The sequence below is a fragment of the Petromyzon marinus genome, chromosome 4, assembly GCF_048934315.1.
Source record: "Petromyzon marinus isolate PM22_M1 ecotype Great Lakes invasive population chromosome 4, UKy_Petmar_22M1.pri1.0, whole genome shotgun sequence".
In the NCBI taxonomy this organism is placed as follows: domain Eukaryota; kingdom Metazoa; phylum Chordata; class Hyperoartia; order Petromyzontiformes; family Petromyzontidae; genus Petromyzon; species Petromyzon marinus.
The window spans coordinates 22,879,082-23,023,260 of record NC_133670.1 but is presented as its reverse complement, the minus strand read 5'-3'; the positions used below and the strand labels follow the sequence as shown (position 1 = coordinate 23,023,260).

The following is a 144,179-nucleotide window of genomic DNA, read 5'->3' as shown; positions in this document are numbered from 1 at the left end:
GTCACTGGAGCTATGATATTAGGAAGCCACTGGAGCTGTGATATTAGGAAGTTACTGGAGCTTTGATATTAGGAAGCTACTGGAGCTATGATATTAGGAAGTCACTGGAGCTATGATATTAGGAAGTCTCTGGTGCTGTGATATTAGGAAGTTACTGGAGCTTTGATATTAGGAATTCACTGGAGCTATGATATTACGAAGTTACTGGAGCTTTGATATTAGGAAGCTACTGGAGCTATGATATTAGGAAGTCACTGGAGCTATGATATTAGGAAGTCACTGGAGCTGTGATATTAGGAAGTTACTGGAGCTTTGATATTAGGAAGTCACTGGAGCTATGATATTAGGAAGTCACTGGAGCTATGATATTAGGAAGCCACTGGAGCTATGATATTAGGAAGCCACTGGAGCTGTGATATTAGGAAGTCACTGAAGCTATGATATTAGGAAGTCACTGGAGCTGTGATATTAGGAAGTCACTGGAGCTATGATATTAGGAAGTCACTGGAGCTATGATATTAGGAAGCCACTGGAGCTATGATATTAGGAAGTCACTGGAGCTATGATATTAGGAAGTCACTGGAGCTTTGATATTAGGAAGTCACTGGAGCTATGATATTAGGAAGTCACTGGAACTATGATATTAGGAAGCCACTGGAGCTATGATATTAGGAAGCCACTGGAGCTGTGATATTAGGAAGTCACTGAAGCTATGATATTAGGAAGTCACTGGAGCTGTGATATTAGGGAGTCACTGGAGCTATGATATTAGGAAGTCACTGGAGCTATGATATTTGGAAGCCACTGGAGCTATGATATTAGGAAGTCACTGGAGCTATGATATTAGGAAGCCACTGGAGCTGTGATATTAGGAAGCCACTGGAGCTATGATATTAGGAAGTCACTGGAGCTATGATATTAGGAAGTCACTGGAGCTGTGATATTAGGAAGTCACTGGAGCCATGATATTAGGAAGTCACTGGAGCTGTGATATTAGAAAGTCACTGGAGCTATGATATTAGGAAGTCACTGGACCTGTGATATTAGGAAGCCACTGGAGGTATTATATTAGGAAGTCACTGGAGCTGTGATATTAGGAAGTCACTGCGAGCTATGATATTAGGAAGCCACTGGAGCTATGATATTAGAAAGTCACTGGAGCTATAATATTAGGAAGTCACTGGAGCTGTGATATTAGGAAGTCACTGGAGCTATGATATTAGGAAGCCACTGGAGGTATTATATTAGGAAGTCACTGGAGCTGTGATATTAGGAAGTCACTGCGAGCTATGATATTAGGAAGTCACTGGAGCTGTGATATTAGGAAGTTACTGGAGCTTTGATATTAGGAAGCTACTGGAGCTATGATATTAGGAAGTCACTGGAGCTATGATATTAGGAAGTCACTGGAGCTGTGATATTAGGAAGTTACTGGAGCTTTGATATTAGGAAGTCACTGGAGCTATGATATTAGGAACTCACTGGAGCTATGATATTAGGAAGCCACTGGAGCTATGATATTAGGAAGCCACTGGAGCTGTGATATTAGGAAGCCACTGGAGCTATGATATTAGGAAGTCACTGGAGCTATGATATTAGGAAGTCACTGGAGCTGTGATATTAGGAAGTCACTGGAGCTATGATATTAGGAAGCCACTGGAGCTGTGATATTAGGAAGTTACTGGAGCTTTGATATTAGGAAGCTACTGGAGCTATGCTATTAGGAAGTCACTGGAGCTATGATATTAGGAAGTCACTGGTGCTGTGATATTAGGAAGTTACTGGAGCTTTGATATTAGGAATTCACTGGAGCTATGATATTACGAAGTTACTCGAGCTTTGATATTAGGAAGCTACTGGAGCTATGATATTAGGAAGTCACTGGAGCTATGATATTAGGAAGTCACTGGAGCTGTGATATTAGGAAGTTACTGGAGCTTTGATATTAGGAAGTCACTGGAGCTATGATATTAGGAAGTCACTGGAGCTATGATATTAGGAAGCCACTGGAGCTATGATATTAGGAAGCCACTGGAGCTGTGATATTAGGAAGTCACTGAAGCTATGATATTAGGAAGTCACTGGAGCTGTGATATTAGGAAGTCACTGGAGCTATGATATTAGGAAGTCACTGGAGCTATGATATTAGGAAGCCACTGGAGCTATGATATTAGGAAGTCACTGGAGCTATGATATTAGGAAGTTACTGGAGCTTTGATATTAGGAAGTCACTGGAGCTATGATATTAGGAAGTCACTGGAACTATGATATTAGGAAGCCACTGGAGCTATGATATTAGGAAGCCACTGGAGCTGTGATATTAGGAAGTCACTGAAGCTATGATATTAGGAAGTCACTGGAGCTGTGATATTAGGGAGTCACTGGAGCTATGATATTAGGAAGTCACTGGAGCTATGATATTTGGAAGCCACTGGAGCTATGATATTAGGAAGTCACTGGAGCTATGATATTAGGAAGTCACTGGAGCTGTGATATTAGAAAGTCACTGGAGCTATGATATTAGGAAGTCACTGGAGCTATGATATTAGAAAGTCACTGGAGCTATGATATTAGGAAGTCACTGGAGCTGTGATATTAGGAAGTCACTGGAGCTGTGATATTAGGAAGCCACTGGAGGTATTATATTAGGAAGTCACTGGAGCTGTGATATTAGGAAGTCACTGCGAGCTATGATATTAGGAAGTCACTGGAGCTGTGATATTATGAAGTTACTGGAGCTTTGATATTAGGAAGCTACTGGAGCTATGATATTAGGAAGTCACTGGAGCTATGATATTAGGAAGTCACTGGAGCTGTGATATTAGGAAGTTACTGGAGCTTTGATATTAGGAAGTCACTGGAGCTATGATATTAGGAACTCACTGGAGCTATGATATTAGGAAGCCACTGGAGCTATGATATTAGGAAGCCACTGGAGCTGTGATATTAGGAAGCCACTGGAGCTATGATATTAGGAAGTCACTGGAGCTATGATATTAGGAAGTCACTGGAGCTGTGATATTAGGAAGTCACTGGAGCCATGATATTAGGAAGTCACTGGAGCTGTGATATTAGAAAGTCACTGGAGCTATGATATTAGGAAGTCACTGGAGCTGTGATATTAGGAAGTCACTGGAGCTGTGATATTAGGAAGCCACTGGAGGTATTATATTAGGAAGTCACTGGAGCTGTGATATTAGGAAGTCACTGCGAGCTATGATATTAGGAAGCCACTGGAGCTATGATATTAGGAAGCCACTGGAGCTGTGATATTAGGAAGCCACTGGAGCTATGATATTAGGAAGTCACTGGAGCTATGATATTAGGAAGTCACTGGAGCTACGATATTAGGAAGTCACTGCAGCGATGATATTAGGAAGTCATTGGAGCTATGATATTAGGAAGTCACTGGAGCTATGATATTAGGAAGCCACTGGAGCTGTGATATTAGGAAGTTACTGGAGCTTTGATATTAGGAAGCTACTGGAGCTATGATATTAGGAAGTCACTGGAGCTATGATATTAGGAAGTCACTGGTGCTGTGATATTAGGAAGTTACTGGAGCTTTGATATTAGGAATTCACTGGAGCTATGATATTACGAAGTTACTGGAGCTTTGATATTAGGAAGCTACTGGAGCTATGATATTAGGAAGTCACTGGAGCTATGATATTACGAAGTCACTGGAGCTGTGATATTAGGAAGTTACTGGAGCTTTGATATTAGGAAGTCACTGGAGCTATGATATTAGGAAGTCACTGGAGCTATGATATTAGGAAGCCACTGGAGCTATGATATTAGGAATCCACTGGAGCTGTGATATTAGGAAGTCACTGAAGCTATGATATTAGGAAGTCACTGGAGCTGTGATATTAGGAAGTCACTGGAGCTATGATATTAGGAAGTCACTGGAGCTATGATATTAGGAAGCCACTGGAGCTATGATATTAGGAAGTCACTGGAGCTATGATATTAGGAAGTCACTGGAGCTGTGATATTAGAATCACTGGAGCTATAATATTAGGAAGTCACTTGAGCTGTGATATTAGGAAGTCACTGGAGCTGTGATATTAGGAAGCCACTGGAGGTCTTATATTAGGAAGTCACTGGAGCTGTGATATTTGGAAGTCACTGCGAGCTATGATATTAGGAAGTCACTGGAGCTGTGATATTAGGAAGCCACTGGAGCTATGATATTAGGAAGCCACTGGAGCTGTGATATTAGGAAGCCACTGGAGCTATGATATTAGGAAGCTACTGGAGCTATGATATTAGGAAGCCACTGGCTATGATATTAGGAAGTCACTGGAGCTATGATATTAGGAAGTCACTGGAGCTATGACATTAGGAAGCCACTGGAGCTACGATATTAGGAAGTCACTGGAGCGATGATATTAGGAAGTCATTGGAGCTATGATATTAGGAAGTCACTGGTGCTATGATATTAGAAAGTCACTGGAGCTATGATATTAGGAAGCCACTGGAGCTATGATATTAGGAAGTCACTAGAGCTGTGATATTAGGAAGCCACTGGAGCTATGATATTAGGAAGTCACTGGAGCTGTGATATTAGGAAGTCACTGGAGATATGATATTAGGAAGTCACTGGAGCTGTGAAATTAGGAAGTCACTGGAGCTGTGAAATTAGGAAGTTACTGGAGCTTTGATATTAGGAAGTCACAGGCGCAATGATATTAGGAAGCCACTAGAGCTATGATATTAGGAAGCCACTGGAGCTGTGACATTAGGAAGTCACTGGAGCTATTATATTAGGAAGTCACAGGGACTGTGATATTAGGAAGTTACTGGAGCTTTGAAATTAGGAAGTCACTGGAGCTATGCTATTAGGAAGTCACTTTAGCTATGATATTACGAAGCCACTGGAGCTATGATATTAGGAAGTCACTGGAGCTATGATATTAGTAAGCCACTAGAGCTATGATATTAGGAAGCCACTGGAGCTGTGATATTAGGAAGTCACTGGAGCTATGATATTAGGAAGTCACTGGAGCTGTGATATTAGGAAGTTACTGGAGCTTTGATATTAGGAAGCTACAAGAGCTATGATATTAGGAAGTCACTGGAGCTTTGATATTAGGAAGTCACTGGAGCTGTGATATTAGGTAGTTACTGGAGCTTTGATATTAGGAAGCTACAAGAGCTATGATATTAGGAAGCCACTGGAGCTATGATATTAGGAAGTCACTGGAGCTATGATATTAGGAAGTCACTGGAGCTACGATATTAGGAAGTCACTGCAGCGATGATATTAGGAAGTCATTGGAGCTATGATATTAGGAAGTCACTGGAGCTATGATATTAGGAAGCCACTGGAGCTGTGATATTAGGAAGTTACTGGAGCTTTGATATTAGGAAGCTACTGGAGCTATGATATTAGGAAGTCACTGGAGCTATGATATTAGGAAGTCACTGGTGCTGTGATATTAGGAAGTTACTGGAGCTTTGATATTAGGAATTCACTGGAGCTATGATATTACGAAGTTACTGGAGCTGTGATATTAGGAAGTCACTGGAGCTATGATATTAGGAAGTCACTGGTGCTGTGATATTAGGAATCCACTGGAGCTGTGATATTAGGAAGTCACTGAAGCTATGATATTAGGAAGTCACTGGAGCTGTGATATTAGGAAGTCACTGGAGCTATGATATTAGGAAGTCACTGGAGCTATGATATTAGGAAGTCACTGGTGCTGTGATATTAGGAATCCACTGGAGCTGTGATATTAGGAAGTCACTGAAGCTATGATATTAGGAAGTCACTGGAGCTGTGATATTAGGAAGTCACTGGAGCTATGATATTAGGAAGTCACTGGAGCTATGATATTAGGAAGCCACTGGAGCTATGATATTAGGAAGTCACTGGAGCTATGATATTAGGAAGTCACTGGAGCTGTGATATTAGAATCACTGGAGCTATAATATTAGGAAGTCACTTGAGCTGTGATATTAGGAAGTCACTGGAGCTGTGATATTAGGAAGCCACTGGAGGTATTATATTAGGAAGTCACTGGAGCTGTGATATTTGGAAGTCACTGCGAGCTATGATATTAGGAAGTCACTGGAGCTGTGATATTAGGAAGCCACTGGAGCTATGATATTAGGAAGCCACTGGAGCTGTGATATTAGGAAGTCATTGGAGCTATGATATTAGGAAGTCACTGGTGCTATGATATTAGAAAGTCACTGGAGCTATGATATTAGGAAGCCACTGGAGCTATGATATTAGGAAGTCACTAGAGCTGTGATATTAGGAAGCCACTGGAACTATGATATTAGGAAGTCACTGGAGCTGTGATATTAGGAAGTCACTGGAGATATGATATTAGGAAGTCACTGGAGCTGTGAAATTAGGAAGTCACTGGAGCTGTGAAATTAGGAAGTTACTGGAGCTTTGATATTAGGAAGTCACAGGCGCAATGATATTAGGAAGCCACTAGAGCTATGATATTAGGAAGCCACTGGAGCTGTGACATTAGGAAGTCACTGGAGCTATTATATTAGGAAGTCACAGGGACTGTGATATTAGGAAGTTACTGGAGCTTTGAAATTAGGAAGTCACTGGAGCTATGCTATTAGGAAGTCACTTTAGCTATGATATTACGAAGCCACTGGAGCTATGATATTAGGAAGTCACTGGAGCTATGATATTAGTAAGCCACTAGAGCTATGATATTAGGAAGCCACTGGAGCTGTGATATTAGGAAGTCACTGGAGCTATGATATTAGGAAGTCACTGGAGCTGTGATATTAGGAAGTTACTGGAGCTTTGATATTAGGAAGCTACAAGAGCTATGATATTAGGAAGTCACTGGAGCTATGATATTAGGAAGTCACTGGAGCTGTGATATTAGGAAGTTACTGGAGCTTTGATATTAGGAAGCTACAAGAGCTATGATATTAGGAAGCCACTGGAGCTATGATATTAGGAAGTCACTGGAGCTATGATATTAGGAAGTCACTGGAGCTACGATATTAGGAAGTCACTGCAGCGATGATATTAGGAAGTCATTGGAGCTATGATATTAGGAAGTCACTGGAGCTATGATATTAGGAAGCCACTGGAGCTGTGATATTAGGAAGTTACTGGAGCTTTGATATTAGGAAGCTACTGGAGCTATGATATTAGGAAGTCACTGGAGCTATGATATTAGGAAGTCACTGGTGCTGTGATATTAGGAAGTTACTGGAGCTTTGATATTAAGAATTCACTGGAGCTATGATATTACGAAGTTACTGGAGCTGTGATATTAGGAAGTCACTGGAGCTATGATATTAGGAAGTCACTGGTGCTGTGATATTAGGAATCCACTGGAGCTGTGATATTAGGAAGTCACTGAAGCTATGATATTAGGAAGTCACTGGAGCTGTGATATTAGGAAGTCACTGGAGCTATGATATTAGGAAGTCACTGGAGCTATGATATTAGGAAGTCACTGGTGCTGTGATATTAGGAATCCACTGGAGCTGTGATATTAGGAAGTCACTGAAGCTATGATATTAGGAAGTCACTGGAGCTGTGATATTAGGAAGTCACTGGAGCTATGATATTAGGAAGTCACTGGAGCTATGATATTAGGAAGCCACTGGAGCTATGATATTAGGAAGTCACTGGAGCTATGATATTAGGAAGTCACTGGAGCTGTGATATTAGAATCACTGGAGCTATAATATTAGGAAGTCACTTGAGCTGTGATATTAGGAAGTCACTGGAGCTGTGATATTAGGAAGCCACTGGAGGTATTATATTAGGAAGTCACTGGAGCTGTGATATTTGGAAGTCACTGCGAGCTATGATATTAGGAAGTCACTGGAGCTGTGATATTAGGAAGCCACTGGAGCTATGATATTAGGAAGCCACTGGAGCTGTGATATTAGGAAGCCACTGGAGCTATGATATTAGGAAGCTACTGGAGCTATGATATTAGGAAGCCACTGGCTATGATATTAGGAAGTCACTGGAGCTATGATATTAGGAAGTCACTGGAGCTATGACATTAGGAAGCCACTGGAGCTACGATATTAGGAAGTCACTGGAGCGATGATATTAGGAAGTCATTGGAGCTATGATATTAGGAAGTCACTGGTGCTATGATATTAGAAAGTCACTGGAGCTATGATATTAGGAAGCCACTGGAGCTATGATATTAGGAAGTCACTAGAGCTGTGATATTAGGAAGCCACTGGAGCTATGATATTAGGAAGTCACTGGAGCTGTGATATTAGGAAGTCACTGGAGATATGATATTAGGAAGTCACTGGAGCTGTGAAATTAGGAAGTCACTGGAGCTGTGAAATTAGGAAGTTACTGGAGCTTTGATATTAGGAAGTCACAGGCGCAATGATATTAGGAAGCCACTAGAGCTATGATATTAGGAAGCCACTGGAGCTGTGACATTAGGAAGTCACTGGAGCTATTATATTAGGAAGTCACAGGGACTGTGATATTAGGAAGTTACTGGAGCTTTGAAATTAGGAAGTCACTGGAGCTATGCTATTAGGAAGTCACTTTAGCTATGATATTACGAAGCCACTGGAGCTATGATATTAGGAAGTCACTGGAGCTATGATATTAGTAAGCCACTAGAGCTATGATATTAGGAAGCCACTGGAGCTGTGATATTAGGAAGTCACTGGAGCTATGATATTAGGAAGTCACTGGAGCTGTGATATTAGGAAGTTACTGGAGCTTTGATATTAGGAAGCTACAAGAGCTATGATATTAGGAAGTCAGTGGAGCTATGATATTAGGAAGTCACTGGAGCTGTGATATTAGGAAGTTACTGGAGCTTTGATATTAGGAAGTCACTGGAGCTATGATATTAGGAAGTCACTGGAGCTATGATATTAGGAAGCCACTGGAGCTATGATATTAGGAAGCCACTGGAGCTGTGATATTAGGAAGTCACTGAAGCTATGATATTAGGAAGTCACTGGAGCTGTGATATTAGGAAGTCACTGGAGCTATGATATTAGGAAGTCACTGGAGCTATGATATTAGGAAACCACTGGAGCTATGATATTAGGAAGTCACTGGAGCTATGATATTAGGAAGTCACTGGAGCTGTGATATTAGGAAGTCACTGGAGCTATGATATTAGGAAGTCACTGGAGCTATGATATTAGAAAGTCACTGGAACTATGATATTAGGAAGTCACTGGAGCTGTGATATTAGGAAGTCACTGGAGCTGTGATATTAGGAAGCCACTGGAGGTATTATATTAGGAAGTCACTGGAGCTGTGATATTAGGAAGTCAATGCGAGCTATGATATTAGGAAGTCACTGGAGCTGTGATATTAGGAAGTTACTGGAGCTTTGATATTAGGAAGTCACTGGAGCTATGATATTAGGAAGTCACTGGAGCTATGATATTAGGAAGCCACTGGAGGTATGATATTAGGAAGCCACTGGAGCTGTGATATTAGGAAGCCACTGGAGCTATGATATTAGGAAGCCACTGGAGCTATGATATTAGGAAGCCACTGGCTATGATATTAGGAAGTCACTGGAGCTATGATATTAGGAAGTCACTGGAGCTATGATATTAGAAAGTCACTGGAACTATGATATTAGGAAGTCACTGGAGCTGTGATATTAGGAAGTCACTGGAGCTGTGATATTAGGAAGCCACTGGAGGTATTATATTAGGAAGTCACTGGAGCTGTGATATTAGGAAGTCAATGCGAGCTATGATATTAGGAAGTCACTGGAGCTGTGATATTAGGAAGTTACTGGAGCTTTGATATTAGGAAGTCACTGGAGCTATGATATTAGGAAGTCACTGGAGCTATGATATTAGGAAGCCACTGGAGCTATGATATTAGGAAGCCACTGGAGCTGTGATATTAGGAAGCCACTGGAGCTATGATATTAGGAAGCCACTGGAGCTATGATATTAGGAAACCACTGGCTATGATATTAGGAAGTCACTGGAGCTATGATATTAGGAAGTCACTGGAGCTGTGATATTAGGAAGTCACTGGAGCTGTGATATTAGGAAGCCACTGGAGGTATTATATTAGGAAGTCACTGGAGCTGTGATATTAGGAAGTCACTGCGAGCTATGATATTAGGAAGCCACTGGAGCTATGATATTAGGAAGCCACTGGAGCTGTGATATTAGGAAGCCACTGGAGCTATGATATTAGGAAGTCACTGGAGCTATGATATTAGGAAGTCACTGGAGCTACGATATTAGGAAGTCACTGCAGCGATGATATTAGGAAGTCATTGGAGCTATGATATTAGGAAGTCACTGGAGCTATGATATTAGGAAGCCACTGGAGCTGTGATATTAGGAAGTTACTGGAGCTTTGATATTAGGAAGCTACTGGAGCAATGATATTAGGAAGTCACTGGAGCTATGATATTAGGAAGTCACTGGTGCTGTGATATTAGGAAGTTACTGGAGCTTTGATATTAGGAATTCACTGGAGCTATGATATTACGAAGTTACTGGAGCTTTGATATTAGGAAGCTACTGGAGCTATGATATTAGGAAGTCACTGGAGCTATGATATTACGAAGTCACTGGAGCTGTGATATTAGGAAGTTACTGGAGCTTTGATATTAGGAAGTCACTGGAGCTATGATATTAGGAAGTCACTGGAGCTATGATATTAGGAAGCCACTGGAGCTATGATATTAGGAATCCACTGGAGCTGTGATATTAGGAAGTCACTGAAGCTATGATATTAGGAAGTCACTGGAGCTGTGATATTAGGAAGTCACTGGAGCTATGATATTAGGAAGCCACTGGAGCTATGATATTAGGAAGTCACTGGAGCTATGATATTAGGAAGTCACTGGAGCTGTGATATTAGGAATCACTGGAGCTATAATATTAGGAAGTCACTGGAGCTGTGATATTAGGAAGTCACTGGAGCTGTGATATTAGGAAGCCACTGGAGGTATTATATTAGGAAGTCACTGGAGCTGTTATATTAGGAAGTCACTGGAGCTATGATATTAGGAAGTCACTGGAGCTGTGATATTAGGAAGCCACTGGAGCTATGATATTAGGAAGCCACTGGAGCTGTGATATTACGAAACCACTGGAGCTATGATATTAGGAAGCTACTGGAGCTATGATATTAGGAAGCCACTGGCTATGATATTAGGAAGTAACTGGAGCTATGATATTAGGAAGTCACTGGAGCTATGATATTAGGAAGCCACTGGAGCTACGATATTAGGAAGTCACTGGAGCGATGATATTAGGAAGTCACTGGAGCTATGATATTAGGAAGTCACTGGAGCTATGATATTAGAAAGTCACTGGAGCTATGATATTAGGAAGCCACTGGAGCTATGATATTAGGAAGTCACTAGAGCTGTGAAATTAGGAAGCCACTGGAGCTATGATATTAGGAAGTCACTGGAGCTGTGATATTAGGAAGTCACTGGAGATATGATATTAGGAAGTCACTGGAGCTGTGAAATTAGGAAGTCACTGGAGCTGTGAAATTAGGAAGTTACTGGAGCTTTGATATTAGGAAGTCACTGGCGCAATGATATTAGGAAGCCACTAGAGCTATGATATTAGGAAGCCACTGGAGCTGTGATATTAGGAAGTCACTGGAGCTATTATATTAGGAAGTCACAGGGACTGTGATATTAGGAAGTTACTGGAGCTTTGAAATTAGGAAGTCACTGGAGCTATGCTATTAGGAAGTCACTTTAGCTATGATATTACGAAGCCACTGGAGCTATGATATTAGGAAGTCACTGGAGCTATGATATTAGTAAGCCACTAGAGCTATGATATTAGGAAGCCACTGGAGCTGTGATATTAGGAAGTCACTGGAGCTATGATATTAGGAAGTCACTGGAGCTGTGATATTAGGAAGTTACTGGAGCTTTGATATTAGGAAGCTACAAGAGCTATGATATTAGGAAGTCACTGGAGCTATGATATTAGGAAGTCACTGGAGCTGTGATATTAGGAAGTTACTGGAGCTTTGATATTAGGAAGTCACTGGAGCTATGATATTAGGAAGTCACTGGAGCTATGATATTAGGAAGCCACTGGAGCTATGATATTAGGAAGCCACTGGATCTGTGATATTAGGAAGTCACTGAAGCTATGATATTAGGAAGTCACTGGAGCTGTGATATTAGGAAGTCACTGGAGCTATGATATTAGGAAGTCACTGGAGCTATGATATTAGGAAACCACTGGAGCTATGATATTAGGAAGTCACTGGAGCTATGATATTAGGAAGTCACTGGAGCTATGATATTAGGAAGTCACTGGAGCTATGATATTAGAAAGTCACTGGAACTATGATATTAGGAAGTCACTGGAGCTGTGATATTAGGAAGTCACTGGAGCTGTGATATTAGGAAGCCACTGGAGGTATTATATTAGGAAGTCACTGGAGCTGTGATATTAGGAAGTCAATGCGAGCTATGATATTAGGAAGTCACTGGAGCTGTGATATTAGGAAGTTACTGGAGCTGTGATATTAGGAAGTCACTGGAGCTGTGATATTAGGAAGCCACTGGAGGTATTATATTAGGAAGTCACTGGAGCTGTGATATTAGGAAGTCACTGCGAGCTATGATATTAGGAAGCCACTGGAGCTATGATATTAGGAAGCCACTGGAGCTGTGATATTAGGAAGCCACTGGAGCTATGATATTAGGAAGTCACTGGAGCTATGATATTAGGAAGTCACTGGAGCTACGATATTAGGAAGTCACTGCAGCGATGATATTAGGAAGTCATTGGAGCTATGATATTAGGAAGTCACTGGAGCTATGATATTAGGAAGCCACTGGAGCTGTGATATTAGGAAGTTACTGGAGCTTTGATATTAGGAAGCTACTGGAGCTATGATATTAGGAAGTCACTGGAGGTATGATATTAGGAAGTCACTGGTGCTGTGATATTAGGAAGTTACTGGAGCTTTGATATTAGGAATTCACTGGAGCTATGATATTACGAAGTTACTGGAGCTTTGATATTAGGAAGCTACTGGAGCTATGATATTAGGAAGTCACTGGAGCTATGATATTACGAAGTCACTGGAGCTATGATATTAGGAAGTCACTGGAGCTATGATATTAGGAAGCCACTGGAGCTATGATATTAGGAATCCACTGGAGCTGTGATATTAGGAAGTCACTGAAGCTATGATATTAGGAAGTCACTGGAGCTGTGATATTAGGAAGTCACTGGAGCTATGATATTAGGAAGTCACTGGAGCTATGATATTAGGAAGTCACTGGAGCTATGATATTAGGAAGTCACTGGAGCTGTGATATTAGGAATCACTGGAGCTATGATATTAGGAAGTCACTGGAGCTGTGATATTAGGAAGTCACTGGAGCTGTGATATTAGGAAGCCACTGGAGGTATTATATTAGGAAGTCACTGGAGCTGTGATATTAGGAAGTCACTGCGAGCTATGATATTAGGAAGTCACTGGAGCTGTGATATTAGGAAGCCACTGGAGCTATGATATTAGGAAGCCACTGGAGCTGTGATATTAGGAAGCCACTGGAGCTATGATATTAGGAAGCTACTGGAGCTATGATATTAGGAAGCCACTGGCTATGATATTAGGAAGTCACTGGAGCTATGATATTAGGAAGTCACTGGAGCTATGATATTAGGAAGCCACTGGAGCTACGATATTAGGAAGTCACTGGAGCGATGATATTAGGAAGTCATTGGAGCTATGATATTAGGAAGTCACTGGAGCTATGATATTAGAAAGTCACTGGAGCTATGATATTAGGAAGCCACTGGAGCTATGATATTAGGAAGTCACTAGAGCTGTGATATTAGGAAGCCACTGGAGCTATGATATTAGGAAGTCACTGGAGCTGTGATATTAGGAAGTCACTGGAGATATGATATTAGGAAGTCACTGGAGCTGTGAAATTAGGAAGTCACTGGAGCTGTGAAATTAGGAAGTTACTGGAGCTTTGATATTAGGAAGTCACTGGCGCAATGATATTAGGAAGCCACTAGAGCTATGATATTAGGAAGCCACTGGAGCTGTGATATTAGGAAGTCACTGGAGCTATTATATTAGGAAGTCACAGGGACTGTGATATTAGGAAGTTACTGGAGCTTTGAAATTAGGAAGTCACTGGAGCTATGCTATTAGGAAGTCACTTTAGCTATGATATTACGAAGCCACTGGAGCTATGATATTAGGAAGTCACTGGAGCTATGATATTAGTAAGCCACTAGAGCTATGATATTAGGAAGACACTGGAGCTGTGATATTAGGAAGTCACTGGAGCTATGATATTAGGAAGTCACTGGAGCTGTGATTTTAGGAAGTTACTGGAGCTTTGATATTAGGAAGCTACAAGAGCTATGATATTAGGAAGTCACTGGAGCTATGATATTAGGAAGTCACTGGAGCTGTGATATTAGGAAGTTACTGGAGCTTTGATATTAGGAAGTCACTGGAGCTATGATATTAGGAAGTCACTGGAGCTATGATATTAGGAAGCCACTGGAGCTATGATATTAGGAAGCCACTGGATCTGTGATATTAGGAAGTCACTGAAGCTATGATATTAGGAAGTCACTGGAGCTGTGATATTAGGAAGTCACTGGAGCTATGATATTAGGAAGTCACTGGAGCTATGATATTAGGAAACCACTGGAGCTATGATATTAGGAAGTCACTGGAGCTATGATATTAGGAAGTCACTGGAGCTATGATATTAGGAAGTCACTGGAGCTATGATATTAGAAAGTCACTGGAACTATGATATTAGGAAGTCACTGGAGCTGTGATATTAGGAAGTCACTGGAGCTGTGATATTAGGAAGCCACTGGAGGTATTATATTAGGAAGTCACTGGAGCTGTGATATTAGGAAGTCAATGCGAGCTATGATATTAGGAAGTCACTGGAGCTGTGATATTAGGAAGTTACTGGAGCTTTGATATTAGGAAGTCACTGGAGCTATGATATTAGGAAGTCACTGGAGCTATGATATTAGGAAGCCACTGGAGCTATGATATTAGGAAGCCACTGGAGCTGTGATATTAGGAAGCCACTGGAGCTATGATATTAGGAAGCCACTGGAGCTATGATATTAGGAAGCCACTGGCTATGATATTAGGAAGTCATTGGAGCTATGATATTAGGAAGCCACTGGAGCTATGATATTAGGAAGCCACTGGAGCTACGATATTAGGAAGTCACTGGAGCGATGATATTAGGAAGTCATTGGAGCAATGATATTAGGAAGTCACTGGAGCTATGATATTAGAAAGTCACTGGAGCTATGATATTAGGAAGCCACTGGAGCTATGCTATTAGGAAGTCACTAGAGCTGTGTTATTAGGAAGCCACTGGAGCTATGATATTAGGAAGTCACTGGAGCTGTGATATTAGGAAGTCACTGGAGACATGATATTAGGAAGTCACTGGAGCTGTGAAATTAGGAAGTCACTGGAGCTTTCATATTAGGAAGCTACTGGAGCTATGATTTTAAGAAGTCACTGGAGCTATGATATTAGGAAGTCACTGGAGCTGTGATATTAGGAAGTTACTGGAGCTTTGATATTAGGAAGTCACTGGCGCAATGATATTAGGAAGCCATTAGAGCTATGATATTAGGAAGCCACTGGAGCTGTGATATTAGGAAGTCACTGGAGCTATGATATTAGAAAGTCACTGGAGCTATGATATTAGGAAGCCACTGGAGCTATGATATTAGGAAGTCACTAGAGCTGTGATATTAGGAAGCCACTGGAGCTATGATATTAGGAAGTCACTGGAGCTGTGATATTAGGAAGTCACTGGAGATATGATATTAGGAAGTCACTGGAGCTGTGAAATTAGGAAGTCACTGGAGCTGTGAAATTAGGAAGTTACTGGAGCTTTGATATTAGGAAGTCACTGGCGCAATGATATTAGGAAGCCACTAGAGCTATGATATTAGGAAGCCACTGGAGCTGTGATATTAGGAAGTCACTGGAGCTATTATATTAGGAAGTCACAGGGACTGTGATATTAGGAAGTTACTGGAGCTTTGAAATTAGGAAGTCACTGGAGCTATGCTATTAGGAAGTCACTTTAGCTATGATATTACGAAGCCACTGGAGCTATGATATTAGGAAGTCACTGGAGCTATGATATTAGTAAGCCACTAGAGCTATGATATTAGGAAGCCACTGGAGCTGTGATATTAGGAAGTCACTGGAGCTATGATATTAGGAAGTCACTGGAGCTGTGATTTTAGGAAGTTACTGGAGCTTTGATATTAGGAAGCTACAAGAGCTATGATATTAGGAAGTCACTGGAGCTATGATATTAGGAAGTCACTGGAGCTGTGATATTAGGAAGTTACTGGAGCTTTGATATTAGGAAGTCACTGGAGCTATGATATTAGGAAGTCACTGGAGCTATGATATTAGGAAGCCACTGGAGCTATGATATTAGGAAGCCACTGGATCTGTGATATTAGGAAGTCACTGAAGCTATGATATTAGGAAGTCACTGGAGCTGTGATATTAGGAAGTCACTGGAGCTATGATATTAGGAAGTCACTGGAGCTATGATATTAGGAAACCACTGGAGCTATGATATTAGGAAGTCACTGGAGCTATGATATTAGGAAGTCACTGGAGCTATGATATTAGGAAGTCACTGGAGCTATGATATTAGAAAGTCACTGGAACTATGATATTAGGAAGTCACTGGAGCTGTGATATTAGGAAGTCACTGGAGCTGTGATATTAGGAAGCCACTGGAGGTATTATATTAGGAAGTCACTGGAGCTGTGATATTAGGAAGTCAATGCGAGCTATGATATTAGGAAGTCACTGGAGCTGTGATATTAGGAAGTTACTGGAGCTTTGATATTAGGAAGTCACTGGAGCTATGATATTAGGAAGTCACTGGAGCTATGATATTAGGAAGCCACTGGAGCTATGATATTAGGAAGCCACTGGAGCTGTGATATTAGGAAGCCACTGGAGCTATGATATTAGGAAGCCACTGGAGCTATGATATTAGGAAGCCACTGGCTATGATATTAGGAAGTCATTGGAGCTATGATATCAGGAAGCCACTGGAGCTATGATATTAGGAAGCCACTGGAGCTACGATATTAGGAAGTCACTGGAGCGATGATATTAGGAAGTCATTGGAGCAATGATATTAGGAAGTCACTGGAGCTATGATATTAGAAAGTCACTGGAGCTATGATATTAGGAAGCCACTGGAGCTATGCTATTAGGAAGTCACTAGAGCTGTGTTATTAGGAAGCCACTGGAGCTATGATATTAGGAAGTCACTGGAGCTGTGATATTAGGAAGTCACTGGAGACATGATATTAGGAAGTCACTGGAGCTGTGAAATTAGGAAGTCACTGGAGCTTTCATATTAGGAAGCTACTGGAGCTATGATTTTAAGAAGTCACTGGAGCTATGATATTAGGAAGTCACTGGAGCTGTGATATTAGGAAGTTACTGGAGCTTTGATATTAGGAAGTCACTGGCGCAATGATATTAGGAAGCCATTAGAGCTATGATATTAGGAAGCCACTGGAGCTGTGATATTAGGAAGTCACTGGAGCTATGATATTAGAAAGTCACTGGAGCTATGATATTAGGAAGCCACTGGAGCTATGATATTAGGAAGTCACTAGAGCTGTGATATTAGGAAGCCACTGGAGCTATGATATTAGGAAGTCACTGGAGCTGTGATATTAGGAAGTCACTGGAGATATGATATTAGGAAGTCACTGGAGCTGTGAAATTAGGAAGTCACTGGAGCTGTGAAATTAGGAAGTTACTGGAGCTTTGATATTAGGAAGTCACTGGCGCAATGATATTAGGAAGCCACTAGAGCTATGATATTAGGAAGTCACTGGAGCTGTGAAATTAGGAAGTCACTGGAGCTTTCATATTAGGAAGCTACTGGAGCTATGATTTTAAGAAGTCACTGGAGCTATGATATTAGGAAGTCACTGGAGCTGTGATATTAGGAAGTTACTGGAGCTTTGATATTAGGAAGTCACTGGCGCAATGATATTAGGAAGCCATTAGAGCTATGATATTAGGAAGCCACTGGAGCTGTGATATTAGGAAGTCACTGGAGCTATGATATTAGAAAGTCACTGGAGCTATGATATTAGGAAGCCACTGGAGCTATGATATTAGGAAGTCACTAGAGCTGTGATATTAGGAAGCCACTGGAGCTATGATATTAGGAAGTCACTGGAGCTGTGATATTAGGAAGTCACTGGAGATATGATATTAGGAAGTCACTGGAGCTGTGAAATTAGGAAGTCACTGGAGCTGTGAAATTAGGAAGTTACTGGAGCTTTGATATTAGGAAGTCACTGGCGCAATGATATTAGGAAGCCACTAGAGCTATGATATTAGGAAGCCACTGGAGCTGTGATATTAGGAAGTCACTGGAGCTATTATATTAGGAAGTCACAGGGACTGTGATATTAGGAAGTTACTGGAGCTTTGAAATTAGGAAGTCACTGGAGCTATGCTATTAGGAAGTCACTTTAGCTATGATATTACGAAGCCACTGGAGCTATGATATTAGGAAGTCACTGGAGCTATGATATTAGTAAGCCACTAGAGCTATGATATTAGGAAGCCACTGGAGCTGTGATATTAGGAAGTCACTGGAGCTATGATATTAGGAAGTCACTGGAGCTGTGATTTTAGGAAGTTACTGGAGCTTTGATATTAGGAAGCTACAAGAGCTATGATATTAGGAAGTCACTGGAGCTATGATATTAGGAAGTCACTGGAGCTGTGATATTAGGAAGTTACTGGAGCTTTGATATTAGGAAGTCACTGGAGCTATGATATTAGGAAGTCACTGGAGCTATGATATTAGGAAGCCACTGGAGCTATGATATTAGGAAGCCACTGGATCTGTGATATTAGGAAGTCACTGAAGCTATGATATTAGGAAGTCACTGGAGCTGTGATATTAGGAAGTCACTGGAGCTATGATATTAGGAAGTCACTGGAGCTATGATATTAGGAAACCACTGGAGCTATGATATTAGGAAGTCACTGGAGCTATGATATTAGGAAGTCACTGGAGCTATGATATTAGGAAGTCACTGGAGCTATGATATTAGAAAGTCACTGGAACTATGATATTAGGAAGTCACTGGAGCTGTGATATTAGGAAGTCACTGGAGCTGTGATATTAGGAAGCCACTGGAGGTATTATATTAGGAAGTCACTGGAGCTGTGATATTAGGAAGTCAATGCGAGCTATGATATTAGGAAGTCACTGGAGCTGTGATATTAGGAAGTTACTGGAGCTTTGATATTAGGAAGTCACTGGAGCTATGATATTAGGAAGTCACTGGAGCTATGATATTAGGAAGCCACTGGAGCTATGATATTAGGAAGCCACTGGAGCTGTGATATTAGGAAGCCACTGGAGCTATGATATTAGGAAGCCACTGGAGCTATGATATTAGGAAGCCACTGGCTATGATATTAGGAAGTCATTGGAGCTATGATATCAGGAAGCCACTGGAGCTATGATATTAGGAAGCCACTGGAGCTACGATATTAGGAAGTCACTGGAGCGATGATATTAGGAAGTCATTGGAGCAATGATATTAGGAAGTCACTGGAGCTATGATATTAGAAAGTCACTGGAGCTATGATATTAGGAAGCCACTGGAGCTATGCTATTAGGAAGTCACTAGAGCTGTGTTATTAGGAAGCCACTGGAGCTATGATATTAGGAAGTCACTGGAGCTGTGATATTAGGAAGTCACTGGAGACATGATATTAGGAAGTCACTGGAGCTGTGAAATTAGGAAGTCACTGGAGCTTTCATATTAGGAAGCTACTGGAGCTATGATTTTAAGAAGTCACTGGAGCTATGATATTAGGAAGTCACTGGAGCTGTGATATTAGGAAGTTACTGGAGCTTTGATATTAGGAAGTCACTGGCGCAATGATATTAGGAAGCCATTAGAGCTATGATATTAGGAAGCCACTGGAGCTGTGATATTAGGAAGTCACTGGAGCTATGATATTAGGAAGTCACTGGGACTGTGATATTAGGAAGTTACTGGAGTTTTGAAATTAGGAAGTCACTGGAGCTATGCTATTAGGAAGTCACTTTAGCTATGATATTAGGAAGTCACTGGAGCTATGATATTAGGAAGTCACTGGAGCTATGATATTAGTAAGCCACTAGAGCTATGATATTAGGAAGCCACTGGAGCTGTGATATTAGGAAGTCACTGGAGCTATGATATTAGGAAGTCACTGGAGCTGTGATATTAGGAAGTTACTGGAGCTTTGATATTAGGAAGCTACAAGAGCTATGATATTAGGAAGTCACTGGATCTATGATATTAGGAAGTCACTGGAGCTGTGATATTAGGAAGTTACTGGAGCTTTGATATTAGGAAGTCACTGGAGCTATGATATTAGGAAGTCACTGGAGCTATGATATTAGGAAGCCACTGGAGCTATGATATTAGGAAGCCACTGGAGCTGTGATATTAGGAAGTCACTGAAGCTATGATATTAGGAAGTCACTGGAGCTGTGATATTAGGAAGTCACTGGAGCTATGATATTAGGAAGTCACTGGAGCTATGATATTAGGAAGCCACTGGAGCTATGATATTAGGAAGTCACTGTAGCTATGATATTAGGAAGTCACTGGAGCTGTGATATTAGGAAGTCACTGGAGCTATGATATTAGGAAGTCACTGGAGCTATGATATTAGAAAGTCACTGGAGCTATGATGTTAGGAAGTCACTGGAGCTATGATATTAGAAAGTCACTGGAGCTATGATATTAGGAAGCCACTGGAGCTATGATATTAGGAAGTCACTAGAGCTGTGATATTAGGAAGCCACTGGAGCTATGATATTAGGAAGTCACTGGAGCTGTGATATTAGGAAGTCACTGGAGATATGATATTAGGAAGTCACTGGAGCTGTGAAATTAGGAAGTCACTGGAGCTTTCATATTAGAAAGCTACTGGAGCTATGATTTTAGGAAGTCACTGGAGCTATGATATTAGGAAGTCACTGGAGCTGTGATATTAGGAAGTTACTGGAGCTTTGATATTAGGAAGTCACTGGCGCAATGATATTAGGAAGCCACTAGAGCTATGATATTAGGAAGCCACTGGAGCTGTGATATTAGGAAGTCACTGGAGCTATGATATTAGGAAGTCACTGGGACTGTGATATTAGGAAGTTACTGGAGCTTTGAAATTAGGAAGTCACTGGAGCTATGATATTAGGAAGTCACTTTAGCTATGATATTAGGAAGCCACTGGAGCAATGATATTAGGAAGTCACTGGAGCTATGATATTAGGAAGCCACTAGAGCTATGATATTAGGAAGCCACTGGAGCTGTGATATTAGGAAGTCACTGGAGCTATGATATTAGGAAGTCACTGGAGCTGTGATATTAGGAAGTTACTGGAGCTTTGATATTAGGAAGCTACAGGAGCTATGATATTAGGAAGTCACTGGAGCTATGATATTAGGAAGTCACTGGAGCTGTGATATTAGGAAGATACTGGAGCTTTGATATTAGGAAGTCACTGGAGCTATGATATTAGGAAGTCACTGGAGCTATGATATTAGGAAGCCACTGGCTATGATATTAGGAAGCCACTGGAGTTATGATAGGAAGTCACTGGAGCTATGATATTAGGAAGTCACTGGAGCTATGATATTAGGAAGCCACTGGAGCTATGATATTAGGAAGCCACTGGCTATGATATTAGGAAGTCACTGGAGCTATGATATCAGGAAGTCACTGGAGCTATGATATTAGGAAGTCACTGGAGCTATGATATTAGGAAGTCACTGGAGCTGTGATATTAGGAAGTCACTGGAGCTGTGATATTAGGAAGTCACAGGAGCTTTGATATTAGGAAGCTACTGGAGCTATGATATTAGGAAGTCACTAGAGCTGTGATATTAGGAAGCCACTGGAGCTAAGATATTAGGAAGCCACTGGAGCTATGATATTAGGAAGTCACTGGAGCTGTGATATTAGGAAGTCACTGGAGCTATAATATTAGGAAGTCACTGGAGCTTTGATATTAGGAAGCTACTGGAGCTATGATATTAGGAAGTAACTGGAGCTATGATTTTAGGAAGTCACTGGAGCTGTGATATTAGGAAGTTACTGGAGCTTTGATATTAGGAAGTCACTGGCGCAATGATATTAGGAAGCCACTGGAGCTATGATATTATGAAGCCACTGGAGCTATGACATTAGGAAGTCACTGGAGCTATGATATTAGGAAGTCACTGGAGCTGTGATATTAGGAAGTTACTGGAGCTTTGATATTAGGAAGTCACTGGAGCTATGATATTAGGAAGTTACTGGAGCTTTGTTATTAGGAAGCTACTGGAGCTATGATATTCGGAAGTCACTGGAGCTATGATATTAGGAATCCACTGGAGCTATTATATTAGGAAGCCACTGGAGCTATGATATTAGGAAGCCACTGGCTATGATATTAGGAAGTCACTAGAGCAATGATATTAGGAAGTCACTGGAGCTATGATATTAGGAAGTCACTGGGAGCTATGATATTAGGAAGTCACTGGGAGCTATGATATTAGGAAGCCACTGGAGCTATGATATTAGTAATTCACTGGAGCTATGATATTAGGAAGTCACTGGAGCTATGATATTAGAAAGCCACTGGAGCTATGATATTAGGAAGTCACTGGCGCTATGATATTAGGAAGTCACTGGAGCTATGATATTAGGAAGTCACTGGAGCTGTGATATTAGGAAGTCACTGGAGCATTGATATTAGGAAGTCACTGGAGCTATGATATTAGGAAGCCACTGGAGCTGTGATATTAGGAAGTCACTGGAGCTATGATATTAGGAAGCCACTCGAGCTACGATATTAGGAAGTCACTGGGAGCTATGGTATTAGGAAGTCACTGGAGCTGTGATATTAGGAAGTCACTGGAACTGTGATATTAGGAAGTCACTGGAGCTGTGATATTAGGAAGTCACTGGAGCTGTGATATTAGGAATTCACTGGAGCTGTGATATTAGGAAGTCACTGGGAGCTATGATATTAGGAAGTCACTGGAGCTATGATATTAGGAAGCCATTGGAGCTACGATATTAGGAAGCCACTGGAGCGATGATATTAGGAAGTCATTGGAGCTATGATATTAGGAAGTCACTGGAGCTATGAAATTAGAAAGTCACTGGAGCTATGATATTAGGAAACCACTGGAGCTATGATATTAGGAAGTCACTAGAGCTGTGATATCAGGAAGCCACTGGAGCTATGATATTAGGAAGTCACTGGAGCTGTGATATTAGGAAGTCACTGGAGCTATGATATTAAGAAGTCACTGGAGCTGTAATATTAGGAAGTCACTGGAGCTTTGATATTAGGAAGCTACTGGAGCTATGATATTAGGAAGTCACTGGAGCTATGATATTAGGAAGTCACTGGAGCTGTGATATTAGGAAGTTACTGGAGCTTTGATATTAGGAAGTCAATGGAGCAATGATATTAGGAAGCCACTAGAGCTATGATATTAGGAAGCCACTGGAGCTGTGATATTAGGAAGTCACTGGAGCTATGATATTAGGAAGTCACTGGAGCTGTGATATTAGGAAGTTACTTGAGCTTTGATATTCGGAAGCTACTGGAGCTATGATATTAGGAAGTCACTGGAGCTATGATATTAGGAAGTAACTGGAGCTATGATATTAGGAAGTCACTGGAGCTATGATATTAGGAAGTCACTGGAGCTATGATATTAGGAAGTCACTGGAGCTGTGATATTAGGAAGTCACTGGAGCTATGATATTAGGAAGTCACTGGAGCTGTGATATTAGGAAGTCACTGTAGCAATGATATTAGGAAGCCACTGGAGCTATGATATTAGGAAGTCACTGGAGCTATGATATTAGGAAGTCACTGGAGCTATGATATTAGGAAGCAACTGGAGCTGTGATATTAGGAAGCCACTGGAGCTATGATATTAGGAAGTCACTGGGAGCTATGATTTTAGGAAGTCACTGGAGCTATGATATTAGGAAGCCACAGGAGCTGTGATATTAGGAAGCCACTGGAGCTGTGATATTAGGAAGTCACTGGAGCTGTGATATTAGGAAGTCACTGGAGCTATGATGTTAGAACGTCACTGGAGCTATGATATTAGGAAGTCACTGGAGCTATGATGTTAGGAAGTCACTGGGAGCTATGATGTTAGGAAGTCACTGGACCTATGATATTAGGAAGCCACTGGAGCTATGATATTAGGAAGTCACTGGGCGCTATGATATTAGGAAGCCACTGGAGCTATGATATTAGGAAGTCACTGGAGCTGTGATATTAGGAAGTCACTGGAGCTATGATATTAGGAAGTCACTGGAGCTTTGATATTAGGAAGCTACTGGAGCTATGATATTAGGAAGTAACTGGAGCTATGATTTTAGGAAGTCACTGGAGCTGTGATATTAGGAAGTTACTGGAGCTTTGATATTAGGAAGTCACTGGAGCTGTGATATTAGGAAGTTACTGGAGCTTTGATATTAGGAAGTCACTGGAGCTATGATATTAGGAAGTTACTGGAGCTTTGTTATTAGGAAGCTACTGGAGCTATGATATTCGGAAGTCACTGGAGCTATGATATTAGGAATCCACTGGAGCTATTATATTAGGAAGCCACTGGAGCTATGATATTAGGAAGCCACTGGCTATGATATTAGGAAGCCACTGGAGCTTTGATATTAGGAAGTCACTGGGAGCTATGATATTAGAAAGCCACTGGAGCTGGAATATTTGGAAGCCACTGGAGCTATGATATTAGGAAGCCACTGGAGCTATGATATTAGGAAGCCACTGGCTATGATATTAGGAAGTCACTAGAGCAATGATATTAGGAAGTCACTGGAGCTATGATATTAGGAAGTCACTGGGAGCTATGATATTAGGAAGTAACTGGAGCTATGATTTTAGGAAGTCACTGGAGCTGTGATATTAGGAAGTCACTGGAGCTATGATATTAGGAAGTCACTGGAGCTGTGATATTAGGAAGTTACTGGAGCTTTGATATTAGGAAGTCACTGGAGCTATGATATTAGGAAGTTACTGGAGCTTTGTTATTAGGAAGCTACTGGAGCTATGATATTCGGAAGTCACTGGAGCTATGATATTAGGAATCCACTGGAGCTATTATATTAGGAAGCCACTGGAGCTATGATATTAGGAAGCCACTGGCTATGATATTAGGAAGCCACTGGAGCTTTGATATTAGGAAGTCACTGGGAGCTATGATATTAGAAAGCCACTGGAGCTGGAATATTTGGAAGCCACTGGAGCTATGATATTAGGAAGCCACTGGAGCTATGATATTAGGAAGCCACTGGCTATGATATTAGGAAGTCACTAGAGCAATGATATTAGGAAGTCACTGGAGCTATGATATTAGGAAGTCACTGGGAGCTATGATATTAGGAAGTCACTGGGAGCTATGATATTAGGAAGCCACTGGAGCTATGATATTAGTAATTCACTGGAACTATGATATTAGGAAGTCACTGGAGCTATGATATTAGAAAGCCACTGGAGCTATGATATTAGGAAGTCACTGGCGCTATGATATTAGGAAGTCACTAGAGCTATGATATTAGGAAGTCACTGGAGCTGTGATATTAGGAAGTCACTGGAGCATTGATATTAGGAAGTCACTGGAGCTATGATATTAGGAAGCCACTGGAGCTGTGATATTAGGAAGTCACTGGAGCTATGATATTAGGAAGCCACTCGAGCTACGATATTAGGAAGTCACTGGGAGCTATGGCATTAGGAAGTCACTGGAGCTGTGATATTAGGAAGTCACTGGAGCTGTGATATTAGGAAGTCACTGGAGCTGTGATATTAGGAATTCACTGGAGCTGTGATATTAGGAAGTCATTGGGAGCTATGATATTAGGAAGTCACTGGGAGCTATGATATTAGGAAGTCACTGGAGCTATGATATTAGGAAGCCATTGGAGCTACGATATTATGAAGCCACTGGAGCGATGATATTAGGAAGTCATTGGAGCTATGATATTAGGAAGTCACTGGAGCTATGATATTAGGAAGCCACTGGAGCTATGATATTACGAAGTCACTAGAGCTGTGATATCAGGAAGCCACTGGAGCTATGATATTAGGAAGTCACTGGAGCTGTGATATTAGGAAGTCACTGGAGCTATGATATTAGGAAGTCACTGGAGCTGTAATATTAGGAAGTCACTGGAGCTTTGATATTAGGAAGCTACTGGAGCTATGATATTAGGAAGTCACTGGAGCTATGATATTAGGAAGTCAATGGAGCTGTGATATTAGGAAGTTACTGGAGCTTTGATATTAGGAAGTCAATGGCGCAATGATATTAGGAAGCCACTAGAGCTATGATATTAGGAAGCCACTGGAGCTGTGATATTAGGAAGTCACTGGAGCTATGATATTAGGAAGTCACTGGAGCTGTGATATTAGGAAGTTACTTGAGCTTTGATATTAGGAAGCTACTGGAGCTATGATATTAGGAAGTCACTGGAGCTATGATATTAGGAAGTCACTGGAAGCTATGATATTAGAAAGCCACTGGAGCTGGAATATTTGGAAGCCACTGGAGCTATGATATTAGGAAGCCACTGGAGCTATGATATTAGGAAGCCACTGGCTATGATATTAGGAAGTCACTAGAGCAATGATATTAGGAAGTCACTGGAGCTATGATATTAGGAAGTCACTGGGAGCTATGATATTAGGAAGTAACTGGAGCTATGATTTTAGGAAGTCACTGGAGCTGTGATATTAGGAAGTCACTGGAGCTATGATATTAGGAAGTCACTGGAGCTGTGATATTAGGAAGTTACTGGAGCTTTGATATTAGGAAGTCACTGGAGCTATGATATTAGGAAGTTACTGGAGCTTTGTTATTAGGAAGCTACTGGAGCTATGATATTCGGAAGTCACTGGAGCTATGATATTAGGAATCCACTGGAGCTATTATATTAGGAAGCCACTGGAGCTATGATATTAGGAAGCCACTGGCTATGATATTAGGAAGCCACTGGAGCTTTGATATTAGGAAGTCACTGGGAGCTATGATATTAGAAAGCCACTGGAGCTGGAATATTTGGAAGCCACTGGAGCTATGATATTAGGAAGCCACTGGAGCTATGATATTAGGAAGCCACTGGCTATGATATTAGGAAGTCACTAGAGCAATGATATTAGGAAGTCACTGGAGCTATGATATTAGGAAGTCACTGGGAGCTATGATATTAGGAAGTCACTGGAGCTGTGATATTAGGAAGTCACTGGAGCATTGATATTAGGAAGTCACTGGAGCTATGATATTAGGAAGCCACTGGAGCTGTGATATTAGGAAGTCACTGGAGCTATGATATTAGGAAGCCACTCGAGCTACGATATTAGGAAGTCACTGGGAGCTATGGCATTAGGAAGTCACTGGAGCTGTGATATTAGGAAGTCACTGGAGCTGTGATATTAGGAAGTCACTGGAGCTGTGATATTAGGAATTCACTGGAGCTGTGATATTAGGAAGCCACTGGAGCTATGATATTAGGAAGCCACTGGCTATGATATTAGGAAGCCACTGGAGCTTTGATATTAGGAAGTCACTGGGAGCTATGATATTAGAAAGCCACTGGAGCTGGAATATTTGGAAGCCACTGGAGCTATGATATTAGGAAGCCACTGGAGCTATGATATTAGGAAGCCACTGGCTATGATATTAGGAAGTCACTAGAGCAATGATATTAGGAAGTCACTGGAGCTATGATATTAGGAAGTCACTGGGAGCTATGATATTAGGAAGTCACTGGAGCTGTGATATTAGGAAGTCACTGGAGCATTGATATTAGGAAGTCACTGGAGCTATGATATTAGGAAGCCACTGGAGCTGTGATATTAGGAAGTCACTGGAGCTATGATATTAGGAAGCCACTCGAGCTACGATATTAGGAAGTCACTGGGAGCTATGGCATTAGGAAGTCACTGGAGCTGTGATATTAGGAAGTCACTGGAGCTGTGATATTAGGAAGTCACTGGAGCTGTGATATTAGGAATTCACTGGAGCTGTGATATTAGGAAGTCATTGGGAGCTATGATATTAGGAAGTCACTGGGAGCTATGATATTAGGAAGTCACTGGAGCTATGATATTAGGAAGCCATTGGAGCTACGATATTAGGAAGTCACTGGAGCTATGATATTAGGAAGTCATTGGAGCTATGATATTAGGAAGTCACTGGAGCTATGATATTAGGAAGCCACTGGAGCTATGATATTACGAAGTCACTAGAGCTGTGATATCAGGAAGCCACTGGAGCTATGATATTAGGAAGTCACTGGAGCTGTGATATTAGGAAGTCACTGGAGCATTGATATTAGGAAGTCACTGGAGCTGTAATATTAGGAAGTCACTGGAGCTTTGATATTAGGAAGCTACTGGAGCTATGATATTAGGAAGTCACTGGAGCTATGATATTAGGAAGTCAATGGAGCTGTGATATTAGGAAGTTACTGGAGCTTTGATATTAGGAAGTCAATGGCGCAATGATATTAGGAAGCCACTAGAGCTATGATATTAGGAAGCCACTGGAGCTGTGATATTAGGAAGTCACTGGAGCTATGATATTAGGAAGTCACTGGAGCTGTGATATTAGGAAGTTACTTGAGCTTTGATATTAGGAAGCTACTGGAGCTATGATATTAGGAAGTCACTGGAGCTATGATATTAGGAAGTCACTGGAAGCTATGATATTAGAAAGCCACTGGAGCTGGAATATTTGGAAGCCACTGGAGCTATGATATTAGGAAGCCACTGGAGCTATGATATTAGGAAGCCACTGGCTATGATATTAGGAAGTCACTAGAGCAATGATATTAGGAAGTCACTGGAGCTATGATATTAGGAAGTCACTGGGAGCTATGATATTAGGAAGTAACTGGAGCTATGATTTTAGGAAGTCACTGGAGCTGTGATATTAGGAAGTCACTGGAGCTATGATATTAGGAAGTCACTGGAGCTGTGATATTAGGAAGTTACTGGAGCTTTGATATTAGGAAGTCACTGGAGCTATGATATTAGGAAGTTACTGGAGCTTTGTTATTAGGAAGCTACTGGAGCTATGATATTCGGAAGTCACTGGAGCTATGATATTAGGAATCCACTGGAGCTATTATATTAGGAAGCCACTGGAGCTATGATATTAGGAAGCCACTGGCTATGATATTAGGAAGCCACTGGAGCTTTGATATTAGGAAGTCACTGGGAGCTATGATATTAGAAAGCCACTGGAGCTGGAATATTTGGAAGCCACTGGAGCTATGATATTAGGAAGCCACTGGAGCTATGATATTAGGAAGCCACTGGCTATGATATTAGGAAGTCACTAGAGCAATGATATTAGGAAGTCACTGGAGCTATGATATTAGGAAGTCACTGGGAGCTATGATATTAGGAAGTCACTGGGAGCTATGATATTAGGAAGCCACTGGAGCTATGATATTAGTAATTCACTGGAGCTATGATATTAGGAAGTCACTGGAGCTATGATATTAGAAAGCCACTGGAGCTATGATATTAGGAAGTCACTGGCGCTATGATATTAGGAAGTCACTGGAGCTATGATATTAGGAAGTCACTGGAGCTGTGATATTAGGAAGTCACTGGAGCATTGATATTAGGAAGTCACTGGAGCTATGATATTAGGAAGCCACTGGAGCTGTGATATTAGGAAGTCACTGGAGCTATGATATTAGGAAGCCACTCGAGCTACGATATTAGGAAGTCACTGGGAGCTATGGCATTAGGAAGTCACTGGAGCTGTGATATTAGGAAGTCACTGGAGCTATGATATTAGTAATTCACTGGAGCTATGATAATAGGAAGTCACTGGAGCTATGATATTAGAAAGCCACTGGAGCTATGATATTAGGAAGTCACTGGCGCTATGATTTTAGGAAGTCACTGGAGCTATGATATTAGGAAGTCACTGGAGCTGTGATATTAGGAAGTCACTGGAGCATTGATATTAGGAAGTCACTGGAGCTATGATATTAGGAAGCCACTGGAGCTGTGATATTAGGAAGTCACTGGAGCTATGATATTAGGAAGCCACTCGAGCTACGATATTAGGAAGTCACTGGGAGCTATGGCATTAGGAAGTCACTGGAGCTGTGATATTAGGAAGTCACTGGAGCTGTGATATTAGGAAGTCACTGGAGCTGTGATATTAGGAATTCACTGGAGCTGTGATATTAGGAAGTCACTGGGAGCTATGATATTAGGAAGTCACTGGGAGCTATGATATTAGGAAGTCACTGGAGCTATGATATTAGGAAGCCATTGGAGCTACGATATTAGGAAGCCACTGGAGCGATGATATTAGGAAGTCATTGGAGCTATGATATTAGGAAGTCACTGGAGCTATGATATTAGGAAGCCACTGGAGCTATGATATTACGAAGTCACTAGAGCTGTGATATCAGGAAGCCACTGGAGCTATGATATTAGGAAGTCACTGGAGCTGTGATATTAGGAAGTCACTGGAGTTATGATATTAGGAAGTCACTGGAGCTGTAATATTAGGAAGTCACTGGAGCTTTGATATTAGGAAGCTACTGGAGCTATGATATTAGGAAGTCACTGGAGCTATGATATTAGGAAGTCAATGGAGCTGTGATATTAGGAAGTTACTGGAGCTTTGATATTAGGAAGTCAATGGCGCAATGATATTAGGAAGCCACTAGAGCTATGATATTAGGAAGCCACTGGAGCTGTGATATTAGGAAGTCACTGGAGCTATGATATTAGGAAGTCACTGGAGCTGTGATATTAGGAAGTTACCTGAGCTTTGATATTAGGAAGCTACTGGAGCTATGATATTAGGAAGTCACTGGAGCTATGATATTAGGAAGTCACTGGGAGCTATGATATTAGAAAGCCACTGGAGCTGGAATATTTGGAAGCCACTGGAGCTATGATATTAGGAAGCCACTGGAGCTATGATATTAGGAAGCCACTGGCTATGATATTAGGAAGTCACTAGAGCAATGATATTAGGAAGTCACTGGAGCTATGATATTAGGAAGTCACTGGGAGCTATGATATTAGGAAGTAACTGGAGCTATGATTTTAGGAAGTCACTGGAGCTGTGATATTAGGAAGTCACTGGAGCTATGATATTAGGAAGTCACTGGAGCTGTGATATTAGGAAGTTAATGGAGCTTTGATATTAGGAAGTCACTGGAGCTATGATATTAGGAAGTTACTGGAGCTTTGTTATTAGGAAGCCACTGGAGCTATGATATTCGGAAGTCACTGGAGCTATGATATTAGGAATCCACTGGAGCTATTATATTAGGAAGCCACTGGAGCTATGATATTAGGAAGCCACTGGCTATGATATTAGGAAGCCACTGGAGCTTTGATATTAGGAAGTCACTGGGAGCTATGATATTAGAAAGCCACTGGAGCTGGAATATTTGGAAGCCACTGGAGCTATGATATTAGGAAGCCACTGGAGCTATGATATTAGGAAGCCACTGGCTATGATATTAGGAAGTCACTAGAGCAATGATATTAGGAAGTCACTGGAGCTATGATATTAGGAAGTCACTGGGAGCTATGATATTAGGAAGTCACTGGGAGCTATGATATTAGGAAGCCACTGGAGCTATGATATTAGTAATTCACTGGAGCTATGATATTAGGAAGTCACTGGAGCTATGATATTAGAAAGCCACTGGATCTATGATATTAGGAAGTCACTAGCGCTATGATATTAGGAAGTCACTGGAGCTATGATATTAGGAAGTCACTGGAGCTGTGATATTAGGAAGTCACTGGAGCATTGATATTAGGAAGTCACTGGAGCTATGATATTAGGAAGCCACTGGAGCTGTGATATTAGGAAGTCACTGGAGCTATGATATTAGGAAGCCACTCGAGCTACGATATTAGGAAGTCACTGGGAGCTATGGCATTAGGAAGTCACTGGAGCTGTGATATTAGGAAGTCACTGGAGCTGTGATATTAGGAAGTCACTGGAGCTGTGATATTAGGAATTCACTGGAGCTGTGATATTAGGAAGTCACTGGGAGCTATGATATTAGGAAGTCACTGGGAGCTATGATATTAGGAAGTCACTGGAGCTATGATATTAGGAAGCCATTGGAGCTACGATATTAGGAAGCCACTGGAGCGATGATATTAGGAAGTCATTGGAGCTATGATATTAGGAAGTCACTGGAGCTATGATATTAGGAAGCCACTGGAGCTATGATATTACGAAGTCACTAGAGCTGTGATATCAGGAAGCCACTGGAGCTATGATATTAGGAAGTCACTGGAGCTGTGATATTAGGAAGTCACTGGAGCTATGATATTAGGAAGTCACTGGAGCTGTAATATTAGGAAGTCACTGGAGCTTTGATATTAGGAAGCTACTGGAGCTATGATATTAGGAACTCACTGGAGCTATGATATTAGGAAGTCAATGGAGCTGTGATATTAGGAAGTTACTGGAGCTTTGAAATTAGGAAGTCAATGGCGCAATGATATTAGGAAGCCACTAGAGCTATGATATTACGAACCCACTGGAGCTGTGATATTAGGAAGTCACTGGAGCTATGATATTAGGAAGTCACTGGAGCTGTGATATTAGGAAGTTACTTGAGCTTTGATATTAGGAAGCTACTGGAGCTATGATATTAGGAAGTCACTGGAGCTATGATATTAGGAAGTCACTGGGAGCTATGATATTAGAAAGCCACTGGAGCTGGAATATTTGGAAGCCACTGGAGCTATGATATTAGGAAGCCACTCGAGCTACGATATTAGGAAGTCACTGGGAGCTATGGCATTAGGAAGTCACTGGAGCTGTGATATTAGGAAGTCACTGGAGCTGTGATATTAGGAAGTCACTGGAGCTGTGATATTAGGAATTCACTGGAGCTGTGATATTAGGAAGTCACTGGGAGCTATGATATTAGGAAGTCACTGGGAGCTATGATATTAGGAAGTCACTGGAGCTATGATATTAGGAAGCCATTGGAGCTACGATATTAGGAAGCCACTGGAGCGATGATATTAGGAAGTCATTGGAGCTATGATATTAGGAAGTCACTGGAGCTATGATATTAGGAAGCCACTGGAGCTATGATATTACGAAGTCACTAGAGCTGTGATATCAGGAAGCCACTGGAGCTATGATATTAGGAAGTCACTGGAGCTGTGATATTAGGAAGTCACTGGAGTTATGATATTAGGAAGTCACTGGAGCTGTAATATTAGGAAGTCACTGGAGCTTTGATATTAGGAAGCTACTGGAGCTATGATATTAGGAAGTCACTGGAGCTATGATATTAGGAAGTCAATGGAGCTGTGATATTAGGAAGTTACTGGAGCTTTGATATTAGGAAGTCAATGGCGCAATGATATTAGGAAGCCACTAGAGCTATGATATTAGGAAGCCACTGGAGCTGTGATATTAGGAAGTCACTGGAGCTATGATATTAGGAAGTCACTGGAGCTGTGATATTAGGAAGTTACTTGAGCTTTGATATTAGGAAGCTACTGGAGCTATGATATTAGGAAGTCACTGGAGCTATGATATTAGGAAGTCACTGGGAGCTATGATATTAGAAAGCCACTGGAGCTGGAATATTTGGAAGCCACTGGAGCTATGATATTAGGAAGCCACTGGAGCTATGATATTAGGAAGCCACTGGCTATGATATTAGGAAGTCACTAGAGCAATGATATTAGGAAGTCACTGGAGCTATGATATTAGGAAGTCACTGGGAGCTATGATATTAGGAAGTAACTGGAGCTATGATTTTAGGAAGTCACTGGAGCTGTGATATTAGGAAGTCACTGGAGCTATGATATTAGGAAGTCACTGGAGCTGTGATATTAGGAAGTTACTGGAGCTTTGATATTAGGAAGTCACTGGAGCTATGATATTAGGAAGTTACTGGAGCTTTGTTATTAGGAAGCCACTGGAGCTATGATATTCGGAAGTCACTGGAGCTATGATATTAGGAATCCACTGGAGCTATTATATTAGGAAGCCACTGGAGCTATGATATTAGGAAGCCACTGGCTATGATATTAGGAAGCCACTGGAGCTTTGATATTAGGAAGTCACTGGGAGCTATGATATTAGAAAGCCACTGGAGCTGGAATATTTGGAAGCCACTGGAGCTATGATATTAGGAAGCCACTGGAGCTATGATATTAGGAAGCCACTGGCTATGATATTAGGAAGTCACTAGAGCAATGATATTAGGAAGTCACTGGAGCTATGATATTAGGAAGTCACTGGGAGCTATGATATTAGGAAGTCACTGGGAGCTATGATATTAGGAAGCCACTGGAGCTATGATATTAGTAATTCACTGGAGCTATGATATTAGGAAGTCACTGGAGCTATGATATTAGAAAGCCACTGGATCTATGATATTAGGAAGTCACTAGCGCTATGATATTAGGAAGTCACTGGAGCTATGATATTAGGAAGTCACTGGAGCTGTGATATTAGGAAGTCACTGGAGCATTGATATTAGGAAGTCACTGGAGCTATGATATTAGGAAGCCACTGGAGCTGTGATATTAGGAAGTCACTGGAGCTATGATATTAGGAAGCCACTCGAGCTACGATATTATGAAGTCACTGGGAGCTATGGCATTAGGAAGTCACTGGAGCTGTGATATTAGGAAGTCACTGGAGCTGTGATATTAGGAAGTCACTGGAGCTGTGATATTAGGAATTCACTGGAGCTGTGATATTAGGAAGTCACTGGGAGCTATGATATTAGGAAGTCACTGGGAGCTATGATATTAGGAAGTCACTGGAGCTATGATATTAGGAAGCCATTGGAGCTACGATATTAGGAAGCCACTGGAGCGATGATATTAGGAAGTCATTGGAGCTATGATATTAGGAAGTCACTGGAGCTATGATATTAGGAAGCCACTGGAGCTATGATATTACGAAGTCACTAGAGCTGTGATATCAGGAAGCCACTGGAGCTATGATATTAGGAAGTCACTGGAGCTGTGATATTAGGAAGTCACTGGAGCTATGATATTAGGAAGTCACTGGAGCTGTAATATTAGGAAGTCACTGGAGCTTTGATATTAGGAAGCTACTGGAGCTATGATATTAGGAACTCACTGGAGCTATGATATTAGGAAGTCAATGGAGCTGTGATATTAGGAAGTTACTGGAGCTTTGATATTAGGAAGTCAATGGCGCAATGATATTAGGAAGCCACTAGAGCTATGATATTACGAACCCACTGGAGCTGTGATATTAGGAAGTCACTGGAGCTATGATATTAGGAAGTCACTGGAGCTGTGATATTAGGAAGTTACTTGAGCTTTGATATTAGGAAGCTACTGGAGCTATGATATTAGGAAGTCACTGGAGCTATGATATTAGGAAGTCACTGGGAGCTATGATATTAGAAAGCCACTGGAGCTGGAATATTTGGAAGCCACTGGAGCTATGATATTAGGAAGCCACTGGAGCTATGATATTAGGAAGCCACTGGCTATGATATTAGGAAGTCACTAGAGCAATGATATTAGGAAGTCACTGGAGCTATGATATTAGGAAGTCACTGGGAGCTATGATATTAGGAAGTAACTGGAGCTATGATTTTAGGAAGTCACTGGAGCTGTGATATTAGGAAGTCACTGGAGCTATGATATTAGGAAGTCACTGGAGCTGTGATATTAGGAAGTTACTGGAGCTTTGATATTAGGAAGTCACTGGAGCTATGATATTAGGAAGTTACTGGAGCTTTGTTATTAGGAAGCTACTGGAGCTATGATATTCGGAAGTCACTGGAGCTATGATATTAGGAATCCACTGGAGCTATTATATTAGGAAGCCACTGGAGCTATGATATTAGGAAGCCACTGGCTATGATATTAGGAAGCCACTGGAGCTTTGATATTAGGAAGTCACTGGGAGCTATGATATTAGAAAGCCACTGGAGCTGGAATATTTGGAAGCCACTGGAGCTATGATATTAGGAAGCCACTGGAGCTATGATATTAGGAAGCCACTGGCTATGATATTAGGAAGTCACTAGAGCAATGATATTAGGAAGTCACTGGAGCTATGATATTAGGAAGTCACTGGGAGCTATGATATTGGGAAGTCACTGGGAGCTATGATATTAGGAAGCCACTGGAGCTATGATATTAGTAATTCACTGGAGCTATGATATTAGGAAGTCACTGGAGCTATGATATTAAAAAGCCACTGGATCTATGATATTAGGAAGTCACTGGCGCTATGATATTAGGAAGTCACTGGAGCTATGATATTAGGAAGTCACTGGAGCTGTGATATTAGGAAGTCACTGGAGCATTGATATTAGGAAGTCACTGGAGCTATGATATTAGGAAGCCACTGGAGCTGTGATATTAGGAAGTCACTGGAGCTATGATATTAGGAAGCCACTCGAGCTACGATATTAGGAAGTCACTGGGAGCTATGGCATTAGGAAGTCACTGGAGCTGTGATATTAGGAAGTCACTGGAGCTGTGATATTAGGAAGTCACTGGAGCTGTGATATTAGGAAGTCACTGGGAGCTATGATATTAGGAAGTCACTGGGAGCTATGATATTAGAAAGTCACTGGAGCTATGATATTAGGAAGCCATTGGAGCTACGATATTAGGAAGCCACTGGAGCGATGATATTAGGAAGTCATTGGAGCTATGATATTAGGAAGTCACTGGAGCTATGATATTAGGAAGCCACTGGAGCTATGATATTACGAAGTCACTAGAGCTGTGATATCAGGAAGCCACTGGAGCTATGATATTAGGAAGTCACTGGAGCTGTGATATTAGGAAGTCACTGGAGCTTTGATATTAGGAAGCTACTGGAGCTATGATATTAGGAAGTCACTGGAGCTATGATATTAGGAAGTCACTGGAGCTGTGATATTAGGAAGTTACTGGAGCTTTGATATTAGGAAGTCAATGGCGCAATGATATTAGGAAGCCACTAGAGCTATGATATTAGGAAGCCACTGGAGCTGTGATATTAGGAAGTCACTGGAGCTATAATATTAGGAAGTCACTGGAGCTGTGATATTAGGAAGTTACTTGAGCTTTGATATTAGGAAGCTACTGGAGCTATGATATTAGGAAGTCACTGGAGCTATGATATTAGGAAGTAACTGGAGCTATGATATTAGGAAGTCACTGGAGCTATGATATTAGGAAGTCACTGGAGCTATGATATTAGGAAGTCACTGGAGCTGTAATATTAGGAAGTCACTGGAGCTATGATATTAGGAAGCTACTGGAGCTATGATATTAGGAAGTCACTGGAGCTATGATATTAGAAAGTCACTGGAGCTGTGATATTAGGAAGTTACTGGAGCTTTGATATTAGGAAGTCAATGGCGCAATGATATTAGGAAGACACTAGAGCTATGATATTAGGAAGCCACTGGAGCTGTGATATTAGGAAGTCACTGGAGCTATGATATTAGGAAGTCACTGGAGCTGTGATATTAGGAAGTTACTTGAGCTTTGATATTAGGAAGCTACTGGAGCTATGATATTAGGAAGTCACTGGAGCTATGATATTAGGAAGTAACTGGAGCTATGATATTAGGAAGTCACTGGAGCTATGATATTAGGAAGTCACTGGAGCTATGATATTAGGAAGTCACTGGAGCTGTGATATTAGGAAGTCACTGGAGCTATGATATTAGGAAGTCATTGGAGCTGTGATATTAGGAAGTCACTGGAGCAATGATATTAGGAAGCCACTGGAGCTATGATATTAGGAAGTCACTGGAGCTATGATATTAGGAAGTCACTGGAGCTATGATGTTAGAACGTCACTGGAGCTATGATATTAGGAAGTCACTGGAGCTATGATGTTAGGAAGTCACTGGGAGCTATGATGTTAGGAAGTCACTGGACCTATGATATTAGGAAGCCACTGGAGCTATGATATTAGGAAGTCACTGGGCGCTATGATATTAGGAAGCCACTGGAGCTATGATATTAGGAAGTCACTGGAGCTATGATATTAGGAAGTCACTGGAGCTATGATATTAGGAAGCAACTGGAGCTGTGATATTACGAAGCCACTGGAGCTATGATATTAGGAAGTCACTGGGAGCTATGATATTAGGAAGTCACTGGAGCTATGATATTAGGAAGCCACAGGAGCTGTGATATTAGGAAGCCACTGGAGCTGTGATATTAGGAAGTCACTGGAGCTGTGATATTAGGAAGTCACTGGAGCTATGATGTTAGAACGTCACTGGAGCTATGATATTAGGAAGTCACTGGGCGCTATGATATTAGGAAGCCACTGGAGCTATGATATTAGGAAGTCACTGGAGCTATGATATTAGGAAGTCACTGGAGCTATGATATTAGGAAGTCACTGGAGCTATGATATTAGGAAGCCACTGAAGCTATGATATTAGGAAGTCACTGGAGCTATGATATTAGGAAGTCACTGGAGCTGTGATATTAGGAAGTCACTGGAGCTGTGATATTAGGAAGTCACTGGAGCTGTGATATTAGGAAGCCACTGGAGGTATTATATTAGGAAGTCACTGGAGCTGTGATATTAGGAAGTCACTGCGAGCTATGATATTAGGAAGCCACTGGAGCTATGATATTAGGAAGCCACTGGAGCTGTGATATTAGGAAGCCACTGGAGCTATGATATTATGAAGTCACTGGAGCTATGATATTAGGAAGTCACTGGAGCTATGATATTAGGAAGTCACTGGAGCTGTGATATTAGGAAGTTACTGAAGCTTCGATATTAGGAAGTCACTGGTGCTATGATATTAGGAAGTCACTGGAGCTATGATATTAGGAAGCCACTGGAGCTATGATATTAGGAAGCCACTGGAGCTGTGCTATTAGGAAGTCACTGAAGCTATGATATTAGGAAGTCACTGGAGCTGTGATATTAGGAAGCCACTGGAGGTATTATATTAGGAAGTCACTGGAGCTGTGATATTAGGAAGTCACTGGAGCTGTGATATTAGGAAGCCACTGGAGGTATTATATTAGGAAGTCACTGGAGCTGTGATATTAGGAAGTCACTGGAGCTATGATATTAGGAAGTCACTGGAGCTGTGATATTAGGAAGTCACTGGAGCTGTGATATTAGGAAGTCACTGGAGCTGTGATATTAGGAAGCCACTGGAGGTATTATATTAGGAAGTCACTGGAGCTGTGATATTAGGAAGTCACTGCGAGCTATGATATTAGGAAGCCACTGGAGCTATGATATTAGGAAGCCACTGGAGCTGTGATATTAGGAAGCCACTGGAGCTATGATATTAGGAAGTCACTGGAGCTATGATATTAGGAAGTCACTGGAGCTATGATATTAGGAAGTCACTGGAGCTGTGATATTAGGAAGTTACTGGAGCTTCGATATTAGGAAGTCACTGGTGCTATGATATTAGGAAGTCACTGGAGCTATGATATTAGGAAACCACTGGAGCTGTGATATTAGGAAGTCACTGGAGCTGTGATATTAGGAAGCCACTGGAGGTATTATATTAGGAAGTCACTGGAGCTGTGATATTAGGAAGTCACTGGAGCTATGATATTAGGAAGTCACTGGAGCTGTGATATTAGGAAGTCACTGGAGCTGTGATATTAGGAAGTCACTGGAGCTGTGATATTAGGAAGCCACTGGAGGTATTATATTAGGAAGTCACTGGAGCTGTGATATTAGGAAGTCACTGCGAGCTATGATATTAGGAAGCCACTGGAGCTATGATATTAGGAAGCCACTGGAGCTGTGATATTAGGAAGCCACTGGAGCTATGATATTAGGAAGTCACTGGAGCTATGATATTAGGAAGTCACTGGAGCTATGATATTAGGAAGTCACTGGAGCTGTGATATTAGGAAGTTACTGGAGCTTCGATATTAGGAAGTCACTGGTGCTATGATATTAGGAAGTCACTGGAGCTATGATATTAGGAAACCACTGGAGCTATGATATTAGGAAGCCACTGGAGCTGTGATATTAGGAAGTCACTGAAGCTATGATATTAGGAAGTCACTGGAGCTGTGATATTAGGAAGTCACTGGAGCTATGATGTTAGGAAGTCACTGGAGCTATGATATTAGGAAGCCACTGGAGCTATGATATTAGGAAGTCACTGGAGCTATGATATTAAGAAGTCACTGGAGCTGTGATATTAGGAAGTCACTGGAGCTATGATATTAGGAAGTCACTGGAGCTGTGATATTAGAAAGTCACTGGAGCTATGATATTAGGAAGTCACTGGAGCTGTGATATTAGGAAGTCACTGGAGCTGTGATATTAGGAAGCCACTGGAGGTATTATATTAGGAAGTCACTGGAGCTGTGATATTAGGAAGTCACTGCGAGCTATGATATTAGGAAGTCACTGGAGCTGTGATATTAGGAAGTTACTGGAGCTTTGATATTAGGAAGTCACTGGAGCTGTGATATTAGGAAGCCACTGGAGCTATGATATTAGGAAGTCACTGGAGCTATGATATTAGGAAGCCACTGGAGCTATGATATTAGGAAGCCACTGGAGCTGTGATATTATGAAGCCACTGGCGCTATGATATTAGGAAGCCACTGGAGCTATGATATTAGGAAGCCACTGGCTATGATATTAGGAAGTCACTGGAGCTATGATATTAGGAAGTCACTGGAGCTATGATATTAGGAAGCCACTGGAGCTACGACATTAGGAAGTCACTGGAGCGATGATATTAGGAAGTCACTGGAGCTGTGATATTAGAAAGTCACTGGAGCTATGATATTAGGAAGTCACTGGAGCTGTGATATTAGGAAGTCACTGGAGCTGTGATATTAGGAAGCCACTGGAGGTATTATATTAGGAAGTCACTGGAGCTGTGATATTAGGAAGTCACTGCGAGCTATGATATTAGGAAGTCACTGGAGCTGTGATATTAGGAAGTTACTGGAGCTTTGATATTAGGAAGTCACTGGAGCTGTGATATTAGGAAGCCACTGGAGCTATGATATTAGGAAGTCACTGGAGCTATGATATTAGGAAGCCACTGGAGCTATGATATTAGGAAGCCACTGGAGCTGTGATATTATGAAGCCACTGGCGCTATGATATTAGGAAGCCACTGGAGCTATGATATTAGGAAGCCACTGGCTATGATATTAGGAAGTCACTGGAGCTATGATATTAGGAAGTCACTGGAGCTATGATATTAGGAAGCCACTGGAGCTACGACATTAGGAAGTCACTGGAGCGATGATATTAGGAAGTCATTGGAGCTATGATATTAGGAAGTCACTGGAGCTATGATATTAGAAAGTCACTGGAGCTATGATATTAGGAAGCCACTGGAGCTATGATATTAGGAAGTCACTAGAGCTGTGATATTAGGAAGCCACTGGAGCTATGATATTAGGAAGTCACTGGAGCTGTGATATTAGGAAGTCACTGGAGATATGATATTAGGAAGTCACTGGAGCTGTGAAATTAGGAAGTCACTGGAGCTTTCATATTAGGAAGCTACTGGAGCTATGATTTTAGGAAGTCACTGGAGCTATGATATTAGGAAGTCACTGGAGCTGTGATATTAGGAAGTTACTGGAGCTTTGATATTAGGAAGTCACTGGCGCAATGATATTAGGAAGCCACTAGAGCTATGATATTAGGAAGCCACTGGAGCTGTGATATTAGGAAGTCACTGGAGCTATGATATTAGGAAGTCACTGGGACTGTGATATTAGGAAGTTACTGGAGCTTTGAAATTAGGAAGTCACTGGAGCTATGATATTAGGAAGTCACTTTAGCTATGATATTAGGAAGCCACTGGAGCTATGATATTAGGAAGTCACTGGAGCTATGATATTAGGAAGCCACTAGAGCTATGATATTAGGAAGCCACTGGAGCTGTGATATTAGGAAGTCACTGGAGCTATGATATTAGGAAGTCACTGGAGCTGTGATATTAGGAAGTTACTGGAGCTTTGATATTAGGAAGCTACAGGAACTATGATATTAGGAAGTCACTGGAGCTATGATATTAGGAAGTCACTGGAGCTGTGATATTAGGAAGTTACTGGAGCTTTGATATTAGGAAGTCACTGGAGCTATGATATTAGGAAGTCACTGGAGCTGTGATATTAGGAAGTTACTGGAGCTTTGATATTAGGAAGCTACAGGAACTATGATATTAGGAAGTCACTGGAGCTATGATATTAGGAAGTCACTGGAGCTGTGATATTAGGAAGTTACTGGAGCTTTGATATTAGGAAGTCACTGGAGCTATGATATTAGGAAGTCACTGGAGCTATGATATTAGGAAGCCACTGGAGCTATGATATTAGGAAGCCACTGGAGCTGTGATATTAGGAAGTCACTGAAGCTATGATATTAGGAAGTCACTGGAGCTGTGATATTAGGAAGTCACTGGAGCTATGATATTAGGAAGTCACTGGAGCTTTGATATTAGGAAGCCACTGGAGCTATGATATTAGGAAGTCACTGGAGCTATGATATTAGGAAGTCACTGGAGCTGTGATATTAGGAAGTCACTGGAGCTATGATATTAGGAAGTCACTGGAGCTATCATATTAGAAAGTCACTGGAGCTATGATATTAGGAAGTCACTGGAGCTGTGATATTAGGAAGTCACTGGAGCTGTGATATTAGGAAGCCACTGGAGGTATTATATTAGGAAGTCACTGGAGCTGTGATATTAGGAAGTTACTGCGAGCTATGATATTAGGAAGTCACTGGAGCTGTGATATTAGGAAGTTACTGGAGCTTTGATATTAGGAAGTCACTGGAGCTCTGATATTAGGAAGTCACTGGAGCTATGATATTAGGAAGCCACTGCAGCTATGATATTAGGAAGCCACTGGAGCTGTGATATTAGGAAGCCACTGGAGCTATGATATTAGGAAGCCACAGGAGCTATGATATTAGGAAGCCACTGGCTATGATATTAGGAAGTCACTGGAGCTATGATATTAGGAAGTCACTGGAGCTATGATATTAGGAAGCCACTGGAGCTACGATATTAGGAAGTCACTGGAGCGATGATATTAGGAAGTCATTGGAGCTATGATATTAGGAAGTCACTGGAGCTGTGAAATTAGGAAGTCACTGGAGCTTTCATATTAGGAAGCTACTGGAGCTATGATTTTAGGAAGTCACTGGAGCTATGATATTAGGAAGTCACTGGAGCTGTGATATTAGGAAGTTACTGGAGTTTTGATATTAGGAAGTCACTGGCGCAATGATATTAGGAAGCCACTAGAGCTATGATATTAGGAAGCCACTGGACCTGTGATATTAGGAAGTCACTGGAGCTATGATATTAGGAAGTCATTGGAGCTGTGATATTAGGAAGTTACTGGAGCTTTGATATTAGGAAGTCACTGGAGCTATGATATTAGGAAGTCACTGGAGCTATGATATTAGGAAGCCACTGGAGCTATGATATTAGGAAGCCACTGGAGCTGTGATATTAGGAAGTCACTGAAGCTATGATATTAGGAAGTCACTGGAGCTGTGATATTAGGAAGTCACTGGAGCTATGATATTAGGAAGTCACTGGAGCTATGATATTAGGAAGCCACTGGAGCTATGATATTAGGAAGTCACTGGAGCTATGATATTAGGAAGTCACTGGAGCTGTAATATTAGGAAGTCACTGGAGCTATGATATTAGGAAGTCACTGGAGCTATGATATTAGAAAGTCACTGGAGCTATGATATTAGGAAGTCACTGGAGCTGTGATATTAGGAAGTCACTGGAGCTGTGATATTAGGAAGCCACTGGAGGTATTATATTAGGAAGTCACTGGAGCTACGATATTAGGAAGTCACTGGAGCGATGATATTAGGAAGCCACTGGAGCTACGATATTACGAAGTCACTGGAGCGATGATATTAGGAAGTCATTGGAGCTATGATATTAGGAAGTCACTGGAGCTATGATATTAGAAAGTCACTGGAGCTATGATATTAGGAAGCCACTGGAGCTATGATATTAGGAAGTCACTAGAGCTATGATATTAGGAAGCCACTGGAGCTATGATATTAGGAAGTCACTGGAGCTGTGATATTAGGAATTCACTGGAGATATGATATTAGGAAGTCACTGGATCTATGATATTAGGAAGCCACTAGAGCTGTGATATTAGGAAGCCACTGGAGCTGTGATATTAGGAAGTCACTGGAGCTATGATATTAGGAAGTCACTGGAGCTGTGATATTAGGAAGTTACTGGAGCTTTGATATTAGGAAGCTACAGGAGCTATGATATTAGGAAGTCACTGGAGCTGTGATATTAGGAAGTTACTGGAGCTTTGATATTAGGAAGTCACTGGAGCTATGATATTAGGAAGTCACTGGAGCTGTGATATTAGGAAGTTACTGGAGCCTTGATATTAGGAAGTCACTGGAGCTATGATATTAGAAAGTCACTGGAGCTATGATATTAGGAAGCCACTGGCTATGATATTAGGAAGACACTGGAGATATGATAGGAAGTCACTGGAGCAATGATATTAGGAAGTCACTGGAGCTATGATATTAGGAAGCCACTGGAGCTATGATGTTAGGAAGCCACTGGCTATGATATTAGGAAGTCACTGGAGCTATAATATCAGGAAGTCACTGGAGCTATGATATTAGGAAGCCACTGGAGCTACGATATTAGGAAGCCACTGGAGCGATGATATTAGGAAGTCATTGGAGCTATGATATTAGGAAGTCACTGGAGCTATGATATTAGAAAGTCACTAGAGCTATGATATTAGGAAGCCACTGGAGCTATGATATTAGGAAGTCACTAGAGCTGTGATATTAGGAAGCCACTGGAGCTATGATATTAGGGATTCACTGGAGCTGTGATATTAGGAAGTCACTGGAGCTTTGATATTAGGAAGCTACTGGAGCTATGATATTAGGAAGTCACTAGAGCTGTGATATTAGGAAGCTACAGGAGCTATGATATTAGGAAGTCACTGGAGCTGTGATATTAGGAAGTTACTGGAGCTTTGATATTAGGAAGTCACTGGAGCTATGATATTAGGAAGTCACTGGAGCTGTGATATTAGGAAGTTACTGGAGCTTTGATATTAGGAAGTCACTGGAGCTATGATATTAGGAAGTCACTGGAGCTATGATATTAGGAAGCCACTGGCTATGATATTAGGAAGACACTGGAGATATGATAGGAAGTCACTGGAGCAATGATATTAGGAAGTCACTGGAGCTATGATATTAGGAAGCCACTGGAGCTATGATGTTAGGAAGCCACTGGCTATGATATTAGGAAGTCACTGGAGCTATAATATCAGGAAGTCACTGGAGCTATGATATTAGGAAGCCACTGGAGCTACGATATTAGGAAGCCACTGGAGCGATGATATTAGGAAGTCATTGGAGCTATGATATTAGGAAGTCACTGGAGCTATGATATTAGAAAGTCACTAGAGCTATGATATTAGGAAACCACTGGAGCTATGACATTAGGAAGTCACTAGAGCTGTGATATTAGGAAGCCACTGGAGCTATGATATTAGGGATTCACTGGAGCTGTGATATTAGGAAGTCACTGGAGCTTTGATATTAGGAAGCTACTGGAGCTATGATATTAGGAAGTCACTAGAGCTGTGATATTAGGAAGCCACTGGAGCTATGATATTAGGAAGCCACTGGAGCTGTGATATTAGGAAGTCACTGGAGCTATGATATTAGGAAGTCACTGGAGCTGTGATATTAGGAAGTTACTGGAGCTTTGATATTAGGAAGCTACAGGAGCTATGATATTAGGAAGTCACTGGAGCTGTGATATTAGGAAGTTACTGGAGCTTTGATATTAGGAAGTCACTGGAGCTATGATATTAGGAAGTCACTGGAGCTGTGATATTAGGAAGTTACTGGAGCTTTGATATTAGGAAGTCACTGGAGCTATGATATTAGGAAGTCACTGGAGCTATGATATTAGGAAGCCACTGGCTATGATATTAGGAAGCCACTGGAGATATGATAGGAAGTCACTGGAGCAATGATATTAGGAAGTCACTGGAGCTATGATATTAGGAAGCCACTGGAGCTATGATGTTAGGAAGCCACTGGCTATGATATTAGGAAGTCACTGGAGCTATGATATCAGGAAGTCACTGGAGCTATGATATTAGGAAGCCACTGGAGCTACGATATTAGGAAGCCACTGGAGCGATGATATTAGGAAGTCATTGGAGCTATGATATTAGGAAGTCACTGGAGCTATGATATTAGAAAGTCACTAGAGCTATGATATTAGGAAGCCACTGGAGCTATGATATTAGGAAGTCACTAGAGCTGTGATATTAGGAAGCCACTGGAGCTATGATATTAGGGATTCACTGGAGCTGTGATATTAGGAAGTCACTGGAGCTTTGATATTAGGAAGCTACTGGAGCTATGATATTAGGAAGTCACTAGAGCTGTGATATTAGGAAGCCACTGGAGCTATGATATTAGGAAGCCACTGGAGCTATGATATTAGGAAGTCACTGGAGCTGTGATATTAGGAAGTCACTGGAGCTATGATATTAGGAAGTCACTGGAGCTTTGATATTAGGAAGCTACTGGAGCTATGATATTAGGAAGTCACTGGAGCTATGATTTTAGGAAGTCACTGGAGCTGTGATATTAGGAAGTTACTGGAGCTTTGATATTAGGAAGTCACTGGAGCTATGATATTAGGAAGTCACTGTAGCTATGATATTAGGAAGCCACTGGCTATGATATTAGGAAGCCACTGGAGTTATGATAGGAAGTCACTGGAGCTATGATATTAGGAAGTCACTGGAGCTATGATATTAGGAAGCCACTGGAGCTGTGATATTAGGAAGCCACTGGCTATGATATTAGGTAGTCACTGGAGCTATGATATCAGGAAGTCACTGGAGCTATGATATTAGGAAGCCACTGGAGCTACGATATTAGGAAGCCACTGGAGCGATGATATTAGGAAGTCATTGGAGCTATGATATTAGGAAGTCACTGGAGCTATAATATTAGAAAGTCACTGGAGCTATGATATTAGGAAGCCACTGGAGCTATGATATTAGGAAGTCACTAGAGCTGTGATATTAGGAAGCCACTGGAGCTATGATATTAGGGATTCACTGGAGCTGTGATATTAGGAAGTCACTGGAGCTATGATATTAGGAAGTCACTGGAGCTGTGATATTAGGAAGTCACTGGAGCTTTGATATTAGGAAGCTACTGGAGCTATGATATTAGGAAGTCACTAGAGCTGTGATATTAGGAAGTCACTGGAGCTATGATATTAGGAAGTCACTGGAGCTGTGATATTAGGAAGTTACTGGAGCTTTGATATTAGGAAGCTACAGGAGCTATGATATTAGGAAGTCACTGGAGCTGTGATATTAGGAAGTTACTGGAGCTTTGATATTAGGAAGTCACTGGAGCTATGATATTAGGAAGTCACTGGAGCTGTGATATTAGGAAGTTACTGGAGCTTTGATATTAGGAAGTCACTGGAGCTATGATATTAGGAAGTCACTGGAGCTATGATATTAGGAAGCCACTGGCTATGATATTAGGAAGACACTGGAGATATGATAGGAAGTCACTGGAGCAATGATATTAGGAAGTCACTGGAGCTATGATATTAGGAAGCCACTGGAGCTATGATGTTAGGAAGCCACTGGCTATGATATTAGGAAGTCACTGGAGCTATAATATCAGGAAGTCACTGGAGCTATGATATTAGGAAGCCACTGGAGCTACGATATTAGGAAGCCACTGGAGCGATGATATTAGGAAGTCATTGGAGCTATGATATTAGGAAGTCACTGGAGCTATGATATTAGAAAGTCACTAGAGCTATGATATTAGGAAGCCACTGGAGCTATGATATTAGGAAGTCACTAGAGCTGTGATATTAGGAAGCCACTGGAGCTATGATATTAGGGATTCACTGGAGCTGTGATATTAGGAAGTCACTGGAGCTTTGATATTAGGAAGCTACTGGAGCTATGATATTAGGAAGTCACTAGAGCTGTGATATTAGGAAGCCACTGGAGCTATGATATTAGGAAGCCACTGGAGCTGTGATATTAGGAAGTCACTGGAGCTATGATATTAGGAAGTCACTAGAGCTATGATATTAGGAAGCCACTGGAGCTATGATGTTAGGAAGCCACTGGCTATGATATTAGGAAGTCACTGGAGCTATGATATCAGGAAGTCACTGGAGCTATGATATTAGGAAGCCACTGGAGCTACGATATTAGGAAGCCACTGGAGCGATGATATTAGGAAGTCATTGGAGCTATGATATTAGGAAGTCACTGGAGCTATGATATTAGAAAGTCACTAGAGCTATGATATTAGGAAGCCACTGGAGCTATGATATTAGGAAGTCACTAGAGCTGTGATATTAGGAAGCCACTGGAGCTATGATATTAGGGATTCACTGGAGCTGTGATATTAGGAAGTCACTGGAGCTTTGATATTAGGAAGCTACTGGAGCTATGATATTAGGAAGTCACTAGAGCTGTGATATTAGGAAGCCACTGGAGCTATGATATTAGGAAGCCACTGGAGCTATGATATTAGGAAGTCACTGGAGCTGTGATATTAGGAAGTCACTGGAGCTATGATATTAGGAAGTCACTGGAGCTTTGATATTAGGAAGCTACTGGAGCTATGATATTAGGAAGTCACTGGATCTATGATTTTAGGAAGTCACTGGAGCTGTGATATTAGGAAGTTACTGGAGCTTTGATATTAGGAAGTCACTGGAGCTATGATATTAGGAAGTCACTGTAGCTATGATATTAGGAAGCCACTGGCTATGATATTAGGAAGCCACTGGAGTTATGATAGGAAGTCACTGGAGCTATGATATTAGGAAGTCACTGGAGCTATGATATTAGGAAGCCACTGGAGCTGTGATATTAGGAAGCCACTGGCTATGATATTAGGTAGTCACTGGAGCTATGATATCAGGAAGTCACTGGAGCTATGATATTAGGAAGCCACTGGAGCTACGATATTAGGAAGCCACTGGAGCGATGATATTAGGAAGTCATTAGAGCTATGATATTAGGAAGTCACTGGAGCTATAATATTAGAAAGTCACTGGAGCTATGATATTAGGAAGCCACTGGAGCTATGATATTAGGAAGTCACTAGAGCTGTGATATTAGGAAGCCACTGGAGCTATGATATTAGGGATTCACTGGAGCTGTGATATTAGGAAGTCACTGGAGCTATGATATTAGGAAGTCACTGGAGCTGTGATATTAGGAAGTCACTGGAGCTTTGATATTAGGAAGCTACTGGAGCTATGATATTAGGAAGTCACTAGAGCTGTGATATTAGGAAGTCACTGGAGCTATGATATTAGGAAGTCACTGGAGCTGTGATATTAGGAAGTTACTGGAGCTTTGATATTAGGAAGCTACAGGAGCTATGATATTAGGAAGTCACTGGAGCTGTGATATTAGGAAGTTACTGGAGCTTTGATATTAGGAAGTCACTGGAGCTATGATATTAGGAAGTCACTGGAGCTGTGATATTAGGAAGTTACTGGAGCTTTGATATTAGGAAGTCACTGGAGCTATGATATTAGGAAGTCACTGGAGCTATGATATTAGGAAGCCACTGGCTATGATATTAGGAAGACACTGGAGATATGATAGGAAGTCACTGGAGCAATGATATTAGGAAGTCACTGGAGCTATGATATTAGGAAGCCACTGGAGCTATGATGTTAGGAAGCCACTGGCTATGATATTAGGAAGTCACTGGAGCTATAATATCAGGAAGTCACTGGAGCTATGATATTAGGAAGCCACTGGAGCTACGATATTAGGAAGCCACTGGAGCGATGATATTAGGAAGTCATTGGAGCTATGATATTAGGAAGTCACTGGAGCTATGATATTAGAAAGTCACTAGAGCTATGATATTAGGAAGCCACTGGAGCTATGATATTAGGAAGTCACTAGAGCTGTGATATTAGGAAGCCACTGGAGCTATGATATTAGGGATTCACTGGAGCTGTGATATTAGGAAGTCACTGGAGCTATGATATTAGGAAGTCACTGGAGCTGTGATATTAGGAAGTCACTGGAGCTTTGATATTAGGAAGCTACTGGAGCTATGATATTAGGAAGTCACTAGAGCTGTGATATTAGGAAGTCACTGGAGCTATGATATTAGGAAGTCACTGGAGCTGTGATATTAGGAAGTTACTGGAGCTTTGATATTAGGAAGCTACAGGAGCTATGATATTAGGAAGTCACTGGAGCTGTGATATTAGTAAGTTACTGGAGCTTTGATATTAGGAAGTCACTGGAGCTATGATATTAGGAAGTCACTGGAGCTGTGATATTAGGAAGTTACTGGAGCTTTGATATTAGGAAGTCACTGGAGCTATGATATTAGGAAGTCACTGGAGCTATGATATTAGGAAGCCACTGGCTATGATATTAGGAAGACACTGGAGATATGATAGGAAGTCACTGGAGCAATGATATTAGGAAGTCACTGGAGCTATGATATTAGGAAGCCACTGGAGCTATGATGTTAGGAAGCCACTGGCTATGATATTAGGAAGTCACTGGAGCTATAATATCAGGAAGTCACTGGAGCTATGATATTAGGAAGCCACTGGAGCTACGATATTAGGAAGCCACTGGAGCGATGATATTAGGAAGTCATTGGAGCTATGATATTAGGAAGTCACTGGAGCTATGATATTAGAAAGTCACTAGAGCTATGATATTAGGAAGCCACTGGAGCTATGATATTAGGAAGTCACTAGAGCTGTGATATTAGGAAGCCACTGGAGCTATGATATTAGGGATTCACTGGAGCTGTGATATTAGGAAGTCACTGGAGCTTTGATATTAGGAAGCTACTGGAGCTATGATATTAGGAAGTCACTAGAGCTGTGATATTAGGAAGCCACTGGAGCTATGATATTAGGAAGCCACTGGAGCTGTGATATTAGGAAGTCACTGGAGCTATGATATTAGGAAGTCACTGGAGCTGTGATATTAGGAAGTCACTGGAGCTGTGATATTAGGAAGTTACTGGAGCTTTGATATTAGGAAGTCACTGGAGCTGTGATATTAGGAAGTTACTGGAGCTTTGATATTAGGAAGTCACTGGAGCTATGATATTAGGAAGTCACTGGAGCTGTGATATTAGGAAGTTACTGGAGCTTTGATATTAGGAAGTCACTGGAGCTATGATATTAGGAAGTTACTGGAGCTATGATATTAGGAAGCCACTGGCTATGATATTAGGAAGCCACTGGAGATATGATAGGAAGTCACTGGAGCAATGATATTAGGAAGTCACTGGAGCTATGATATTAGGAAGCCACTGGAGCTATGATGTTAGGAAGCCACTGGCTATGATATTAGGAAGTCACTGGAGCTATGATATCAGGAAGTCACTGGAGCTATGATATTAGGAAGCCACTGGAGCTACGATATTAGGAAGCCACTGGAGCGATGATATTAGGAAGTCATTGGAGCTATGATATTAGGAAGTCACTGGAGCTATGATATTAAAAAGTCACTAGAGCTATGATATTAGGAAGCCACTGGAGCTATGATATTAGGAAGTCACTAGAGCTGTGATATTAGGAAGCCACTGGAGCTATGATATTAGGGATTCACTGGAGCTGTGATATTAGGAAGTCACTGGAGCTTTGATATTAGGAAGCTACTGGAGCTATGATATTAGGAAGTCACTAGAGCTGTGATATTAGGAAGCCACTGGAGCTATGATATTAGGAAGCCACTGGAGCTATGATATTAGGAAGTCACTGGAGCTATGATATTAGGAAGTCACTGGAGCTTTGATATTAGGAAGCTACTGGAGCTATGATATTAGGAAGTCACTGGAGCTATGATTTTAGGAAGTCACTGGAGCTGTGATATTAGGAAGTTACTGGAGCTTTGATATTATGAAGTCACTGGAGCTATGATATTAGGAAGTCACTGTAGCTATGATATTAGGAAGCCACTGGCTATGATATTAGGAAGCCACTGGAGTTATGATAGGAAGTCACTGGAGCTATGATATTAGGAAGTCACTGGAGCTATGATATTAGGAAGCCACTGGAGCTGTGATATTAGGAAGCCACTGGCTATGATATTAGGTAGTCACTGGAGCTATGATATCAGGAAGTCACTGGAGCTATGATATTAGGAAGCCACTGGAGCTACGATATTAGGAAGCCACTGGAGCGATGATATTAGGAAGTCATTGGAGCTATGATATTAGGAAGTCACTGGAGCTATAATATTAGAAAGTCACTGGAGCTATGATATTAGGAAGCCACTGGAGCTATGATATTAGGAAGTCACTAGAGCTGTGATATTAGGAAGCCACTGGAGCTATGATATTAGGGATTCACTGGAGCTGTGATATTAGGAAGTCACTGGAGCTATGATATTAGGAAGTCACTGGAGCTGTGATATTAGGAAGTCACTGGAGCTTTGATATTAGGAAGCTACTGGAGCTATGATATTAGGAAGTCACTAGAGCTGTGATATTAGGAAGCCACTGGAGCTATGATATTAGGAAGCCACTGGAGCTATGATATTAGGAAGTCACTGGAGCTGTGATATTAGGAAGTCACTGGAGCTATGATATTAGGAAGTCACTGGAGCTTTGATATTAGGAAGCTACTGGAGCTATGATATTAGGAAGTCACTGGAGCTATGATTTTAGGAAGTCACTGGAGCTGTGATATTAGGAAGTTACTGGAGCTTTGATAATAGGAAGTCACTGGAGCTATGATATTAGGAAGTTACTGGAGCTTTGTTATTAGGAAGCTACTGGAGCTATGATATTCGGAAGTCACTGGAGCTATGATATTAGGAAGTTACTGGAGCTTTGTTATTAGGAAGCTACTGGAGCTATGATATTAGGAAGCCACTGGAGCTGTGATATTAGGAAGTTACTGTTGCTTTGATATTAGGAAGCTACAGGAGCTATGATATTAGGAAGTCACTGGAGGTGTGATATTAGGAAGTTACTGGAGCTTTGATATTAGGAAGTCACTGGAGCTATGATATTAGGAAGTCACTGGAGCTGTGATATTAGGAAGTTACTGGAGTTATAATATTAGGAAGCCACTGGCTATGATATTAGGAAGTCACTGGAGCTATGATATCAGGAAGTCACTGGAGCTATGATATTAGGAAGCCACTGGAGCTGTGATATTAGGAAGTCACTGGAGCTATGATATTAGGAAGTCACTGGAGCTTTGATATTAGGAAGTCACTGGAGCTATGATATTAGGAAGTCACTGGAGCTATGATATTAGGAAGCCACTGGCTATGATATTAGGAAGCCACTGGAGTTATAATATTAGGAAGCCACTGGCTATGATATTAGGAAGTCACTGGAGCTATGATATCAGGAAGTCACTGGAGCTATGATATTAGGAAGCCACTGGAGCTGTGATATTAGGAAGTCACTGGAGCTATGATATTAGGAAGTCACTGGAGCTGTGATATTAGGAAGTCACTGGAGCTTTGATATTAGGAAGCTACTGGAGCTATGATATTAGGAAGTCACTAGAGCTGTGATATTAGGAAGCCACTAGAGCTATGATATTAGGAAGCCACTGGAGCTATGATATTAGGAAGTCACTGGAGCTATGATATTAGGAAGTCACTGGAGCTTTGATATTAGGAAGCTACTGGAGCTATGATATTAGGAAGTCACTGGAGCTATGATTTTAGGAAGTCACTGGAGCTGTGATATTAGGAAGTTACTGGAGCTTTAATATTAGGAAGTCACTGGCGCAATGATATTAGGAAGCCACTGGAGCTATGATATTAGGAAGTCACTGGAGCTATGATATTAGGAAGTCACTGGAGCTGTGATATTAGGAAGTCACTGGAGCTATGATATTAGGAAGTTACTGGAGCTTTGTTATTAGGAAGCTACTGGAGCTATGATATTCGGAAGTCACTGGAGTCATGATATTAGGAATCCACTGGAGCTATTATATTAGGAAGCCACTGGAGCTATGATATTAGGAAGCCACTGGCTATGATATTAGCAAGCCACTGGAGCTATGATATTAGGAAGTCACTGGGAGCTATGATATTAGAAAGCCACTGGAGCTGTGATATTTGGAAGCCACTGGAGCTATGTTATTAGGAAGCCACTGGAGCTATGATATTAGGAAGCCACTGGCTATGATATTAGGAAGTCACTAGAGCAATGATATTAGGAAGTCACTGGAGCTATGATATTAGGAAGTCACTGGGAGCTATGATATTAGGAAGTCACTGGGAGCTATGATATTAGGAAGCCACTGGAGCTATGATATTAGTAAGTCACTGGAGCTATGATATTAGGAAGTCACTGGAGCTATGATATTAGAAAGCCACTGGAGCTATGATATTAGGAAGTCACTGGAGCTATGATATTAGGAAGTCACTGGAGCTATGATATTAGGAAGTCACTGGAGCTGTGATATTAGGAAGTCACTGGAGCATTGATATTAGGAAGTCACTGGAGCTATGATATTAGGAAGCCACTGGAGCTGTGATATTAGGAAGTCACTGGAGCTATGATATTAGGAAGCCACTCGAGCTACGATATTAGGAAGTCACTGGGAGCTATAGTATTAGGAAGTCACTGGAGCTGTGATATTAGGAAGTCACTGGAGCTGTGATATTAGGAAGTCACTGGAGCTGTGATATTAGGAAGTCACTGGAGCTGTGATATTAGGAATTTACTGGAGCTGTGATATTATGAAGTCACTGGGAGCTATGATATTAGGAAGTCACTGGAGCTATGATATTAGGAAGCCATTGGAGCTACGATATTAGGAAGCCACTGGAGCGATGATATTAGGAAGTCATTGGAGCTATGATATTAGGAAGTCACTGGAGCTATGAAATTAGAAAGTCACTGGAGCTATGATATTAGGAAGCCACTGGAGCTATGATATTAGGAAGTCACTAGAGCTGTGATATCAGGAAGCCACTGGAGCTATGATATTAGTAAGTCACTGGAGCTGTGATATTAGGAAGTCACTGGAGCTATGATATTAGGAAGTCACTGGAGCTGTGATATTAGGAAGTCACTGGAGCTTTGATATTAGGAAGCTACTGGAGCTATGATATTAGGAAGTCACTGGAGCTATGATATTAGGAAGTCACTGGAGCTGTGATATTAGGAAGTTACTGGAGCTTTGATATTAGGAAGCTACTGGAGCTATGATATTAGGAAGTCACTGGAGCTATGATATTAGGAAGTCACTGGAGCTATGATATTAGGAAGTCACTGGAGCTATGATATTAGGAAGTCACTGGAGCTATGATATTAGGAAGTCACTGGAGCTGTGATATTAGGAAGTCACTGGAGCTGTGATATTAGGAAGTTACTTGAGCTTTGATATTAGGAAGCTACTGGAGCTATGATATTAGGAAGTCACTGGAGGTATGATATTAGGAAGTCACTGGAGCTATGATATTAGGAAATCACTGGAGCTATGATATTAGGAAGTCACTGGAGCTATGATATTAGGAAGTCACTGGAGCTGTGATATTAGGAAGTCACTGGAGCTTTGATATTAGGAAGCCACTGGAGCTATGATATTAGGAAGTCACTGGAGCTATGATATTAGGAAGTCACTGGAGCTATGATATTAGGAAGCAACTGGAGCTGTGATATTAGGAAGCCACTGGAGCTATGATATTAGGAAGTGACTGGGAGCTATGATATTAGGAAGTCACTGGAGCTATGATATTAGGAAGCCACAGGAGCTGTGATATTAGGAAGCCACTGGAGCTGTGATATTAGGAAGTCACTGGAGCTGTGATATTAGGAAGTCACTGGAGCTATGATATTAGGAAGCCACTCGAGCTACGATATTAGAAAGTCACTGGGAGCTATGGTATTAGGAAGTCACTGGAGCTGTGATATTAGGAAGTCACTGGAGCTGTGATATTAGGAAGTCACTGGAGCTGTGATATTAGGAAGTCACTGGAGCTGTGATATTAGGAATTCACTGGAGCTATGATATTAGGAAGTCACTGGAGCTATGATATTAGGAAGCCACTAGATCTGTGATATTAGGAAGTCATTGGAGCTATGAAATTAGGAAGTCACTAGAGCTGTGATATTAGGAAGTCACTGCAGCTATGATATTAGGAAGTCACTGGGAGCTATGATATTAGGAAGTCACTGGGAGCTATGATGTTAGGAAGTCACTGGAGCTATGATATTTGGAAGCCAGTGGAGCTATCATATTAGGAAGTCACTGGGAGCTCTGATATTAGGGAGTCACTGGAGCTATGATATTAGGAAGTTACTGGAGCTTTGATATTAGGAAGCTACTGGAGCTATGATATTAGGAAGTCACTGGAGCTATGATATTAGGAAGTCACTGGAGCTATGATATTAGGAAGTCACTGGAGCTATGATATTAGGAAGTCACTGGAGCTATGATATTAGGAAGTCACTGGAGCTATGATATTAGGAAGTCACTGGAGCTGTGATATTAGGAAGTCACTGGAGCTATGATATTAGGAAGTCACTGGAGCTATGATATTAGGAAGTCACTGGAGCTGTGATATTAGGAAGTCACTGGAGCTGTGATATTAGAAAGTTACTTGAGCTTTGATATTAGGAACCTACTGGAGCTATGATATTAGGAAGTCACTGGAGCTATGATATTAGGAAGTCACTGGAGCTATGATATTAGGAAGTCACTGGAGCTATGATATTAGGAAGTCACTGGAGCTGTGATATTAGGAAGTCACTGGAGCAATGATATTAGGAAGTCACTGGAGCTATGATATTAGGAAGCCACTGGAGCTGTGATATTAGGAAGTCACTGGAGCTATGATATTAGGAAGCCACTCGAGCTACGATATTAGGAAGTCACTTTGAGCTATGGTATTAGGAAGTCACTGGAGCTGTGATATTAGGAAGTCACTGGGGCTGTGATATTAGGAAGTCACTGGAGCTGTGATATTAGGAAGTCACTGGAGCTGTAATATTAGGAATTCACTGGAGCTTTGATATTAGGAAGCCACTGGAGCTATGATATTAGGAAGTCACTGGAGCTATGATATTAGGAAGTCACTGGAGCTATGATATTAGGAAGCAACTGGAGCTGTGATATTAGGAAGCCACTGGAGCTATGATATTAGGAAGTCACTGGGAGCTATGATATTAGGAAGTCACTGGAGCTATGATATTAGGAAGCCACAGGAGCTGTGATATTAGGAAGCCACTGGAGCTGTGATATTAGGAAGTCACTGGAGCTGTGATATTAGGAAGTCACTGGAGCTATGATGTTAGAACGTCACTGGAGCTATGATATTAGGAAGTCACTGGAGCTATGATGTTAGGAAGTCACTGGGAGCTATGATGTTAGGAAGTCACTGGACCTATGATATTAGGAAGCCACTGGAGCTATGATATTAGGAAGTCACTGGGTGCTATGATATTAGGAAGCCACTGGAGCTATGATATTAGGAAGTCACTGGAGCTATGATATTAGGAAGTCACTGGAGCTATGATATTAGGAAGTCACTGGAGCTATGATATTAGGAAGCCACTAGATCTATGACATTAGGAAGTCACTGGAAGCTATGATGTTAGGAAGTCACTGGAGCTATGATATTTGGAAGCCAGTGGAGCTATGATATTAGGAAGTCACTGGGAGCTCTGATATTAGGGAGTCACTGGAGCTATGATATTTGGAAGCCATTGGAGCTATGATATTAGGAAGTCGCTGGGAGCTATGATATTAGTAAGTTATTGGGAGCTATGATATTAGGAAGCTACTAGAGCTATGATATTAGCAAGTCACTGGAGCTATGATATTATCAAGTTACTGGAGCTGTGACATTAGGACGTCACTTGAGTTATGATATTAGGAAACCACTGCAGCTATGATATTAGGAAGTTACTGGGAGCTATGATATTAATCAGTCACTGGGAGCTATGATATTAGGAAGTCACTGGAGCTATGATATTAGGAAGTCACTGGAGCTATAATATTTGGAAGTCACTGGGAGCTATGATATTAGGAAGCCACTGGAGCTTTGATATTAGGAAGTCACTGGAGCTATGATAGTAGGAAGTCACTTGGAGTTATGATATTAGGAAGTCACTGGGAGCTATGATATTAGGAAGTCAATGGAGCTATGATATTAGGAAGTCACTAGAGCTATGATATTAGGAAGTCACTAGAGCTATGATATTAGGAAGTCACTGGAGCTATGATATTAGGAAGCCACTGGAGCTACGATATTAGGAAGCCACTGGAGCGATGATATTAGGAAGTCATTGGAGCTATGATATTAGGAAGTCACTGGAGCTATAATATTAGAAAGTCACTGGAGCTATGATATTAGGAAGCCACTGGAGCTATGATATTAGGAAGTCACTAGAGCTGTGATATTAGGAAGCAACTGGAGCTATGATATTAGGGATTCACTGGAGCTGTGATATTAGGAAGTCACTGGAGCTATGAAATTAGGAAGTCACTGGAGCTGTGATATTAGGAAGTCACTGGAGCTTTGATATTTAGGAACCTACTGGAGCTATGATATTAGGAAGTCACTAGAGCTGTGATATTAGGAAGCCACTGGAGCTATGATATTAGGAAGCCACTGGAGCTATGATATTAGGAAGTCACTGGAGCTGTGATATTAGGAAGTCACTGGAGCTATGATTTTAGGAAGTCACTGGAGCTGTGATATTAGGAAGTTACTGGAGCTTTGATAATAGGAAGTCACTGGAGCTATGATATTAGGAAGTTACTGGAGCTTTGTTATTAGGAAGCTACTGGAGCTATGATATTCGGAAGTCACTGGAGCTATGATATTAGGAAGTTACTGGAGCTTTATTATTAGGAAGCTACTGGAGCTATGATATTAGGAAGCCACTGGAGCTGTGATATTAGGAAGTTACTGGAGCTTTGATATTAGGAAGCTACAGGAGCTATGATATTAGGAAGTCACTGGAGGTGTGATATTAGGAAGTTACTGGAGCTTTGATATTAGGAAGTCACTGGAGCTATGATATTAGGAAGTCACTGGAGCTGTGATTTTAGGAAGTTACTGGAGCTTTGATATTAGGAAGTCACTGGAGCTATGATATTAGGAAGTCACTGGAGCTATGATATTAGGAAGCCACTGGCTATGATATTAGGAAGTCGCTGGGAGCTATGATATTAGTAAGTTATTGGGAGCTATGATATTAGGAAGCTACTAGAGCTATGATATTAGCAAGTCACTGGAGCTATGATATTATCAAGTTACTGGAGCTGTGACATTAGGACGTCACTTGAGTTATGATATTAGGAAACCACTGCAGCTATGATATTAGGAAGTTACTGGGAGCTATGATATTAATCAGTCACTGGGAGCTATGATATTAGGAAGTCACTGGAGCTATGATATTAGGAAGTCACTGGAGCTATAATATTTGGAAGTCACTGGGAGCTATGATATTAGGAAGCCACTGGAGCTTTGATATTAGGAAGTCACTGGAGCTATGATAGTAGGAAGTCACTTGGAGTTATGATATTAGGAAGTCACTGGGAGCTATGATATTAGGAAGTCAATGGAGCTATGATATTAGGAAGTCACTAGAGCTATGATATTAGGAAGTCACTAGAGCTATGATATTAGGAAGTCACTGGAGCTATGATATTAGGAAGCCACTGGAGCTACGATATTAGGAAGCCACTGGAGCGATGATATTAGGAAGTCATTGGAGCTATGATATTAGGAAGTCACTGGAGCTATAATATTAGAAAGTCACTGGAGCTATGATATTAGGAAGCCACTGGAGCTATGATATTAGGAAGTCACTAGAGCTGTGATATTAGGAAGCAACTGGAGCTATGATATTAGGGATTCACTGGAGCTGTGATATTAGGAAGTCACTGGAGCTATGAAATTAGGAAGTCACTGGAGCTGTGATATTAGGAAGTCACTGGAGCTTTGATATTTAGGAACCTACTGGAGCTATGATATTAGGAAGTCACTAGAGCTGTGATATTAGGAAGCCACTGGAGCTATGATATTAGGAAGCCACTGGAGCTATGATATTAGGAAGTCACTGGAGCTGTGATATTAGGAAGTCACTGGAGCTATGATTTTAGGAAGTCACTGGAGCTGTGATATTAGGAAGTTACTGGAGCTTTGATAATAGGAAGTCACTGGAGCTATGATATTAGGAAGTTACTGGAGCTTTGTTATTAGGAAGCTACTGGAGCTATGATATTCGGAAGTCACTGGAGCTATGATATTAGGAAGTTACTGGAGCTTTATTATTAGGAAGCTACTGGAGCTATGATATTAGGAAGCCACTGGAGCTGTGATATTAGGAAGTTACTGGAGCTTTGATATTAGGAAGCTACAGGAGCTATGATATTAGGAAGTCACTGGAGGTGTGATATTAGGAAGTTACTGGAGCTTTGATATTAGGAAGTCACTGGAGCTATGATATTAGGAAGTCACTGGAGCTGTGATTTTAGGAAGTTACTGGAGCTTTGATATTAGGAAGTCACTGGAGCTATGATATTAGGAAGTCACTGGAGCTATGATATTAGGAAGCCACTGGCTATGATATTAGGAAGCCACTGGAGTTATGATATTAGGAAGCCACTGGCTATGATATTAGGAAGTCGCTGGAGCTATGATATCAGGAAGTCACTGGAGCTATGATATTAGGAAGCCACTGGAGCTACGATATTAGGAAGCCACTGGAGCGATGATATTAGGAAGTCACTGGAGCTATGATATTAGGAAGTCACTGGAGCTATGATATTAGAAAGTCACTGGAGCTATGATATTAGGAAGCCACTGGAGCTATGATATTAGGAAGTCACTAGAGCTGTGATATTAGGAAGCCACTGGAGCTATGATATTAGGGATTCACTGGAGCTGTGATATTAGGAAGTCACTGGAGCTATGATATTAGGAAGTCACTGGAGCTGTCATATTAGGAAGTCACTGGAGCTTTGATATTAGGAAGCTACTGGAGCTATGATATTAGGAAGTCACTAGAGCTGTGATATTAGGAAGCCACTGGAGCTATGATATTAGGAAGCCACTGGAGCTATGATATTAGGAAGCCACTGGCTATGATATTAGGAAGTCGCTGGAGCTATGATATCAGGAAGTCACTGGAGCTATGATATTAGGAAGCCACTGGAGCTACGATATTAGGAAGCCACTGGAGCGATGATATTAGGAAGTCACTGGAGCTATGATATTAGGAAGTCACTGGAGCTATGATATTAGAAAGTCACTGGAGCTATGATATTAGGAAGCCACTGGAGCTATGATATTAGGAAGTCACTAGAGCTGTGATATTAGGAAGCCACTGGAGCTATGATATTAGGGATTCACTGGAGCTGTGATATTAGGAAGTCACTGGAGCTATGATATTAGGAAGTCACTGGAGCTGTCATATTAGGAAGTCACTGGAGCTTTGATATTAGGAAGCTACTGGAGCTATGATATTAGGAAGTCACTAGAGCTGTGATATTAGGAAGCCACTGGAGCTATGATATTAGGAAGCCACTGGAGCTATGATATTAGGAAGTCACTGGAGCTATGATATTAGGAAGCCACTGGAGCTTTGATATTAGGAAGCTACTGGAGCTATGATATTAGGAATCACTGGAGCTATGATTTTAGGAAGTCACTGGAGCTGTGATATTAGGAAGTTACTGGAGCTTTGATATTAGGAAGTCACTGGCGCAATGATATTAGGAAGCCACTGGAGCTATGATATTAGGAAGTCACTGGAGCTATGATATTAGGAAGTCACTGGAGCTGTGATATTAGGAAGTTACTGGAGCTTTAATATTAGGAAGTCACTGGAGCTATGATATTAGGAAGTTACTGGAGCTTTGTTATTAGGAAGCTACTGGAGCTATGATATTCGGAAGTCACTGGAGCCATGAAATTAGGAATCCACTGGAGCTATTATATTAGGAAGCCACTGGAGCTATGATATTAGGAAGCCACTGGCTATGATATTAGGAAGCCACTGGAGCTATGATATTAGGAAGTCACTGGGAGCTATGATATTAGAAAGCCACTGGAGCTGTGATATTTGGAAGCCACTGGAGCTATGTTATTAGGAAGCCACTGGAGCTATGATATTAGGAAGTCACTGGAGCTGTGATATTAGGAAGTCACTGGAGCTATGATATTAGGAAGTCACTGGAGCTGTGATATTAGGAAGTTACTTGAGCTTTGATATTAGGAAGCTACTGGAGCTATGATATTAGGAAGTCACTGGAGCTATGATATTAGGAAGTCACTGGAGCTATGATATTAGGAAATCACTGGAGCTATGATATTAGGAAGTCACTGGAGCTATGATTTTAGGAAGTCACTGGAGCTGTGATATTAGGAAGTCACTGGAGCAATGATATTAGGAAGTCACTGGAGCTATGATATTAGGAAGCCACTGGAGCTGTGATATTAGGAAGTCACTGGAGCTATGATATTAGGAAGCCACTCGAGCTACGATATTAGAAAGTCACTGGGAGCTATGGTATTAGGAAGTCACTGGAGCTGTGATATTAGGAAGTCACTGGAGCTGTGATATTAGGAAGTCACTGGAGCTGTGATATTAGGAAGTCACTGGAGCTGTGATATTAGGAATTCACTGGAGCTTTGATATTAGGAAGCCACTGGAACTATGATATTAGGAAGTCACTGGAGCTATGATATTAGGAAGTCACTGGAGCTATGATATTAGGAAGCAACTGGAGCTGTGATATTAGGAAGCCACTGGAGCTATGATATTAGGAAGTCACTGGGAGCTATGATATTAGGAAGTCACTGGAGCTATGATATTAGGAAGCCACAGGAGCTGTGATATTAGGAAGCCACTGGAGCTGTGATATTAGGAAGTCACTGGAGCTGTGATATTAGGAAGTCACTGGAGCTATGATGTTAGAACGTCACTGGAGCTATGATATTAGGAAGTCACTGGAGCTATGATGTTAGGAAGTCACTGGGAGCTATGATGTTAGGAAGTCACTGGACCTATGATATTAGGAAGCCACTGGAGCTATGATATTAGGAAGTCACTGGGCGCTATGATATTAGGAAGCCACTGGAGCTCTGATATTAGGGAGTCACTGGAGCTATGATATTAGGAAGTTACTGGAGCTTTGATATTAGGAAGCTACTGGAGCTATGATATTAGGAAGCCACTAGATCTGTGATATTAGGAAGTCATTGGAGCTATGATATTAGGAAGTCACTGGAGCTATGATATTAGGAAGTCACTGGAGCTATGATATTAGGAAGTCACTGGAGCTATGATATTAGGAAGTCACTGGAGCTGTGATATTAGGAAGTCACTGGAGCTATGATATTAGGAAGTCACTGGAGCTATGATATTAGGAAGTCACTGGAGCTGTGATATTAGGAAGTCACTGGAGCTGTGATATTAGGAAGTTACTTGAGCTTTGATATTAGGAAGCTACTGGAGCTATGATATTAGGAAGTCACTGGAGCTATGATATTAGGAAGTCACTGGAGCTATGATATTAGGAAGTCACTGGAGCTATGATATTAGGAAGTCACTGGAGCTGTGATATTAGGAAGTCACTGGAGCAATGATATTAGGAAGTCACTGGAGCTATGATATTAGGAAGCCACTGGAGCTGTGATATTAGGAAGTCACTGGAGCTATGATATTAGGAAGCCACTCGAGCTACGATATTAGGAAGTCACTGGGAGCTATGATATTAGGAAGTCACTGGAGCTATGATATTAGGAAGTCACTGGAGCTATGATATTAGGAAGCAACTGGAGCTGTGATATTAGGAAGCCACTGGAGCTATGATATTAGGAAGTCACTGGGAGCTATGATATTAGGAAGTCACTGGAGCTATGATATTAGGAAGCAACAGGAGCTGTGATATTAGGAAGCCACTGGAGCTGTGATATTAGGAAGTCACTGGAGCTGTGATATTAGGAAGTAACTGGAGCTATGATGTTAGAACGTCACTGGAGCTATGATATTAGGAAGTCACTGGAGCTATGATGTTAGGAAGTCACTGGGAGCTATGATGTTAGGAAGTCACTGGACCTATGATATTAGGAAGCCACTGGAGCTATGATATTAGGAAGTCACTGGGCGCTATGATATTAGGAAGCCACTGGAGCTATGATATTAGGAAGTCACTGGAGCTATGATATTAGGAAGTCACTGGAGCTATGATATTAGGAAGTCACTGAAGCTATGATATTAGGAAGTCACTGGATCTATGATATTAGGAAGCCACTAGATCTGTGACATTAGGAAGTCATTGGAGCTATGAAATTAGGAAGTCACTAGAGCTGTGATATTAGGAAGTCACTGCAGCTATGATATTAGGAAGTCACTGGGAGCTATGATATTAGGAAGTCACTGGGAGCTATGATGTTAGGAAGTCACTGGAGCTATGATATTTGGAAGCCAGTGGAGCTATGATATTAGGAAGTCACTGGGAGCTCTGATATTAGGGAGTCACTGGAGCTATGATATTTGGAAGCCATTGGAGCTATGATATTAGGAAGTCGCTGGGAGCTATGATATTAGTAAGTTACTGGGAGCTATGATATTAGGAAGCTACTAGAGCTATGATATTAGCAAGTCACTGGAGCTATGATATTATCAAGTTACTGGAGCTGTGACATTAGGACGTCACTTGAGTTATGATATTAGGAAACCACTGCAGCTATGATATTAGGAAGTTACTGGGAGCTATGATATTAATCAGTCACTGGGAGCTATGATATTAGGAAGTCACTGGAGCTATGATATTAGGAAGTCACTGGAGCTATAATATTTGGAAGTCACTGGGAGCTATGATATTAGGAAGCCACTGGAGCTTTGATATTAGGAAGTCACTGGAGCTATGATAGTAGGAAGTCACTTGGAGTTATGATATTAGGAAGTCACTGGGAGCTATGATATTAGGAAGTCCATGGAGCTATGATATTAGGAAGTCACTAGAGCTATGATATTAGGAAGTCACTAGAGCTATGATATTAAGAAGTCACTGGAGCTATGATATTAGGAAGCCACTGGAGCTACGATATTAGGAAGCCACTGGAGCGATGATATTAGGAAGTCATTGGAGCTATGATATTAGGAAGTCACTGGAGCTATAATATTAGAAAGTCACTGGAGCTATGATATTAGGAAGCCACTGGAGCTATGATATTAGGAAGTCACTAGAGCTGTGATATTAGGAAGCCACTGGAGCTATGATATTAGGGATTCACTGGAGCTGTGATATTAGGAAGTCACTGGAGCTATGATATTAGGAAGTCACTGGAGCTGTGATATTAGGAAGTCACTGGAGCTTTGATATTTAGGAAGCTACTGGAGCTATGATATTAGGAAGTCACTAGAGCTGTGATATTAGGAAGCCACTGGAGCTATGATATTAGGAAGCCACTGGAGCTATGATATTAGGAAGTCACTGGAGCTGTGATATTAGGAAGTCACTGGAGCTATGATATTATGAAGTCACTGGAGCTTTGATATTAGGAAGCTACTGGAGCTATGATATTAGGAAGTCACTGGAGCTATGATTTTAGGAAGTCACTGGAGCTGTGATATTAGGAAGTTACTGGAGCTTTGATAATAGGAAGTCACTGGAGCTATGATATTAGGAAGTTACTGGAGCTTTGTTATTAGGAAGTCATTGGAGCTATGATATTAGGAAGTCACTGGAGCTATGATATTAGGAAGTCACTGGAGCTATGATATTAGGAAGTCACTGGAGCTATGATATTAGGAAGTCACTGGAGCTGTGATATTAGGAAGTCACTGGAGCTATGATATTAGGAAGTCACTGGAGCTATGATATTAGGAAGTCACTGGAGCTGTGATATTAGGAAGTCACTGGAGCTGTGATATTAGGAAGTTACTTGAGCTTTGATATTAGGAAGCTACTGGAGCTATGATATTAGGAAGTCACTGGAGCTATGATATTAGGAAGTCACTGGAGCTATGATATTAGGAAGTCACTGGAGCTATGATATTAGGAAGTCACTGGAGCTGTGATATTAGGAAGTCACTGGAGCAATGATATTAGGAAGTCACTGGAGCTATGATATTAGGAAGCCACTGGAGCTGTGATATTAGGAAGTCACTGGAGCTATGATATTAGGAAGCCACTCGAGCTACGATATTAGGAAGTCACTGGGAGCTATGGTATTAGGAAGTCACTGGAGCTGTGATATTAGGAAGTCACTGGGGCTGTGATATTAGGAAGTCACTGGAGCTGTGATATTAGGAAGTCACTGGAGCTGTAATATTAGGAATTGACTGGAGCTTTGATATTAGGAAGCCACTGGAGCTATGATATTAGGAAGTCACTGGAGCTATGATATTAGGAAGTCACTGGAGCTATGATATTAGGAAGCAACTGGAGCTGTGATATTAGGAAGCCACTGGAGCTATGATATTAGGAAGTCACTGGGAGCTATGATATTAGGAAGTCACTGGAGCTATGATATTAGGAAGCAACAGGAGCTGTGATATTAGGAAGCCACTGGAGCTGTGATATTAGGAAGTCACTGGAGCTGTGATATTAGGAAGTAACTGGAGCTATGATGTTAGAACGTCACTGGAGCTATGATATTAGGAAGTCACTGGAGCTATGATGTTAGGAAGTCACTGGGAGCTATGATGTTAGGAAGTCACTGGACCTATGATATTAGGAAGCCACTGGAGCTATGATATTAGGAAGTCACTGGGCGCTATGATATTAGGAAGCCACTGGAGCTATGATATTAGGAAGTCACTGGAGCTATGATATTAGGAAGTCACTGGAGCTATGATATTAGGAAGTCACTGAAGCTATGATATTAGGAAGTCACTGGATCTATGATATTAGGAAGCCACTAGATCTGTGACATTAGGAAGTCATTGGAGCTATGAAATTAGGAAGTCACTAGAGCTGTGATATTAGGAAGTCACTGCAGCTATGATATTAGGAAGTCACTGGGAGCTATGATATTAGGAAGTCACTGGGAGCTATGATGTTAGGAAGTCACTGGAGCTATGATATTTGGAAGCCAGTGGAGCTATGATATTAGGAAGTCACTGGGAGCTCTGATATTAGGGAGTCACTGGAGCTATGATATTTGGAAGCCATTGGAGCTATGATATTAGGAAGTCGCTGGGAGCTATGATATTAGTAAGTTACTGGGAGCTATGATATTAGGAAGCTACTAGAGCTATGATATTAGCAAGTCACTGGAGCTATGATATTATCAAGTTACTGGAGCTGTGACATTAGGACGTCACTTGAGTTATGATATTAGGAAACCACTGCAGCTATGATATTAGGAAGTTACTGGGAGCTATGATATTAATCAGTCACTGGGAGCTATGATATTAGGAAGTCACTGGAGCTATGATATTAGGAAGTCACTGGAGCTATAATATTTGGAAGTCACTGGGAGCTATGATATTAGGAAGCCACTGGAGCTTTGATATTAGGAAGTCACTGGAGCTATGATAGTAGGAAGTCACTTGGAGTTATGATATTAGGAAGTCACTGGGAGCTATGATATTAGGAAGTCCATGGAGCTATGATATTAGGAAGTCACTAGAGCTATGATATTAGGAAGTCACTAGAGCTATGATATTAAGAAGTCACTGGAGCTATGATATTAGGAAGCCACTGGAGCTACGATATTAGGAAGCCACTGGAGCGATGATATTAGGAAGTCATTGGAGCTATGATATTAGGAAGTCACTGGAGCTATAATATTAGAAAGTCACTGGAGCTATGATATTAGGAAGCCACTGGAGCTATGATATTAGGAAGTCACTAGAGCTGTGATATTAGGAAGCCACTGGAGCTATGATATTAGGGATTCACTGGAGCTGTGATATTAGGAAGTCACTGGAGCTATGATATTAGGAAGTCACTGGAGCTGTGATATTAGGAAGTCACTGGAGCTTTGATATTTAGGAAGCTACTGGAGCTATGATATTAGGAAGTCACTAGAGCTGTGATATTAGGAAGCCACTGGAGCTATGATATTAGGAAGCCACTGGAGCTATGATATTAGGAAGTCACTGGAGCTGTGATATTAGGAAGTCACTGGAGCTATGATATTATGAAGTCACTGGAGCTTTGATATTAGGAAGCTACTGGAGCTATGATATTAGGAAGTCACTGGAGCTATGATTTTAGGAAGTCACTGGAGCTGTGATATTAGGAAGTTACTGGAGCTTTGATAATAGGAAGTCACTGGAGCTATGATATTAGGAAGTTACTGGAGCTTTGTTATTAGGAAGCTACTGGAGCTATGATATTCGGAAGTCACTGGAGCTATGATATTAGGAAGTTACTGGAGCTTTATTATTAGGAAGCTACTGGAGCTATGATATTAGGAAGCCACTGGAGCTGTGATATTAGGAAGTTACTGGAGCTTTGATATTAGGAAGCTACAGGAGCTATGATATTAGGAAGTTACTGGAGGTGTGATATTAGGAAGTTACTGGAGCTTTGATATTAGGAAGTCACTGGAGCTATGATATTAGGAAGCCACTGGCTATGATATTAGGAAGCCACTGGAGTTATGATATTAGGAAGCCACTGGCTATGATATTAGGAAGTCGCTGGAGCTTTGATATCAGGAAGTCACTGGAGCTATGATATTAGGAAGCCACTGGAGCTACGATATTAGGAAGCCACTGGAGCGATGATATTAGGAAGTCACTGGAGCTATGATATTAGGAAGTCACTGGAGCTATGATATTAGAAAGTCACTGGAGCTATGATATTAGGAAGCCACTGGAGCTATGATATTAGGAAGTCACTAGAGCTGTGATATTAGGAAGCCACTGGAGCTATGATATTAGGGATTCACTGGAGCTGTGATATTAGGAAGTCACTGGAGCTATGATATTAGGAAGTCACTGGAGCTGTGATATTAGGAAGTCACTGGAGCTTTGATATTAGGAAGCTACTGGAGCTATGATATTAGGAAGTCACTAGAGCTGTGATATTAGGAAGCCACTGGAGCTATGATATTAGGAAGCCACTGGAGCTATGATATTAGGAAGTCACTGGAGCTATGATATGAGGAAGCCACTGGAGCTTTGATATTAGGAAGCTACTGGAGCTATGATATTAGGAATCACTGGAGCTATGATTTTAGGAAGTCACTGGAGCTGTGATATTAGGAAGTTACTGGAGCTTTGATATTAGGAAGTCACTGGCGCAATGATATTAGGAAGCCACTGGAGCTATGATATTAGGAAGTCACTGGAGCTATGATATTAGGAAGTCACTGGAGCTGTGATATTAGGAAGTTACTGGAGCTTTGATATTAGGAAGTCACTGGAGCTATGATATTAGGAAGTTACTGGAGCTTTGTTATTAGGAAGCTACTGGAGCTATGATATTCGGAAGTCACTGGAGCCATGATATTAGGAATCCACTGGAGCTATTATATTAGGAAGCCACTGGAGCTATGATATTAGGAAGCCACTGGCTATGATATTAGGAAGCCACTGGAGCTATGATATTAGGAAGTCACTGGGAGCTATGATATTAGAAAGCCACTGGAGCTGTGATATTTGGAAGCCACTGGAGCTATGTTATTAGGAAGCCACTGGAGCTATGATATTAGGAAGCCACTGGCTATGATATTAGGAAGTCACTAGAGCAATGATATTAGGAAGTCACTGGAGCTATGATATTAGGAAGTCACTGGGAGCTATGATATTAGGAAGTCACTGGGAGCTATGATATTAGGAAGCCACTGGAGCTATGATATTAGTAAGTCACTGGAGCTATGATATTAGGAAGTCACTGGAGCTATGATATTAGAAAGCCACTGGAGCTATGATATTAGGAAGTCACTGGAGCTATGACATTAGGAAGTCACTGGAGCTATGATATTAGGAAGTCACTGGAGCTGTGATATTAGGAAGTCACTGGAGCATTGATATTAGGAAGTCACTGGAGCTATGATATTAGGAAGCCACTGGAGCTGTGATATTAGGAAGTCACTGGAGCTATGATATTAGGAAGCCACTCGAGCTACGATATTAGGAAGTCACTGTGAGCTATGGTATTAGGAAGTCACTGGAGCTGTGATATTAGGAAGTCACTGGAGCTGTGATATTAGGAAGTCACTGGAGCTGTGATATTAGGAAGTCACTGGAGCTGTGATATTAGGAATTCACTGGAGCTGTGATATTAGGAAGTCACTGGGAGCTATGATATTAGGAAGTCACTGGAGCTATGATATTAGGAAGCCACTGGAGCGATGATATTAGGAAGTCATTGGAGCTATGATATTAGGAAGTCACTGGAGCTATGAAATTAGAAAGTCACTGGAGCTATGATATTAGGAAGCCACTGGAGCTATGATATTAGGAAGTCACTAGAACTGTGATATCAGGAAGCCACTGGAGCTATGATATTAGGAAGTCACTGGAGCTGTGATATTAGGAAGTCACTGGAGCTATGATATTAGGAAGTCACTGGAGCTGTGATATTAGGAAGTCACTGGAGCTTTGATATTAGGAAGCTACTGGAGCTATGATATTAGGAAGTCACTGGAGCTATGATATTAGGAAGTCACTGGAGCTGTGATATTAGGAAGTTACTGGAGCTTTGATATTAGGAAGCTACTGGAGCTATGATATTAGGAAGTCACTGGAGCTATGATATTAGGAAGTCACTGGAGCTATGATATTAGGAAGTCACTGGAGCTATGATATTAGGAAGTCACTGGAGCTATGATATTAGGAAGTCACTGGAGCTGTGATATTAGGAAGTCACTGGAGCTGTGATATTAGGAAGTTACTTGAGCTTTGATATTAGGAAGCTACTGGAGCTATGATATTAGGAAGTCACTGGAGCTATGATATTAGGAAGTCACTGGGGCTATGATATTAGGAAGTCACTGGAGCTATGATATTAGGAAGTCACTGGAGATATGATATTAGGAAGTCACTGGAGCTGTGATATTAGGAAGTCACTGGACCAATGATATTAGGAAGTCACTGGAGCTATGATATTAGGAAGCCACTGGAGCTGTGATATTAGGAAGTCACTGGAGCTATGATATTAGGAAGCCACTCGAGCTACGATATTAGGAAGTCACTGGGAGCTATGGTATTAGGAAGTCACTGGAGCTGTGATATTAGGAAGTCACTGGAGCTGTGATATTATGAAGTCACTGGAGCTGTGATATTAGGAAGTCACTGGAGCTGTGATATTAGGAATTCACTGGAGCTTTGATATTAGGAAGCCACTGGAGCTATGATATTAGGAAGTCACTGGAGCTATGATATTAGGAAGCCACAGGAGCTGTGATATTAGGAAGCCACTGGAGCTGTGATATTAGGAAGTCACTGGAGCTGTGATATTAGGAAGTCACTGGAGCTATGATGTTAGAACGTCACTGGAGCTATGATATTAGGAAGTCACTGGAGCTATGATGTTATGAAGTCACTGGGAGCTATGATGTTAGGAATTCACTGGAACTATGATATTAGGAAGCCACTGGAGCTATGATATTAGGAAGTCACTGGGCGCTATGATATTAGGAAGCCACTGGAGCTATGATATTAGGAAGTCACTGGAGCTATGATATTAGGAAGTCACTGGAGCTATGATATTAGGAAGTCACTGGAGCTATGATATTAGGAAGTCACTGGAGCTATGATATTAGGAAGCCACTAGATCTGTGATATTAGGAAGTCATTGGAGCTATGAAATTAGGAAGTCACTAGAGCTGTGATATTAGGAAGTCACTGCAGCTATGATATTAGGAAGTCACTGGGAGCTATGATATTAGGAAGTCACTGGGAGCTATGATGTTAGGAAGTCACTGGAGCTATGATATTTGGAAGCCAGTGGAGCTATGATATTAGGAAGTCACTGGGAGCTCTGATATTAGGGAGTCACTGGAGCTATGATATTTGGAAGCCATTGGAGCTATGATATTAGGAAGTCGCTGGGAGCTATGATATTAGTAAGTTACTGGGAGCTATGATATTAGGAAGCTACTAGAGCTATGATATTAGCAAGTCACTGGAGCTATGATATTATCAAGTTACTGGAGCTGTGACATTAGGACGTCACTTGAGTTATGATATTAGGAAACCACTGCAGCTATGATATTAGGAAGTTACTGGGAGCTATGATATTAATCAGTCACTGGGAGCTATGATATTAGGAAGTCACTGGAGCTATGATATTAGGAAGTCACTGGAGCTATGATATTTGGAAGTCACTGGGAGCTATGATATTAGGAAGCCACTGGAGCTTTGATATTAGGAAGTCACTGGAGCTATGATAGTAGGAAGTCACTTGGAGTTATGATATTGGGAAGTCACTGGGAGCTATGATATTAGGAAGTCCATGGAGCTATGATATTAGGAAGTCACTAGAGCTATGATATTAGGAAGTCACTAGAGCTATGATATTAGGAAGTCACTGGGAGCTATGATATTAGTAAGTTGCTAGAGCTATGATATTAGGAAGTCACTGGGAGCTATGATATTAGGAAGCTACTAGAGCTTTGATATTAGGAAGTCACTGGAGCTATGATATTAGGAAGTCACTGGAGATTTGATATTAGGATGTCACTGGAGCTTTGATATTAGCAAGTCACTGGAGCTATGATATTAGGAAGTCACTGGGAGCTATGATATTAGGAAGTCACTGGAGCTTTGATATTAGGAATTCACTGGAGCTTTGATATTAGGAAGTCACTGGAGCTTTGATATTCGGAAGTCACTGGAGCTATGCTATTAGGAAGTCACTGGAGCTTTGATATTAGGAAGTCACTGGAGCTTTGATATTCGGAAGTCACTGGAGCTATGCTATTAGGAAGTCACTAGAGCTATGATATTAGGAAGTCACTGGAGCTATGATATTAGGAAGTCACTGGAGCTATGATATTAGGAAGTCACTGGAGCTATGATATTAGGAAGTCACTGGAGCTTTGATAATCGGAAGTCACTGTAGCTATGATAGTAGGAAGTCACTTGGAGTTATGATATTAGGAAGTCACTGGGAGCTATGATATTAGGAAGTCACTGGAGCTATGATATTAGTAAGTCACTGGAGGTATGATATTAGGAAGTCACTGGAGCTATGATATTAGGAAACCACTGGAGCTATAATATTAGGAAGCCACTGGAGCTATGATATTAGTCAAGTCACTGGAGCTATGATTTTAGTAAGTCACTGGAGCTATGATATTAAGAAGTCACTACAGCTATGATATTAGGAAGTCACTGGAGCTATGATATTAGGAAGTCACTGGAGCTATGATATTAGGAAGCCAATGTAGCTATGATATTAGGAAGTCACTGGAGCTATGATATTAGGAAGCCACTGGAGCTATGATATTAGGAAGCCACTGGAGCTATGATATTAGGAAGTCACAGGGAGCTATGATATTGGTAAGTCACTAGAGCTATGATATTAGGAAGTCACTGGAGCAATGATATTATGAAGTCACTGGGAGCTATGATATTAGGAAGTCACTGGAGCTATGATATTAGGAAGCCACTGGAGCTATGATAATTGGAAGCCACTGGAGCTATGATATTAGGAAGTCCCTGGAGCTATGATATTTGAAAGTCACTGGAGCTATGATATTAGGAAGTAACTGGAGCTGTGATATTAGGAAGTCACTGGAGCTATGATATTAGGAAGTCACTGGAGCTATGATATTAGGAAGTCACTGGAGCTATGATTTTAGGAAGTCACTGGGAGCTATGATATTTGGAAGTCACTGGCTCTATGATATTAGGAAGTCACTGGGAGCTATGATATTACGATGTCATTGGAGCTATGATATTAGGGAGTCACTGGAGCTATGATATTAGGAAGTCACTGGGAGCTGTGATATTAGAAAGCCAGTGGATCTATGATATTAGGAAGCTACTGGAGCTTTGATATTAGGAAGTCACTGGAGCTATGATATTAGGAATCCACTGGAGCTGTGATATTAGGAATTCACTGGAGCTTTGATATTAGGAAGTCACTGGGAGCTGTGATATTAGTAAGCCACTGGAGCTATGATATTACTTATTTCACTGGAGCTATGATATTAGGAAGTCACTGGAGCTTTGATATTAGGAAGTCACTGGAGCTATGATATTAGGAAGCCACTGGCTATGATATTAGTAAGCCACTGGAGCTATGATATTAGGAAGTCACTGGAGCTATGATATTAGGAAGTCACTGGAGCTTTGATAGTAGGAAGTCACTGGAGCTTTGATATTAGGAAGTCACTGGAGCTATGATATTAGGAATTCACTGGAGCTATGATAGTAGGAAGTCACTGGAGCTATGATATTAGGAAGTCACTGGAGCTTTGATATTAGGAAGTCACTGGAGCTATGATATTAGGAAGTCACTGGAGTTTTGGCACTTTTACATTTCTATTGAAAACTCATTTCTTCAGAACTGCTTGTTGTTTTTAGTTTGTTGTTGTCCTTCGCCCGCACCCCCGATTAGCACGGTTGGCTAGGTACGGTGCGAAACAAGTTCAACATGCACACATTCAACCTGCACTGGCCAGCGTGCTTGTGTATCGGCAAACAACCCCCTCTTGTTGCCCCCACGACGAACATGGCACGCGGATGCCTTCGCCCATCAGTGGATTGTCAAAGGGCTGTAATTATTGATCACTGACTTGAAACACATCACGTGCAAAATATTACCGTCTCATGCATCGATGGCACCTAACCCCGAGCCTTCTATCACCGGTCTGCTGCTGCATTGCACCGTTTCAGCAGCAGATGACAGCAGCAGCCTATGAACCAACCTCTTCCACGCTGCGTGTGTTACTTGCCGTCCATGGTATTTTGCTGTAAATTAGAACATCTTTTTAGCACCGTCGTCATGTCACGCACGCTGCCCCATTACCGAAAAATACATTGTCTAACGTTATAGGCGATGGCCCTCTTTCTGAACAAAGAAGGCCAATGACCACAACATTGAGTGCCGCCTTGTGTCATTCATTGCACAGCAGTACACATGCACACATTTTATTCCAATCATTCAAATACATACAAGACAAAACCCCCCGTATAGCCTTAACAGACTATTGGGGCAAGTGCTGTTAGCGAGCACCTATGAAGGCCGGCACGACACACGAGGCGGTGGTTGGCCAGCGCCACGTGGCGATGTTTACTACACATCGCACCAGGTACTCATTTGAGGCCGAGTCGACCTTGGGGAGGCCCAGGACCGGTTCAGATCATCGTCACCGGTGTTGGCCGTGAGCGGGAATCGAACTCGGGTGGCCTGGTCCGTAGTGCAGCGTGGCGCTAACCGTTACACCACCGCTACCCACAATCACGAAGGAGGGAGACACATTGCCATACGTACACGACAGTTTGCAGCAATGATCGCACCCATGGCCTAGCGCTAAAACGAAGTGACGGCCGTACAACACAGGACCGGAATGTGCACCTCGCTCTCCGCTCTTCAGCTGGACAAGAAACCCCCCATCTCCACTTGCTTGGTTCGAAGGTCGCTCGTCCGACACGTCTGGAATACCTGGTCATCTGCAAACCAAGCGAGCGAGTTGGCCGATGATCAACATCTACGACAGGGCTCTGAACGGGGCGAGAGACGAGAGACAACGGAGGGCATCGGAATCAAGCGGCCCACTCAGTGCCGGTGTTAGTGCACGCTCGGTCGGCGGGAACAGAGCGGCAGGAAGGTGTCGTCACAGAGCCGTGGCACGGGTCATCAGAATCTTTAGTTATACAGGAGGAACCCGATGAGCTATAAATCTCTTTTTTTCACAGATGTCCAGTAAGGGGGGGGGGGGGGGGGGTCAGAACGTTACGAGTGCAACTTATCGGAAAGGTAGAGACATCGCTTAAATATACAAATAAAACGATATATCTTTTTTTTTATATTGCCAGGTAAAGTCCACTGAGGGATCAACTTGTTTTTCAGAAGCGACCTGGCCACAAATGGTAGCGCAACAAAAAGTGGCTTATCGTGTGGAAATTTATAGCAGCCAAATAGTCTAAACGCATGTTGATTCCAAATGTGGAGGGTAAAACCGGAGGACCTCGGAGAAAAATCCACACGACCACGGGAAGAGAGACAGACACCGCAAACTCCGAATATAAACATGCTTCAGGGTCGGGATCAAACCCACAACCCCTTGCAATTGACACTGCTGAAGAAGATTGACCACGAAGCGATGGAGCTCAGGAGCTGCGTAAGTCTCCCCCCCCCCCCCCCTCCACACTTGAAACCTGCAATTCGCGTCAAAGCTCCTCAAGAAGGCGGTAAAACGTCGACTGCTCGCAGCGAGAGGCAAACCATACCATTGACACGCCCGTCAACAACGGCGCTGGACGTTGTGCTCGCTCAGAGTCAACCATTGGGCAGTGTTGGCAAAACCTGGGGACCTCGGCGGCCTCACCTGACGGGTCTCCGCAGCCAGCCGCCCACGTCATTTCAGCTGAAAACAAGACGGCATTGGAATCGACTTCGACGCGGCCGCCACCAGCCTGTCGACTGCTTTTGTTCTACTCGCGACGGTGCCCAGGCGTCCGACAAGACCGACGAGAGAGGTTGCGGAATTCCGCCGCACGCCTTTCTCACCCAAACGCCCGGGGCCTTATGACCATGGCATTCGCCAACCGACACGTGCCGACCCGCACTGGCTGCGGACACACCAGAGCGCGTCGCATCCAATGCCTGCCCGTCTGTAATCGTCTGCATTGCCTGTCACCGCCATGCCTGCTGGAGGTTGTGTGCACGAGTGGCCGACTAAGAACGCCAGTGAGCACTGCGGTCCACTCGGCACTGGAGAGGCCTATCAATCTATTGTCGTGTCACCCACGTGCGGTGGACCCATTTTCCTGGACCACGCGGCCGAAGGCACTGAAGGGCAAAACGTGACCGTAAAACTCACCGTTCTTTTAAATTTCCAAACTGAACAGGGAATAATAATAATGAGTATAGAGAGCGCTTACCAATGACGACCGTGGTAAACTATTCCAAGAATGTGCTTTTGAACCGTTGCCAATGCATTCCACGAAAGTTTATTTGACGCTGGCATTTTTGGTGCCCTATAAAACCAAATTAAATTGTATTGTGTTACACTGACCCTTCACTGATTAATGGGTTTCTGTAACAAAAACGCCTGATCACAAGCAACTTGGCAAAACACAAACATAACTCTCTGCTGGTCTGGTTCGAATAATCGGAGAAGGTCGTTGTTGTTGACATTTGACCATCCACGCGGTTAAATTTGCAACGAAACATTACTTTGGCCACGTCGTGCACACAGGAACAAAATAATTAAGAGCTTATGTACATTTCTTCACTGGACGGTGATTATTAAAATATTAGTCAACAGCAACTGCTTACATGCCAATGATTCAGTGAAGCCTCAACACCTCAGGACCAGCATTGTATATCACCCCAAACCGATCTCCTTACTCCCGTCTCCATCAGTCTCCTTCCTCGTTTCTCACCTCTTCTAACCTCTCCCTGCTCCACCTTCACGACAGCCTCGACTCCTTTCACCACTCACATGTCCTTTCTCTTCATAGCCTCTCCACTAACCTATGCACAATGCTAAAGAAGGGTGCAATTGTTTTGTTTGGAATTTGTACCGCAGTTTCAGGTCAGAATCTGAATCTTAATTTATACTGGAGGAATCCGATGAGCTATGAAGCTCTTTTTAAAGATGTCCAGCAGTTTCACAGATGTCCAGTAGTCACCGTTGTCAAGACCTATTCAGGTCAGTTTAACACGTAGGCTTTTGCGACCAATGTCATCCGTAATAATGTTTTTTTGGGTTAGATCGCGTAAAGTCATGATGCAATAGCGTTTCTTCAATCGATCAGAAATTCGTCATTTAAGCTTAATGAAAACACCCTTGCATGGAAAAGTTTGTAAAAGCAAAACCTAGTAACCACAATAATTAACGTGCCGCCTACAGCTTTGCAGAATAAAGACCCAAACGCAGCGTCTACAGATTCGTTTGTACGTAATTTTGTGATATATACCCGAGGGTATTGGAAAACTATTAATAGATATACAAACAAGTGTTGTGCCTCCTCTCCACATAAAAGTAAAATAACGCTCGAGTACAACGACCTTCGGACTTTCCACACCAATATTTTCTGGCAGTATTTGCTTAGGCAGGCAAATTCTGGATGGGTTCCAACTTTTTGACTTCCAGTCCGGCCTGTTAAATGAACGCTGCTAGGTTTCCCGATGCAGGCAAGAGCTCTTCGCTGACACTATAAGGCCCATTCAGTCCAAATCAGCAGATGGGCTTAAAGAGGGAAACCACGTTCTCGTTGAGCCAATCAATCTTCTACTTGCCCCTTGTGTCTCTGGGGCCTTCTCAATACTGAGGAGCCCCTCAACACGGTGGTTGTTGTATTGCGGGAGCCTTTATTCGACCCGTGGAGAGGTTATTTATAAAGTGTTGACCGTCACACCCTGTTGTACTTTGCCCTTTACCACCGCAATGAAGGGATCTTATCTCAGGCACCTATTGGTGACCACATCGGCAGAGATAGAGCAGAGCTGGCCTGTGTGTCACCAGAGCATAACGATGAAGCAACAAATTGACGTTTATTTGTTTAACCAGGTCTGAACTGAAGAGACCAGGATAGTTGATTTGTAAGAGTGGCTAAAAGGCAGTCTCCAAGGACACATTAACTTTGGGTCATGCTCATGTCCAACGGCAGTCCTGAATAATGGAAATTTCACGTCTTCGGTAGAGAACCAGCTCATTTTCACGATCTGGCGATCCTTGCTAACGAGCGTAAAATTCACCAACAATGATAAGCTTCATCTTCTTTGGTTCTTTCGGTAAAGTCACGTACGTGACTTTACGTACGTGACTTTACCGAAAGAACCAAAGAAGATGAATCATTGCAGTCACGAAAGCTTTAAATCGAAATTTAATGATAAGCTTGTCACTCGCGGATACTGCGTAAGTCAAGCGTAGTCCAGGATGTCAGCAGCAGCTTGGAGCACTGTAGACCTGAAGTCAGCTCAGTTGACCTTGGATAAATGATGACAACGATAATGATGAACCGAGTTACTCCAGGCTGGGATTTTAACTCATGATTTTTAATATGAGCTCCGCTCCTCTTACCAACAAAGCTGCAAATACAATACGTTTGTGTACCAACTTTGATCACATCTGTGAGGCTATCTGGTCACCACAGGCATGTCCACAGGAAGGCAACTTGGTTTAAGGACACACAATGGTGTGCAAAATTGCACGTACAAAAGCCTTATCTAGATCACCAGTTCAAAATAACTGAATGTGTGGCCATTTTTCCAAGTAGACCACCAATTGAAAGAGTTGAGAAAATGTGGCCAAGCAACAGGCAGTAGTTAAACAAAGACACATCTGTAGACGGGTTTCATTCTCATTAGGACTCATCGGCAGCATACAGTCATTGATGTTCGGTGCCGCCATATGCCTCGGGGAGCCTCATACAGAGAGAGAGGGCTGTAACCTTTACACTGTGGGGAGCCGTAAGGTTGTCTCGAGGCAAACAATAATTCAAATCTGCAAATAACAAGGAAAACCCATCACCAAAAAATGAAGACTACGGTGCACAACTTTTAGTTGTCAAGTTAGAAGCAGAATGATGGACACACGTATTTTAGTGCATCTATTGTACAGTTAGTGATGATAATGATGATCGACCATGGCATGTTGGCATGAAAACAAGTGTAGGCAAGCCATGTAGAATTGAGTGCCTCTCGCAGGCAACTATAATAAACCAATTACTCCATAAAAAAAGGTTTACACTCAGCAGAAATGTTTTTGCTCAATTTGTTGGTGTATTGAATGGGACCTTTGATATTTCAAGAAAATTATGGTATGTGTGCATTTATATGTACATTTATATACTGTATATGCTCATCGACAGAGCCAAAGTTAAACATACCCATATTTCCAATGCGATGCCTTTATAAACGGGTTAAATGTATACTTATGCGATTATCAATTATATTACTTGGAATTCCTTGGATATATCCTTGTTATGTTTACTGAATGCGTATGTTCCCCTGGCCAAAATTGTTCAGCATTTACAATTCATACTTTTGTCACTGTATCTTTTAAGTCACGTGCTTTGGCATATACAGGTAAAAAAATAAAATAAAAAACCGCATGGAAATCACAAGAAAGTGCATGAAATAACTTAGAAACCACTAACCAGGGCAGCTTCGTTTAACTGAAAGCTCATGTTTGGTGAATTAAAATGAAAAATGTCAATGCATCCAATTTCAATACTTACAGAATGTTTGACGAGAGATGCATGAAACACAAGCCCATGGTGGGGCTGTGTTTAGAGCCACCCGTGGCCGAATCTCATTGCATGCGAGCAAAGGGCGCTCGCTGTAAGGCAAATAAAGTGACCTTGGCCAACACAAGAAGGTGACCCTATGAAATCCGATTACACGTTAACAAGCCTCGCCATATGGCTTCGAGTTGCATGTTTACAAGTGCCTAACTCCGTCGAGCCCGACCACATGTTAACACGCCTACAGCCCTTTCCTCTAAACGTACCAGCGGCACCTTCTCGTTCGTTAAGACTTCAGATGGGGTCAATTAGGCTGCTTTATCTGTCAAACCGAGTGACTGAATGGGGCCCGGGGGTGGTGGTCAGGTGACGCGGCTGAATCCTAATCTTGTAGCCGTGGTTCACGTCAGGCCACTTTAGCCATTACCTGGGCGAATACGACGCTGGGCGGAATGAGCGCGCAACGTTTTGGCCTCGTGTAGCAACGGGTCAAGTTTATTTTGAGTCTCATTTGCCAGAGTGGCCTGGGATCACTAGCAGGCCAGGCATACCGAGTCACGATCATACATGAAGTGAATCGCTTGCAGAGCAAACAAGTTAATATGGATGCTCGTAAAACTGTGTTCACGTATTGTCATTACTGTGTCGTTAATCTGTTGTTTTCAAACTCAAGCTCAGATTAAATGCATTTCTCATCCGTAGATATTGTCACTTCAGTGGGACCTCTGAATGTTGGTTACGATTGTTTTAAGGTAATTATTTCTATAGCATCGTAATCTCAACAGGGGTGGAGCGGTGGCGCAGTGGTTAGTTCACTGAACTATAAATATGTCTCTGATACAGCGCCTTTAACGACGGAGCATCTCAATTAGCGACTTACATCATCGCTCATCTCAAACATTTGAAAGGGCACCCCCAGTGGCAGCTGTCACTGTGGTTAAAATGTGACTCAGTACCTGGCCTGCAAACGGGCATTTGTCTGCCAGAAGGGGGCGGTGATTGCTAAGTGTAATCCCAATTGAATCTGACGACCGGAGTATGATTCCCAGCCGTAGTTAACATCAGTGGCGAGTGCTATCTGAGCCGTTTCTGGACACCACCTTCACAAATTTCACACTGCTCGGCATGGTGAAGTATGGCCAAACAACACCGATCGCCGACACGCCATGGGGAGGCCTTCATCCAGCAGTAGATTAAGAAATAGCTGTACATTTTTTTCACAGTGGGAGGGATCGTGGGCCAAGTGCAGTCATGACCGGGAAATGAACCCACGATTTTCTAATCGTGAATTGAGCTTTAAAATTAAAACGCTCTGGATACGCTATTCATCGTGTGCTGTGCTTGTTCTTTCTCATACCAGAGAGGAGTCAACAATGAAACACGAGGGGAGCCACTGGCACTGATGACCGTCATTCCTCCGCCTGTTCTCTGCCACGAGTTTGGTCACCAGTCCACGCAAATCAGTGCAAGATGATCTCTCACTTTCGGCAACGTGTGTGTCTCTTCATAAGGGCACTTTCAGCAACGTGTGTGTCTCTGATTAATGAGTGACCCAGTGATAAACACGTTTTCACTACATTCTTTAAGTTGTGATAAGGCCCGGGACGGGTGTGAATAACTGAAAACAGTCCAGCCTTAAAGAAAGTGTAGATGTAAGTCGTTTCTGCTCCAATTGTGAACAAAAAACATTATCAAGAAAGGCATGGCGAGGGGAGGAGAGGTTGGTGTTGTTAACTTGTTTCTTTATGCCTGCATGCACACATTGCACAGGGTATGTGGAAAGAAACATCTTGGAGGCCGACGGACACAACAAAAATAAGTCACGAAGATAGAATCCCAGCCCAGCGGCATGGGACGGACATGGAAGAGCAAGGAGATGTGATGAGGCATGGGAGCTGTTAACGTTAGGATTTCCTCAACAATATCATGAAAACGTGGGCGCTAATTATACGAATAATAGTTTAATTATACTTATCTTATTGTTTGGGCTGCAGTAGGTTCGTACGACGCATGCATACCTGTCAACCCGTACGGATTACCTTTAATATAGTGCAGGGAAATTGAGTTTTTAGGTCCATACGGCGTACATCCATTTTCATACGGGCAGAAAACATATGTTTGTGTCTATTTGTTTGTGTTTCTCCCCTGTGATGGGACTTCGTAGAATGAACGTTGAGTTCACAAGGGGCACGGGGTTACCAGTAAGGTCTGAATTGGTTTGTAATAAGGTAGGGCACTGATAAGGGGTTGACAGGTATACACATGCTAGACATGTAAACTACAGAAGAATGCTTCAAATTGCACACTCTCCAATCACAGGGCACCTCTCTACCACTTTGAATTCTGTAAGGGTGTCCCCGTATACGAAAACGTCCCTAATGGTTCCAAAACCAGTCATTATAACAGCAACTATTACCGTGTTAATAAATAAAAATACTAATGTTCACGACGTATTTATCCTAAAAGTATTTTAAAAAATGTTACAACCCCTTTTCATGCCATGTCAGTCGTGGGGTGTTGTTTGACCGTACTTCACCACTCTGGTCAGTGTGAGTTGACCCTATAAGGCTACATGGGGAACAGTATGTGTGCATGGATGTGTAAATGTGCATGCGTGGGTGTTTGTGCTCTTGATGCCTGCGATCTGTCAACAGTCAAAGGCACGCGGGCTGAGCTACGAGATGGCCATAGGGAGACTACAACAATGGGTTACTGAACCCATCGGTGTGGACATTTTAATGTCACCCCCTCGAAGCATGTTTCCTTCTTCGTGAGTACTGTGCATCAGAGTTGTTTTTTTCCACGTGGCATATCCTCCCGGGTACTTTTAAAGACGAGTAGGCTTTCCTGGGATCACTTTTTTCACCTGCATTACATTTATTTTCATTATAATGTCAACAGTAACATCGTCATTATTATTATTTATGATAATCTATAGCAGAATCCATTTATCATCGGTATCCAATCAGCACTGCATACACACCACCTAGGATCCAGCAGTACATTGGAAGCCGTGTCCTTGTCTCACTGCTGTCTGTAGATTGTCCATGGTTTTTTTAAATCAATGTATTGATTGTGGTCTAAGGCAAAATCACCATAAAGCAGTTCTTCTGAAGTCGTGGTTTTGCATAACCCTTAAGGCTGAGATACTTTTTCACACGCAATTCACCTATGTGTGTGTTCGTTAAATATATTTGAGCAAAGGGCTGAATATTCATATGCACACATTGTACTTGCGGCTAAATATAATTTGCCGGCACGATACGAGCATAACAGTGCATTAGTTTGTTTGACTCGTCTAGGCGATTCTGTTGCATAATCCGCAGTAATAAACCATAGGCGTAGTTTTATTGCAGAAAATTATCACAAGAGCTGACCTTGGGATTTGGTTTGAACGCATTCAGACAACATTGTCGCTATCGTCTTGGGAGCTAGAAAAAGCCAAGGGTTGCATGACACTGAAACAGCCCAGTGGGGCGTTCGTCGGGCAAGCGCCACACCACTCCACTCGCGGTGCCTGCTCGAACGCGCGCGCGCACGCACGCGCGGGGCTGCAACCGCACCACTCCCTGCGCCCGCGAGCGTCCGGCTTTGCCTCCCGAGTACTCAGGTTCCTCCTTCAAGTCGCGCGATTCCCTCGGGCTGTCTCTCGACCAAGCAGGGCGGCCCGGTCGCCGTTTTCCACTTTAACTTGGCGATGGCCACCCGAGCCAGCGCCCGCGTTCTGCTGCTCGCGTGCGTAATGAGCGCTTTCTCCACTGCATCATCATCGTCGTCGTCGTCGAAGTCGCCCTCGGGGGTCGCTCCCGACCCCAACGGGGACGGACCGCCCGAGTCCAAAGACCCTCGAGAGGGGTCCCCACGGGCGGGACTCTACGAGCCCCTGTGGCGCCGCTTCCACGCCGAGCTGCCGGCGCAGAGGGACGCGCCCATCACGGGCACCTTCCCCGCGGGCTTCGCGTGGGGCGCCGCCACCGCCTCCTATCAGGTGGAGGGCGCCTGGGACGCGGACGGCAAAGGCGAGAGCATCTGGGACCGCTTCAGCCACGACGGCTTCGTCCACAACAACGAGAGCGGCGACGTGGCGTGCGACAGCTACCACAAGGCGCCATACGACGCGTACCTGGCGAGGGGACTCGGTCTGGGCGCCTACCGCTTCTCCATCTCCTGGTCGCGCCTTTTCCCTCGCGGAGGCAGCGGCAGGTGGGACGAGGCGAGCAGCGCTGGGGTGCGCTACTACAGCGAGCTCATCGGCGCGCTGCTGGATTCCGGCGTGGAGCCCGTGGTCACGCTCTTCCACTGGGACCTGCCCCAGGCCCTGGAGGAGCTCGGCGGGTGGAGGAACGAGAGCCTCATGGTGGAGGAGTTCGCGGGCTACGCGTCCTTCTGCTTCAGGGAGTTCGGCAGCCGCGTCAGGCGCTGGATCACGTTCAACGAGCCCTGGGTGGTGGCGTGGCTCGGTCACGGAAATGGGTCAGCGATTGCTGTGGTCTCGTGGCAGGCTCGGACGGTCGCGTGTCGTTTCATGGAAGGGTTCACGTTGTGTTGACGCGTTGCGTTTGTTTGGATAAGGGGGTCATCGCTAAGGCGAATCGGGGTCACCTTCATTGATGTTTGGAGTTACCCCCGTGGGTCGCGTGATTTTTTTGCCCGGGTCCTCTGGGGGGTTTTTAACCCCCCCCCCCCTTCCACATTTAGAATTAACATCACGCGTTTTATAGAGAGTTTGGCTGCTGATGCTATAAATGTCCGCGTGGTGATGCTAAGCCACTTCGTTGAGCTATCATTTGTGGCCAGGTCGCTTCTGCAAAAAAAAAATCTACATTGCTCAGTGAGCCTTACCTGGTACAACAACAAAACGAATGCAGTATACTTCTACTGTAGTGGTCTCGCATCCTGATGAAGTGGTTGGGTTAATGCTGCTTGATGCGTGTCCATGAATCTGGATGAGGCTTCGGAGGCCAATTCTGCCCGTGTGTTCGACTTGATGCGTTCTCGTCAGTATGGGCTGTGTGTGTCATGGGCTCGTTCGAATCTTGCAGCCACTTGTGGCCGATGCAATGGAAGTTCAGCCATACGTACGTGCAACGACCATCACCACCACCAGTGTACATCGTTGACTAAACAGTTGATTTATAATCGAATCGAGAGCGACCCCCCCCTTCCCCCGGCTGGTTCGACAATAGCATCGAATCGCCCCGCGAGTTGAATCGTTACCCCCCCCCCCCCCCCATCGAAGCATGATGTTTGTGTAATGAACACGAACGCAGATGGAACGAGCTGAATTCAACCGAATAGAACAGAATTTTGATTTAAAGCTTTCGTGACTGCAGGGATTTATATTCTTGGTTCTTTCGGTAAAGTCACATAGAAGGGAAACAATAAAATAATAAAAATAAATCTTATTGTTTTTATATTTTAATTATTTTATTGTTTCCCTTCGACGTGACTTTGCCGAAAGAACCAAGAATATGAATAGAACTGGCCAAAATGTCAACCGCGCCAGTACGGCGAGCAGATAACGCGGTTTGGGCAAGCACATTGCGTGTATAAAATGCTGAATGGGTCATGGATGTTAAAATCTTGATTTGAAGCTTTCGTGACTGCAGGAATCCATACTCTTTGGTTCTTTCGGTGAAGTCACGTAGGTATAAAATAAAATAAATCACGACATTTCGGGCGCAACACAAGCGTCCGTCATCATCAAGCATGGTCTGCTGCTGAGGCTGACTGTTTTAAAAGGTTTGAAATGGGTGTAGCCCAAGGGTGATAAAGAAGTGGCCGGGGCTAGTGATGTTAATGTGAGACATTAGCATGTAACTGTAAGATCGGAGAGCGGCCTCCTGGACGAGGGCACGGAAGTGGCTATGTTAATGTGAGAGATTAGGGGCCGTTCATAAATGACGTCACGCACCTGGAGGGGGGGGGGGTCAGACATTTGTGACGACGTGTGACGAGGGGGGGGGGGGGTGAGAAATGTGATGTTACATCAAAATGCGCAACTTTGAATACAAACAACACGTTCTACTTAATTAAATATAATTGTTATAACAACACTTATATTGATTAATTTTCATTATTAACTATGTGATTTTTGATTCAAATCTTTCGTGACTGCAGGGATTCATATTCTTGGTTCTTTCGGTAAAGTCACGTAGAAGGGAAACAATAAAATAATAAAAATATAAAACATTAAAATTCTCACGACGTTTCGACTGCAACACAAGCAATCATCATCAGGTGTGAAAACCACAGCAAGAAAAATGATTGTGAAAACCACAGCAAGAAAATTTTTCTTGCTTGTGTAGCAGTCGAAACGTCGTGAGAATTTTAATGTTTTATATTTTTATTATTTGATTGTTTCCCTTCTACGTGACTTTACCGAAAGAACCAAGAATAACTATTTGATTATTTAAATTTACTAAGGTCACCTTTTATTTATTCCATGAAGGAGCATTTTGCTTCTTCATCGGAGAATGGAGAAGCATAAATTTATTTATTCAACATTTTGCTTTTAATGATTCTACCAGCGCTTTTCATTCTGTGGAATGAATATGTGATTGTTATAATTGTACTCTCCATTTTGCTTCATTCTACTACAAAGTTTCAAGTATTTTTTATAGTTATAATTACTTTTAATATACAAATATAAGAGAATTTCAATGTAATATATTGAACATCTGCAGTTTTAGTTAGATTTCAGCTTTCCAACGCCTCCTTTTTAATAAATGTTTTCGCCTACAACGTCAGAGTGCAGGGCCACGTTAAATACGCACTACAATGACGATAGTTTAAAGCGATTTGAAGCATGTTTTATTTTCAAAATGGAAATATGTTTTTTTTTTGGGGGGGGGGGGGGAAGAGGTTTGTGACGTCATATTTGAGTGGGGTCTGACTTTTTGTGACGCCGTGTGACGAGGGGGAGGGGTAAAAAATCGTCAAAAATCGCGTGACGTCATTTATGGACGGCCCCATAGCATGTTAATGTTAGATCGAAGAATGGTGCAATCCAAAGGCATGAGAGTGCAATGTAAAGGCCTTGTGAGCATGAGAGATCTAAGAGAGAGGCATAGAGAGACAGAGAGACACATAGAGTCTAAATAACAGCTGACATAGGCAGGTAGGATGGAAACATCACAGTCAGTTAAGACTTTACCTGGTTAATAACATCCTTCCAATAATTGCTCAGTTTGTACCCATCTTCTCGGTTGAAGTTGTGTCTGTGTTTATATATCTAGATGGCTTCATGAACAAATCTCTGAAGGTAGCCAGTAGGTTTGCAGAGTACCTCCGTCTTGGTAAAATAAATTTCGTGTGAGCCCACAGCGTTAAAACAATGATCAGCAACGGCAGCGGTATTGGTTCTACCGTGTTTCAGATCTGCCTTGTGTTCACGAACGTGGTCCGAGACATGTCGTTCCGTTTCCCCAATGTAACTGCTGCCACAACCACAACTCAGTTTGTAGACACCAGGGTATTTATTGCCTGTCAGGATTCACATCCTTTACAGAAGGGATTACATCAAGGATTTTGTGTACCGTGTTGAAACGAACCTGAATCTTGTGTTTGTTTAAGATTTTGGGAATCTTTTTGGTAACCCCTGCTATGTATGGTAAAGTGATGGTTTTGGTTGGATCCTCAGAGGGCTGTCTCCCCATGGCTCCTCTGAGGACGGGGAGACAGCGCTTTGTGGATTGTTCGGTCCGAGTATCCATTCATCCTGAGGGCTTGGTGTACGTTTTCCTCTGAGGATGCAACCAGAACCATCACTTCGCCGTACATAGCAGGGGTTACCAAAAAGATTTCCAAAATTTTAAACAAACACAAGATCCAGGTTTTCTCTCTCTCTATGCCTCTCTCTTAGATCTCTCATGCTCACGTGTTCTTTGCATTGCACTCTCATGCCTTTTGATTGCACTCTCATGCTCACATGTCCTTTGGATTGCACTCTCATGCTCACATGTCCTTTGGATTGCACTCTCATACTCACATGTCCTTTGGATTGCACTCTCATGCTCACATGTCCTTTGGATTGCACTCTCATGCTCACATGTCCTTTGGATTGCACTCTCATGCTCACATGTCCTTTGGATTGCACTCTCATGCTCACATGTCCTTTGGATTGCACTCTCGTGCCTTTGGATTGCATCACTCTCCGATCTCACATTTGCACGCTAATTTATCGCATTAACATCACTAGCCCCGGCCACTTCTTCATGACCCTTGGGCTACACCCATTTCAAACCTTTTAAAACAGTCAGCCTCAGCAGCAGGCCATGCTTGCCCACCTGATGACGGACGCTTGTGTTGTGCCCGAAACGTCGTGATTTATTTCATACCTACGTGACTTTACCGAAAGAACCAAAGAGTATGGATGTTACAGTGTTCGTTAGGCTGCGCCGTGTTTAGTTTGCGTTACACAGAGACATGCCTGATCGGGTTTTTTTTTAATTTCCTCTTCTTCTTCAATCAACACCGCTAGCGCGAAAGTTCGGCTGCCAACAAAAATCAACGTGCTCGGTTGATTTGAGTTGTTTTGAATACGTACAGTAACAACTAGAGAGCCACGAGAGGGGGGGGGAGTGCCCAGGGAGAAAGCGGTGTGCGCATCACGACGTGACAACAGCGCAGCGTAAGACCACGGCCAGGGGCACTGCATTTTAAAGCACTGCAAACTATAATAAAGTTACCTTCACAGCTCTGTGGTTCTTCTCGGTAAAGTCACGTAGATAGAAGATATAAATGAATGTGAACATAAATGCTTATTATTATTTTTTTATCTACGTGACTTTACCGAGAAGAAGCAAAAGAGAATGAATTTCTGGCGTTCACGAAAGTTTTAAGTAAAAATTGACTTTCGCAGCTCTTTGGCAATCCTCTGCTAGACGAAGGCCTCACAACCGTGTCGGCCGTGGTGGTTACCTGACCATACTTCGCCACGCTGGTTGTTGTGGGTTAGCGAGGGATGGGGTTGGGCTGCTTCAGATATCACTCGCCACTGATGTTAGCCGTGACCGGGGATTGAACTCAGCCAGCGAGCAAATCCACTGCCCCGCTACTCCAACCTGTAACTATAATGTGTGCTATGAAAAAGGGGAATTGCCTGAAACGTTGCCTGGTATATATTTGCTTAAATGCAAGTGTTACTGACGAACGTGTTGAGTTTGTTAAAAAAATATATTTGAGTTTGCATTCCTGCCAACGCAGCAACAGCAGCAGCAATGTCACCGACATATAAGTTGTAACTGTAACGGGCCCTGCTAAATAAACAGACGGCAGTGAAAGGGAATTGGCTAAACATCCAGAGTCAGTAACCCCTCCGAGGGAGTCATGAGACTCAGCGTGGCTTTACTGGCCACGTAAATTCGACATGAATTGTTATCGTCATTGATGTTTGTGATTAAGTAATGTACATGTCAGGCTGGACGCAATCACCACACGAGTATATTAGAACCCCTGGAAGCGTCAGTAATTACTGCCCTGTATTGACGCATCATCTCATTAGGTTATTTGACCGCCTCTTCAAACAATAATCAGTACCAAGCGCCCATGAGCAATCACAGGTGCCAATTTCATTCGCTTTTGTTGTTGCTAAATCGACCACTAGCGGCCCGATCTAATCGAGTCTCGGAAGCTCAGCAGGTCTGAGCCCGGTTATCAGTGACCACCGGCGTTGTCCATCTTTTGTTGGCGTGGGGTAGAGAAGGTGGCCAGGGGAAGGCAATGCTGAGCGTCACCATTTATTTTAGCGCGATGGTTTTCTCCGTTTCTCTGCTTTCCTCCCGCTTACAAACCACCCCATGTATAAAGCCCTTAAGCGCGACCGATAGACACATTGTGTGTGTTCAACTTCTTTTGCAACGTACTCAGCCAACCGTGCTAATCGGAGGTGCGGGATGCATTGCTCTCAACACAAACCGAAGCGCATGAGATAATCCTGGTGCTGCCCGCTCACAGGCTCGCGTGCCCTTTTGGTATCTGTTCGGTGCTCGCTGACATCACTTGGTACCAACACTGTTAAAGGCTACGCGGGTGACCTATGTCTTTGTGTGCACACGTGTGGGTGACATTGGTTATCACACCGCGCTACGAAACCTAGCCACCTGAGTTTGACTCCCAGAGAAGTGGGGGGGGGGGGGGGGGCTGTGAGTGATCACGTTGTTGCTGTTGTTATTTAATAATAATCAGTCTCTCATTGTTGGCGTTCACACAAGGTACCATGCTCCAGGGCTCTCTGCGCAGCCCGGCCGGGCGCCATACGTCGTGGCGCACACCATGATCAAGGCGCACGCCCGCGCGTGGCACGACTACGACAAGAACTACCGAGCGTCGCAGGGCGGACAAGTGGGCATCACCCTCAATTCGGACTGGGTCGAGCCCGGTGACCCCGAGCTGCCCGCCGATGTGGAGGCTGCTGAACGCTACCTTGAATTTCTACTCGGCTGGTGAGGGAGTCGAGAGTTTTGGCGGAGGTAGTGGTGCTCTTGGTACTGGTGATGGTGGTGGCGCTATTGCTGGTGCTCCTGGTGGTTTTGTGAGTGGTGGCAATGTGATATTGGTAATGGTGGTGCTTGCTTCTGGATCAGAATGTACGTTTGTGGCAGTCACTGCCCAATCACACATGCCTGGTCATGCACATCACCAGTGTGAATGACCATGGCTGTCCTCTGGTTAAGTTTGCCTAAAAATATCCCTGGCTGTTACTAGGCCAACTTGGCCTACAATGCGTACCCTCAACCAATTGCATAAAACATTTTATCTGATGTTATATGGTTAATGTCACCCATCGGCCTCACCAGTCTCTCGTGTCCCACCTTAAACAAATCTGCTCGCTAACAGTGTTTTCCTCAACAGTTCATGCCTCTGGATGAGAATTGGAGACGCATGTATCGGAGCTGTACCATGTTCAAGGTCGTACATGTTACAAAGCTTGCACAGTGCGAGTTTTTTAATGGGTTCTGCTGTGACACCAATACAATTTGGTCAGTCTCATCAAGGCGGCTTGAGGCCACTGGCCCTTGGTATTGTGGCGAAAGTGAGCTCAGGAGGGCGAGTCCAGTTGTGGCCGCACGCGAGAGCGTGGATTCCTGTGTGCCCACTGCAGGTTTGCGGAGCCCATCTTTGGCAGCGGTGACTACCCCGAGGTGATGAAGAAGGCGGTGGAGAAGAAGGATATCGAGTGCGGCCGCGAGGGCCCCAGTCGCCTGCCGGCCTTCACAGCCGAGGAGAAGGCGTACATCAAGGGGACATCTGACTTCTTCGGCCTCAATCACTACACCACCAGATTGGTGAGCGCGTCAGCCCACGTGCCCCCTGCGAATGAGACTCGCTGCCGTTTCCCCCCCCGCCCCTCCTCCCCTTCACCAATTTGTTCTCTACCTGGCCCGAGTCCAGTCGTGTTACAAGTCTCCACTCACACTGGGAAGACTGTGAGTTCAAATCGCAGTCAGGGGTCAACTCAGTTCATATTTCCTTCGGGGCTGATACAATCAGTAATGCTTTGTGGGGAGTAAAGCAGTCGCGACCAACGGAGACGAGCATCATTGATCATTTGAGCCGGCAAGCACTACTTTTGTTTTCATGTTCGTTTAGAATTTTAAACAACCGTTATTGAACAAATGATTCGCCGATCATTGAATGTGACAACAAACCAGCGCGCCCGAAAGAAGCATTACGAATTCAAGCGGGTAAAAACAATCATACTTGTTAAACTAGGATTTCAACCCATTGTAAATGAAGTCACCTTTTGACAATTTCACATGCTTGCAAGCCACGTGATTATCTTCGGATGATCGGCAAACCCGGTAATTGACTTTGTATTAAAAGGAGTTGACCTAATCCCACATTCCAGGTGAGGAACGCGGACAAGCCTTGCGAGGAGAACTACGAAAACGACGGCAGCTACGAGCTTCTGACCGACCCGGCATGGCTGCAGTCCGCCGCCCCTTGGCTTTACGCCGTGCCCTGGGGCTTTCGCCGCCTCCTCGCCTACATCTCGGCTCGCGTGGGGCCCACCGTGCCCATAATCGTCACCGAGAACGGCTGGGCCACCGACTACGCGGCCGACATGGTCAACGACACGGACCGCGTCGACTACTACCGCACGTACATCAACGAGGCGCTCAAAGGTGCGGAGGAGGGCCCCACGATAATAATAATAATAATGACGATGAACAATTATACTTGTAACGCACCACACCTTAGAAGGGAGAGACTCGGAGGCACGAGGAACCACAGGAAGGTAGCCGGGTGCTGAGTCGACGTTAGCAGCAATTGCCCAAGCTCTATGGTCCTCCACATATTAAGATTTGCTCAGCCAATTCATGCGTGTTTACATGTGGAATGAAACCGGACCATCTGAAGAAAACGCACGTGTGCGAGGAGGGTGACATTCTTGTCATGTACAGATGAAACAGGTGGGGTCCATATTTGTTGTATCGCCTTCTGGCAAGTCAGGGTTATAGCATCTCAGTGCCTACAGGAAGAGAGCTTCACAACATTTGCGTGATCCACAAACCCTCGCCTTCACAGTGCTGGCTTACAGGCGTGCACCGTGGCACATGCCTGTGCCCATTCATGTACCGATTTTGTAACATTTGTCAGACATTACTTCATTGTGAAAAGCCAAACATCAATATTGCCACCTTTGGGCAAACTTAATTCCCATTTGCAGGTTGATCCTACGTGGACCTTGTGCCGCCCAGGGACGGCTACTACTGGGGGTCTTCTTGGCTAGACTGCAGCAGGTCATTGGAAGAGGTTGAGTTGAGATGAAATGCGATCTTTGACGCTTTTAATTGCTGAGGTATTTAGGCACCATTTACATGCAAATCCTCATCCTAAGTACGTATTCGTTAATATGGAATGTGGTCAATGCATGAGGCACCATAGGCAACCCATGTCAATGGCAAGATCTGATCTGATGCTGGGATGCATAACTTAGAAAGTACACATGCGTAGCCCACATTTTAAATTGTCTAAAAAAATAATAATTAAAATTAATAGATAATGAAGGGTCTGTTCGAAGATATTAAAATAAAACAACATTGTGTTCACTAGCCTATGGGCCTTTTGGATTGGTGTTTCCCAGCGGCATTTGTTGAAGCAGCAAGTCCTGGATTGGTTTTGACTTTGTGTAGCCACATCAGCAGTGTGGCCTGGTGCACAAATGCAGCTTGAAATGCTGAACGTTTTCAGTTTTCAATTTTCATTTTCAGTTTCATTTATTTGGTATAGCCCTGTGAGCCATTCGGCTCTTGAATCGGGTGCAACCGCAACAAACAAAAAACAAAAACATGAACAAGAAAACATCTTATAGTGATTATGTGACTGTGCAAACAGAAAATCCAGGAAAAAAACAGCAAAATATTCCAGAAAAAGCACCGTACACCAACGCTGTGTGCAAAAATCCCAGTGGGATGCAAGTCATACAACACCAACAACAAGACAATTTAGATTAAGACCATCAGTCTAACTCCATACTACAACAAACAAACATGGCCAAGCCAAAAAACTTTTCGAAATCACCAAAATAAGGCCATAAAAGCAATTTAACAGTGATCATAGGAACTGTGACCGAATTTTCACAATAAACGACATAAACAACATGTACAACCAAACCCTGCATCCATAGCTGGCTGCATGAGTCACTCCACAACAACAGAAGCATTAGTTGGAGTATCAAATTCTTCAATGCACCTTTAAGATCAGCACAGTAAATCAAAATACAGAGAATACTTTGCAGCGGTCATCCGGAGGGAAACATTTTATTTTATTTTAGGCCACTGAATAGCAGTGGCAGCTAGGGGTGTACAACTCCTCTAGAGCAGTTTTGAGTGAAGATCTCATAGGTAGTGATTCAAGTTGCAGTTTATTGGCAATAGCATTCCAGACCCTGGGGGCATCAATAGCAAAGGCCCTTCCTCCAGTATTTGTACGGAAATAGGGAATGTGAAGCTGGTAAATGAGCGAAGACCTTAAGTCAAATTTGTTCTTTGAAACAGAGAGGAGATCCAGCAGGTAGTCTGCGGATTTTTTTGTTGTGTTCAGGAGCTACCCATAAAAACCCTGCACGTCATAGATTTTAAGTGTTTAACTTGTGGACAAATGGCTCAATGTTTTTCGACGGCCACGCCATCTCTCGAGTAAGGGTTTCGCACACTAATGAGCCCTTATCCAGTAGTTATCAGGACGCAATGCAACTGCGCAATTGTGTGCAGACCTACATTACCCAATGCACTGGTAGAACTGTGATAACTCAGGTATTTCCGCTCAGGTCTGTTATTTAATTGCCATTTTTCGTGCAAAGCCTGACTAAATGTTCACAACTTTTGTTCAGCTCAAGTGAGCAGAAACGATAACACCAGAGAAACCCCTGATATGATGGAAAAGTCAGAAAACAATTATCCGCAATCACTGAATCATGCACGCATTTGCTATACTGCCATCTACTGGCCATCTCTAGGCTCAGCTGTTGCAGTTTCACAAATCTCTGCCACCCAACGACGCTTGGGCCCAAAGCACTACATTAAAGGTGTGTGCTACCATAGCCAGGCCATTGGATTAATATGACTTTTAAACCCAAGATTCCTTGCCAATTATGAATCATGATTTGATATTTCCGTGAAATAGTGGAATCTCCACTGCTAGTTCAGGGTCTCCTACGGAAATAATCACTGCCCAATGCTCTTTCAGAGTAGGTATAGACTTTTGATTTTTACTCAACGATACTGGATACATGATATCTGATCTTATACAGATTGACAATCCAGTACAACACTTGACAAAGACTGCGAAGGGTAGGTAAGAATGGCCAGGTTTGACAGCCGAAGGCATCATTGGCGTCTCCACTACCATTGTGGTTAGATCAGATTGACAAATCTTACATGCATTGACGTGACATTCTTATTCCACGTGCGACCCCTGGCACGTGCAGCCGTGAAGTTGGATGGCGTGACTCTGAGTGGCTACACGGCCTGGTCGCTCATGGACAACTTCGAGTGGCGGGAGGGCTACAGCCAACGCTTCGGGCTTCACCACGTGGACTTTGAGGACCCGGATCGGCCTAGAACACCCAAGGAGTCGGCGCTCTTCTACGCAGCCGTCATCCGCGACAACGGCTTTCCTGCAGAGGGCGAGAGGACCAGGGGGCGCACGGGCACGGTGAGTGGGGGCGACACGCTGGGACCTCCCCTGGCCACAGAGACCCAGCCACCGGGACATCCACCGATGTGAAATTAGATTTTATTGTTCATGTTCAGGGTGGAACGATTTACCGACAGAGTGATTTGGTGAGTTGTGATTCAGTTCAAGAGTTGCTTTAGATTTTTGCTCTACATTTTGGTCAATATACCGACTACTCCTCGCTGCACGGAGTCAAGCTATATGCGAGTTTATGTCTGCCAATGGGGCCTCTTGTTCACACGTTGGAGTTGAGGAGCAATCCATTGTATATTTTTGCCAGTCGAATGTAATTGTCGCGGAGAAATTGTGTGTTGTAATTGTAAGGCCATTACATTCTTTGGGTCTTTCGGTAAAGTCACGTAGATAGGTTCAAATTAAATAACAAAAAACTACGACGTTTCGATCGCAACACAAGCGGTCGTCTTTCCTGAAGACGTGACTTTACCGAAAGACCCAAAGAATATGAATTCCTGCAGTCACGAAAGCTTTAAGTCAAGATGTAAGACCATTGTTGTGTAAAACAATATGCTGTTGGAAAAATAATCAAGTCGCTTTTTAAAGTAAGTGCGTGTTACTTCTGCTTGAAATCAATTAATTCTCAATATGTACTCCTCTTCATCCCCTGTGGGATGTAAAGCTACAATTATCAATACACTAAATAACAAAAACCATAAACGAATCAAATGTTTTTGTTGACAATGAATCGAGAAAATTATGGTTCTGCAATGAATGTAATGAACTTTAAATTAATGAAATGTAAGCCAATTAAATGTTTCTATTGTTATTGTTGCTGTAAACAAATGAATTATCTTGAAATCAACAAACTGCTTGAACTTTACGAATGATAAAATAAATTTTACCAGCTCAAATTTTAATCAAATTTTTTTTTCAGTGTTTTTGTGTGTGATATTGTGTTGATTGTTTTCTGGTAATTTATTAAATTGCTTGGTTTGAATTATTGTTGCTTTAGCAATTGCTAATGAATGTCCCCTTAGTGTACTTCCGATTAGCAAGGTTGGCGACGTACGGTGCAAAAGAAGTTCCACATACATGCAGTACATTGTATAACGGTAAAGCCCTCCCCATGTATGGGCTCCATAGAGCCATAGGGCAGCAATGGACATTGTTGACTGTACTGTATTGATGAGTTCTTATGAGGGTGAAAGTGGACTACAGTTGTGCCCGTTTCACTGCTGCCCGTTGGAACGGCCACATTTTTCAACTCTTTTTAAACTCGTGGCCTAAATAATGGTAATGGTGCTGCATGTTCAGCTCTTCCGAGATGGTGGTTTATTCAAGGCTGAGAGGATTGTGCATGCAATATTGTGGCTACACGACTGGCATCCAAGCCACGAAGAGAGTCATGGGCAGCACGCCGTTGTGTGCTTTGCTAATTGTAATTGTGTACCGCTGCCGGGTGGATGATTACATTGTATGTTGAACTTATTTTGGCACTGTACGTAGCCGACCGTGCTAATCCGAGTTGCGGGACCAAGGGAGTTACTTGGTGGCTTTGGGAGAGGCCTTCACCCAGTAATGGATTGACCAAAACCGATCACGATCAGCGTCCACTTAATACTGACAGATAGACATTCTTTATTTGGTCACGAACATTATTTTTAGGGTTCTTGTATGAAGTAAATGCTACCCATTTAAGACAATCGCCTGCATGATCAGAACCAAGTTGTGCACAAAGTGAGCTCGCCAAGGAAATAGAAGGGGCCCTGTTCTAGGTGTGTGCACGATGATATTACGCCAGTTACAGTCGAACTGGACACACCATTATCTTGTCAAAGTATATTTCATTGCTATGTTCACTCTAAATATACATGACCATGATATCTAATCTAATCAAATAGTATCTATTTACATTTTGACCTTGAGATAATATGTTTAAAAAAAACGTTGTTTTACGAGCCTATGGGCCTTCGGGACTGGTGTTTCCCAGGAACATTTATTGGCGCAGGAACTTCTGAATCAGTTTTGACTTTCCGAGTCACATCAGCAGTGCGGCCTGTTGGTTTACATGGCACATTTTTCACAGGATGGGTGTGTGGAAGTGCAGTCTCCTCTTCTTGTGTACAGGTGGGATTGTGAGTGTCTTAGTGCACAGGAAACTGTCTCCAGGGTTGTCTCGTCATGAAAGTGGAGGAACCTAAATTGGCTGGGGGACGACTCTCAACTGAACGAGGAATTTGAGTGTATCTGAGATGTCTCCTATTTAATTAAGAAGGAATGTCTCCATTAATAAGGGGTGGCAGGGGTGTTACGGGCTTATACCTGAAGATATCTCCATGAATCAAGAGGATCACAATTATCTACGCGATGTTTCTTTGTGAGTAGCAGATACTTCAATTTTGGATTCCTCCTTACAAATAGCGGAGGCTATCATCATCTGAGCATGTCTCAGTGAATTTATAGGACACTCCGTATGGGGATGTCTCCATGCATAAGAGGGACATTATCTAGGGGACGTCTCTATCATGAAGGCCTAGGGCTGTGAGTGTCTGGGGGAAATGTCTCGTCGGATTCTCCACCAGTCACCAGTGTCACCGCTGGTGCTGCTGGTGTGGCTGAACAGGGTTCAAGGCCACTCTCAGCTCCAAGTGGCCTGGACAGGAGCCGCCCTCCCATGCCCGCCTCGCGCGTCCCCTCCAAGGCCAGCGAGGACATATGGAGCCGTTTCTCTGGCCAGACCGTGGCTGAGAGAGACGAGTTCGTGTACGGAGTGTTCCCGTCCGAATTTACCTGGAGCGCAGCCACGTCATCCTACCAGGTGCGATAGAGGGGGTGTGTTTCGGTTGTACCGCCGTGCTGTTGTTCGGCACGAGGAAACTCCAGAAAAACTAGAGACCAGCCTCTGACATCAATGCCGAACAACGCACTGGATAACTTCACAAGTTCACAATGAAGGTTTTTGGGATAGATCGCATAAATATAAAATTATGAATTCAGATTTATGGCAAATCGCCCAATGAAGCTGGTTGTAATCACGTCGTATTCGATTATAAATGTTGTGGGTTTACTTGCCATCAGATCGATGTGATGAAGTAATATGCAAATTGACACGTTTTGTTGACGTGACAAACCTTACAAATTGGCTGTGTCGGGTGGTGGTGGGTTGACGACACATTGTATATTTACGTGATCTAACCCAAAAACCTTTATTATTAATAATATTGGTCGCGAAAGCCTACGTGTTAAATTTGCAAAGTGAATACACATCAGAAAGCCAGACAGCACAACTGCGAAAACCTATGTCGTCAGATAATGGTGTTGGGTGGGGCAATTGCTACCAGAGTCAAGGCAAAAGTAAAAACGTGTCTGCCGTAACAAGACCAAACCATAGGTGCTCTTCTCCACTGGTATTGGTATTTATAACCATAATATATTTTTGTTTTAACTAATTTATCCAGGAGAGCCACACTGAGTTGTAGGCCTCTTTTTCTCAGGGGGGTCTATCCAAACCACATTCACAGTCGAAAAACAAACAAACGCCACACTTGATTTTGCGCACGGACACGCGCACAGGTGGAGGGCGCCTGGGACGCGGACGGCAAGGGCCCCAGCATCTGGGACGACTTCGCGCACCGGCCGGGCAACATTGACAATGGCGACACGGGCGACGTGGCATGCGACAGCTACCACAAGATCGCCGCCGACGTGTACATGCTGCGGGCACTGCGCGTGACGCACTACCGCTTCTCCGTGTCGTGGCCCCGCGTGTTCCCCACGGGCCGGCTCGGCAGCCTCAACCCGGCCGGCGTTCGCTACTATGACGAGCTCATCGATGCCCTGCTGGACGCCGGCATCTCGCCCGTGGTCACCCTCTACCACTGGGACCTGCCGCAAGCGCTGCAGGACATCGGCGGCTGGCAGAACGAGTCCCTGGTCGAGCTGTTTCACGACTACGCGGACTTCTGCTTCGCGCAGTGGGGGGACCGCGTAAAGTTCTGGATCACCTTCAACGAGCCGTACGTGGTCTCCTGGCTGGGCTACGGGGTCGGCGCGTTCGCGCCCGGGATCTGGGACCCCGGCTACGCGCCCTACCGCGTGGCGCACACCATCATCAAGGCGCACGCCCGCGCCTACCGCAACTACGAGTCGCGCTACCGGCGCGAGCAGCGGGGGGTGGTGTCCATCACACTGAGTACCGAGTGGGCAGAGCCCAAGAATCCCGCGGACCTTCGAGACGTCGCGGCCGCCGACAGATTCCTGCAGTCCATCGTGGGGTGGTTCGCGCACCCCATCTTCAAGAACGGAGACTACCCAGACGCCCTCAAGTGAGATTCGCATCACGCCTCGCTCGCCACGCGTTTCTCTGTCTCGTGATGTATACGAGGGCCACAATTTGCCATGGAATATTTTCGAGGGCCATCGAGCGACCAAAGCCCTGAAATTAAGCCCTGGTCTTTCAATATTTTTTTTATTTACTTCCTTTTAAAATATTTATTTGCTTTTATAATTCAGAAGATACTTATCTACAGGCCCTGTTATTTTCTCTTTCCCAACCAACGCACGCACCACGCAGGTGGCAGGTGGGCAACAAGAGCGCCCTGCTGGGCCTCAATGAGTCGCGGCTGCCCTCCTTCACCGACGACGAGCGGCGGCTCATCCAGGGTTCGGCCGACGTCTTCTGCATCAACGGCTACACCACACGCCTCGTGAGCCACGCCATGCGCCCCTTCGACCCGCCGAGCTATGAGCACGACCGCGACTCGCTCGAGGAGACCGACCCGTCGTGGCCCAGCTCGGCGGCCGAGTGGCTGCGCCCGGTGGCGTGGGGCATGCGGCGCCTGCTCGGTTGGGTGGCCGCCGAGTACGGCCCCCTGCCCGTCTACATCACCGAGAACGGCGTGGCCTCCGAGTACCTGTCCGGCAAGGACGACCCCGACCGCATCCAGTTTTACGAGACGTACATCAACGAGGCGCTCAAGGGTGAGGCCGCGCCGGTGCCAGAAGCGGAGCACAAACCGCTCCACCCAACCTTCACTTCCCATGCCACTAAACACTGGAACATCTTACCTGCTTCTGTTTTCCTATTATAAATATTTTTTCAGTGTTATTTAATCTCCTGTACTTGCAGGTTTTCGTGGTTGTGCTGTAGCTCTCGTTCTTTTGGGTTTGCTCAGGAACTGCAATTTCTGTTTCTGAAAAAGCACTAAGCACGTGGAGCATAATGTCAGACATCATGCTGGACAATACACAGTACAACCCAAAAAACACGTGCGAGGCCAATTTCAACTGCTTACCACTCTCGGATCTCCATTGCGAACAGTCAATTGAATTCACAATCTGTCTAGACTTTTCATTAGCTACCTCCAATTGTGTGGTTGTACCACCGAGGACATTTCAGTGCATCTGAAATGCCCGCAATTTATTTTCTAAGCACCGATGCTGGTAATCCAAACACGACCTGACACGTAGTTTAAAAGTCCACGTTTTCCAAAGTCAGTAACACCCGCTACATCTGCCCTTACACGCGCGCGAACGCGCACCTCTCTGCACCCGCCCGCACCACAGCTTCGACGGTGGATGGCGTGGACCTGCGGGGCTACACCGCGTGGTCGCTCATGGACAACTTCGAGTGGGCCAGCGGCTACAGCATGCGGTTTGGCATGCACCACGTGGACTTCTCGCATCCGTCGCGGCCGCGCACCCCGAAGCGCTCGGCACACGTGTACGCAGCCATCTTGAATGCAAACGGCTTCCCCATGCCGGAGCGAGACCGGCCGTTCTACGGCTACTTCCCCCAGGGGTTTGCATGGAGCTCTGCCACTTCCTCATACCAGGTGCGGCTCTCTGCGCTCGATCTCACTTGGGTTTTTTTCTTCCCTTTTTTTTTATCCCCGGACTCATGCACTCGCGGGCCAGCTCGCAGCAGTGGCCTCCGCGTCCTTCTCCTCTGACCGCTCGCCCGGCCTTTCCCCACCCCCCCCCCCCCCCGGTCCCCGTGGCAGATCGAAGGGGCCTGGCAATCGGACGGCAAGGGCCTGAGCATTTGGGATGAGTTCGCGCACTCGCCCGGGCGGGTGGCGGGCGGGGACACCGGCGACGAGGCGTGCGACAGCTACCGCCTGTGGCCGCAGGACGTGGAGGCGCTGCGGGCCCTGGGCGTCTCGCACTACCGCTTCTCGCTGTCGTGGCCACGCCTGCTGCCCGACGGCACCGACTCTTATGTCAACCCCGCCGCCGTGCAGTATTACAGTGACCTCATTGATGGCCTGCTCAGTGCGGGCATAAAGCCGCAGGTGAGCGTGCTGCCAGTTTTGCCACGCACAGCGCAAACGAACTGCTGCGAAGCGCTCGTTCGCTCGCTGTCTGTCGAATGTGTCGGCACAGGCCGAAGAGAAAGGATGTCAAATACCGTGATGGCAGTTTAGAGTCAGGGCCCTTGTTAAACAGGGTGACAAGCCTCGCATTGTTTTTTTCAGTTTCAGTTTCAGGCGACTGATGTAAGAGGTTTAATTTGATTATCTGACTGCAGGCCCAAAATGGCTTCGCGAGGATGGTGCTGTGGTTGAAGAACGTCATTCACAATGGGAAGGCTATGAGCTTAATCCCAGACAGGGGATGCCTTGTGCCATTATTCCTCTGGGGTCAATAAAATGGGAACATTTGCGTGGCTCATCAACAGTGGTTCATGCTACTCATAGACCAGTCTCGACTAAACAAATGCTTCGAAACACCAACCGAGATAAACGATTGCCATTGCTCTGGTAAGCGTGGAGACAATTTGGCTTTACGTGGAGTGTCGTGTGCACGTCTTTTACTACTACAATTAGAGTAAGAAACAATAAAGGTGCAAATCCTCAATTGCTTTAGCACGTCCGCTTTCACCACTACCTGACACAGCTAATTAGTAAGGGTTATCACGTAAACAAAACATACCAATTGGTTACTAGTTCAGCACACCAATGCGTTGGAGTGTAAACCCACATCATTTACAATTTGAGTAGGATGCTTGCTTGTTCACACCACTGCTGATGAAAGAGCCTCCACGAGAGGGAGTTCTCGAGAGGCCCTCTAAAGAAATTGAGGTATTTATTAAAGTTCAAGTTGCTTGAGGCTTTAGACTTCCCGCCAGGCTCGTGTGAGCTATCTCCTTTTGGCCCTGCCACCCCTGCAGGTGACGCTGTACCACTGGGACCTGCCGTCAGCGCTACAGGCAATGGGCGGCTGGAGGGATGAGCGCTTGGTCGAACTCTTTGCCAACTACGCGCGGAAGTGCTTCCAGCTGTTCGGCTCGCGCGTGCAATTCTGGATCACCTTCAACGAGCCGTGGATCGTGGCCCTGCTTGGCCACGGGTACGGGTCCCACCCTCCTGGTGAGTGCGTCCGTTTGTATCTACGCTGTTGAATGTCTTTCTCACTGTACGTAGCCAACAGTGCTAATCGGAAGTGAGCATTGTTGTATTCCACAGAAGGTTGGGTGGTGAATCTGCCATGCATCTCAGTCAACCCATAAACACCTGGGTCTGCCCAGTGGCGTCTTGCCAGCGAGCATTTTAAACTTCACGTGGCCTCAAAATGCGCCTAGCCTTGCCGTAAGCACTGTGGTGGCATCCCCTGGTCACGGCTTTCGTGTGGATGAAGGTGATGGCCACTTTTGACCTCATTCCACCTACACATTGCAAGCTCTCTCCGACAAGCCTTTGGGAATGTTTTACAATTGACCCATTTGTGAACCCTGTTGCTTCATGGACTCATAGGTAAAGGGTAATGGCTTGCTTTTTGCCTTTGCTATCTAGTAAAGAGAAGATGAAAGGCCAACAGGGTCTCAGGCAAACCCTGATCCAGCCCGCGAATTACAGCCAGTGCTGGGAAGCCGATTAGCATGGTTGGCTACATACAGTGAGAAAGAAGTTCAACATACATTCTGCTGCTGTGGGCCTGCAGTGGGTCGCCGTGATTTCATATCTCATCTCAGCCTCTCTCTATATATATACTTATTCCAGCTGCTGAAGTTTCTTGACGACCGGAGAGGAAACGTGGCAGTTTGCAAAAAAAACGAACCCCCACAATGCATTACACACGTACGTGCGCAACTGCGATGCGCAACGTCTAGCAGAGCCTTGCCGATGCCAACTTCTCTCGCGCGCGACCACTGACCCACGCGCCAGGCGTGGCGGACTCGGGCCGCGGGCAGTACCGGGCCGGCCACACGCTGCTGCTGGCCCATGCGGCCGCCTGGCACGTGTACGACCGCGAGTTCCGCTCCCGGCAAGGAGGCCTCATCTCCATCACCCTCAACTCGGACTGGGCCGAGCCGCGCAACCCCAACTCGCACGCGGACGTCAAGGCCGCTAACACGTACCTGCAGGTGAGTCGTGGCCCCCCCCGGGAGCATCGAGGCTGTGGCTTGGCGCGGGATGGGTGGGTGGGTCCTGGTGGGTGGGTCCTGGTGGGTAGGTCCTGGTGGGTGGGTCCTGGTGGGTAGGTCCTGCTGGGTGGGTCCTGGTGGGTGGGTCCTGGTGGGTAGGTCCTGGTGGGGACCAAGGCAGGGCGAGTGGAAGAGCGAAAGATAGAGATGGGGGAGAGGACCTCCATTGTGAGCCGCTGGTTGGAACATGTAAAATTATAAAAACTAAAACTAAACTAAGATATTTTGTATTTTAGCAGGTAAGGCCCGCTGAGCTATGTAGCTCTTTTTCAGAAGCGACTTGGCCACAAATGATAGCCCAACGAAGTAGCTAATCGTGTGGAAATGTATTTCAGCCAAATACTCTCAACGTGTGATGTTGATTCCAAATGTTCTACATGTTCTGGAGGCGCATGAAACAGGCGTTTGATGTTACAAGGTGTGTTTTTTTTAAACAGACTAAATTTTTACCTACTGAATCACTTACGTGTGGTAAAATAGAATTATGAAAATTGTGCAGAGTAAAAAAAAATATCGCTTCTTTCATTACATCTCATACATTTGAATACCGAATGTTGTTCGTTTTACTTTTGTTACGAACTGCACATCAACACAAACATGTTAGACTCGGACTTAATCTGGGCAACGGGCTTCCTTCAGAGCTGAAATAAGGCAGAGTAACTCGCTTAACAGGACAGAAAACCTCGACCTGGCAATCTCGATGCTTTAAAACAATCGTCTTACTACACCACCATCGACAGAATCATTGAATACTTGCTGTCTATTGCAGTGGTGGTTAAAAGACTTGCACTGTGAGCTTCCCTGTCGCAGGTGTATATTCCTTGTCCCATGTACAGTATTCTATTGGTCGAGTGAAACACCGTGAGATCGTACCGCGTGGGTCAAACCGGCTGCCCGCTGTTGCCCTGTAACAGTTTTTCCTGGGATGGTTCGCGCACCCGATCTTCAAGACGGGCGACTACCCAGACGCGATGAAGTGGGCGATTGGAAACCGGAGCATGCAACAGGGCCACCCTGAGTCGCGGTAAGCCCTGCCAGGCTTCTCCGCATTGCAACACGGCGCTCGCGACACATCGGCAGTCAACACCGAGTGCCACGTCCCCTATCAACACCCACGATTGCACGATGCATCAACACTACGGGAATTACGCGAATTGAGAGAAGAACCGCGACTTAGAGGCATCACATTGACTGTTAAGGAAAGGAAGTGGGTGTGGGCGGTAGGGCACGTCGCTAGAAGGCACGATTGCCAACGGACGACTCTGGTGGTGGAAATTCAGCCAAAGGAGGTAACTTGCACCTCCGATTAGCACGGTTGGCTATGTACGGTGTGAAAGAAGTTCAACATACTGTCCATCTTGAGCAAGATGGACTGTCGGCATCCCAGTACCATGAGGGATTCCGATGGCATGGGGGGGGGGCGGGTCTTCATGCGGAAGTGAATAGATTATAGTTGATGATGACTAGAATACATACATCCTGCACACCCAGCTTCATACACCACTTTCCCGACCAGCATGGCCATAGCTTGGTGGAGCAGATGAGCGGAAAGTAGCGGCGATGTGTGAGGGTGTGGGGGCAACAGATGGGACCGGTTATAGTGAGGAAGGGGGCCACTGCTTTTCTAGCTGGGTCCCTATGTGGCAAATTATAATTTCTCGATACCATATTGCTATACAACATCCACCACAACACAACATCTTTACCAATCAATACATGCCACCATATGGCATCTTACTCATGGGACCACGACACAAGACATCTACCACCTGTCAACACATTAACAGTCGTCAGCTTGGTCAAAAATAACGGCCTCAATAATTGTCCATCTGCATCGGTGCTTAGGAAAAGTTCGGTACGATATTTGTACGTATAATTTATTCACAATTGGTGAGAGAAGAGACCTGGATCACAAATCAATGCAGTGTACACTTAAAGCAATTATCAAAACATAATCTACAAGAAATCAAGCCGAACATTAAACAAGACGTAGACCCCAAAGCTCTCCAGTAACACCACTGTCCTTGTGTTGATTTTACGAGGAAGTATCTCTCATGGGATCTCTCAGTCTTCCAGAGGCATTAAAAGAAGCGTAATGTACAGGTCCTGCAGTTATCTCCGTGTTCGGCCTTCTCAGATATTCTTCTTCCCGTAATGCATTCTGCTCTTTTGTTTGTGCCGCTGAGGTGGCCACCTGACCCGTGTCCTTCTGTCCCCACGCCCCGAAGGCTGCCACGGTTCACGGATGAACAGAAGGCCTTGCTGCGTGGAACGCACGACTTCTTCGGCCTAAACCACTACACGTCGGTGTTGGCCTTCCCGCGCGCCTACGCGGACTCCGAGGAGTCGTACGACGCGGACAGGTGTGCGTGCCCGCGTGTCAACACCCCTCCAGAAAGAGGCAACAAAGTTGGGAGAGTGGGGAGCACGGGTGGCGCATCTGTCGGCCACCTCGGGCAGTTAACCCAAAACACCCACACTTCGCGTGGCTTTCGGAGTGCACCTAGCCTGGCACGAGCGCTGCAGTGAATGGTGGCTGCGACTGTTGTTGCAGCCCTGAGCAAGCGGGCTGTGCAGCAGGGGCGCTACTACGTTAGGGTTAAGGCGACGGTGGTGGGGGCGGGGGGGGTGATTTAATAAACTTGCCCCATTGTCTCCACTGCCATGCCGGGAGATCAAATCGCCCCAGGGATATCTGGATTGTAATTCAAGCGTGCTGACCATTACACCACTATGGCAGCCGCTGCGTTTCGCACACTTCCACCTACTTTAATCAGAATCAGAGTATCAATTTATACTGGAGGAATCCGATGAGCTATATAGCTCTTTTCCACAGGTTACCAGCAGGACATCACCTTTAAGCAAGGTAATGCCTCTAAGTGCACCAAAGACATAACCGCTGCGTTTGCTCGTCCGTGCACGCGCAGAGGGGTGGGCGTCGAGTCACACCGCGCGTGGCCGGTGTCCGGCTCGGGCTGGTTACGCGTGGTGCCGTGGGGCCTGCGGAGGCTGCTCGCGTTCATCGGGAGCGAGTACGGACACCCGCCCGTGTACATCACGGAGAACGGGGTCTCCGAGCGCGGGAGCCTGGATCTCAACGACACGTGGAGGATCCGATACTACCGCACCTACATCAACGAGGTGCTCAAAGGTAGCGCATCGCCCATGGCCACACAACTACTGACGATGTTGATGATGAGTTGGCTCAATGGGAAGACTTATGACTCGCTGTAAGAAGGGCCAGGGTATGAGTCCCAAATCCCGTGTCTTTTGTGTGGACTTTGTGTGTTCTCTCCCTGGTCATTTTATTTATCTACAAAATGTCACCTTGCCAATATTAACTCTGTTACCCTATTTGTATTTTTTTATTTTTAGATTGTATCTTATAGCTATTTTATATTCGATATTTATTCAATTTTATATACTTTAGCCCCTTGGTGTTAGTTAGACTTTGAACCCTTATTATAGTAAGACTTGTTTACCACTTATTTAAGATTTTAGATTCCTATATGTTGAATGTATGCACCATCCTGCCAAAGTAAATTCCGTGTCTGTGTGAACTTTCATGGCGAATAAAACCCTTTCTGATTCTGATTCTGGTCCGCATGGGATTCCTCCACGATCTCCATTTCCCTCCCATAGCTAAGAATAACTTACAACGTAACTGGTATTGGCCAAATATTCCATTGCTGGATTTTTTAAAAAGCAAATTACTCATTAGGGATTACACACAGCAACATGATTTTTGTCTTTATACTCTTTGGTTCTTTTGGTAATGTCACGTAGGTAGAAAATAGATCACGACGTTTCGATCGCAACACAAGCACTCGTCATCAGGTGGGACAACCACAGCAAGAAAAAAATACTTCAGCAGTTTTTCCTGCTGTGGTTGTCCCACCTGATGACGTTTTTTGTCTTTAGTTCGTTGTCCTTGCCCTGCACGTCCGATTACAACGGTTGGCTACGTACGGTACAAAAGAAGTTCAACATACTGTACATGCACAGACAACGTGGCGCGGACCTACTGCGAAAACCTATCAGGACCCTCCTGAAATAGTCTTGAGACTCAGTGGGGCTTTCCTGGGTAAACACGCGTAATCATAAAATACATGCTATTCGAACTTGCTCTGCATGAGTACGCTCCGCAGCTGGACTTGTCTGTGTCTGTGATATTGATCCTGAAGATCCCAAGCGATGGGGTTCATTGAACCCCGGTAATGAACCACAGCAGTTAGCGTTTCAAAGTGGAACTTTCTAATGTGTACAGCATTCCTCAAAGCAACTGGGGAACTTCTAAATGATTGTATTGGTTATCTGGTGTTTCAATCTCGGTTGATAGTTGGTGGAACTCATACGTAAACTACCTCTCGTTAGAAGTATACCTATCAATGAATAAAAAATAATAACTTTCATATTATACAGCGTCATTCGTTCCAACAGCATTCCAAAACGCTGTACATTAATTGTATATAAGGACCAAATCCCATATACGCGGTTGGCTACGCACGGCGCGAAAGAAGCCCAACACACACACCTACACACTAAGCAAATGGTAGACCCTATCGTTATTGGACTGAATTGTGCACTGAAACTGATATACAACACTTGCACCCACCGCTTGCGGCCGCTGCTGGCGCAGCCGTCACGTTGGACCGTGTGAACGTGCGAGGGTACACGGCCTGGTCGCTGATGGACAACTTCGAGTGGACGGAAGGATACCAGGAGCGCTTCGGCCTCTACCATGTGGACACCACGGTGCCCGAGCGGACGCGCGTGCCCAAGGCCTCGGCCGCCTTCCTCCGTTCACTCATCAGCTGCAACGGATTCCCGGACCCCGACCAGCCGCTCCCTCCCTGCGCTCTGCCCCAAGGTAGGGGCGACACGGGATGTGGTGACCCAGCAAGGGCGCGAGAGGGAACCTTCTTTAATTGAAGTGTCCGCTGGAAAAAAAAAAAACATATTCCATTCAGTCGCTTAAGTTCAGCTCTGGCTGTCGGAGTCCTTCTGACCGGTAGTGTAACATGCCTGGTCATTGTAGGTTTCTAGTTCCCACTAATCCAACCTACCAGAGTGCCTGACCTCTAATGAGCCAAACCCTGACCATAATTGTAGTTCATGCAATGTTCAGGTAATTGCTCGGGCTATAGTCATGTATGTTTTTACTGCAGTTCGATTTGTGATGGTTAATATTGTGGTAAAGGTGCAACCCTGCAATTGCTTGCTGTTGCCACTGCTGGCGGAAGGGCTTCCGCTAGAGGGAGCTCTGGACAGCCCCTCTGAAAAGTATTTAGCCTACTTGAGTGTGGGCTGGCCAGATGTCTCGGAAAGAGGTGCTATTACCCACGCTTTAGTCCAGCGCTCGTGACGTGCTGATTAAAACTACCGTGATGTACCCATTGGTACTACTTGGGTAGACAGAGTAGAGTTGTGGGGGGGGGGGCGGCATTTAAGAAACTTGCCCCATTACTTCAACTGCCGCACTGGGAGATGGAACTGGTGACCTATGGATTGCAAGTGCAATGTGTCAACGATGACACCACGGTGGCATCCTCTGCCAAGAGACTCGCAAATTCCCAACAAACTACGAGACGTGTCCGCTTCCCGCAGCGACGACCACAGGACGTCCGAGGTCGTCTCCCAAGCCGGGCGCGACAGATCCCGTCCCGACGCTCGAGAGCATCCCGCAGCCCGGCCGCGTGCTCTTCATGGGCGCGGAGATGAGCGCGGACGACGCGGCGGCCGCGCTGTACTCGCTCTTCGCCGTGGCGCTGGCGGGCGCGCTGGCGTGCGGCGTGCTGCTGTGGCGCCTCTGCTCTCTCCGCAGGGGCGGCGGAGGCTCGAAGGCGAAGAAGCAGGAGGGGGGCGGCTCCACGCTCATGTAGCCGTCGCTCGGATCTGGCCGTTGTCACTCGCAGAGCGGGCACTGGTGCGCTTGCTGTCGGAGATGTTAACTACCTCCCCTGGTTACACGGGAGGTCGTGGGTTTCATGCCGACCCGGACGCCTGTTGTATATTGGGAGTGTGCGTGTTCTTTCTCTGGGTCCTCCGGTTTTCTCTCCACATTTTGAATCAACATGCGTTTCGAGTCTTTGGCTGCTATACATTTCCACGCGGTAAGCCGCTTCGTTGAGCTATCATTTTGGGCCAGGTCGCTTCTGAAAAAGAGCTACATAGCTCAGTAGGCCTTACCTGGTAGAATAAAAAACAATGTTTTTTTAAAATTTTAGTTTATACCAATGGCTCACTTCAAGGACACGGGGCTGACTTGTAATCGACCGACTGCGCACCGCACACACTGCAGAGCGAGACACGGAGCACTCCTCAACACTCAGTACCACGCAGATATGTAATCATGTGCATCCCACCACGCTGACACAATACGAATAACACGAGGCACAGAGGAGGAGTTGGGTACGGAGATTCGCTATGAGCAGAGATATCAGGTTTTTTTTTAGTTGATGGGAGGAATTAAGGCACAAACATAATTGGAGAAAGTACGACTCATCTTGGTCATGAAAAGTAACATACTAGTGTGCCGAAAGAAGTAGATTTTTAATCAGTGCGTGACAAATGGACCAGATACGTTGACGAAGAAAATCGAAGGGAAGTTTAATAATACACAGAGCAGCTTGGACAGATGTGCGACATTACACCGCGAGGCGTTTGAAGGGGAACAACGTGGATTAGAAAGCAACGCGCACATTTAATGGCATCGTAAGGACCGTTAGGAATAGTGACCAAAGGGGCGACGTCCGTGGCAAGGTGACGAATTGGAATCCGTGGAATGGCAGCGAGAGGAGGAGGCGATCCCAAAGGTCGACCACGGCGGTGGTGAAACGACGCGATGAAGTTCGTGCGCAAGGAGTGATGTGGATCGTGGTGGCATCGCGGCTCCTGCGAGGGATTCCTATGGCGGCCCTCTTTGTCCAGCAGTGAGGATGCCGACGGCGATGACGAATGACCTCACTTTACTTCTAGAGCACTTACTAATGCAAGGTGGGGTACTTAAGACGACACTTTCTGCACACGGACGAAATTGTATATCCCACACGAGGTAGGTACGTATAACGAACTACATGCAGTACTACGATCTAAAGTCATAATAGACATTCTCCAGGATGGCACTAACCTTTTGTTATTGCACACAACTTACTAAGACTGTGTCGGGTGGTGGTGGGTTTCACGACGCATTTATTTTTACGCAATCTTACTCCAAAACCCTCTATTATGGACATTGGTCGCCAAAGCCTACGTGTTAAACTATCTTGCTAAATAAATGTAGCACCAACAACTGCACACACTTAATTCACAAACTACCCAGCACATGCCCCTACATAGGTAGAATTCACTCCAGTACATCCCATTCCTCGTGACTACAACACACAGCACTGCGATGAGCACGGTTGGCTGCGTATGGTGCGAAAGAAGTTCAACGTACATACAACCACGTACAGCGTTTGCTACGCACTGCCCTCTGTGTGCCCAAGCAACATTGCACGCGCTAATAGCATTCAATACACACGCAGATATAACTCCACATGGCACCACAAGACAAAGATCCCCCGTATAGCCTTAACAGACTGTTGGGGCAAGTGCTGTTAGCTAGTACCTATGAAGGCCGGCATGGCACACGAGGGGGTGGGTGGCCAACACCACGCCCGGCCGCCTTTGTCTCCCAAGTGGCGATGTTTACACACCGCACCAGGTACTCATTTGAGGCTGAGTCGACCTAGGGGAGGCCGCGCACCGGTTATGATAACGGTCACTGGTGTTGGCCGTGATAGGGAATCCAACTCGGGTCGCCGGGGTTCGTAGTGCAGCGTAGCGCTAACCGCTGCACTCCACACGGCACCACAAAGACACGCACACACGCGTGCACTCCGGCTCTCGGCACACGTTAATCTCTCACCACGCACATCTGACTCAGCGGAAGCCCTGCGCTATGCACCAAACGGGAAGCATTTTTTTTGTTCCCTTTCTAAACAATCGTACAGAGAACGTAAAGTTGTAAGCTCTTTAAAGATGTCCCCCACGCACCGTGTGAACGCTGGGGCACAGCTGAGTCCCTCTGCACTCGCGGAGAGGTGGTACAGGACCACGTCAAATTCACAACGCAAAATCCTCCGTGGTGCACACAATCAAACTCCCAAGGTTTATTGCGTCCAAATCGGCTATTTACAGACACACGTGTGTAACATTGTTCACGTAATTACGTTCAAATTCAAAACCGATTTTAGCACTTAAACCTGTAAAAGTGAATAAACGCAATGTGGTGTGGAATAACCAAAACTGTGGCGTTTTTTAATCCCTGTGCTTATTTGTCAAACTTTCTGAATGCTTGAGATTCAAAACAAATATAAAAGCAAACTAAACTTTAATTTACCAGGAACAGCCCACTTCTGTTATGAGCTCTTTTTCCAGAGGCAACCTGGCTACACAATGATAGCTCATCGGAGTGGCTTTATCATCATAATCATCACATCTCAGAATTTATGGGGGTTAGCCAAATAATCTACACGCAAATTTGTAAGCAATCGTTTATTATATTCTTCAAGGAACGTTGAGGCTTCTCGGTGTTACCACTGCCATCTCAATCAGCCCTCTGGGAATAAATGGGTGGCGATTTAAAAACCCAAACATATCTTCGCAAGGCTCACACGAAAATTCAGCAATATCCAATGCAATCGGTGGGTTTTACCAGAAACTGACTTGGTAAAGTATGTATGCGTGTTGAACTTCTTTCGCACCGTACGTAGCTAACCGTGCTAATCGGAGGTGCGGGGAAGGACAACAAACTAAACACAAAACGCAGTTCTAAAGTAAGAAGATTTAAATTGAGATGATTGAAAAGTGCATGGCTCCAGCGGCTTCCTAATATCAAAAGGAGTGCGTTCCAGACGGCCGCAGAAGCCCGTCTGAAAGCGCTGTGCAAAGGCCGTCTTTGTTCGATGGCGAGCCAAAAGCCAATGCGAGGATGACCGGAGTTTGCGTGATGATTTATGCTCCTTGACGAGGTCAGCAAGGTGTTGTCGTTCATTTGTAGCTGGCACTTTTGTGTGTAGGCACTACCAGGTTAAAGAGGCAAGACCAGGTTAAAAGCGATGATGAAATATACAGGGTGGATCATGTGATCGATATTATACAAGAGGCTGCTTGTGAAGCACATTTTAAAAAGATTTTCATTCCACTTATTCAATACAAATACATTATTACATGACATTTCGATTTTATCGCTGGTAATGCAGACTGACAAAAGGACACATCACATGGCCTGTAAAACCAAGATGCATTTTAACAACTGAATGCGTATTGTACCGTAGTTCGAAGTTCAATCATTAATTTTTGGACAGCATAACAACAAATAAACATTGCAGATTTGTAATAAGTGAAAAAAATATATTCAAAGGTCTCAAGCATGTAGCAGATTATCATCTACGACGTAATGATACGTTACAAATAAGAGGCCACGACAGAATTAAAACCTTAAAGCGTAGATGAATGTGCCGGTCGATTGAATATCAGCGTTTTGCCGATGTTGTTTAACCATTTGGAAGTGAATAGTGTGTGTGTGTTCATGAACTCGCAAACTGCCAGGGATAGTGGCCTTGTGCTCGTGAAAGTCGAGGCAAAGCAACGGGCATGTCGGTATCTGCAGGGATCCATGTGTACCTGTACAGGCCCCCGTGTAAAGTGCACACTGCGCTCGGCAAGCCTGTCATTGACGTCGTGCGCGTGAATGCTGTTAAAGAGCGTGTGCGTTGCTGTGCTTCCCTGCAGAACACTGTCGGCATCAAGACTGGACCTCATGTTCCATTCTCAGTCTTCCTGTTCGTTAAGCCTCAACCCCATGGCGTTGTCTCGGCATTAGATTTTCTCTCTCTCTCCCCCCATTTCCTCAAACCCCCATGGTCCCCATCCTCGCTGCCATCGCCCCTTACCGCGACGCATAACAAGACCAGAATTGTGGGGTGATGAATTCCCAGACGGTTTCCTAAAAAAAAACGAAAACAGAAAGGAACACATGGACAAATGAGCAAGATGAAGACGCGCGTGCACCCCCCACAAAGCAACGAGGCACTGCTGTCATCAGCATCATCGTCCGATTCATCGCATACAGCTCTGCTGAAAGCAAATTGCACGGAACTCTGTTTGGAAAGAGGTCCTGTGCCCTCTACTGGACAAATATAGTAAATCTTCTTTCGTGTGGCTGACGTAATAAATGTGAACAGAGACCCAAATTACACAGAGATGAGAAAGGACAGAGGTACATTTCACTTTGTAAGGAGAACAGCGCTGGACCAACCATTTGTTAGTTGGTGCAGATGCCAGGGTCTAAATCCCAGAAGGGGGCGGGGGGGAGGCTTCCTACTGATATGCCAATGAAAAATGAATGGGTTAGCCCTGCTGTCACATATGGACCCACGTGTGCTTATTTAAGGGCCCTGCATTGACCATCACATGAACCACCATCCTGCTTCGAGTTGAGCCACTGCCAGGGGGCCCAACACAGGACTGTGCACCAGGGTCTCTGATGCATCACGTCCACAAAAAATGGGAACCTGGCTTTGTATTCCTAGAAAGAGCACTTCTGGTTCCCGAGCAATGGGGATCTGTGGGCTGAGATTCTCCTGTAGTCGTGGAGTGAAATGTGGGACATGCCGAGCAACGCGTGGCACTCCTGCTCTGCCATCTCTGGCGTGGGTTAAGCTCACCCAGGCTTGGGTTAGATGAGGCTATGTCACATAAACAAACTAAAGTACTGCAACAAGGAGACCAATTTCACATGTTCTACACGTGGCAGAGGGAGAGCTGAGTTCCACGCACCGGTTTCGAAGGGCAGTCTCGCAGGGCACTCCACTCTAGAAAGTAGAGAGTGACCAGGACACCCTGGCCCAGGATCAGTGCAAACCACATGAAGATGTTCCACACGTCATTGCTCCTCCCGTCGTGCAGCAGGAAGTTCAGCATCGCTGCGGACAGACGGGGTGGGATCGCGTAAATATATAAATGTGTCGTTAAAACCCACCACCACCCGACACAGCCAACTAGTAAGGGTTGTCACGTAAACAGAACGTGCCAATTCGTCACTAGTACAGCACACGGGTGTGTTGGAGAGCCAAGCCACAACATTTACAATCTGAGTACGACGTTTCGCCAGTAATTACAACTAGCTTCACCTCTATTATGGATGATATTGGTCGTGAAAGCTTACGTGTTAAAAAAAAAAAACGTGTTCTATCGTTGTTTCTTCAATCTTGCAAAGATAAGGCAGCAATTTATTTCCGTATGAAAAATATGAGCTTATTTTGTACGACAGCCAAATCGAACGTTTGTCATTTACACACCAATACACAGTACAAACGTGCCATACAAATGAATTCATAACTAATGAATTTAATATACGTGTGAAAAAAAATCATTGTTTCTCTGTAAAAGGACAACCCTTTACGGGTGGAACCCCTTTCGCGGCCAAGTGCGGAAGCAGTCCATGTCGACACGAAGGTGGGCTGAGGAACCGCAGCGGCATTGTGAAACTCCCATCGTTGACGCTATCCTGTCGACTGCTGACCACGATCTGATCGATCCGCTTATCGCACGGGACCCAGCGAGTGACGGCGTGGGTTCACGGAGTGCGCGCGCGTGCGCGTCTGCAAACGTGCGATGGCGTCACTCACTGCCAAAGCATATGAAGAGGAAGAGCATCACCGGGCAGAACAAGCCGAAGCAGACGGTGATGACGTATTCGTGCACGATCGCCGAGAAGATGAAGACAATCAGCATGGCAGCCCTTCGGTAACGCCGAGAGAACACCTGGGCCACGCAGGTGCATTGTACGAGGCACTGGATGATTCATCGGGGCTGCGGCACGCTCATGTAAGATCTATCGTCACGGCTCGCGATGCATGCATGGAATCGTGCACGTCAGGATTCGGTACAACTATTTAACATCTTGTTATGGCGGCAAGATGTTAAATGCTTCGCCTGGAATCGTGCACGTCAGGATTCGGTACAACTATTTAACATCTTGTTATGGCGGCGAGATGTTAAATGCTTCGCCTGGTATGCGGGAGGTCATGGGTTCAATCCCGACCCTGACGCCTGCTTTATATTTTGAGTTTGCGTGTTCTCCCTGTGGTAGCATGGATTTATCTCCGGGTCCTCCGATTTTTCCATGCACATTTAGAAACATTCGTGGAGAGTATTTGGCTACGACACATTTGCACATGGTAAGCCACGAAAAGTTGAGCTATCATTTATGGCCAGGTCACTTCTGAAAAAGAGCAATATAGCTCAGTGGGGCTTACCTGGTAAAATAAAAATAAAAGTTTCGTTTAAAAATGGTTTAATAGTTTGTATATGTACGTGTGAGTGATATGCAAATATTACATTCAGGCAAATGGAGCGAAAGAGAAAGAACAAAACAGGCAACACAAACGAGACGAATCAATCTTGATTTGAAGCTTTCGTGATTGCAGGGATCCATACTCTTTGGTTCTTTCGGTAAAGTCACGTAGGTAGAAAAATAAAATAAAAATAACGTATCACGACGTTTCGATCGCAACACAAGCGGAAAAAAATAATCCAGCAGTTGAACTGCTGAACCAGCGAGCTCAAACCGGGTCGTAACAACTAATCAAATCGTACGTTCAAACAAAGTGCTTTTAGTGAGCAGCTATTACGACCCAGCCAGGTGCCATGGAGGGGGCGGGGGGGGTAATGAGGCACGGCCTTTGGGCTGCCCAGCCTGCGAGGTGGAGGCCGGCCAGGGCACGTACCCTTATTAGATCCCCGTAGAAATACGTGTAGAGCCAGTCGTGGACAACCACGTTCCAAGTGCGGTAGTAATTGGCAAACGAGCGCGAGTTCCACCAGTCCTGCACACACAAAGACAAAGATCCCTCGTATCGCCTCGACAGACTGTTGGGGCAAGTGCTGTTAGCGAGCAGCACCTATGAAGGGTGGCACGGCACACGAGGGGGTTGGTGGCCAGCACCATGCCCGGCCGCCTTTGTCTCCCCAGTGGCGATGTTTACACACCGCACTGGGTACTCATTGGAGTTCGAGTCGACCTAGGGGAGGCCCAGGACCGGTTCAGATAATGATTACTGGTGTTGGTCAGGAGCGGAATTCGAATTCGGGTCACTGGGTTCCGAAGCACAGCGTGCTAACTGCAACACGCACGCGATCACACACACGTGACCAAGCCTTATCATCTCTACACTGTGGCAGTGCCAATGATTTCTTAACTGAAACTGCTCCAATGTGTGTGTTCGAGAGAAAAGATAGAGGGACACATTGTGCAGGAGCTAAGTTTATATTTTTAGATTTCAGAATAGGTTTTATATCAGCAGGAAGGGCCCATTGAGCTGCATTTTATAGGCATCCTGCAATGGTACAGATGTTAACACGGTACAGATCTTTTATGGGCGAAATAAAATAACAGAACACTTTTGTCAGCAACACTGCCTTAAAAGAATAAATATATAATAGACGACGTTTTGAGCAGTGGCCCTTCTTCAGAGCACATCGGTAAGGATCAATGTCCGAAAACGTTGCATCGCAAATATATTGTTTACTTTTAAGGTGGTGTTGCTGACGAACGTGTTGAGTATTTTTTTTCTGATGATTGTGCTTGTGCACCACTGCCTATTTAATAGGCCGATAGAAACAGCATGTACACGTTATTTCACGTGGAGAGATGACACTTCCGGTCTCTTCGTTATTTCCTCGTGACTAAATCAGCGCTCCTTTAACGCACCGTCACCAATCACCGCCATGAGCTCCCGCGTGTGTTTCTGCGAATGCCAAACCCACTTGCCTCCTGGGAGCTTTTTTTTCTTCTGTTGCCAACCCACGGGGGCTTTCACGCGCCCGCGCTCCGCTCACCTTGTAGAACATGCGGTCCGCGAAGCGCATCAGCTCTCCGAATAGGTTCAGCCAGCAGTGCAGGAAGGCGAAGAAGGTGATGATGAACAGCAGCGTGCCTGTGTGCAAGTGTGTACGTGCGTCACAGGGGAGCGGTAGCGTAGCGGTTAGCACGCTGCGGTACGAACCTGGCGACCCGGTTTCGATTCCCACTCACGGCCAACACCGGTGACGCTTATCTGAACCGGTACCATGCCGACCTTCATAGGTGCTCGCTAAAGCACTTGACCCAAGAGTCTGTTACAGGCTATACGGGAGATCTTTATCTTTGTGTGTAGATTGACTCGGCCTCAAATGAGTACATCGCCACTGGAAAGACAAAGGCGGCCGGGCGTGGTGTTGGCCACCCACCCCCTCGTGTGCGGTGCCAGCCTTCATAGGTGCTCGCTAACAGCACTTGCCCCTACAGTCTATTAAGGCTACACGGCGGATCTTTGTCTTCGTGTTTGTGTGTCAGTGCGTGGTTGGGCCATCACCGGGCACCATGGCGTGGCACACGTAGAGCACGAGCCGCTCGAGTGTCAGCGGCTCGCGCTGCACGTCCTGGAAGAGCGGCATCACCAGGCACTGGAAGATGAAGTGGCCGTACACAAAGATGCACGCCATCTGCGGGGGGGGGGGGGGGGGGGGGGGGGCACGAGTGGAGGGGGGGGGGGAGTCAGGGTGCAGGAGTAGCAGTGGTATTGCTATTTCCCGCACCTTCAAAATTAGCGCGGTTGAATGTATGTTGAACTTCTTTTGCACCGTACGTAGCTGACCGGGAGGTGCGGGGGAAGGACAACAAACTAAACACAACAGGCATTTCTAAATAAATGAGTTTGTCAATCTAGACGATTTCAAAGTTGCATAAAATCAATGCCCGCTGCTCCTGTGCGTCATCTTCAGATGCGCTCGCATTTGTACGCTACATGACTACAAATTGTATTGTAAGTGCAAGTGCGCATGATTTGCGGTGTATTTGCATTACGTGAAACGGTATTGTGTAAAAATCCATAATTTCCCTGCGAAATTTTCCCCACGTGGACTTTACCGAAAAAACCAAAGAGTATGGATTCCTGCAGTCACGAAAGCTTCAAATCAAGATTTACAATTCGAGTACTACGTATCGCCAGGAATGACAACTAGCTTCATCAGGCGACAGCCAGATTTGTGGAGAAACCCTGCTGCTTTGGTCTTAAATAGAGGAGATAGTTGTGATGTCATCACTTGTGAGCCAATCAGGTGCGAAGGCTGGGGGGGAGGGGGGGGTTGGCCTTTCCTGCATGCGAGAGGAAACTCGCGTGCCTGGAGAAACCCTGCATGGCAGGGGATAACACGCGGACATTCTTACACGCAGATCAGCATCCATTCTTGCTGGCCGAGCATCTCGCTGCCTCTGGATGTGTGTGTGTGTGTATGTGCGAATTTCACATTCCTGATGATCTATGCTCAATCCACGAGCCCTCGGGATGGGTGTGAGCCAGGCTGGAGGCCTGTGAGGGTGCAGGTGCGAACGAGACGATTGTGCTTGTGGGATCGTAGCCTCACCTCGGCAAGCTTGGTGCGCACATAATCCCAGCGGATGGAGGGGTTTCTGAGGAATTGAAAGGAAAGAAAGGTCATTCACAACAGAGTCGCAGCACGGGCTGGAGTGGGCACCTTTGAAAACAAACGCACGGTGGAAAGCAAGCAGAAGAACTCAAGTCCATGTCGATGCAGTTACTCATAGAGATATACACACACTCATAGAGATATACACACACTCACAGAGATATACACACACACTCATAGAGATACACACACTTATAGAGACATACACACACTCATAGAGATATACATACACTCATAGAGATATACACACACTCATAGAGATATACACACACTCATAGAGATATACATACACTCATAGAGATATACACACATTCATAGAGATATACACACACTCATAGAGATATACACACACACTCATAGAGATATACACACACACTCATAGAGATATACACACACACTCATAGAGATATACACACACTCACAGAGATATACACACACACTCATAGAGTTATACAACAACAACAACAACCGCCATTCGCCACTAAGTGGCGGTGACGTCACCACGACGCTTGTGCCAGGCTATGTGCACCCTGAGGCCACGTGAAGTGTCGAACGCCCGCTGGCAGGAGGTCACGGGGCAGACCCAGGTGCCACGGGTCGACTGACTGAGATGACTGGCTGATGCACCACCTGTGCCCCCTACTGTGCCAACCTGCTGTGCTTTAGCCACCCGGCGCTCCGCTCGCTGTTGTGAGCGTCGCTCCTCCGCCCTCCGTTGTTGTTGGAGGGCGACTGCCTCCAACTGCCCAGTAGCATCCTTCACGAGCCTCCTCCACAGAGGCCGATCTTGACACCGCTGGTACCAGTCATCGGCAAGTCCACTCAGCTCCACGTCCTCCTGTACCACATCACTCCATCTCTTCTCTAGCCCGTGCCGCGCCCGCTTAGCCCCCTCAATCCGGCCAAACAAAAGCTGTTTCGGCATGCGGTGGCTGGGCATGCGGGCTACATGACCCAGCCATCGCAGCCTTGCCTGCCGGAGGAGCTCACCGATGGGACCCTGCCCAGATCTTTCAAGGATTTGTGAGCTCCTCACACAATCCTGTCTGGTTAAACCCAGGATGGATCGTAGGCAGGTCAGCCTAAATGTTTCTAACCGGCGAAGATGTTCCATTAGGGGGGTCCACGTTTCGCAAGCGTAGAGAAGGGAGGGAATGACCGTGGCCGAGAAGACCTGAAGCTTAGTGCGGAGCGACAGACCAGGTAGCTTCCACACAGCGTTACGCAACCGATGAAAAGATATTGCCGCTCGACTGATTCGGAGTGAGACCTCTGCTGTTAAACTGGAGCCAGTCATAAGCACACTGCCCAGGTATGGGAAACTCTCCACTCTCTCCACAACTGCCCCATCACCGATTGGGAGTTGTGGGGGTGGAGTGTCCGATGGTACAAAATACCCAGGCAGGTGCTTAGTTTTGGTGGGGCTGATGGTAAGGCCCCACCTCTTAGTGGCACGCTCCAGTCTCAGCAGCAGCGTCTCCAACTCCTCCTCTGACTGAGCAGCTATTACCAAGTCATCAGCATACATAACGTGGTTGAGCAATAGGGAGCCATCCCTTGACCGCACCCGGGCATCGATTAGCCTCCCATTATATCTGTACCATATGGAGATTCCCCCGGTACAGCTATTGAAGGCTTCACGAACTACGTGGTCAAAATAGATGTTAAATAATGTGGGAGCCAGAGGACATCCCTGTCGCACCCCAAGGTGTACAGGGAATGGCTCTGACTCCCGGCCACGTAGTTTTACCCGGGCCCGCTCACCATCATGAAGGTCCTTAATGATCGTGAGCAGAGGGTCAGGTACTCCAAAAGCACGAAGAACGACCCAGAGCCCAGGCCTACTGATGGTATCATAGGCCTTGACCAGGTCAATAAAGCAGAGATGTAGGTCTTGTTGGAATTCCCTACACCTCTGCTGTAGCAGACGGACAGAAAATATGGCATCTGTGCAGGACCGCCCTTTCCTGAAACCGCATTGGGGCTCCGCAAGCCTCTCCTCAGCGTGCCTGGCAAGGCGATGCTGAATAATCCTTGCCAGGACCTTTCCCGGCACACTGAGGAGTGAGATGCCCCTGTAGTTGTTACAGTCTGTGCGGTCCCCCTTCTTAAAAAGGGGGACCACCAGGGCATCCTTCCAATCCTGCGGAACCCGTCCAGTGGTCCAGACTGTTGTTATGATGTCATATAGGGCAGTCTGTGCACAAACGCCACCCTCCCTCAGCATTTCGCTTGGGAGATCATCTCTGCCCGCTGCCTTTCCTGGTCTCAGACTCCGGATCGCCTTCAATACTTCCTCAGCAGATGGCACCTCAGCCAGCCACTCACAGGGGGTGACTTCATCCAATATTTGAGGCACCGCAGCCTCAGCAGGGTCATCCTCACTTTGTGCCACGATGTTTTCCTGGCTGTGGGATTTTCCCTCCCCCAGGACCTCACAGAAATGCTCAGCAAATCTGCGAACCTGTTCCTGGGGGTCGGAAATTGGATCACCGTTTTTTCCCCTAATGATGGTAATAGGTGTGGCGCTGCAGGTTACTTTTTTGATGGAGTTAAATAGCGATTTGTGATCACGGGCCACTGAGGCAGACTCCATCTCCTCAGCAACCCGCGACCACCACCCATCCTTGCAGCGCCTCACGGCTCTCCGAACCTCCGAGCGAAGGCTGCGGTAAGCCTCCTCATTCTCTGACGTGGGATTCTGTAGCCGATGACAGTGGGCCTGTCGCTTTTTCTCAACCATCCTGAACAACTCCTCTGTCATCCAGGGTGTCTGGGGAGGTCTGGACCGCGTACCCAAAGCAGCCATTGCAGCTGCATGAGTCACAGTCCTAAACCTCGCCCATTTACCCTCGACATCAGGAGGAGTCGGGGACGATGCCAATCCCAGCCGCAAGCGATGATGAAATTCTCGCTTGCAACTTTCATCAGATAACTGAGACCAGGCCACTTTAGGTTGGAATGGGGTCCTGGGTGTACACCCACCACCGGAGTGGAAGAATGGCAGGCGCATCTTACAGATGACTAGTCGATGGTCAGAGGGCAGATCAGCTCCACGGTAGGTCCTGGTGTCAAGGACATGGGCTCGCATTCGCTGGTCCGTCACTATGTAGTCCAGCAGATGTTCTTGCTTGGACCCGGCATGCATCCATGATGTTGTGTGGATGCGCCGATGCCGGAACAGCGTGTTGGTAATTACAAGCCCATGGGCTGCACAAAAATCTAGCAGCCTCCTACCATTGTTATTGAGCTGATCTGGCCCATGCCCTCCAATCACTCCAGACCAGGTGCCAGTATCATGACCAACTCGGGCATTGAAGTCACCCAACATGATGACTCTATCCCGAGGGGCCACTTTAGCCAGCACCTGTGACAGGAGGTCATAGAAGGCATCTGACTCATCGGCTTTGCCTGCATCCCTCCACGGATGTTCATCTTCGGTGGGGGCATAAGTAACCACGACCACCATTCCTCGCCTCCGGTTGATGGGAAGGCGAGCCCAAAGTAGCCTGGGGCTTACAGCTTCCCACACCTCACCGCCACGCTCCCACGCCCCCTTCATTCTTTTGTTCAAAAGAAGACCCACACCCTGTTGTTTGGCAGTCTGCTGCCCCGAGTAGAGGACTGTCCACCCCTCATGGTGGCAGGAGCCAGAGCCGGTCCACCGGACCTCCTGAATGCCGCATAGATCCAGGCGGTACCGGTCCAGCTCCCGACAGAGGAGTGGCAGCCTCTCCTCTGCAGTGAGCGTTCGAACATTCCACGTGGCCACCCGTAGTGGCTTTTCGTTGTTTCTGGAGTAGCCCCGAGGGTAGGTATTCAATCTCCTGGCTCACACACTCATAGAGATACACACACTTATAGAGATATACACACACACTCATAGAGATATACATACACTCATAGAGATATACACACACTCACAGAGATATACACACACACTCAGAGATATACACACACTCACAGAGATATACACACACACTCATAGAGATACACACACTTATAGAGATATACACACACTCATAGAGATATACATACACTCATAGAGATATACACACACTCATAGAGATATAAACACACACGCATAGATATAAACACACACTCATAGAGATATACATACACTCATAGAGATATACATACACTCATAGAGATATACACACATTCATAGAGATATACACACACTCATAGAGATATACACACACTCATAGAGATATACACACACTCATAGAGATATACACACACTCATAGAGATATACACACACACTCATAGAGATATACACACACTCATAGAGATATACATACACTCATAGAGATATAAACACATTCATAGAGATATACACACACTCATAGAGATATAAACACACTCATAGGTATATACACACACTTATAGAGATATAAACAGACTCATAGAGACATACACATATTCATACAGATATACATACACTCATAGAGATATACACACACTCATAGAGATATACACACACTCATAGAGATATACATACACTCATAGAGATATACACACATTCATAGAGATATACACACACTCATAGAGATATACACACACACTCATAGAGATATACACACACACTCATAGAGATATACACACACACTCATAGAGATATACACACACTCACAGAGATATACACACACACTCATAGAGATATACACACACACTCATAGAGATACACACACTCATAGAGATACACACACTTATAGAGATATACACACACTCATAGAGATATACATACACTCATAGAGATATACACACACTCATAGAGATATAAACACACACGCATAGATATAAACACACACTCATAGAGATATACATACACTCATAGAGATATACATACACTCATAGAGATATACACACATTCATAGAGATATACACACACTCATAGAGATATACACACACTCATAGAGATATACACACACTCATAGAGATATACACACACTCATAGAGATATACACACACACTCATAGAGATATACACACACTCATAGAGATATACATACACTCATAGAGATATAAACACACTCATAGAGATATACACACACTCATAGAGATATAAACACACTCATAGGTATATACACACACTTATAGAGATATAAACACACTCATAGAGATATACACACATTCATAGAGATATAAACACATTCATAGAGATATACACACACTCATAGAGATATACACACACTCATAGAGATATACATACACTCATAGAGATATACACACACTCATAGAGATATACACACACTCATTGATATATACACACACGCATTGAGATATACACACACACATAGAGATATACATACACTCATAGAGATATACACACTCATAGAGATATACTCACATTCATAGAGATATAAACACACTCATAGAGATATACATACACTCATAGAGATATACACACACTCATAGAGATACACACACACTCATAGAGATATACACATACACTCATAGAGATATACTCACATTCATAGAGATATACATACACTCATAGAGATATACACACACTCATAGAGATATACATACACTCATAGAGATATACTCACATTCATAGAGATATACACACACTCATAGAGATATACACACACACTCATAGAGATATACACACACTCATAGAGATATACATACACTCATAGAGATATACACACACTCATAGAGATACACACACACTCATAGAGATATACACACACTCATAGAGATATACACACACTTATAGAGATATACACACACTCATAGAGATACACACACACTCATAGAGATATACACACTCATAGAGATATACACACTCATAGAGATATAAACACACTCATAGAGATATACACACACTCATAGAGATATACACACTCATAGAGATATACACACACTCATAGAGATATACACACATTCATAGAGATATACACACACTCATAGAGATATAAACACATTCATAGAGATATACACACACTCATAGAGATATACACAAACTCATGAAGATATAAACACTCATAGAGATATACAGAATCATAGAGATGCATGCACAATTCGATAAAATGTAAGAAATTTGTTAATATCACTGCCGTAAAAGGAAAAAAATATATAATAGGCAATGTTTTGGCAAAGCCCCTTCTTTTACAGCACGTACATAAGAGAGACCAGAGAGTTAGAATGGATTACAGTTGGAGACTTCACTTTATATCACGTGGCCTGATAATAAACACACTCACTCATAGAGACACACACACACACACTCTCACAGAGTCCGTGTTTTTTTCAAAAACGTCAAAAAGTCTGTGAAGCCAAAGATCGGTCCTATCGGTCAAATACAAAACACATTCAACATTCCCGTCCATCGTTTTGGACCTGCCTGGAAGTGCATCATCATCATCTAGATATAACTCTGCATTGTCATCACAGCTCAAAGTCATATCAGATCCGGTCATAGGAGCATCCGTTTCTGTTGCATAACCAAAGCACGCGGTTGCGTGGACCGTGTTATCGCAGCTGAGTTAATGTCTAACAAGCACGAAGATGGTCCCTGCGACTCGCTGTCTGGCTGTCTGGCTGTCCGGGACGGTTCCTGTTTGGACAGGGAGATTCTTCTCGCTTGCCAAATACAGCGGCGAGCGAAAGCTCACCTGGGGTAGCTGTCGCGGTAGATGAGTGACGGGCAAAATAGATAGTAGAGATACTGCGAGATGCTGGGCAGCGATGAGTTGGGGCCTGGAACAAGGGAATGTGGAAGAACAGAGACAGAAATCAGAATATGTTATACTGGAGGAATCAAGGCCATAGCCATGGAGTCAACATTGGGGGGGACCAAATCTTACAGGGGGTCTGGGGGGTCCCCCCCCCCAGAAAAAAATATATCTAAATTTGAAAACGAATTTCCTGCCTAAAATATTAAAACATTTATTAACACATAGGATGGACTTTTTATGTATTTTTTACAATAATGTCTAATAGTGAATTGTATTACATTGCTCTGTTTTTTCTTTTTTTTACCTTTTCTTGTTTCATTGTATGTAATGGCAGAGATTAGGGATTAATAAAGTACAACCATAACCACAATCGTATAAACAGAAATCTCTTTTATAGCAATATATTGAGGGGGGCATTTTGAGCATACTGGGGGGGATGTGTCCCCCCCCAATATATATTATAATTACGGCCTTGGGAGGAATCCGATGAGCTGCAATGCTCTTTTTCACAGATGTCCAGTCGAAGCACTCAGAGCCAAAAATCGAAGTGGAATTTAAGACGTGGATTAGAGCAATGTGAACTGTGAGCTTTGGTGCTGTGAACAGTGTTGATACAGGGTGCTTCAGAAACATGTTCACACTTCGGAGAATTTGCAACAACACCACGAGAAATGTGCAGCCTCCGGGCTCTGGAGACCACCTGGAGTAGATTCCAGGCATGTTACACTGTATTATCAGATTTTTTCCATTAAAAACGATAGTCCCATATAAGTGTTAAACATTGTTTGAAAGCACCCTGTATATGGCTATGTCATTTTTTTTTTGGTGCATGGCATGGGTCACAGTCGTATTTACGTGAGTTGACTTTTGGTGAGGGTTAAATTGGTGGAGCTCAGTATTCTTCGCTAATTTCCCGAGGAGGAGGAGGTGGGGCGGGGGGCACTTTTACGTACAAGACATAGGTGTGAGGGTTGCCACACATTTGAAACCGTTGTGATTTGACAGCACGATGAGCGGAATGTTTTCAGATTTGCGTATTGCAAATACAGGTGAGGGGGACCGCACTCCAGGCCGCCAGAGGCCGCCAACGGCCCGCGGGCCTTGCAAGAACATTGGCCGAGCTGACATTGTTCAAGATGACGCTTCAGTGGTCGTGGCCACATGGCCGCCTGTATTTGATTTGCGATCGCAATGACACGGCTTCCGGAGTGTGCTCCGAGTGCACGCTGACCCTGGGGGTGCGCAGAGAGCGTGACGCGCGGGACGTTGTCACGCACGAACGCGTGAGCCTTCATCACGAACCGCACCTGCGGGCGGCAAAAAGCAGCACCGGCATCGTGATCATCTTTTTTTTTTGATCGCTGCGCAGCTCCAGCGGCTATCCGAACATCGGACAAGCGACGACGAGCACCAAACGGGCGGCATCCCCGGCACACCTGCTCGAGGATGAGGATGAAGCGCGAGGCGGGCGGGAGCGCGTGGGCCACGCTGACCCGCACGGGCAGCACGCCCAGCACGAGCAGCACGAACGCCAGGTACGGCAGGGCGCACGCGGCGCTCAGGGCCCCGGCGAGGAGCGGCGAGGAGCGCGCGAGCGCCCAGCCGCGGAGCGGAGCCCCTCGGCGCGGCTGCAGCAGGGTCCAGGCGCGCGCCCAGGCGTGCAGCGCCCCGTAGGGCACCAGCAGCGTTGCCACGAACATCGCGCCCCACGTGAGCGCCACCAGGTGGAGCTTCCCGAAGCAGGAGATCACGAAGCTGATGTCGGGGAGCAACCTGCGGCGGCGTGGGGAGAGAGAGAGAGAGAGGGGAAGCGCGTCGTTCTGGGGCGCGGCGCCCGTTGCGTTTGTGTGCGCGCGTGTTGGCGCGGGGAGCGGTGGCGTTGCGGCGAGCGCGCTGTGCTACGAACCCGGCGGTCCGAGTTTCATTCACGGCCACGGCTAACCACGGCGGCGGTTACCTGAACTGGTCCCCTGGGCCTCGCCGAGGTCAAGCCCTGCCTCAAATGAGTACCCGGTATGGTTCGTAAACAGCAGCACTGGGAAGATAAAGGCGGCCGGGTGTGGTGCTTGTCACACAACACCCTTGTGCACTGTGATGGCCTTCATAGGTCCCACGCAAAGTGATTGCCCCAAGAGCATTATGGCGATGTTGCTAAGATTGCGTGATAGCTTATCAGACGGTGGATTAAGTGCGTAGAGGCATCGTTTTCCGACGAACTGACTAGGTGAGGAATCACAAAGGGCTGAATTATGGGGGGTGACGAGGAGTGGAGTTTGAGAAATAATGGCCTATATTGAGCATTGCTTTAAAATGTAGATGTGGTGAAGGTATCACAAACCAGAAATTGTCAGGCAATGCCTACATATTGCTACAACATCACTTGCCCATCTATCATCGTTACGCATGCTTGAATCCCCGACCCTGGTTCTGTGGGTATATATATGTATGTTGAACTTCTTTCGCACCGTACGTTACCAAGTGTGCTAATCGGAGGTGTGGGTATTGGATTCGATTCTTGCAGATATCGGCCGGCACTCGTGTGAGTGCTCACTCTCCAAGCTCCGTGCTGCGGGGTTAGTGTACCCGGGCGGAGGTGGCTATGCACGCCCGTAATCCACCGCTGTGGAGACGAGGATTGGTGGACCGCACAAGTGCTGCGTAACTCCCTTGCTGTGGGCATCGAAGTGCCACACCCGAGCTCATGAGGAGAAGGCGCTTCCGCTTGCGATAGAGAGTTGTCCCCTTGCACGTGTGGCTGTTTGTCATGGTTGCTCTGGTTTCCGCCCACGTTTATTAACAGTAATCAATTGGCTGAAAACATCTTAATACACAGAGGACCGCAGAGCTTGGGAAATTGTTGGAACCGGCTCACCGCTTGGCTGCTGCCTTCCGGCGTGTCCGCGCTTCCTCGGCGTTGTGAGATGATTCAGTATGCACGACGAACGACGACGTTTTGCCAAACTAATTTAAAAAAAAATTATTTATCATTATATACCTGCCGTGGCGCAGGATGTCCAGGATAAGGGAAGCGACTGCCATGAGCAGCAGCACCGCCAGGAAGATGTGGTAGATGGTGCGGATGTGGTTGACAAGCAGCATCTCACTGTGAACAATATCCCACAATGCACGGAAAAGCCAACGTGCTTGTATTCATCATCAGAATGATCATTGCCTTTGTTCATGATGCACAATTTAAAACACGGGGTCTCACAGGCACAACTTTAAAGGTGCGTTTTAAGTTCTGTTTATATGCCTTACGTGGCTGAATTGTAAACTAAAGTTTTTTTTTTTCCATGAGCAGCGGTACGCAAGTACAAATAACGAAAATTATTCATAGCAGAGTGATGAAGAAGGGCCATTTCCCGAAAAGTTGCCTATTACACGTTTTACTTTTAGGGAGGTGTTCTTGACAAATTTGTTGAGCTTGTGTAACATTTAAACCGCTTTACTTAACGTGTAAAGTTCATTTTAGATGTTTCTGTTGTGTATAATATTCAGACCTTTCAGGTGTTTTATCTGCATATTGTTTTTGGCACGTTATCCCAGGGCTCTTTTGCAAAAGAGGCTCTTAGCCTTAATGGACTGTCACGTGTTTGTAAGTAAATAAAGTCGATTAAATTCCTGTGTATGGCAACAAATACCACCGTCATCTAGGAGACACGGCCAATAACGTTGACGAACGAGTCAATAAATTATTTAACATTTGCACAAGTAAACCAAAGAGGCAAATCGTGACAGAATGAAAACGGATGTCACTTTACGGTCCTGATAAACGAACTCCATGGCAGCACACACTCCACACGCCGCAGCGTTGTCAGACTGAGTGATTTTGTGCCTAATTGCACTTGTTTACGATTTAGAAAACAAATCCAAACTTTTGTTTTTGGGGGGTGTGTGCGGGCTCTACTCTGGGATAATTGGCCACTTCTCTCACGAGGTTGGGTACTGTTTACCCACCCCCCCCCACGCCCCCCAAAATTAAAATCTGGCAGTCCTAACTCCGACTGCATGGCACGCGTTGACATCAGAACCCACACTGACGCAACGGACGTTCGCCAGAGCGGTAACGTTTTTTTTTCTTCTTCTTCGCTTTCATCAAAATGCCACCGTTGCGGGAAAACTGTAGGCGACCCTGCGACAGTCCGGAGCGTGCGAGGTGCTGTGTGGGACGTGCGGGCGTTCCGTTCGGTCCGCCTACTCGAGCAGTGACGATCGGGGCCTGAACACCTTCCCTCGCTGCTCGTGCGCCTCCGCGGACTTCCTGCGGGGATACATTTCCGAAACAATGACGTCGCGTGTCCGAACCTCGCATATCCAACCCCGTCGCATATCCGCCCTCGTCAATGAAATGCCCGCACCAAGTGCAGTGTTTTTTTTGCATGGTGCAACTGTCATCTTCTATGGATGTTCGCACAGCTGACACTACCACGTATACCTGAATCACCAACGAGCCAGCTACCCGACAGTGTCTTCTCTTGATTTGATTTCATCTTTGTTGTTCTGATTATTACTCCACAACCAAAAAGTAGTACAAAATTGCACAATACCGACATGCGGGAAATGTTTTTTTCCCCCCCTTTTCAAATGTCAAGGTTTGCGTCTTTTGTAGCGGCTGTGACTTGATCGGGAGAGCGGTCAATAATTGTTTAATGGAGAATTTGGACAGATGTGATTGTTCGCTCGAGACAACTATTATTGGATGGCCAAAATTAAATATTTTTTTTTGCCACTGATGTATTCAATAAACGTTTACCAATCGCTTAGTTTTTTAAAAAATCTGAGAAACAACAGCAGCACGAGTTCCTGCGTGCACGATCTATTTCCCGTGGACGCACGGCCCCAGTGGATAGAGTAAGACACCGCCGAAGTGACGAAGGGAAGAGAGTAATGGCTCTCTCCTTGACTACTCACCACGCTCCAGGCACCAATGCCATGTTTAGATTAAAGGCGCGTCACCACATCCAGCTTAACGACAATATTAATGACGACCACCAAGTAACCTATTCGTAAATGATAATGGCACCAGTTCTCGTAGGTCAGGGGTCAGCAACCTGCGGTTCGCGAGTGGCGCGCGGCTCTTTAAGGACTGCTTCGTGACGTTATTTATCAAGTACCACCGTCTCGTATTCACATTGCACTGCGGCTATTCATATATATTGAGTTTTTTTTGCACCGAATTCGAAAAAAAAATGGCTCTTCCTGCTATTTTGGTTGCCAGCTCCTATCTTATAAGCAGGGCCAAATGTAAACACCAACAGAAGATAACTTGGCAGACTAACCTTGAAACCAGCGCTGGCTATGCACTTCAAGGTAAATAACAAACCCCAATGTGTATGTGCATTTATAAATTATTAATGAACAGACATCCTGTATGTGTTCACAAGCAACGTTTTGAGGGTATGCGCAGCCACTCTGTATCTCTGTCGTCTCTGGCTCAAAGCTATATTCATGATGACTCACCTATACCCCACATTTCAGAATGGGTAAAGAAAAACCATGTTGCTGTTTGTAACAAAAAAAAAGGATTAGAGAACAAAACCTGGTACATAGATCAACATCCATCACATTATTTTGAGAATTGTTTGAGGTGTGGCTTTAAATTATTTGGTTTACACTGCTGCAGACCCAAGGAGGTGCCCACATTCTGATTGGCCTCCATGAGTCCAAATGTTCCAATCGAATCGATGATTGAATCCAATTATAAACTTTAATCGTGACAAATCACTGAATCGCTTGGGATATGAATCGTCGCATGTCTACTCGTTACTGCGGCTTGATATTTCCAGGCTGTGTACGCGATCTCTTTTTTTTGCTGCTGCTGCTGCTGTTGTCGTTGTTGAGATTCGACCAAACCCCAGTGCCACAACATTTCTGGATTCAACTTCCAGATGTGTTATCGGACGTAGGATTTTGGGTCGCAGCTGTTTCCCCCGTCCAGACTTGGACCGCAGCAGCCGCACTTGCCTGTGTTTGTCGTGGAGCCCGTTCTCCAACGGGGCCCCATTGCTGGACAACGCAGTGTGGGGCCCACAAGGGAATTCCGCGGAAGGGTCGGAGCAGTGGTTGTGATCGCCGGGAGATGTGCTCCCTGTGGCTTGGCCCTGCATGCTCACATCACAGAATCGCCCATCACCGTGAGCCTCCCTTTGCCCCCTGCCTCATCGCAACATTCTCATCATTAGCATCGCCAAACATCCCTGGCAGTATTTTCTGATCATCAAGCATCGTTATCAGCTTCATCTTGTGATCGTGCATTCTTTCTTCCGATATTAGGAAGTGACTGGAGCTATGTACTTTTAAATATAGATTGAGATTTCATTTCTTTAGAACTGCTTGTTGTGTTTTGTTTATTGTCCTTTCCCTGCACGTGCGATTAGCGCGGTTGCCCTACGTACATTGCGAAATAAGTTCAACATACATACACACGTGCATACACAGTAAGGCCATTGCCCAAAAAAGTTAGCTGCATTAGCATCAGCCATGATCTATCCACTGCTGGAAGGTCTCCCCAAGCTGGTGGTCTTCCTCATAGTCTCATGATGAAGCAAATGCACCGAGCACATGAACATGCGCTGATGTCATTGCTCCATCTCTCTGGTGGTCTTCATCTCATTCCTCCTTTGCCTGACACACCAGAATCAATCTCTTTTAAGCGGTGTGTCCTGCCCAAGCCAACTTTGCTTTTAGACTCAATATGACGCTCTAATTTGTCGTTGTTCCCTGACCCCTGTGATCCTCTTTCGTTGTAATTCCAGACATTTCCCACTCCATGGCTGTGTCTATGTTTCAGGTACTGTATATGGGGGGGATCCTTGTCGATTTGTGATGGTGCGTGCCAGTGTGGGGAGAGTATTTATACACCATTTTACGTACGCGTTTTTGTTGGTTTGGGTGTGTGTTTGTGAGCGTGTGTGGCTGTGTGCGCTGTAGGTCGACTCAGCCTGAAATGAGTAGGTGGTGCGGCGTGTAAAACATCAGCACCGTGGAGACCCAAGGCGGATGTGGTGCTGGCCCTGCTCACCCTCCTGCACTGTGACGGCCTTCATAGGTGCTGCTACTCGCTCACAGCACTTGCCACAACAGTCTGTTAAGGCGATACGGGTGATCTTTATCTTATGCTTTCACAAAAATGCACACAATCTCCATGCATAAATACTGAACAAATCTTAGCCTAGAATTGTCTAAGCCATTCGGTATTTGGGCCAGAGGTCCTGCATCATCCCTTCCATTTCGTACTTCCTAACCTTTGCCCTCCCTAAGCTCCGTGATAATGGGGTTCAACTCTTTTAAGCTGATGTTGCTTTTTGTTATATTCCATCACGTACCGTGAACACAATACAATCGGCAAGTTATATGATGGCATAGTAAGCGCGATTCAATTCCACTTTGATCCTGTGACACCATTATTACTTCTCTAATTGGTATTGTTCTACATCATGGGACCTACGCCTTTTGGCGTCCTCTGGTCTAACACCGCTTTGAGACGAGGCTCAAAAGAAAGCTGTCTTTGGTGTGGACCAATCAGTTTCTAAGACAATGCATATATTATCAGAGTATGTTTTTTGTTTGCATTCTGACCACAAGTATTGTGGTTAATGCAGACATGATTCCTTGTAAAAGGTTTCAGTTTGGTGTTTTAACACCTGTTTAGTTGCCAGAAAAAAGGGGAAAACCTATTCTGGTATTGCTCTTATACCTGTTTCCCACTATACAACTGAGCCATGCCAGAGCTCTGCACAACCAGCCCAGCATGGCACGGGAGGCGGCAGGTTGTTTTTCCACTGCAGAACCCATACCGTGCTGCCGACGTCATGCAATGAACGTGTAACGCTGAAGTGTTATGACTGGCAACACCGTATGATCGAAATTATTAACCCTACCTCTGGTCCTGCTTGGCCCCTGAGCCAGATTCAGATGCCTTTGTGAGGCCATAAATTCACAGTTTGGTTCTGATTCAGTTTGACAAAGAGCCAATGAAAAGCACCCCATGCCAGAAGGGCCCCACACTGCCAGTGGAGAAGGGGTATTAGATCATCACGGTTGGCTATGTACGGTGCGAAAGAAGTTCAACATAATTTGTACAAAATGTATATCTGGGGCCTGGTTATGGAACTCCACGGTATTTGCCTAACCCAGGCAATGTTACCATGGCAAACAGGCTCTTGGGCAGAGCTTAATACAAACACCGTGCCAGCACACTTCCCACTCGCCAGTGAAACGAGCTGTTTTTTTGTGATGAACATGTCCCACGATGATTAATGTGTGCTCCACGATCCTATTCGCTTTACGGATGGGGTGAACAATTTTCTTGTTTACTATTTAGACCCCCAGAGTATAATTTACTGCTAATTGTTGCGCTACAATGACTGCGAAGGAACATTCGCTTAAGCGTGAACAAAGCCTGTTATTTGACGGCCATTCATATAACAAATCTTTGATTTGAGTAAGAGGCCAGTGGATACCGTGGTGTTGTCTGCACACAACACGGCATCAATTATAACGGAGATAAGACCATTAATGTGTATCAGAAAAGCAGTGATGTGTAAAAGATTGCCAATGGGTTTAAAAGTCCAGCACCTGATAACCGGTCATAGGAATGTTATCACGAGTGGAACACTGCATGCATTAACAGCTGGTAAGGCCTTGCTTGTGACTTTAATAATGCTGTGATTACAACGGCAGTTATTACTGAATGAACTGAACTGAGGTCTTGTGGGTGACCATAAAACTTTACCGTCCTGCCATAAATATTTTAAAAAAACATCAAAAGTGTTGGTTCATTCAGGAAATAGTTACCTCAATATTAACATGTATGCACACATCAAGTAAACGTTAATACGCCGTGGAGTGTTAACATACACCATATATGCAACGACACATTTATTTGAACGATGGAATATATGCAGATTAAACCGAGATGGTTATATTTGACTGCAAAAAAAGTAATTGCGTGCACGTAAAAAATGAAGAGAACACGTCAGCATTTGGCGTACAAGTAATTTTGACTGCTCTATCCTGTAGATCGTTAAATGTTTGAGCAGCCGGATTAGTGTAAGATTCACCTCTTCACAGCCGTCCTGTATGACCCCTGAACTCTTTGCACAACCTTTGCTCTTTGGGAAATTTGCACCGATTATAAAAACGAAAAGCTTCGAGTGTACCTTTTTTTTCTCTGCAGTGTCAAACCTTTGCAACAGTCTTGCTTAAAATATATATATAGTGTGTTGCTATATTAACAATAGTAATATGAATATGGGCTGTTCTACCGCCCTTACCACGTGCCACTTTGACGAGTGAGGCCCTCTAGAACGGGAAGCAATGATCATTTGAGTTTGAGTCTATTTGATTTGTTATATGGATGGTGCCGTTTAGCCCGTTTGCTTGGCTATCTTACAAGGGAGATCCGCGGTGTGTGATGGTTTATGCTACGTGACAAAATCAGCAAGGTATTGTGGGCCATTTGTGGCAAGCATTTTGTGTGCAATGAGTGCACACCTCATAACGTATTCGTCGTCCGGCAAATCGGCGAGGGCCTTCCTTCATCCATTGGTGAATAAACGATAAGCAAATAATAATAATGGTGATGAAATGTGCGTAACTATCCCCACGCAGATAATGTAACAATGCCTGGGATAAATGTCCATCCCCTAACAGGACCGATAAGAGGATAGCACCTATCTGCATTGACCTTGCCCTGGGCGGAGTGTGAACACAGTGTGACCACCGCGGACTCACCAATCCTGGCCGGGAGCCGCGTGTACTCTGGCCTCTGCACACCACGTACAGGCTCGATGTCTCTGGGGAGCACTTCTGATAAAGCACTGTGTACACCGAGTTGCGCTGTCGCCAACATTGATAGTTGCGTAAGGGACTAAAAAAAAACAAATCTACGAGAATAACTCAAAGGTCAACATTGTACCGCTTTTCTCAGTGTGCGTGTGCATTTTTTAAAATGTTTTTTTGAGTCTGTATGGATTTCTGTGATTTCCTTACCAAAGAAATTACACATTTGAAGTTAAGTTTGTGGGTCCAAGAGGTGCAAAATCATTGTCTGCGTGTACCAGTTGGAGTGAAATCATGGCGAATTTTATATATTTCCATATTGTCTCCTCCTGAGGAAATCCCACTTGTGAATGTTGTTGGTTTGGAGGGACATTCATTCTCTTTGGCCACTGGGATGATATAATCTTGATTTTACATTAGATACATGAATGTGCACCTGAACCTGATACTTTTGGGACTTGTACATGTGTAATTCCTTCCCCCGCACCTCCGATTAGCGCGGTTGGCTACATACAGTGCGAAAGAAGATCAACATATATACAATACACCATATACTATTAAAAAAAAAACAGTTGTTTTTCATATCTCTTTCATTCTGGCTTTATTATGTGTTTTAAAATAATATGGAGGCATATCTATCGAGACCACATTGCCCCGTTCACAAACACACTGACCAACAGTAAAGAATGGCCAAACAACCTCTGACAAGCTGTTAATGATTAGGTTTTTTGTTTTGTTAATTCAACAGTAGGTTTGAGCAGTGGCTCAGTGGTTAGTACATTGAACTGTGCACTGAGGAGCCTCAGTTTCATTCCGAGCCACACCTAACTAACATCAGTGGCATGTGATAATGAACCAGTCCTGTGCTCACCCCGTTCACCAAACCACCGTTGGTTTGCGCACTGCGCGATGAACCCGGTGACCTGATTCCGATTCCTGGCTGTGGTGAATGTCGGTGATGAGTGATAGCTGAACTCTTTCCTTGGGTCCACCTTCAACAACCCGCAATCATCAGCGTGGTGAAGTATGGGCAAAGAAACTGCATCGCTGACACGGCGTGGGGATGCCTTTATTCAGCAATGGATTGTTAAAGAGCCGCAAATTATTATTGCTATTGTTTCTAGACTCATATATTTTCTGCTTTGCAACACCAGTGGAGGGAAGAGCACCAAGATAATTTTGGACTACCTTTAACATTATTTGATTTGTGGATTTTTTTAAATAAACATACCTGAATAGAAGCCATTGAGTACCTATAATGCAGTTTAACATGTAGGAGGCTTTCACGACCAATATTATCCATAATAGAGGTTTTTGGGTTAGATCGTGTAAATATGTAAATGCGTCGTTCAACCCGCCACCACCCGACAGCCAATTAGTAAGGTTAGTCACGTAAACAAAACGTACCAATTCGTTACTAGTACAGCACACCGGTGTGTTTGGGAGTAATTCCACAACATTTACAATTCGAGTACTGTAACGTTTCACCAGTAATTACAACTAGCATCATGATTATGATGATGCCCGTATCATGGTGATGCTAGTATAATGATGGGCGGTGGCAGGCTTATTATTTATGCGCTCTAACCCAAAATCCTCTATTATGGATACTTGTACTACGGTCTGGCTGTACAGCTCTCCAGTGTGTTGAGTTGTGCGGCGCATTGCTCAGAACGACGCCTTCACCAAGAAGCTCCCAGCGCATGCAGCGAAATGTCAGACACCATGCCGGACAACGCATGGCACAACCCGAAGTCACGCACCTGAGAGTTGTATCTGCAAGGCCCTATGATGACCCACAACGACTCACTGCGGCATTACAGATGATGTGGGTGATTCACGGCGTTGGCACATTCATTGTGAACATTGTTATGGTAGGGAATTGTATATTTATTGATGTAATTTTTCATTTAAGTCTAAAAACTGTATCTGGAGGCAAAGTTGCATGCCAATGTTGCAGAGCGCAGTATACGATTTCATTGGGAAAACGTAATTGTCTTGCAGATGATATTCTGAAAAATGAACGTTGCCCAATGGTTGTTTTGATGTCATTGTTTTGATTTCAGAACATTGCAATACATTAATAAGTAATTAATATTATGTTGACAAGGTCTGGGCTTACTTCATGGCTAAAAACTAAAATAGAACAAAAACACTGCAATGTTAATGATTAATCCCGGTGAACTTTTTCCACAACATGCTAAACCTGCAACTTTTTTTTAATTGTTAAAATGTATTTGTTTATTAGGTCACATTTTCTTCATGAAAGTAATGACTGTTTTATAATTTATTATACTACTTCACTATTACAATTGAACAGTTTTCATTGATCTGCATACATAGTTCTGGCTTTCATGACTAGATTTGTTATGTATCAAAAGAGGTAGAAAAGAGTAAGTTGGAAAATATAAACACGAAATGAATGACATCAAGACTACAAGAAGAGGAGGTATAGTTTGATAGTTACTGCTGTACTGTCATTTTAAAATGGAATTGTAAAACTTCATAAATTCTCTATAATTTCCCACTTTGAGTCGATAGTACTTAATTTGCTCTAATTATGTAAGTGCACATCAAGTGCAACAACCGTTTATGTTAAATGAAAGAAACATGAGGGAGAATATACATATCAAATGGTATTTATGATTCTCCAATCAGTGCCATTTAATCTATGGATCCAGACGATAGACTGTTTTTTTATCAGGTGAAAGTCTGATTACTGAACCAGGTGAGAGCCTATGCAATTTGAATGATATGTAACCAGCCGATTGGCCATGAATGGCCAAGAAACAAAGGTTCGAATCACTCAGTGGGAAACCACCCTTACAGGAGAGACGCAGGCTCCTGGATGTGGAGCGGGCCTCTTCCCAGCCCAGGCCATGACAGCCGACGCCGGGCCGAATGGGGTATCACAAATGGGAGATTATGTTTGGAATTATAGTCAAGATCAATAAATTTTACCAGGTGATAAATATAGATCTCTGTGAAATGCAATACTGTTTTAGTTCTCCAGGGTACCTAAAAAGGCATTGCTTAAGGCCCTTCTTACTATTCACTGATATGATGGCCCCAGGGCCGTACGAACACCTTTATGAGTCCCATTCGCAATGACCTAAGCAATCAGCGGATGAGGAGGGCAGCAGCTGCTTTAAAAAGACAGGTTTGGGTTTGAACCATGGCACTATCAGTGTAACATGACTATACATGGTTGTATACAACATTTTGGTTCAGCCCCAGTTTTAAATTGCTGTCCAGATACAAAGCTATATGAGATATAAATATACGGCAATTGTACTCTACCCATCAATTCCAAAAAATAGCCACACACTCGCCATGTTTTGACTGCCTCGCTTGTTTGTGGAACATGCTGCACATAAATTTCGATTTAAAGCTTTCGTGACTGCAAGGATTAATCTTCTTTGGTTCTTTCGGTAAAGTCTACGTGACTTTACCGAAAGAACCAAAGAAGATGCTGTACATACCCTGCATGGTCACGTGCACAGACTCAGTCTTTATTTATCCGCGGTGATACAGCAAAGCAAAAACTAATTAAAAGAAAAAAATATTGCTGTGGGTTTCCCACCTGATGATGATTGCTTGTGTTGCAATCGAAACGTCATGATTTATTTTATTTTATTTCTACCTACGTGACTTTACCGAAAGAACCAAAGAGTAGTCACGAAAGCTTCAAATCTAGATTAATTCGAATAACTTTGATAGAACGCGGCAAAGAGTGAATGTGGTGTCTTTTGGATACCCTACCGCCCAACTAGTTTGCTTCAGAATGGTCAATCTTTCTCAAGCTTCCCATGTCTTGTGATGTCACGTTTGAAAACACAGATTTTTTTTTCAAACTTGCCAATTTCAAAACTGAGCACAATTACAAACGAAATGAGCACCCCTGCTGCTTTAAATTTAACCACCAGCATACATTGACACGATTGCAAAATATCTAAATCGCCAAGGTCTCCTGGGAGTATGGTAAGAAGGCAGGGGTCTAAAGTGTGGGTTATGAACGTTACCTGGCCTCGGCATGCAGCATCCTTCAAGTGCTCGTCAACGCAATGCGCATCCCCTGCGCGCGCAGGCAAACACCGACACACGTCTTAGCAATCACACGGGGAGAGCGGCGCACGCTGCCCGTTGTACGCCTCGCACTCCTTAAACGCCTGGCTGCTGACGGCAACATCGGGACGGGACATTTCCACTTGAGGCGCAGCGTCAAAGGTGTACGATGCCCTGGCCTTAAAGCGGTTCCACTGAACTGTGCCGCAGAAAATCTCGGAAAGTTATCTGTATCGGGGTTAATTTTTTTTAAGATACGGCTGGCCTGGCACCTGGACAAGGGACTATATAGGCTTTACCATTGTTTGGCAGAAAAGCAGTTTACAAACAAATGGGAAAAAATACGGCGGAATGAAAATGGAACCTGTGGATGAGGCATGGCAATTCATGTACAGTTACCGTGCAATACTTTCAAGGTGCCAACAACGTAACAGTGTTTTTCTTCAGTAAAAATTAACGGTCTAACAGTACACCATCCGTCATCTGCTTTCGTGACTATGCAAAGTGTATGCTTCGTAGGCAAGTGTTTGCTGAAATCACAATTATGGCAGCAGTGGCATGCATAAATACTCGGAGCATGAGTATCATTGTCAGGAATGCTTGAATTTGGCATAATTGTAGAATACTATTGCACTTGAATGTATAGAAATAACCGCATAATATATCTTAAAAGCAACAATCTTCACTGTTAACTTGAAAAGGCTAGTTGATGATGTTACACTTCAGCTCATCCTCACCTCTTGAGTTCAACCTGGGATTATTATACATCGAGCACCTGGAGATATACATAGCAATCATCGCCATCTACTGGAAGACTACCCTCTCCAGGTCACTCAAACAAATGGAATGCATCCTCATCTATTGAATTCTCACCTGGCTAAATATGATGTACTAGACTAACCATGCGGTCATGTGAAATTAGACAGACTAGGGTTGTTAAAACCGTTTGTCTTTCATAACCAGAAAAGAATATTTTAAAAACCGGTAAGTAAAAAAAAACAGTTCTTGTTCGCTGCACATGGCAATAATATACATTAATAAACAGGACTATACAACCCCGTGTCTTTGTCTGTTTCTACCTGTGAATGCCATTTTATATGAGGAAGTTACACATTGTACGTCATCAGACTGACCTACAGGTTCTTTTTTTTAACCCTAACTCTTCACGAGTGGTTTGTGAATCTCCATCAACACTTTTACAGTGATCTGTAGTTGCCGTAAGACGACTACCGCCGTGCCGTGCGTACGTTCGCGCGTGGGAGATGTTAACTACCTCGCCTGGTATAGGTCGTGGGTTCGATCCCGAACCTGACGCCTGTATATTTTGAGTTTGCGTGTCTCTCTCCATCGTGGATTTTTCTCCGGGTCCTCCGGTTTTCCCCTCCACATTTAGAAACATGTGTTTAGAGTATTTAGCGGTTATACATTTCCACGTGATAAAATCCCTTCGTTGAGCTAACATTTGTGTGCTTCTGAAAAATATCTCTATAGCTCAGTGAACATTACCTGGTAAAATAAAAATAGTTTAGTTTTAGTTTTTAGTCCTAAAGTTCAACAGGAAATGGTTGCCGGTTCCTGACATTTGAAACCAGTAATCGATAACACGATCGGTTTCCAGTTTACTGGTTATTGATTAACAACCCTCATACTTTCCAGGGATTCTGATAGTAAACTATTCATTTTGTATGCTCGTCTCTAACTTCACGAGAAGAACTTCCCCCATGGATTGACACAATATCATACGTGAAGCAAACCTAACCTGCTCATAAATGATCCTTTATTTACCCGAAAGAGCCTCACTTGAGTCTCAGACTCATTCTCATGAGGGGTCTGGAATGTTTAGCCTATACTTTTTCAGTCATTTTTCGCAAGGAAAAGATTGTTTAATAACTGGAGAAAACCCCATATATACGAAGGAATAACAGTAATACATATTAGCAACATCCTACTTGCTGTACTGCCTTCTACAGCAACTTCAGATGTCACTATAGGTTGGTGTCCAGCACACGAAAACATCCGCATTATCCATCAACCTCAATTTTCAAGCACTGGATTACAGATGTGTGCTACTGTACCCATTGCACTAAATATTTATCCTGTTCTGACAGAGTTTCGCTTGAGCCAAACAGGAATAATTCCTTGCAAAGTTAATTAGGGTAATATTAATTACAAGCAGGTGATAATTATTCAGCTGTAACAAGAGTGGCAGAACCACTTTAAGTTCTCCAGTAGCTTCCAAACTGCTGTTAACATGCCTCCTGATGATCAAAATCTAACCATGTACCATTGCTCTCACTTTGAACATTAAATAGTGTAGCACCACCCAACACTCATGTTAATTGATAATTGAGAGAAAAAAAAACCGAAGCAACATCTTTTGATTAACCCCTGTAGCAGCAGCAGCAGCATTGAGTAATGTCTCACTTAAACTCCTGTTGGTTTCATTCAGTCTCTACTTGCTCAAGGCGAGCGTCATTCAGAAGGGTGATTTATTTCTGACACGATTTTCAGATGGAACCCGGGAGCGCAGGCAAGGCCACTTACCGTTGCGCAGGCCGGGCAGGCTGGGGCTACTTGACGCGTGCCGGCAACGTGCGTCCGAACTCGCCATGTGGGAAGCAGTGAGACACGCGAGGGATTGTCTCTACTCTCTCGACCCTGTACGCACACCAGACCCACCACCCCCCCCCCCCTCTGCTCCCTGCAACTACACGGATTCACTCCCCCTCTCGCACTCTTTCTCTCCGACTGTTAACACTCACTGCTGTCTTGATCATCAACACTGACACACACACACTGGTCTTTCTCTTGCAGTCTGTCTTACCCCCCCTCCCCACCCCCCGTCTCGATTGCCATGCCACGCACTGCCTTCGACTCCCTGCCTGGCTAACTTGCTCCGCCTGGCAAGCCCCCCGCCCCATCTACAAACCTGGGTGCAGCCCACCCAATCCCCAAACTCAACTTTAGCACACACAGACAGACACCACTCGTACAATCAATCACAGCCATCTCTGTACGCATACAAACGAATATGCAGAAGCATGCCAACTATAATATATAACATGAATCTCTAAATATCCAAAGGGTCATGGCAATTTCTAAGTAAATATTTTAGATTTTCATCTTTTTTTTATTTAAAAGTTAACCATGCCAGCGGCTTTCACGTGCAATTAAAGCACCGATTGCCCTAACACACGAATTCAAATCGCCTCTCCCAGCCAAACCCATGGATTTAAATTCAAGCTAAAGGCTCTGGATGCGCTCGTGTATGCCCTATATACGAACGCTCTGAAAAGTTTGTACTCATGCCTTCCCAAGCAAACAGATGCACTCAGAAGTGAATTTGCATAATTAACGCTGCAATGAGAATTGCGACGAGCATGAAAATATGGCACGTGTGGCATTCTAAAGCATTTACTGAGCAACATACTCATTTGGGTGTTGAATTTATGGTCTTATGACCAATCATAAGTGGCAGCAGGTGTGTAGTGTTGACTTGAGGGGCATGGGGACAGCATTTGAGTGCTTTCTTGTTTTGTTGTCGTATTGTTTATAAATGCCTACCGTTGGTAGATAAGACGGTTGTATCAGTTTCACGGGAAGGCCAATAACACGAAGAGGTTTTTCTTCATTAGAACATCACATTTTTCAGAGGTCACCCACAACAGCCCCACCTAGTGGACATGTCACGAGCCGCCACTGGATTTGAAGGTCGAACCTCCACGGTGCGCCGCGGTTCAAAGGACCCATCATGTCGTCTCTCATATCAACACAGGTAATTATTCGATTCTGCTATACTTCTCAACTTACATCAACATACCTCTTTAGTCACGTGAGTGGCACACATTTTAATTTCCAGCAAATGCATTCACACCTAAATGTTTGTTTATTGACAGAATTGAAATACGGCAAATTAAGCCAACAACTTAAATCTCATTCGCCTATTTTTTCCAGTCATTTGTTGTTCAGGCTGAGACCATAAACTGACCACATTAGTGAACACACTTTAATCACAGAAGACTGTTTTGCAATCAAACACAGAATCTCAGGCATGCATTATGTTTGATCATCTCTGAAGCTACATATATTATAGGTTGAGGGAAAACGAGCCATCTGTGTACAAACAAAGTGGTCAG

General features: G+C 44.2%; 2 protein-coding genes and 1 long non-coding RNA gene across 4 annotated transcripts; 1 reads left to right on the top strand and 2 right to left on the bottom strand.

Annotated features, from left to right (window-relative positions):
• The first annotated feature begins 83,067 nt into the window (after positions 1-83,067).
• LCT (lactase) lies at positions 83,068-112,285 on the top strand. 2 transcript variants are annotated; one of them, XM_076053965.1, is made up of 17 exons: positions 83,068-83,200; positions 90,645-90,875; positions 91,535-91,718; positions 92,282-92,558; positions 95,366-95,592; positions 98,195-98,389; positions 99,145-99,896; positions 100,145-100,551; positions 101,137-101,405; positions 101,574-101,864; positions 102,743-102,941; positions 103,737-103,936; positions 104,911-105,020; positions 106,225-106,359; positions 106,924-107,147; positions 108,636-108,866; positions 109,604-112,285. In XM_076053965.1, exons 1-17 carry the CDS (start codon positions 83,112-83,114, stop codon positions 109,876-109,878), a joined length of 4,296 nt encoding a protein of 1,431 aa, XP_075910080.1. In that variant the 5' UTR covers positions 83,068-83,111; the 3' UTR covers positions 109,879-112,285. The 2 variants fall into 2 exon arrangements, with proteins under 2 accessions (XP_075910080.1, XP_032801046.2); XM_032945155.2 differs by lacking the exon at positions 83,068-83,200 and adding an exon at positions 84,128-84,903.
• On the bottom strand, positions 83,284-84,666 carry LOC142906383 (uncharacterized). The gene is made up of 2 exons (XR_012930210.1): positions 84,554-84,666; positions 83,284-84,429 (listed from the first exon to the last, which is right to left on the bottom strand). It is a non-coding gene; the product is annotated as an uncharacterized LOC142906383 (long non-coding RNA).
• LOC116938002 (sterol O-acyltransferase 1-like) lies at positions 112,121-142,878 on the bottom strand. The gene is made up of 15 exons (XM_076054016.1): positions 142,588-142,878; positions 140,001-140,053; positions 132,156-132,296; positions 130,394-130,452; positions 129,191-129,298; positions 127,632-127,968; positions 127,427-127,502; positions 126,133-126,217; positions 119,450-119,495; positions 118,399-118,528; positions 117,884-117,981; positions 116,773-116,871; positions 115,672-115,807; positions 114,821-114,966; positions 112,121-113,987 (listed from the first exon to the last, which is right to left on the bottom strand). The coding sequence occupies exons 1-15, from the start codon at positions 142,652-142,654 to the stop codon at positions 113,931-113,933; spliced, it is 1,638 nt and encodes a 545-aa protein (XP_075910131.1). The 5' UTR covers positions 142,655-142,878; the 3' UTR covers positions 112,121-113,930.
• Positions 142,879-144,179: the final 1,301 nt, after the last annotated feature.

Coding starts and splice junctions, on each gene's coding strand:
- LOC116938002 (XM_076054016.1), bottom strand. CDS start 142,654: ATGGCGAGTTCGGACGCACGTTGCCGGCACGCGTCAAGTAGCCCCAGC. Junction 114,967..115,671: donor CCTCTTCATATGCTTTGGCA/GTGAGTGACGCC, acceptor GTCTGTCCGCAG/CGATGCTGAACTTCCTGCTG. Junction 113,988..114,820: donor GAGACTGCCCTTCGAAACCG/GTGCGTGGAACT, acceptor GTTTTTTTTTAG/GAAACCGTCTGGGAATTCAT.
- LCT (XM_032945155.2), top strand. CDS start 84,128: ATGGCCACCCGAGCCAGCGCCCGCGTTCTGCTGCTCGCGTGCGTAATG. Junction 90,876..91,534: donor CTTGAATTTCTACTCGGCTG/GTGAGGGAGTCG, acceptor TGCCCACTGCAG/GTTTGCGGAGCCCATCTTTG. Junction 107,148..108,635: donor CATCAACGAGGTGCTCAAAG/GTAGCGCATCGC, acceptor CTGCTGGCGCAG/CCGTCACGTTGGACCGTGTG.